This window comes from Ciconia boyciana, chromosome 1 (genome assembly GCF_034638445.1).
Source record: "Ciconia boyciana chromosome 1, ASM3463844v1, whole genome shotgun sequence".
NCBI classification, from domain to species: domain Eukaryota; kingdom Metazoa; phylum Chordata; class Aves; order Ciconiiformes; family Ciconiidae; genus Ciconia; species Ciconia boyciana.
The window spans coordinates 102795006-102939184 of record NC_132934.1 but is presented as its reverse complement, the minus strand read 5'-3'; the positions used below and the strand labels follow the sequence as shown (position 1 = coordinate 102939184).

The 144179-nt window shown below is 47.6% G+C and overlaps 2 protein-coding genes across 2 annotated transcripts; both read right to left on the bottom strand.

Moving 5' to 3' along the window:
• Positions 1–30444: 30444 nt before the first annotated feature.
• On the bottom strand, positions 30445–48761 carry CD101 (CD101 molecule). The gene is made up of 9 exons (XM_072851611.1): positions 48683–48761; positions 47064–47441; positions 45715–46131; positions 42139–42522; positions 40968–41351; positions 39614–40018; positions 34327–34734; positions 33248–33643; positions 30445–30681 (listed from the first exon to the last, which is right to left on the bottom strand). The coding sequence occupies exons 1-9, from the start codon at positions 48732–48734 to the stop codon at positions 30485–30487; spliced, it is 3021 nt and encodes a 1006-aa protein (XP_072707712.1). The 5' UTR covers positions 48735–48761; the 3' UTR covers positions 30445–30484.
• A 12103-nt stretch (positions 48762–60864) lies between these two features.
• PTGFRN (prostaglandin F2 receptor inhibitor) lies at positions 60865–131977 on the bottom strand. The gene is made up of 9 exons (XM_072885665.1): positions 131592–131977; positions 101118–101483; positions 99864–100283; positions 96069–96452; positions 91290–91715; positions 83752–84171; positions 72942–73049; positions 65762–66067; positions 60865–64500 (listed from the first exon to the last, which is right to left on the bottom strand). Exons 1-9 carry the CDS (start codon positions 131644–131646, stop codon positions 64334–64336), a joined length of 2652 nt encoding a protein of 883 aa, XP_072741766.1. The 5' UTR covers positions 131647–131977; the 3' UTR covers positions 60865–64333.
• Between the last annotated feature and the right edge of the window lie 12202 nt (positions 131978–144179).

Here is a 144179-nt window from a genome sequence, read left to right as displayed (position 1 = left end):
ATTTGCATTTGAGAGCAAAAAAACTGCTTCTAGTCCCATGCTTTGGGCTCTTTGGGTGAACGTGAGATGGGCAGGTCTCCATGGATCTGTAGAAGGGAAGCCTGTCAGGCAGCTGTGGCACAGCGACACGCTGACTAGAGCATGGCGAAGGGGAGGATTTGTGAGGCATTGAAAACATGTGTTGAAACCTGGCCAATCTGTGGCCGGTTGGATCAGCTTGTCACACGCTGCTATCATCCTCTGGCCGCTGCAAGCAAAAGCGGGAGGGAGGTGCCAAGCCCTGGAGCCCTGGCAGCCCCCCTGTGCCGTGATGCTGAGGCGACGCAAGCCAGCTGATGGGCAGAGCCATTAGTTAAGTTTCCTACTGGCATCCCGCGCAGCAGCGGTGGGTCCGGCCGAGACCCCCGCCGTGCACCACCCATGGCTCGCAGATGCAGCCAGGTCTCTCTTGGCTTGCAGGAGCCCTTTCTCCCAGGAGAGGGGTGCGGGCATGCTTCACCGGGCCAGCGGAGAGGAGCACGGCCCCTGGCAGTGCTGTACGTGCAGGGAACGAGCTTTGCTCTCCTTCCGTCCCTGCAGATACCGCAGTTGCTAAACTTACGGACAGAATAGGACAAAACCTGCCTAAAATGCCCCCAAACCACACAGACATTCTCTCCTGTCTCTTGGGTTTAACTGTAGCAGCCACGGCTCCAGCTTTCCTTACATGGCTCTAGCCAAAGCCAGACCTCTTACACGGCCTCCAGACTTTTCCCTTGCAGGGCACCAAGCAGAGGAACTTATCACAAATGCTTCAGGAGCCTTTAGTTCCTGTTGTGGTTTAGCTTCAGTCGGCAACTAAGCACCACAGAGCCACTCGCTCACCCTCCCCCCGGTGGGATGGAGGAGAGAATCGGAAGAGCAAAAGTAAGAAAACGCATGGGCTGAGATAAGAACAGTTTAATAATTGCAATAACATATAATAATAGTAATAAATTGTAATGAAAAGGAAAACAACAAGGGGTGGGGGGGAACAAAACCCCAGGAAAAATAAAAAAAACAAGTGATGCAATTGCTCACCACCCACCGACCGACACCCAACCCATCCCCGAGCAGCAATCGCTGCCCCCCGGCCAACTCCCCCCCAGTTTCTATGCTGAGCATGACCCCATATGGTATGGAATAGCCCTTTGGCCAGTTGGGGTCAGCTGTCCCAGCTGTGCCCCCTCCCAGCTCTTGTGCACCTGGCAGGGCATGGGAAGCTGAAGAGTCCTTGACCAGTGTAAACATTACTGAGCAACAGCTAAAACATCAGCATGTTATCAACATTATTCTCATCCTAAATCCAAAACACAGCACTATACCAGCTACTAGGAAGAAAACTAACTCTATCCCAGCCAAAACCAGGACAGTTCCCCCACCATTGACTCTGGCATGTCGGGGACCCCTTTACCACCGAGGTTTGAGTGACCTCCCAGCAGTTTGCTTTCCCACGCCAGGCAGAGCCAGAGCACGGCAGCAGGGACCTGCCTCTCCCGGGTGCCCCAGAAGTTCTGGGTCCCACCTGCCCCTGGCTGCCAGGGGCTCTCCACTGTCTGCAGGAGACCTCCTGTCCATCTGGAAGAGGCAGAGCACCAGGTCCTCTGCGCCATCAGGGCAGGCACGCTGCACACACTGCGTGCACGTGTCCTTAAGCAGAAAGGTCGTGGCTCCCGGCTTGGCATCAGTCCAGCGGCCTCTCTGATTTTGGTGGCATTCGGGAGACTGTCCTGTTGGATGTATCAGTGCTAGGGAAGGTGGTGCCTTTCTTTCACTGCCAAATGGACGACCCCTTTCTGAGGCTGCCACCAGAGAGGCTGGTGCTGGGAAAAACCTCCTTCAGCCAAATAATCCCACTCATCTGTCTGTCAGGAGGGGAGGGAAAGCAGCAAAACACTTTGGGATGTCAGCCAGGCGCTGTCGTACAGCAAACAGCTGGCTGGCTCTTCCCCAGTGACAAAAATGCAGCAGCCTCGGCACGGGGAGCAGGAGGACGCGGCATAAACTGAGCGCCGAGTGTTGCTTGGGCCTTGGTTTTTTGTGGGAGGGGGACCGTGCTCTTCCAGCTGCTGCTGCACCCCAGAGCGGGAGGCGGATCGGGGCCGTGTCCAGCTGTATCCCTGAGAGCGGAGTCACATCAGCAGCAAGGCACCTCCATCCCCCCGCCCCGTCCCCTGCCATGGCACTGACAAGCCTTGCAGAGAAGCAGGCAGCCCTTGTGAGAATAGCCAGGAGAGACACGGGCAGTGCTCCTGGGGGCCATTTAATGAGAAAGTGAGCCACTGAATCGAGCCTGGGCATTAGCTCCTGTAGAGAAGAGCAGTGGAAATAGCAGTGCAGTGCCGGTGCTTCCTGCACCAATGCATTCTGCAAGGCTGTGGGCCTCCAGTTGCCTCTGCATGAGATGCTAAGAAACAAGGAGGCAAGGGGCAAGCATCCATGGGGCAAGCAAGCCCTAGCAACTCACAGGATCATGCCCTCTAGGACATCCCTGCATAGGGATCCCTGCATAGGGAATGGGGTGGAGGAAAGGTAGCCAGCCAAACCAGCTGCCATCCTTTTGTCTTCCTTCAGGAGCGATCTAGCCAGCTGGTTGCCTCCTCGCCCTGGGGAAGAGGCAGGAGCAGACAAGAGCTCTTCACGTGACTCCAAAGTAAGTGCTTTAGTATAACCCAGAAATCAAAGAATCGCTATTTCGGGAGGCAAGACAATAGCAAGGCACTCATTTTTCATCAGCCTCTGATCTCCCATAGCTCTAATTGACCTCAGCAGAAAACACAGATGTGCTGCACTTCTAGGAAAAAGAAAAAATCATGCCTCAGTGTTATCTCAGATATTCCCGGGAGAGGTAATAGCCAGAGAAATTTGGTTGTTCACATCTATCCACAGGAGGTTTGTATCTGCAAAGACATTTCTATTGGATTTCTGGCTGATACCAAATGCATCCTCTTTGATGTGCATTTTTGGGTCAATACACACCAATGTCCTCCAGGTCCCCTTTTATCCTGCACGAGCTGGAGAACCATTTCTGATGGGAGAACTCATTTAAAAATTACTCCAGAAAGCTGATCTCTGTACACTGTACCCCCCAGGGAACCAGGCCCCAGCAGACATCCCAGAAGGTTTGCTGCTGCCCGGTGAGCCCAGCGCTGCGGAGGGACAGGAGTGGTGCTGGCGAGCGCTCGGTGCCTCTTGCACGTTGGAGCTGTGCTGGGTCTTCACAGGCTCCCGCCTGCACGGACACTATAGCAGTACCTCCTGGCTCTTAGTCCTCGCTCCGTGTTTCTTCTCATTGCCTAAGACTTGCCTTCCCCATTACAGAGGAGGTCTGCAAGCCTTTCAGCTTTGAGCAGTGCCAGCTGAATATTGAGGCTGATCTTCTTTACATGGATGCTGTTTTTCTCTCTCTATTAGTGGTCTCTGGAAGCTCCCAGGCTGATTGTTTGAGAGCATATTTTATAGCTGCATGTAACAGTAAGGAGAGAAAATATGCTAATACACTCCCAACATGGGAGGAGAAACGCCAGGTCAGACTGCAGGAAAGGCAGCAGCTTCCCAGAGGCAGCATCCCTGCAAGGAGAAGCAGCTCTGCACAGGCAAGGAGAGCAGGTCACCAGCCGTGCCGGTGGCACACCGGGCTAGGAAGGGGCCAGGCTTGCTGAGCTTTTCAAGAGAAGCATGGCTTTCCCTCATGCAAAGAGTGGATTTGCCATGGAACGAGGCAGTGGGGAGACACGAGGAGACCACAGACCCTCCTGGTGAGCTTGCTTGGTCTCCATCCCTTGTCTCCCTGGCTGTAGGCACTGGAGTGAGGCACAACTGGCGACAGGACAGTGTGGGGATGGTACCCACAGCTGGGGTACAGCTGGGGATGGTACCGGACATCATTTCAGACTCAAAGGAGAAAAATGCTTATTCCCTGCTCCTCAGAAAGGCAGCACCAGGGTAGAGGTTAGCTGCTGGGGGAGGATGAAATCAGAGGCAACAGGTTTCTGGACAGCTTTGGGGGTCAGGTTACTGTTGGGGAAGGAAGATCATAGGGTGAACTTTCCCCGCTCCTACCGGCTGTACATAACTCAGACAAGCCTGAACCTTTGCGTGCTTCCCAAACAGATATCCATGGGTTACGTGCATGGAGGCACACCAACTTCTCCAGTTTCAAGGAATACAGAAGGCGAAATTGATTCTGCATGTGTTAGAGGGTACCAAGAGGAGGATGTCATATTTTCAATCACTGCTTATGTCTTGTTTACCGTTTCAGCCCTGGGAAGCACACAGCCTCCTCATTGAAAAGCTTTTCTTCCCTCAAATCTTCATTCATTAAGCAAGCTGTTGACAGAAGCCTGTAAGCACAAAGCCCAACCACAGCAGTGGGCTTGGGAGGCTGCTTTATTTTTAGACAGAAAAACCTCAAAACTATCATATTTCTCTGGAGAACTAACTCTAGAACCATTACTAGTAAAAGCTGCCTTGACATAAAACTGTTTTTAACGATGGCGTTTAGTGGCAGCTTCAAGAGCTCACCGCTCTTGCAATTTTATCAGAGGAGGGGAATGCTTTTTGGGGAAGGCACCCAGGGCTGGTGAAGGACTGTGGGGTAGGCAACATAACTGGCCTTAGCTTGCCTGTCACCACTCGGAGCAATCTGTGATGCCTTTGCTGACAGGACCCAGCATTTTCCCTCTAGCTTTGCGTAATGCACCGAGATCTCAGATTCCTAAGTGGTTTGCAGTGCACAGTTCTTTTTTCTCAGTAACTCTCTCATTATAGGCCAATTTCAACTTATAAATTCATTTATAAGCCAGTCCATTTGTGCAGACCATCTTGCTGGAGGCAGACTTCTGCCTTTCTCCATCTCCCTCCCTCCCTCCCTCCCTCCCTCCCTCCTCTGCTGGAGCCCCTAATAAGGACAAGCACATGTGAATCCAGGATGTCTCTTGCCTATTGCTTGCATGAGGCAGGGGCCAGTGCCGGGCACAGCTTCATCCAGGAGCTGTGGGCAAAATCAGAAAGAGGCAGCGTAGCTGCAACAGGGGGCCGCTTCTGCTGCCCAGCTTCCTCAGGGTAAAGGCAATAGAGGTGACGGTGGCTTCTGCCAAACACAGCCATGCCCAGACCCACGCTGCCAGATCGCGCAGGCAGGGACGGGTTCCTCCTGCCTGCAAGTGGCGGGCAGCGGGCTGCTCCCAGGAGCCGCCCGACAAGGGGCCACGAAGCGCACTCGCCTTGATGCTGCTCCTTCCCAGCCCTCTCCAAGGGAGCAAGGCAAGCCCCAGCGCACCCCGGCAGGGGCTCATCTGGAAGAGGAAGCGCTTGCCTTGGTGCACCTCCATCTATCCCAGGACCCTCCTCCCAGTGGCCATGGGATGCTTTCCCATCGCTAGCATAGCCTCGGAGCACAGATCAAGAGCGCTTGGGCTGCAAACCAGGTAGCAGGGACAGGAGCGACCACCACCTTCAGGCAAGGAGGGAAAGGGGAATACGAGGGAAACTCGGTAGCAAGAAAGTTGACCTTGCCAGGCCCGGGAAAAGGCATGCATCTTTCTCCAAAGCAAATGGGCTGCATGTGGCCGGGCCCCAGCCCCTCGGCTAAACCAGGCTAACCAGCGATGGGTCAGAGGGTTGGCCCGAGCTGGAAGCTGGCCCTGGGTCTGTAAAGATGGGCCATCAGTCACTTTTGCCACTATGCTACTGAGGACACATTGACTGCAAAGCAGTGACCAGGAGCAGGAGGAGGAGGAGAGGGTGAAGGCTGGCGTGGAGACGAGTCCCCAGGACCCACCGCTGCCTCGCTGTCCCCAGCCCTCAGCCTGCTGTCCTGGGGCACAGCCGCCTCCCCAAAACCCGCTTTATTTCCCAGGAAACCCCAGCAGATGGTGCCAGACTGTCAGAAACCCTCCGGGAGCCCAGCCCCGGCTCAAGCACCGCTGGGGACCCCGGGAGCTGCTGCCTGCCTCCCCCCCGGCTGGCAGCGGGGGCAAGTAGGGGTGCGCGATTTGGGGAGGCCCCGTGTTAACCACTAGAAAAACCCCAGAGGCTCTGAGAAGGTCAGCATCCTCCCCTTTTAATTCAGCCAACGCTCCTTGGCCGGCATCGCGGTGTTTCCAACATTATACTTTCCAGTGCGATGTTCGGTCCTCTGAGTGACCAGAGCAATGGAGTTTCCTCCCTCCCTTCTCTCGGCTGACTGCTCTGGGCAATTCGTCTCGATCCTCAGTGTAAAATTTTCCTTTGCACCATTTCATCCTATTATTCCAGAATAAATCAGGATCATTTCCATGTCGAATGCCAGCAGAGGAGCACCAGAGCAGGGCGGGGAGTTTCAGTGCTGACGGCAGTTCAGCCAGCTGGGAGACTTTCCCCTGCGCTCAGCCACGGGGACAACGGGCCCTTCCTGCTGACCACAGGCCTCCCCGGGCTCTCCACAGGTGCCTGGGGCCCCCACAGCCAGCGATCCTCTCCAGACCTCTCTCCCAGCAAGACTGTGCCAGAGGCTGGTGAAGATGCAGGTGGCTGTGTCATCTCAAGGACCAGCTGCCTGGGAAGCCACACCGAGGTGTGGCGAGGGGGTAACTCAGTAGCCAGCCTGGAAAAGCAGCATCCCAAGGTGCAGAGGTGGGCAGGCAGGCAGCGGAGCAGGCAGCTCAACCATCCTCCTCCTCCTCCTCTTTGCAGGGGTTGCGGGCTGGGGAGGGGCTCAAAGGGCAAAGTGGTGTCCTGGGGGAAAGCAGTGCACCAGGCAAAAGAGAAGAGAGGCTGCTTGACCTGGGTGGGCTTTCTAAGTAAAAATACATCGATGCATGACCCAGGGTGATGTGGAGTCCGTCCTGCGCTGGGGGTGGGTCTGTGCCACACAGCAAGCACTAGGCCAAAGCTTTTCAACCGCTTGTGGAGCCCAGAGTGCCTTCCAGTGGAGGACACGTGCCCTTGTGTCAGGACGCAGCAGACTCGCGTATCTCAGACCCCAAAGAGCAGGACAGGCATCCCCAGGGAGCCACACAGCAAGGACAGAAAACTGCCGACCTAGAAACAGCCACGCAGGCTTTGGTGCTCCCAGCTGGTGGTGATGCAGTCGTCACGGCTGTACAAAAGTCAGCTTTTAAATTACAGAGCAGAGCACCCACCAGTTTCTCATCTACGCCCAACAGCTGAGTTCACCCACATGTTATTTAAAACCATGACACCGCTGTTCCAGGCACACCACCGCAACCTGGAGCCTGGGAGAGCTGAGCAAGCAAAGCCCCCCTGGAAAGCAGGGCTGAGACCAACAGCCCAGCGCCCTGGGAGGGGACTTACTGCTTGTGCCCGAATATGGGAGCTGTCTGGCAGAGAGCTGCCCGCTCAGCTTTGCTTTCCCCCAGCAAGTGCCCTCTCCTTCCCTCCAGTCCAGGTGCTCATACAGAGCACCGCATCACCAAACCCTGCTCTCTAACCCGAGGGCTTTTCCCAAGCCTGTCAGCCGGACCAGGTGGCTTTTCATGCTGGAGACCTTCCCCAGTCTGACCCCCAAGCTGCTGCTGCTGCCTAAATGGCCAGGGAGCACACAGCCCAGCCCTCCCATACACATATGAGCCATGCCCCTCTCTCCTCCCTATACTCGTTGCCCGAGCAGCACCGTCCCAACATCCTCCTCCAGCAGGCAACCCAAGTCTGCGTCCCCAGCTCCCCCAGCCGCGTCCTCAGGATGCGGCCACCTTACCTCTCCCTTGCCCCCGCCTTGCAACCTACAGGCACCAGCATGCATAACTCTTTCCTGCTTAGTTGGAGATTGCAGGTGATTCAGCCTTGCTTTATAAACATCCACGTCTGCCTGCTGAGGCTGGGGCTCTCTGCCCCATGGCAGGGGTTTCTCTTTCCCCTCCAGCACCTCCCGGCTGACACAGCTAACCAAGTGCTCAACAGCTGAAGCAGCCGCTCTGCACCACTCCTTGCAGCCTGCGTGCGTGCTTGCGTGCGTATACATATATATGTGTGTATGTGTGTGTGTGTGTGCGTGTGTGTGAGTGCAATCACTAGCCTGGCTGGCAGGGATTTGGCAGCAGGCAGGCAGTGCTGCCCCAGCAGCGCTGCGAGGTGTTAGCAGCCACCCTGAAGCTGCCAGCCTCAAAAGCACCCACAGATCAAGCCTCACTCCAGCCTAGGCTTATTTCCATCCCAGTTTCAGCAGGAAAGTGGCCTAATAGAGCATTTTGCCCATCTCTGTGGGTGTGTACTCGCTGCCCTCTCTTCAAGATGCAATGAAATTTGATTGAGAGGGTAGCAGTCTTGGCTATATTAAGGTCATCTTGACTTATATCTTATATTTCCACAAATGCAGGTGAGCAGATAGAGCATTGAGACCCCATCAGCAGGCTGGCATTTGCTTGGCTGCTACCAGGCAGTTATGGCTCTCCGGGGCATGGTTAGGTATGTCCTCCCCATGGGGGCATTTTTAATCAGAGGCTTCAGCTTTTTCAGTTCTCGCTGGGTTGCTGCCACCAGTGGGGCCCTTGGTCACAAACCACGACCTCCGTGTTGCAGCGAGAGAAGATGAGACATCACCCAGCATGACACGCTCCAGTCTGAACGTCACCACAGCAGAGAAATCAGGAGCAGGGGGGAAAAAAAATTGAGGACACCACTGTGATTTTGTGTATTTAACCTCCTGATAATTCCCTCTGTCGGTATTACCTCTCAGTTTCCAAATCCTCAGTTTTGCTCAGAAAGAGGGAGATTTCTTGCAAGACTTTAATTCCTGGGATTACACACCAAGGAAACGTCTGTCCGGGACAGACCGATGGGCTGTCTAGCCCAGTCTCCCACCACGGCCACGGGAGAGAGCACACGGGGCTGAGCACTCCCAGGGTCCATGCCCCCCGTCCTCCCACAGCATCTGTCACGACAGAGCCAGGGTGCGAGAGGGCACTTCCCATCACTTCAAGTACCCCACTCCTGAACCTGCTGTCCTCGAATGCCTCCCACCCTGCCCGAGCCTGCCGGTGCTGCCTGCCGCTCGGGGGGCAGCGAGGGCCAGGCATCCAGGACCTGCTGCATGAAGACGTGCTTCCTCTTGTAGCTTTTTTCAAAGAGGTGTAGGAGTTTCAGGGAGTGTCACACGGTGGCTGTGCTGCAGGGTTGGGTGAACAACTCCCTGTTCACTGCCTCTGTGGTTTAGCAAACCTCGTTTGTATTCCCTACCAGCCTCCTCCTCTCCAAAAACTGAAGTCTTTTCACATCCCTCAGACATCAAAGGACACAGCTAGGGCTATGGGAGCGTAACTTGCATCCCTGAAAGAGCCAATATAACCACACCTAATTCCATACCTGCCTTGGTATTCAGCTAATTGCCCCAGGCTGAACCCAAGGACATGTCCAGGGGGACCAGTGAGACATCTGGGGAGCTGTGGGGGGACTCAGCCTGAAGACCAGTGTATAAACTGGTGTAGATCTGGCATGCGCCCATCAGCTTTAACCAGGTGACAGCTATAGGTCCAGCCCATGAGTCTTTGACTGTGGGGACATGGAAGGTTTTCAGAGAAGTGAGAGAAAGCCATTCTGAAAAATGCTGCAGGACTGGAAGTGTCACATGAACAGCCTGTGCTGGTGCAGTGTGGTTTCAGTTGCTCGCAGTTTGTGTAGAGGTTTCATATCACACCACAGGACTCTCATCGTGTGTAGCCTGACATTTCTAGAGCAGGCAAAGGCAGCAATGAACATCAGTGCATACATAACAAGTGCTGGAGATATTATCTGGATCTCCAGACGGGTTGCATGAGGCAGTTATGAGACTCCAAGCTGGCTAGACTTCTACAACAATAACAAGCAAGAAAAAAAAAATAATTCAGTAGCTCATTGGCTTTTCCACATACCTCAGGCCTTTGAAGGGACAGAGATCACTTCATAGTGATCCTTTCCTGGATGCTCTTCAAAAGTTTTTGTTCGTCCTTGATGAGTTCAGCCCTGCTGCAATGATGTCCTTGGTAAGGAGGCCAACTCCATCACCAGCAAACCTCTCTTTCCAGGCTGATATTTAAACAAAGGTGTTTCAAGCATATGCAGGGTGTGGAAGAGAGGGGGAAAGGAGGGGAATTTATGCAGGGCTGATATAAGAGCTTTACCCTGGCAGAGAAAATATGAGAGATTTACCCTAGCGGAAAAGATATGAGAGATTTACCCTGGCAGTGAAATTAAATGTGTGTGACACAGCTGAAAGCGAGCATGTGTGTTAACAGACAAATACCCCCAGGAACACAAAAGGAGACGAAAAGGGAGCTAAGGAAAGCAAACACCAAGGAATTCACACCACCCAAAGACACGGTGTGATCCTATTGCAACCATTCCACCAGCTGCACATCTGTGGCCATGCCGTGTGCTGCTGTGCACGGCCCTTCCCGGGACAGTTTACAGCGGGGGGCAACATGCTGTGGGGTGTGGGTGGGACAAGGGACAGGACATGGGCCAAGCAGTACATCTGTGTTAACTTCTTTCTAGGTAGCTGGGATGAGACACGAACACACAGGATGACGGTATCAGCCTCCCGGCCACATGTGATGAGCCCTCCCACCACCTACCCCCAGCTACCCCGTTTAGCCTCCAAGGCTAAAGCATCATGTGTCCCGGGTAGGTAACCTCAGTGAGAGCTGCTGAGCAGCATGAGACATTGCTCGATAGGCCAGACAGGAGGGAGAGAAACAAAATGTGGTGGCAGCTGCCAACTCCCATCCAAATTATGGATAGGCCAGCAAGCCATCCAGTGGGTTTACTGTGGTGGCCTGCAAAAGAGCCTGTGATAAATCCAAGACTCCTGACTCGAATTTTTGCTGCCTCCCTTGCCCTGCTCCTGACCACCTCTTTCTTCACTCCCCGGCCTGAGACACAGAGAGAAAGCGTCAGTAGGTTGCATATAACACCACTGCATCAGTTTAGGCTCAATGTATGTTTAAGGTATGGGTAGAAATTTTCCCTGTGATGGGAAAGGCAAGCTGCGGGAGCATCAGACTGACAGCACCCTGGAGTATCTATGTGCCTGTGCTGGGCCCACTTGCCTACAGCAGGGAAAGACCACCCAGCATTATCCCTAACATGAGATACCCTTGGAAAAGTCACAAGCTCTAGAGCCGTGCCTCCTGCCCTCGTGCTGCCGTTCCCAGGGGTGGCCTCGCACTTGGCCACTTTGGCACCTTTGTCAGCTGCCCTTGCCACATTCGCCTCTTTCACCTGTAAAAGTAAAAATACCAGATCTGGACACAGGCGCTGCTGAGAACAGAACAACCTCCCCAAGGTGGGGAGCAAGACTGGGAACTGGTTTCCCACTTCCCTGGTCCCTGGCCGCCCTGCCTGGACTCTCACGGCACTGCTACCCCCCAGGGCAGCACACCCCTTCCTCTTCCTCCCCCCATGACATGAAGCAACTCTGGTTACTCCTCTGGGTGGCTCTGCTCCCCGACACACACCAGCGAGCCACCGCAGTCCTTTCCAAAGAACAGGCAGCCCTCGCAGCAGTAAACACCAGGGTAGAAGACAGCAGAAATCTTATTCTTCACCCCAAGAAATGTCCACAAAGTTGCCGTGGTGTCCCTGTCACAGCGGGGAACGCTCTCTGCCCTCCTGCTTCTTGTAGTGCTTTTACTGCATGAACCATGAAGATGCTGCAGTAGCTGGGACTCAGTGCTGGGTCCCAGGAGCTGTGACCAGCAGGACCCCCTACACCTGCTGGCACCAGCCCGACAGCTTCAGCCAGCCTCCCTGGGAACCCGTGAGGGCCTGGACCTCAGGATCTCAGTTGCCCCAACCATGAAAGGCTTTAAAAACACTGCTGGGGTAGCATAAACACTTGCAACCAGAACTGTGGCCGGGATGCTGGACTTGAGAAAGCTTGTGAAAAAAACTGTCCTAGAGTGATGCCAAAACTATATTAAAAAAACCCACACAACTTCCATAATGCATCAATCTCTAAATTAGCCATCTCTTAGGGCTCCCACTCAAGCTTGTGAAGTCCTCTCCCTGTCCTTGGAAGAGGAGCATCCTGGGGAGAAGCTCAATAAATCCTTAGCAGCACTAGGGAAGCCTCAGCGGGCTGCCAGCAGCAGGGACCCGGCTTCAAGGGCATGAAACTGCCTCCTGGGCTAAAAGACCTGGTCTCTCAGCTTGGGGGCAGTGATCTCCTCCGATGCCTAGCCACTGGAGCAGCAGAGGGACACACGTATGTGTACACAAGCTGTTAGCATGCACTGTGCAATGACCAGCTATCAATAACCTGCTTGGGAGGAGCCCAGGCTCCTCTAAGGTTTCGGACAAAGGGCACCACCGAGCTAATGAGCTGCTGAGCACCACAGGACTGTTGGCCTAGCTACCGGCATCTTAAATAGAGAGAGAATTTCAGCATAAATGCACAGCATTCCCAATTCATAACCATAAAGACATGCACCCCTTCCCTTGAAATAGGTTTGAATCCTCAAGCCAAGGACATCTGTAAAGCAAAACAACCCGAGCACTTCTGCCTGCCTCCTCCATGAACCATGCAGCTGATGGCCAGCGGTGTGTCAGACTGGCAGAGGAGGGAAAGGTGTCATTATCTGGTGTTCAAACAGCTCATGATTTAGCCTGCTCCCGCTCGCCAGAACTTAGGCTGCCTCAAACAGTAAGCCCACAACTTAGACAAAACTGAGAAACTTGAAGCAGCTTGAAAAACTCAGGAGCAGCGGAAAACCCGGGGCCAGAGTAGAAACACTAAATACAGTTAACTTTGCCCATGTGCAGAATAAGCTGTAACCCAAGCGTCCCCGCTGAAGCCCAGGGGTCCCAACAAGCAGCTCGAGGGAGAGAGAACCACTCATTCACGTGAAGATGCAATGCCAAGACAGACAGCCACACCACAGAGGAGGTGGTGGGTATCAGGTGGAAAAAACATTTTTCAGGGCCTTGACTGTGACCCAGAGCACTCCCACCACAAGAGGAATTTCTTTAAAAAGCACTCTCCCTGGGGATTTATGGGTGAACATGACTGTATAATTTACAGTACATTCTTATGGCCTCATCGGTCAATAATCTGCATTTAACTCAGTCCCTTCAGAGCGTGATGGGCCATAACGCTTGCAGAGCAGCTGCTACATGCTGAAATAATAATCAAGGAAGCAGAGAGCAGAGCTGATAATTGACTGCTAATGTGCAAGTCAGGACTTTGAGTTATTGATCAGATGTGCTTCGGTGGCTCAGCAAGAGCCCGGTCCTCCATGCCTGGAGGTTATCGACTCGGATGTTACCAAGAAGAGGGTCCTCTCTTCTCCCTACATACTCTCTTTTCGGATCGTCACCTATTCTGGATTTCTTTCAACATTTCCCCTGGGACTGGTCTAACACAGACCCCTGAAATTGCCCAGCAAAGCAGCTTTGTCCCTGCTGGTGTCCTACATACCCAGATCTTCAGTATCAGGGACATAAAGACGCAATGCTGAGGAGACAACGACTTTCACCCCTCAGTACCTCTTCCTGGCACCATTCTTGACAGAGGTACCCCCATTCCCATCAACCCTCCAAGTGACCCCATCGCTTCTCCCTTCAGGTCTTCCACCCAGCTCTCCTCCTCCTTCCTGAATGACCCAAGCTTCACTGCAGCTTTGGAACATTTCTCCCTGTGCCCATAGGTTACCGTGCCATGGCTGGTCGAGGTGCTGCACTGGCACCTCATCACCCACACCACCACTGACCACCCGCTTGCCCACCTCCTGGCTGGTGTTGGAGCCATAGTGATAAGCCATTTCCTGCACTGTTAGCTGGATGTCTGCAGCCACGTCTTGAACGTACCCTTGCAAAAAGCCTGGTGAAAAAGCTAAGTAAATTATGTCAGACAGTTCTTCTTTCTCAGCTAATTCACTGGTTTGTTCAAAGACTTGCAAGAGCTCAGGAAACGTGGTTTCCTTTTGCAGAATCTCTGCAGGTTGCACCTCCGAGCAGCCTTACCCGTGTAAGCTGCACAGCCAATTCTCCTAATTTGCTAGGTATTGCATTCATTTGCATGCATGTCGAACAGGCCTGTAATTCTCCAGATCATCCCAAGAGCCATTAAAAATGTGCGTACAACATTCTCCATCCTTATCAAACACCGCTTTTTCTTCGGAGGTTTTTTGTGGTGTTTTGGTTTTTTTTTTCTTCAAGGAGAGAAGAAATATTTGTTTTTGAGATGCAGCCCTTTCATCCTCGTGTTCCCAAGACCTCTTGGCTGTACGCCATCATGACCCAGAAGCTTACTGATACTTATACAGTCTGGTTGTTCCACCTCCTCCTCTCTCGGTCTCTGATGCTATCTCATGTTTGTCCAGAAAAGAGCAAGGTCTGAGTAAGCACCTCCAGACCCACCTTTGTAGTGGAAACTAATGTGAAAGAATTATTCAGCCCTTCAAGAACATCTTTAGTTTCCTTAATTGCTCTCTTTTAGGTACAGGTGAATCAAACGATCCTCAAATATTTAAGCAGACCTCCTGGTGTGGGTTACTTGGGAAATCGATGCTTTTACACATCTAGGCTTCTGCCCGCTTAAACTCATTTTGATCCTCTAAGACTGGGAAAAATGCTGTCCAGTGAAGGGCGTGAAAGGCTTAGTCTGGGTTATCCAAAACCACTTGTGAGATGTTCTAAGCAAGTACCTTCACAAGAGTCTTTAATAATTCAGTGGAGAAAGGTAAAAGAAGAGTCAGTGGCTGAAATTTAGAGCCAGACAAGTGCTATCAGGAAAAAAAGCCACATGCTCTTAGTTGGGAAGACAATTACGCACTGTAGTTCACTCCAAGCAGAGGGCTGGAGTCTCTCCATCCTAACGCCTTCATCACAGCAACATTATTCAGACCTAACACAAGATACCTGGATGAAAAGCTCTGTCCCGGCCGAGGCCAGCCAAAATGCTCTGGCGGCCTTCCTGAGTCCAAGTCCCGCGCGTCGCCCCGCCGACGCACGTCGCTGCGCTCTGCCCCGCTCCCTCCGCGACACCAGCCAGACCTGCCGCTGGGAGCGGCTATGCAACGTGACTAATGGCCGCACAGCACCTACCCGGGGCCCCTTGCTCTCCCACACCACCCTGAAAGGAGCTGAAGAGGGGCGGGCAAGGCCTCCCCTGCCACCATCCCGGTGCAAGGAGGCCCCAGGGTCCCTCACGGCCAGCTGATGTGCAGGCAGGGCTAACGGGGAACCACAAGCCGCCGGCCCTCTGCAAAAGCTTTTAAGAGGTGACTAAGAGAGGTGTGACGTGTGGCCTGGTGACGGGGTGGGGAAACAACCACAGTGCTGAGCTGTCTGTCAGGCGGCAGCTGCAAGTCACGCCACCAGCAAGACCGAGCCGGCGGTGGCGGCAGCCGGCAGCACCACGTGGAAGTGGTTAGCTGTGCTTCGCCTCCCGGCACGTACGGCTGCCAAGGCTGGTCTGCCATGTGGCGGGGCGGCGAGCCCCCCAGGAGCACCAGCCCCCACGGGGCAGGTGGCCCAAGCAGCGCGGCCGGTGCCCAGACACATCCGTGGGGAAGAGGTCTCAGATGCTAGCCAGGGGAGCACAGGAGCTCCATCTGGCAGTGAAATAACCACGTGTTTTGCGAACCCAGCCACCGTGAGAGCCGGGAGCTGCCCTGCAGGAGAGAGCCTGCATCTCGCAGCGTGCCCATCCTGACTTAGTGTCACCTTCACCAAACTCGAAGCTGAGCAGATGTTCTTCCAGGCCCAGGCAGAGCCCCTCGCAAGGCCAGCAAAATACTTCTCTATCTAGTGCTTGCTTACGAGGCTGGAGATAATACTGATTTTCAGATATGAGCCCCTTCAGCCCACAACGATGTAGCAGGATCCTGCTGGTAATAATGTTGGTTTCGACCACCAAACCAAAAGCCCATGGTTAGTTCTTCCAGATTTGCCACAGTTTGGTGATTCTCAATATTTTGAAGCAACAAAACATGGTTTTAATTTGAGTTTCTTGTTGATTGCCCCGCAAGCCTTCTTGTCCGTCTCTTAACCAGAAACCCCGCAAGGGTCCTTGCTTCCTTGGATTGCTCCTCACTGCGCTGTGGGCCATGGCTCTGCGGCCAGTGCCACAGCTCTGCAAGCCACCCTTCTTCAGTTCCCTCTGAAAAGGATTCAAAACCAGAGACTTGTCCTAACCTGGAGTTGGATTTCAAAGGAAAAGATGGGATTCAACAGCCAATGGAGCTGATAACAGCTAACGGGCTTCAGGTGGATCTGACACTCCTCCCTGCCCACCATCATACCTCTTTGTAGAGAGGATGGGGCAGGTTGAACTCCCCAAAATCTAGCTGAAGAGTCCATAGGTTGCTTCCACCAGATGATAGATGTCCGATGGGCTCTGCTCCCTCTCTGTCTGCAGAAGAGAAGGATAGCTTCCCATCCAACTCCAGCCTGCCGGATGCTGTGGGATGCGCCCATGTTTCCACAGCTCTGTATGTCCCTTCTCATTTTCCAGGCTGTCTTTCCAGCCTGATTTGTCTACTGTCAGATGTTGCTCACCTTGCTGAGTCTGTAGCTCATGCAGCTGCTAGATTTTCACAGGGGTTCAAAGATTTTACCAAAAGTAGCAAAAAGTTGACAAGATGCTTGCAGTTTTGCTGTGGCTGACGGACTGCTGAGTTGCAGCAAGAAAAACAGGAAGGCTCTTGTTCAGCTTGCTCCCACGATGCAGGAAAAGCTAAGAAATAGCCAGGCAGGCAGGGGAGCGGCGGCTCCATATGGAGACTCAGGATTCTGAGGGTCAACTCTGCAACTCAGAGATGTGGAAGATGGGGATTTTGAAAAGAAAAATGGCATTTTACAGAAATAGATGTAAGCAGTTTCCAGATGAGCATCAGGAAAATACTTTCCAAATGCCTGTGCCAGCTGGACAGAGCCTTGCCTGGAAGATGTGTACGCACAGAGCCCACGGTGGTGGGCAGCAGATCTGCAAGGCAGGGGCCACGGCACGGGTGCTGGTGGCCTCCTCCAGCCCCAGGCCTCGGCACTTCCCACGAGAAAGGAGAAGCTGCTGCTCAGCAGGGGGAAGGGGACCACATGTCTCGGCACTTTGGAGTTTCTGTTGCATCAAACACTTCCTGACCAATGTTGCAACTACTTTGTCCACCCATGTTTGCAGCATGCAAACAACCCCTGCCACCCATGCCTGGTGGCTGGCTCCCCTTTCCCTGGGGAAAAGGCAAGGCACTGCAGCGTGGCAGCCAGGCAAGTTGAGTAGTACCCCTCGCAGAAACACAAACCCTGCAGACAAACCATCCACCCCCTAGGGCTCTTCTGACTTCACTTGTATGGAGGGACTCAAGGACCAGGGGGTCCTGGTGGACAGCAAGCTGAACATGAGTCAGCAGTGCGCAGCTGCAGCAACGGAGGCAAATCGGATCCTGGGCTGCGTCCGCAGGGACATTACTAGCAGAGGTAGAGGTGTGATCATCCCACTCTACTCAGTGCTTCTCAGGCCACATCTAGCATACTGTGTCCAGTTCTGGTCTCCACAATTCAAAAGAGACGTGGACAGACTGGAGAGGGTCCAGAGGAGGGCCACGAAGATGATCAAAAGGCTGGAGAACCTGCCCTATGAGGAACAACTGAAGGAGTCAGGTCTCCTCCCTGGAGGATAGAAGGCTCAGAGATGACCTCATCACAGTTTTCCTGTACCTAAGGGTGGCTACAAATTGGACGGAGGCTCTCTCTTCACAAGGAGTCACATGCAGAGGACAAGGGGCAACAGGTACAAGTTGCACCAGGAGAGATTTCATCTTGATAAAAGAAATAAATTTTTCACAGTGAGAACAATCAGTCACTGGCACAACCTCCCCAGGGATGTGGTGGAGTCACTGGAGGTTTTCAAGACGTGACTGGACAGGGTGCCAGATAATCTCATCTAGGCTCCCTTTCCCACAAAAGGTTGGGCCAGATGATCTTTTGAAGTCCCTTCCAACTTGGGCTGTTTTATGAGACTCGTCCCCTCTCCAGACTCCATCCTCCCTCCGGGTCTTTGCACCTCCTGGCCCCCATGCAGCCCTGCTCCCGGGCAGTTCCCCTGCTACCCAGGGACACTGCCTCCAGCAGGGACATCCCTCCCAGGGTCTCCTCCCCTGCCTCTTATGAGGGGGAAACATGGCTGCACCGTCCCAAGACAGCATGTGCCCTTGACAGAAGCGTCGTCTCTACTTGCACACCCTTCATTGTTCCTTTTCTGCTGCAGGAGGATTTGTTCCCTTGCTCGTCCCCCCATCTGCTGAAAAAGCAGAGAATAAAAAGGGAGACAAGTCTGCCACTTTGCTGCTCCTAATCAGAAGTGTGCAGGGAGTGGGAGAGGCTGTATGTAGGAACCTGAAGGATTTTGGATATCCTACCCACATACCCATTCAGATGGTGGATCCAGACTCCTGTGTCATTTATCCTAATCTGTCCCCTTGCGCTGCACAGCAATCACCCTTCACCATGAGATCACACAACTCCTGCGCCCACAAGAGCACACACATCACCAGTCCCAACCCTGTCCCAAATAAATCATGGCTATTCTACCTATTGTAGAGGAACAGGCAACAAATCACCCACTGACCAAACAGAGCCAGGGAAGTGCTTTAGAAAGAGTGCTGCAAAACACGGCCAACATGGAAACATAGACTCCAGCTACAGGGCAGCTCCCAAGGCTGGAGAGACAGTGCTGGTAGTTACCCAAAGGTTTCACTATACTTGTGCGTACACATCTCTATTGCCCACGCTGCCCTGCCTGAATTCGGAAATAGCTCCCCTCCAGCTCAGCAAGGACCGTTTCTGCTCCAGAGCACCTAACCTCTGTCACATCAACAAGGGCCAGATCTGGGGATGCTGTTTTGGATCCTTCATCCCACTCCACAGCATCTGCAAATGAGACAGAGGTAGAAACATCTGATCCAAACCCAAACCAATTGCTTCGAAGGTTCAGGATGAGTTTTTGGTCCTAATCCATTACTAAATGCCGGAAAGTTCAGAGCGCCTTACAAGCCTGCTAATGAAGCAAGTGCAATAGGGAGAGAAAGAAGAATCCCATTTCTGTGCCAAAAGTGAATTCAACTCTGTAGAGAAACTGCATAGTCTATAATACCAGGCGTCCTGTGATCACTCAGTTCCAGTCTGCTCTTTTCCTTCCCTAACAGGATTTTCCCAGCCCTACTTACCTCATCAGCCTTTCATTGCTACTAAGCCAGGATTCCCAGACAATCTGTCCCACTGCCTCAAAACAACTTTCTGTCTATCACTAACGGGTCTGCAGCACCCATATGTCCTGCAGCCTCCGCTGCTAACAACAGTCTTAATCTTCTTCCTTAACACCGGTTATCAAAGTAACACTACGAGGCAAGAATAGATGCTAAATTTCAAATCATTAGCAGAAAACAGAACTGATTATGAAAAAAATAGCCAAGAGTAAGAGATCTCACACTGGATTAAAAATAGATTGTTTTTATTCATTCTCATTATTTCCATTTGGCATGCAAACAGCAGGCTTCACAAGCTCAGAAGGGAAATGTGCCTGGCGAGGAGGCCGGCAGAGATGGCCCGCGTGGGGATGTACCCACCCGGCTCATGCCTGTAGCGTCGAGGAAGGTCTGCGCAGCACCACAGCTTGTTTCGTGGGCCTGGGACGCTTCCCGGGAGGACCCAGGCAACGCCGGCTGCTCAGTGGGCAGGGCTACCTTCTGCACTGGGTGGTGGTCGCTACCAGGGGTGCGGGGTCAGAGGCCCCGCTCGGACCAAAAGGGCCATAAAAGTTGCTCTTCCCATGCAAATCTGTTCAACAGTTCATACACTGACATAGGTCACGGGCCTCCTCAGGGATTTGAAAGCATCCGAGGAGAAAAACTGTCCATCAGGCACCTGCAGCTCCCCTCATTGGTCTTGCTGGAGGGATGTAGTTTCCTTTGACAGCATCCTTTCCCCAGACCCTGAAAAGCTTAGAGCTGAAAACCACCACCAAATGAGAGACACAACTGCTGCCATCGCTAGCATGCGCTTTTGATGGTAACAGCATGGCAGGCACCGACAAAACAAAAAATCTGTCCCAAAGCAGGGGAGGAGGAGGGGAGGATGCCTGCAAAGTCTTCAGGAGATGAAGCGTGTCTTCCATCTCCCTGTCAGAGAAAATTTTGAGAAAGAATAGTTTCCAGCTGTAAGGGAAAACCGAAGCCCAGCAGTGCTAAGGGGCAGTTTCAGCTGCTGCTGCCCTTTGCTAATGACCTGGGCTCCAGCACCAGCCCCACCGTCAGTGACCATCACCACCCCGCTGCATGGAAGAGCCTGGTGCAGCGACAGCGCTGGTGGCCTGATGGGTGACAAGCGGGGGAGATTGTTCATATGGACCCAGCTTCCACGTCAAACATTACATTAAGGTGGATTAAGTGCCTTGAGAGTTTATTTTGGCTGGGACAGGCACAGGAGCTCAGGAGAGGGAAGGAGAAAGCTAGACACAATTTCCATGAGGATTATTTGTTCTTCAGCATCTGAAGAGAGTCCCAAAGCGCTACCATCAGTAGGCTTAAATTCATTATGTGGGGCTCTATAGTGCTGCTGGGGGGGAGGTGGTGTCTACAAATAGACACCTCCCCAAATAGAAAGTTGAAAGCCAGTGTGAAATAAAGAGGGAATAAGAAGATGGAAAGTCTGTGTGAAGAAGAGTAGCTGCAGCTTGGTTACACAAAAGCTTCGTCTATTCCAAGTATAGCAAATGGGAATAAAACTCTGAGTCAGACCTTATTTGTCCTATTAATTTGGCTGAGCATAAAGTCACAACAGAGGGGGAAAAAAAAGATACACAAAACAGCCTTAAATAGCTTAAACTAAAACCAATCATTTACCAGCACACAGTCACAATAAAAGCAATTAGCATGCAAGATAATTAAGAACCTATCCCGTCTTTAAAATGTCTATGGGCCACAAATAGAGGTGCACAAAAGATAGATTAGAACAAATCTCAACCTCTTATGCCATCAATTCTCAAGTTAATTATCTGATAATCACCATGGCGTTCATTTACAGAATAAATATCCCATGTAAATTTAAATCTGCACGTAAACAGAAAAAGAGTTAATTAACGAAGCAATAAAGTACCCAGCAATGCAAACACTCTGCTGACTCCACTCCCCATTAGTGGGAAGAGTCTGCTGGAACTTTGTGCTGGACTCCCAGACTGAAGCATTGGGGTCTATGCACTGGGGTCCGCACTTTTAGCAGCAAAGCAACACGTGCTGTCATAAAAATAAGTTGCAAGTTTGTCAGCGGTGAGGAAGCACAAGAAAGCCTGGATCCCAATTCAATGCGGCTTGTCCTTATTTCTACCTCAATCAAATAAAGCACATAAGCCTCCATGGAAATCACATGCTTGCATCTTGAGCTGAATAGGGATAAGCAAAGAACATGCTTAAATATTTTGCAGAATTAGATCCACAATCTTCATTTCATACTGCAGTAATTCATTTTCAGAAAAATCTGTTTCTATGGAAACTTATTTTGGGTCCAGCAGAGAGATTTTTCCCTTTGATTCTCACTTTTGGCGTCAGTCTTTCCTCTTGTCTCCTTCTCTAGAGATGTTCTAAAAAAGCAGATTTCTGATTTCTTTGCCTGTTTCACAGCAAACTACTGTGTCTAAGTTCCCTCATTTGTTAAGCAGAGAAAATTCTCAGCTATGCTATTGTGAGGGTGTGAAGTCCTTGAATGGGAGATGCTGTAGAAAAAGAAAGGATAAACTAAAAACTTCGTCTTGCCTAGTGGCCTACAGATTAACATGATTTACTCTACTGAAAGAGGATTCTAATGTTTTTGGAAGCATTTTTAGGAAAAAAAAAAAGTCCTGATAGGCAGTATAAAAGGAAGAGAAAATGTGAGAGGGTATGTGCCTTTTTTTGCATCTTATACAGTTATATGTACAGCTACAAAGTAAACATAGAATAAGAACATAAAAAAAGCCTAGATGGTCAGCCTATCTACCTCCTCACCTTGTCCGAGCAATGGCCAAAAGCACAGAAGACAAAAGCAGAGCAGTCATATCTGATACTTCCCCAAATCTCTACCGATCCACAGCTCAGGACTTACCAGGGTGGCTACTTCATGGTTACCAATGCTCAGTAGATTCCCTTCTTGTTTGTTTCCTCCTAGAAAACACAAATCACAGCACAACCTCCCATAACAAGGAGCTTTCCAACTTAACTTCATGTTGTGTGAAAACCCTGCCCCTTTTCATTCCTTTCATTTTGAGGCTGCTGCCGGCTAGCTTCTTCAATGTCCCACTGCTCTCATGCAGGGAGAGGAGGAAAGACCAACTGCTGTCAATCCTTTCCTCGCCGTTTGAGACTTCTCTCACAGCCTGGGGTCACCATCCCCAGACGGACAGGCCTGGGTGGTTCAGCCATTCCCCACTTGGAAGCTGCTCCATGAGTTTCATCAGCCACTGCCAGCCCTCCCTGTGCCCTCGCCAGGTCTGCTGTCCTCCGCGGGGCTGGAGGAACGGCCCTGCGCAGAACGGCCCTGCGCAGAAGCTGTGGGTGCACCGCAGGAGAACGCAGCAGCAAAATGATGCTCTTCATTTTGGTCTGTATTTCCTTCATGACAACTCACAACTTCGTGTTTGCAATCCTGGCAGCTCTGAACATCAGGCAGATGTTATGTATACCTGGCTATTCTCACATCAAGATCTTGCTTCCGAATGATAATGGTCAGCTCAGAGCCCATCATTTTATATGTGAAGCTGAGACTGATTTTTTTGCCACTGTGTCTCACCTTCCAGTCACCTACACAGAACGTCATCTGCTGTTTCGTTGCCCACTCGCTCAGTCTCATAACACCCCCGTGCATTTCGTCAGAGCCAGCCCTTGTTCCTAATGCCTTGACTAACTTATTATCTTTCTTCTCTTAGTAGTCATCCTCTTTTCCAGGCCATTTATGTGTTCATTGGGCAGCACAGGTCTCATCACAGGTGACCTCCCTTTTCTGTCAGAACTATTTTCTTTCTTTTCTGCCTTGTATTTTTAACAAGTAGTTTATCCATGCAAGGACCTGCCAGTCTTATCCCATGGTTACTTAGTTTCTGTAAGATCCTTTGGTGATAGACATTGTGGAGACTCTTTTGGCTGCACACAGACTACATCCATGAGGTTTTTCTCATCCAGATGCTCACTGCCTCCTTCAAAGGACCTAATAGATTTGTGAGCCACACCTGCCTTTTTCAAAAGCCAGATCACCTCTTCCTTGCTTGGTGCAGAGGTCAAGCTTTCCAGCTGCCTTCAGGTCCCCCAACCTTGCCATGTCTGGCTAGTCTAGCATAGCAGCTTGCAGAGCCATCCAAGCCTCTGAGTATCCATGCAAGATATACAATAAACTCTAGCCTGATCCTAGGGCCCAAGTGCCTTTTGTTAGTGAAGAGTGTAATAAATATCCCTTTAGACAGTCATTCTTTAAAACAGGTCAGATCGTTGCATGTAACAGAGACTCAAGAAGATGCAGTTGCCCGGTGTGAGCTACCAGGCTCCCAGATCACTGCTTCTGGCTTGATGACCCCATTGCCAGGAGCCTCTGGGTCTGCTCCAGAATGGCTTCATCAGCCAAGTCACAAGTTCTGTCTTGTCCAATTAAATGTCCAAGTGATAGCACAAAATGAGCTACTTAGCCTCCCATGCCTTTGGCTCACCTGTGGAACGCACCAAATTGATGCTCACACTCTAAGACCAAGAACAGGATGACCTTGAGTTGCCTTTACAGGATGCGTGCCTTAAAACATAGACGCTTAGTAGCAGGACAGTATGCTCATAGCTTTCTCTCTAGGCACAGAAGGGCGAGGAGCTTAGCCACACGCATAGCTTCCCAAGGACAGAAAGCAGGGGACTTTGTGCCACACTGATGGTGGTGAGAGTTACCCCGCGACATCCCCATCCTTCCTCCCCGTCTCTTTAGACCTTTAGTAATTCCTCTCTGAATTGCCTGCCTCTCCTAACATTATCAGGCAGAAGCGTACGTCCCACTTCATTAAGCCTGTAAGCCACTGGCTGGATGATATCTGACTTGCATCCGTTTGCAATTTAAAACGGGCATTTGCTTCAGATCAAAGCAGCAGCGGCAGCAGGAACAGACATTAGCATCTCACGGTCTCTCCCTCTCTGGTTTCACTGCCACAGTGTGTCTCCCTCATTACCAGGGAAATGAAACGTCTTTACAGTTCAGGCTGCCTCTGCCTTTCATCCCGCAGCCACTGCGCGAGGCATTACTGCCACATTTAATGGCGATTGGTCATGGCCCTTCTCTTTCAAATGGGACAGTGGGCCTCTCCTCCCTATTAGCATCCCACGAGGGGGCTGCGAGGAGTCACGGCCCCTCATGGTTTGCCATACTGCTCCCAGCATTCCCCCATTCATTCCCTCGCACTTCAAATAATTATAAAACCAATATTCCCCCCCCCAGTCAATTTTCACACTTGGTCGACAGTCCCAGAAATGAATGCTCCCCCCACCCCTACAAGGAGCGGGTACAGCATGCACAAGTCCAGAGACCAGGTCACCCCCTGCTTCACAGCCACCCCCCACCATGCTTTGCTTTCACCATGGGCCCTCAGGAGGGGTCCAAGGACAGCACCCATGGGGAGGGCAGGCTCCGGGGATGCCGGAGGAGCAGCTCCCTCCCTCTGCCCTCGCTTTGCCCAGCAGCCCGGGCACAGGACCTGCTCCCGGTGCTTGCAGGGGGACTGAGCACAGTGCCAATTAAAAGATAACAAACATAGCCCCTGCTCGGACCATTCTTTTCAAATAAAGCTGCCGATGGAGGCAAGTGGTTTGCCATGGCAGTAGCAGGCTTGCACCCACGAGTCCCTGCAGAGCCCACTGGCACTGGCTGTCGAGGAGGGCTCAGCTCCCTGCCAGCATCCTTTATAAACATGTAACTCTCCTTAGAAACATACAGGGAAAAAATGTAATGAATGAATGAAAGCAAGAAAGCCCAGATAAGCACATGCTCAAATTTGTTGCCTATGGTATTCTGTTTCCTGTCCGGATTGCAGAAGCAAGTAGTGTCTGGGCCTTGCTTTCCTGTTTGCATTTCTAAACAGGAGCTGCTAGAGAAACACACTTATATTTGGTTTAAAGATGTCCACGAAAGGATTTTTTTTTTTTTTTTTTTTTTTGAATGCCCAAGCAGGTAGGGGGCCATTCATCTTGTCAGTCCCACACCACTACAACCAGCACCTTTGCTGGCGAGGGCAGCTGGCTGAAACAACGCCGAGTTGTTCCCTCCTGCTTGCTGCGGTGGCAAAGTGAGTCAGATACCGCATTATCTCTCACACGTCCTTCCCACCTCAAGCCCCACAGTTTATACTGCTTCTGCCTTGGAAAGCATCACTCTAGGGCAAGGGCTGCCTTTTCCTGCCCTGTGCAACAGGACTGTAATCCCATATTATCTGCTGGAAGAAAAAGTCAGAGGAGGCAGAGGATTAGAGGAGAAAGACCAAAAATCCAGCAGTAGGCAGATATGATGCAGCAGTTTCTTAGCTGTTAAGGAAGGTTTAGAGTCCTAGGAGCAGTTCTGCATTGTCTTAGGTGCCAAAGACCAAGACCAAAGGACACGCAAAACAAGCAGGGGCTTGCAGGAACCAGCAGGAATGCAAAATGGCATCAAGTGAGACCAAAGCACATATCAAAACTGCATCTTTTATTTCCAGTTTTTAAATATTTTATCACAGGAAGAAAACTCAATGTCAAATTTCAAAACCAAATTTCAAAACTTGGAGTTAATAGGAAGGAATGATGAGAGGGGACATCCCAGGAGATCTCCAAGTCATTTGTTTGGAAGCGTTTCTTGAAGGTTTGGCAGCCTTCCTCAACAACCCTGCCCTGGCAGTACCGGGCAGCATGCTGCTGCTGTGTCCTCTCCTCCCAGGGATCAGGGCAGGCCAGGAAACCCTGAGCCATCGGCTGCCAGAGCATGCAAAGTATCTCCTTGCTTGCCAGCCGCTTCCCACTGCTCCTGCACAGCAACCCACTCATCACCCACCCTCCCTCCTCACCGGACAGAGGAGCCTGGCAGCAAAAGGTCCTCAGTGCACCCATCTTCAGGTGGGAGAGTCACTGGTGTGATCCTTTGTCCCACTGCGAGTTGGGCAAGCCGCCCCGGCAGTCACAGAGTACCGGCCTTGCTCCTGCCCAAAGGCAGGTGCCATAAAAGCGTTCCAGGAAGGCAACGCAACCCAGGGGTTATATTCCCACCTGTCCCGCCCTCACATCCTCCATCTTCTGCACAGTGAGAGGCTCTGCCAAGCTGCAGGGCTGTGCTCGCTTGCCTGGGAGGCAGTGCTGCTCTCCCCTTGCCTTACAGTTTCCATACCTTCCTACATAAACACAAGAGCACAACACAGCTCTTGTGTTTCTACAGCCCCATGCAACCACTTCCCAGCGGATTAATTCCTTTTGGATGCAGCTCTGCATTGCCCTGTAGCCCCTTCAAGCTGCTTTAAAGCCCATGAAAGGACCCTGGACCTTCCCAGCGCATGCTGCCCTCACACAGGACGTTCCCTGGGCAAGGGCACATCTGGGGTGCAACAGGGGCACTCCGGTGCTGCAGGGTCTGCGCTGTTGCAGTGTTTTCCCCCACGGGGCTATAACAGCTAAATATATATTTTATCAGCTGTTCTAATTTACGTCAGAGGCTGGACTTGGAAAAAAGGTGGCGATGGGGGTGGGTGAAGGTGGCCAAGAGTCCCGGCAGCAAAATCAACACCATCCCCTGACCCACCACGCACACGCATCTCTCTCCCTCTCATACATTTACCTCAGACGAGTGAAATGTTCTCTTCAAAAACAGGACTGTTTTGGAGCTTTTGCTGTGATAAGTTACAGCTCTTTCTAAGTTCACTCATGGAAAAAAATACATCTTAAAAAATATAGCTGAAAGGTTTGGCAGTGATCCAGCAAAGCCAGAAAAAAAAAAAATAAAGAGGAAAACACTCCGCCACTGCAAAAACACACATTCTTCTTGCAGACTCTTTCATCAAGGCCCTAGGCATGCTTTACAAACTTAAATTAAAACCTCTAAACCTGCATGAATAGAAAGCTCCTACTTACATAGGCCTCTGGTTAACAGAGTGAAAACAGAACAGAAGAAGAAAGTGCCCTGTTGATAGAGAAACCTCCCTCTCTCTGCCCACCTTCTTCCCCCAGTCCACCAGACACAAAAATCTCGTGTTGCAGTGGAGTCTGCAGCTTTTTACGTGAAGATCAGATGGCAGCAAAGACGTCTCCACAGACCTGCAACAGAGTGCCAAGGTGGCGAAGCGAGGGACCAGCGTGGGCTCGGGGGACACACCAAACCCAGCCAGGTCACTCCTAGGGCTCGCACGGCTTATGGAGCTTGACCTACACATGCGACCACGGCAGCAGGGTAGGGGCTGTCCCGCACCACCACCCCAGCGCTCTGGTAATGAGCAGCAACCTAAATAAGTTAGACTTTTGAACAGAAGGCTGGTCTTGATGAGGTTTATCCTAAGACACATGAAGAATGGGCTGTCAAGCCGTCTGTTAGTGGTTTGCTGCGGTAACACCTGAGGAGATGTGAGACACCAAGTGACAAGAAAAGGGCAACATTATTTTTAAAAAGAAGGGGAAACTGAACACCCACATCATCTTAACTGCAATCTTCAGGGAGATACAGGGACAAAATACTTACAAGCACCTAGAAGAATGCAAGAAAAAAGAAAACAAAACTTTTTTTGGCTTGTTTTAAAGGAGAACAGAGCATGTCAGACCTATCTAATCTCCCCTGCAAGAAAGCTGCAAGCCTTATGGAATGGGGTAAGCAGTAGGCATCATATATTCTTGACTTTACCAAGGCTTGTGAAGTATGCTCCCAAGGCGCTCTTATGGGCAAGCTAAGGAAACAATCCAAACGAAAACACAGAGGGACAGCACAAAATTGGTAGATCAACTGTGTGCACAGATTAATTGTTAATAGTTTGTGGTCAAAAATGGTTCCTTCTTTCCTTTCCCACGCCTAACACACCTACCTCTCCTTTCTGTATCCCCTAATTACGAGCTGGGTGCCAGGCAGCCAGCGCACGGCTGGCTCAGGGCTGGCTGTCAGGCAACTCACACTGCAGCCTTCCCTTGGTAGGACACTCGCCTGCCTCCTCTCCTTCATCCAGCTACCACTTTTCATGAAGCTTGTAGGAGTTTAATGTCCTGGGAGCATCTGCTTCTCTGTCAAAACAGGCTGAAACTGGTCCAGGAGTTAAAGCATTATCAAGACAGGACTAAGACAAACAGACAGCAGGATCCTTCTCAAACTGGTGCTGAAAGCTGTTCAACAGACCCCTGCAAACGGTGCTTCAATTAGATAGGAAAAGTCAACCGCCTGAACACACAGTGGAGAAACAACTTGCTAGACAGCAAACCTGCAGGAGAGGAGCCTGCTGACTGCGAGCCAAGCGCAAACAGTGTCACGCTGTCACACACACAGAAAATCAAACATCCTACTGGGATGTGTAAACAGGACGTAACCCACAAGGCAGGAGAGAAACCTCTGCAGAGCACCCCTCGTGCAGCTCTGAGCACTCACGCCGTGGGAGAGACAGCTGGGGTCAGGGCAGCAAAGGGAAAAGCTGCACGAGGTCCAGGAAACATAACCCGCAGGGAAAGGCTAAGCAAGCTGGAGCCAACCGGTACAGACAGAGGAGGTGGCCGAGCAGGGAAACGGGAGCAGTAAGTCTTCAAACTTACGCAAAAAGTGCTTTTTCAAGGGGAAAGGGACTGAAGCACCTCCCAGGTCCTTGGGATAAAGGGCAGACAGCTTTTTCTAGTGGTAAGGAAAGCAAAGGACTTGAACAGGCTGTGGTGTCTCCAACCCTCCCTCTGGTCAAAGGAAGCAGGTCCATAAGCTTCTGCCATGATTTCCATACAGCTGCTTTTGTCTGAGGATGGTGCTTTGAGTGTCCCCCTGACACTTGGCCTTACAACTCACTGGGACCATGGCTTACTTTGCACAATTAGGGGTTGAGTGCCTTTCCTCTAATGCATCAGCCAGCCAGCCTTCAGGTAGCACAGCTCTTCAGCCTTGAAAAGGTGGGTCTGAGCTGGATCCCAGGGCATAGAGCAGCTGCCCCACAAGCATACACATGGCTTTGCCAGGAGGAACAGACCCCCTAGACAGTGTCTTACTGGCTTCTCATGCCCAATTTCTAGGGCACAGCCTGTGTATGACTCAGTGGCAGCTAGGAGGACAACTCAGGTGGTTTTGCAGCCAACATAAGGGGCCCATGCTCAGGAAGGCCCCTCTCCAAGAGGGAAGGCACAGGGGTTCATCGTCCATCCAGCACACAGACTAGTAAGACCTCCTCTAAATGCAGGTGAGAGCCCTGGGGATTTACATATTCTCTCCATATTGCCCTAAGGCACAGCTGGGAGTCTGCCAGGATGTCTCTCCAGGCAATGCGGTGCTTGGTGCCAGCTCTGCAGCAGCTCAGCTGAAGAAGTACCCCCAATTTACTACTACATTACACACATAACCCTTTACAGACACAGGCTGCTCCTGTGCTGTAAGCTGCTGGTGGCTGATCCCGCTTGCATCCCAATGTGTTACATGGTACAACCTGGAGGTGGCTAATACCAGGCCCCAGCTGTGCAGCTTCCTGACCCACAGACACCCAGGCACACAGGGCTGGATGCTGTCTTCTCCTACAGCAGTCCCAGCAAAGGAAGGAACTGGAAAGTCTTTGTATAGTCATCTCCAAGATGGCTTAGTGTCCACTTCTTCCATCTGGGATCTAAGACTCCATGTGAGTCTCTTACTGGGTCAACAGGATTCCTTTTTAGTGGATGGCTGTGGTGCTCCTTCTACGGCCTTCCTTCAGCCCCAGCCAGCCTTGCTCAGTCCTCACCTTCCTGTGACAGGTTTTGTGATGAAGACCCATTTCTTTTGGAGATGACCATTTGGAGAAGATGCTCTTTGGGCACAGGCGCTCTCAGAACGAGGGGACAGTGTCTGCGAGCTTCCCCAGCAAGGGATGGGCAAAGGCAAGTGCAATGCCTTAAATGGGACACTGACACTCCATTTCAGGCTCTGCCACCGGTTTTTAGCCTGCACACCACATAGATTTTTGGCAAGTCACCTAAAATAAGTCGCAATTTGATACTTTTGTGTTGCAGTGCAAAGAGAGCGAGCTGTTTTTTCCCTTATACCTGTAGGGGAATAACACCACTTCCATCCACACTGGGAGACACATACTGCAAGGACCTCAAATATACCACAATGAACAGAGTATGAAAGGGGTGGGTACCTAATCTAAGAGACAGGAACACCCATGATGAAACCCCTATTTGCTTAGTAATTCAAAGCCACTTCATTCCATTGAAAGTAAACATATAATTTCAAGGATTCATTGCAAGAGCTATTGCAAAACAATAAATAGCCCCTCTGCAAGTACTCAGTCCTCCTCAGATGTCCAGGTCTGCTCCTTCAAGTTACATCTGCCATTATAGACCAGCTAGGTTTTCTTCACCTCTCCAGCCCCTTGCAGTTCCATCATCTGGTCTCCTTTGACATTGACCTTTTTGCTTTTTCTGACTATGAAGCACCAGCAGAATCCAGCAAGGGCCAGGAGAAGGATCAGAACCACCGGTAAGTATAGGATGAAGTTCAGCAGTGGTGGGGATGAGCAAATCCTGGAAAAAGCAGTTGACTCTGGAGGGAAAAAGAAAGAAAGGAAAAAGTGAGGCCCCAAGCTAGTCTGAGTTTCTCTTTCCCACTGTTTCTATAGGTTATCTTCTTATCACTTTTCCCTCAATCTTCAACACTGACCAATTTTTAAGAATTCATACTGGCTACCTGACGAGAAGGGGGAGAGAAACCAGGTAATTTCTTGTTTTGGGAGGTCAGATAGGGCCCTGACTCATTCAGCTGAAGCATCCCAACATAAACAGCACGGCTCTTCAGCTAACCCATTCCAGGCTGGGCTCAGTAAGGAGATGCCATGTACCCTTCACCCCCTGGGTCTCTGCCCAGCACCAGTGACAGTGGGGGGAGGCAGAGGTCTGCCAGGGGCTGCACCACAGAACAAGGAGGGACAAGAAGAAAGCAAAGGAAACCAGATCAAGGAGGTCCCTGTCTCCCCCAGACACCTGCCCCTCCTTGCTTCTGCTGCTCTGCTATCCTATTTCAGCCACACTGAGCTGCAGGCAGCTGAGCCCCATCCCCAGCAGCTCCTGCAGAACAGCTCCCTGGTTGAGGCGGAGGCTGCCTGTGTTGCTGGCGGACCCTCTGGGTACTGCAAAAGACGGGGTTTGGTCAGCCCCATGCTAACTGAAAAGCTCTCATTTGCAGCCTCTCCATTTTTGTCCCGGCCTCCTTATAGCCACTGACTAATCCTGGCCATCAAAATCCCCTCACTTGGCACACAGCTTCAACACCACAGACTGATCTCGGATGCACCTGGCCTACCATGAAGGGCCATGCCAATTCCTTTGGGTCTGTTTTGTCCATCTCAAAGTGTTGTTCCTCAACTCTCCTCCTCACCCAGGATGCTCTCACGCAGATGCTTTACACTTGCTCTGCAGAACCATACTGAGCATGCGGGTCTGCTGATTTGAAGCTGCCCATGGGGGACCCACACAGCGTGGTGGGCTAGGTGTGACCCTAGGGATGAACCAACCTGGGGGCTACTCCTGGCTGTGAAACTGGCTTTTACCTCTTTACCTCTGAAGCTCTGCACCCCATCCGTATAGATGGAAGCAGCATTTACTCTCCTGTAGGAAAACAGGGCAAAGTCTCCACTACATGAATGACTGTGTAGTACTAGGGAGGTATCCTAAAGGGCAGCATCAGCATCAGGAACTGGAGACGAAGTTACTCCTGGTTACGGGTATACTTGCACATGGCCGTCTCCTTACCCCTCAGAAAACTCTGAAACATTGAAATCTGTGAGCCAGAGGGGCATTTTGAGATACCTGCATCACTGGAGAAACACACACACAGAGAAAGAAAAAACACCCAGATAATCTCCTGGATTTTGTGAAAACCATGAAAACTACTTGGCCAAAACACTTATACAAAAATTGGAGGAGAATTTTCCAGCAGTTACTGAGCAATTTTAGCAATGGGTACTCCACCAGTACTGGGTAACAAGAGACAGAGGGAGCTGATGAAGGAGAAATCTGAGTGCTAGAGGGAGCCGGGATGGACAACAGCAGGGGGATGAAGCACTGTCAGTCCTTCCCTGTGCAGTTAAATCCAGATTAGCTCTGCTGTAGGTGCAGAGTCATGTGAGTAGGCTCCGTGCGTGCCTGTGCCAGTAGCAGGCACAAGGGAGGGCTCTGCAGGGTCCCCCTGAGTTCTTCCATGTCGATCAGCGCTGGTAATTGCTGCAGAAGCTCTAACTACGTGTGGGCACCCAGGCTGGCTTCAGGCACTGCAACTCCAGGGCCGAAGGTACAAGAGCCGCAGGACCCTCTCAGCTGGGTGCAACATGGCCGATTTCACAGTTCGTATTTTTTCCTCCACGTGGGTCATCCGAGCCTCCTATTTCCCCAAAGAGGCAACAAGAGAGTACTTTTTTCCTGCCTGTAAGCTCCCTAAAAACACTGTGTGTGCCTGATTGCAACCTTTGCTTTTATTTATTTGAAATTCTGTATGCAGAATCCAGCTCTATTTTTGCATCTGCCATGCAACTCACCCCAAGAGGAGAGAGGCTGTTTTTAGAGACCTCACTGGAGACGGACTTGCCAGAAAAATCACACCAAGAATTTTCTCCCCCAAACAGTTAGTGTTCTGGCCCAAATGGCATGACTGAGAGCAGGGTTTTGTGCCCACGGTCCCGCAGAGAGCCCACAAGCCAGCAAAGCGCTGCTGACACAAGCACACTCAATGGTACCCTCTGGACCACGTGCTTCACAGTCGGAGCTCTTAGTGTCTCATCTGACCAGCACCTCCAACGTTTAAAATGCCAAGCACCTGGGTTTCAGCCCTGGCAGATCAAGGGGACTGTGAATGGGATCTCATTGCCCCCCCCGCCAGGTTCCTAACACGTGTCCCTCAAAGGGCTCCCTTCCCTCCGCTGGCTCCCAACACAACTCTGGCAATCTCCCCAGCACTGACCCCCCCTCTGCAATCCCTTAGCAAGTCCTCCTGCTCCCACTGCATCCTTGCCATGGCATTGCCAGCAGAGAGCTGCCGTTATTCCCCCCACGCACCCCGGCACGGCCAAGGGGGCACCAGTGTGGGGCGAGCAGCCCCTCGCGTCCAGCAGCATTACCTGGTGGAATGGTGGCGAGCTGAGTGTACCCTGAGCGCGCCGAGGCTTCCAGAGCCCAGTCCTTCCCCTCGCTCTGCTGCTGCCACTCCTCCACCTGGCAGTAATACACCCCAGCATCGCCCTTCTCCACGCCGCGCAGCGTCAGGCTGAAGTTGCCAGCAGTGGGGCAGCAGAGGTGCAGCCTCCCCTCCAGGTTCTCCCAGAGGTACTCGATGGCACCACTGTAGTGGAGGGTGAGCAGGGGCCTGGCGCTGCTGCTCTCCTTGCCCCGAAACCAGGTGGCCGAGAGGCGGGCAGCGGGTGCGGGGGTACCCTGCAGCAGGCAGTGCAGTGTCACCTCCTCGCCCTCCCTCACAGAGATGCTGCGGTTGGTTTTCTCCAGGTGCAGTTCGCGCTCTAGGGCAGGAGGCAAGCAGAAAGAGATGTTGCGGTGTTGCGCCGTCATAGATGTGCTCCTGTTTGCGCCCGCAGGCTGATAGGAATCTTATGGAGCAAACCATGGGGGATTGGGATGGGCTCTTGGAAGAGCCTCTGGCAGGACACCCACGGGCCCCCTTGCTCCTGTGACACATTCTCCCCAGGGTATTTCCCCCCCATCATCTCTGCCCTTTGTTCACGACCTTCTGCTGTAATACTTCCCCCCCGCTCCCCCGCTCCAAATAAGTGATAAGGCATCCTTCGGACCAAAAGCTACTTAGGAAGCTGGAATTGCTTCAGGATGCTCAGGAGTACCAGGAAAGGACTACTTCTCTGTTCACAGCACTGTACAACCAACCAAGTACACCATGTGCTGGAGGAAAAATAAAATGCCACGATTCACTTTGTTATGAATTATTAGACATCATCTGCCAGTGGCAAAGATACCAGCTTGGTTGGTTTGGGAGGATGTGGTAAATCCTCCTAATTCCCTATTTCACTTTGAGAGGTACTGACACCTCCCACATCCCTAAGTCAGATCCAACGTCGGAGCCGCTGGTTCTCCTAAGCCCTGCCAGCTTAGGAGAAGCCTGGCAGGTGCCCCATCGTAAATAGGTCCAACCTCCTCCAGCAGCACCATGCGAGAGAGAACCATCGCTCACCTGGGAGCTTGAACTCCAGCGTGGTCCTTCCCGATGCTCCCTCTCCAAGTTTGTACCAGCTGTCTGCCAGCCAGACCCATTCCTCTACCACACAGTAGTACCTGCCCTGGTCCCTGGGGTTCACAGAGAGTATCCGCAGCCAGAAAACGTTGCTGGACACCCTCTGGCTCAGGAACCGGGACTTTTGTACAGGAGAGCTGAACTCAGTTCCATATTCCAGGATGCTGCTGTAGTCGGCCCTTACGATTGTCAGGGGGGTTGCATCTGCCGGAGAAGGAGGTAGGAGGTACCAGGTAACGGCGAACTGAGAATTATTCCGGGCAAACATGATCCTGCACTCAATGGCTGTGTGAGCACCGCCGCCAATCTCCAGAGCGCTCTCTTTTGTAGATACCTGAAGCTTGCTTTCTAAAATGGAGAAACAAAATAATCACGCCGGCTGCAGCTGCCAATACAGGGATGCTGGCAAGGAGAGGAATAGGGCTGAGGTGAGAGACCCGCCGAAAGAGGAGGGAGGGAGAGGGTGCTCAGAGGACAAAGGCCCCTTAGGGGATGCTGTAGCAGGAGCACTAAGAGGGGTGGGGGAAGGAGGGAAAGAGCAAACCCACACACCCTTATTTGAACTGTGGCGGGGAATCACTGGGTGCTACTGGGCAGGGGAGTAGCAGAGGAGGCACCTGGGGGACCACGGGGCAGGAATGGGGGGATGGAGGCAGCCACCGTGTCGGAGCTCGGAGGCAAAGCCTCTGTCTGAAATAAAAATATCCATCTACCACTGCTCCTATCGGCAGGCTCACACGTAAGTGACAAAACCAGGCCACGGCTTTTGAGACTGTGAATGAGTGTCTTATCTCAGGCAGACTACAGAGCCTGTGTGGGTTTTGCTAACAGTTGCCATCTCAGGTGTTTGCTGTGGTTACTAACTAGAAACCACATAATCACAGTGGATGTTCAGCACTGTGTTGTACCCGGCAATCGTCCAGTGTAGCTCCAAGCAGCTCAGGAGAGCTCTGGTGCTGCCAGCAGCTCTGCCCGTGGCAGGGTACACGGTCGCTCCCGGCCGACACGCCTGTGCTGCTCCTTGCTGCTGCACATCACCTGTTGCTGGCACCTTTCCTCCTCCTCCAGCAGCAGAAAGGCTGCAAACCGGTCTCTTTGAAGGGCCTCCGACTGCCTGCATTTCCCCTCCGCCCTCCCCTCCACACTGAGACACCACCTCTGTCAGATGGGGCCAGCAGTCAGGTGAAGGAGTACGCACAGATATCTGCCCGTGGGTAGACAGAAGTTACTCAGCACAAGACACCATCAGGGTTTTAAGGGACTGTAGGCAGAGTTTCCATTCCCAGGATTTTCCTTGTGTACAAGCTGAGCAGTGGGACACCGTGTGCCACGGAGGCTCGGGGCAACCGAGCTCCCTTAAGCTCAGCCCCGGGTGCTGGTTCGGGATCGGGCTGCAGAGGACACACCGAGATGGCCCTGCGGAGCATCTCAGCCTCGTGTCCCCAGCCACAGGCTCAGCAGGGTGCTGTCCTCCACAGCACCTCCCCAAGGGATGTGATGGCAGTGGGTTAGGGCACCAGGAGGGAGCTGCAGCTTCTCCTGCAAGGGCCGATGGGAAAGAGGGACACCACAGGAGAAAGCCCACACATTTCCCCTTCCTTCAAGCATTTCTTCTCAGAACTCAAGCAATCCACTTCAGAGACCGTCACTGTCTCTCTTGAGGCCAGTCAATGCAAAATATCCCAACTGATGGCCCTTAACATCCCTGCGCATTGCCTCTGCCTCCATCTCAAGTTTGCCAACAAAATCTCCCAGCTCACATCCACTTATGCTGCTTTTTCTCTTTGCATCCTATTGCACTTCGTCCTCTTCTCTCCACACTGCAGACAGACACAATTTCACCAAAAGGTAGACAGTTTCCTCCATACTAGGACTTGCATGTCCTTAAGTCCCAATATCTGCTTACTGCCTCACCTCAGTGGTGAGGATTTCGGCAGCGACAGTCACTGGGAGCTGGCTGCTCCCAAGGGATCAACAAAGTGCCGTCCTGCGTTTCAGAGTGCACACGCCCTGCTCTGATGGAATGGGTAAGGGTAAGATGCAGAAGAGATGGGAAGGCAATCACCCTAATTAGGAAGCTGTGCAAATTCATCAGATCCACACATGCAGAGACCAAGTAAACTTGGGCATACTTAGGAACCAGATGTAAGTTGATGTCTTCTAACTTCAGCCGTTAGCTCTAAGGAAGCACAGATCTTCAGAGAGGGAGAGTCTCCCTCCTTGGAGATAGTCAAAAGCTGGTCCTGGGCAACCTGCTCTAGGTGGCCCTGCTTGAGCAGGGGGTTGGACCAAATGACCTCCAGAGGTCCCTGCCAACCTCAGCCATCCTGTGTTTCTGTGACAGCTGAACTGATCACACTGGAAAAAAATAAGACGCTTGGTTCTTAACTTCAGCTGCACAGCACTGCAGGAATATCACTCAGCCAGCCTGCTGAAGTCCAGGAGGGACCCAGAAGTGAACTCTGCCAAAGGGAAAACTAAAAATACTCCCAGGTATTTTAACTGGAGACTTTGCCCCCACTTCAAATGCCACAGGAGAGGAGCAGGCCGGACCGGGGCAGCTGGTGGACATCAGGGACAGCCTTCCCACGGCAGACACAGGGATGTGCCTTCCCCAGCCCCAGCTGTCAGCGAGAGCGTGCTGGCAGCGCAGCCCTACCGCTCATCGCAAGCAGCTCTGCCACCTCTCCCAGCAAAAAGGAGCTCCAGAAAAGTCAGCTCTGGGACCATGCTGGACCAAAACGTGTGCCTCCCTCCAAGTGAGCTCCTCCCGGCAGCGCTGCTGCGGTCAGGCACAAAAACCCAGGACCTTTCCCCAAAGCCAGAGAGGCTGCCAGCACAGGAGACAGCAAACTGCCTGGGAGGCCCTCTCACTTGAGTATGGCCCGGTCTGACACCCGCTGGGGCACAAAATACTCCGGAGTAGCAAAAGCTACTAGAGCTCAGAGAGGAACCACTGCTGTGAGCACTCAATTTTGATGAGAAAAACTGCTGTTACGCTCTCAGGGAAGATCACCTCGAGAGGAAGCGGAGCACTTGCTGCAAAGCCCCTTTCTTTCAGCTCCAAGCCTCCTCTCGTTCTTCTCGCTCCCACTAAAGATCAATTACCTAAAAGGGCAGAGCAGCTGCCTGCCTTTTCCTTTGGCACAGAAAGACATAGTGCTGCTTTCCCTTTCGATTTCAATGTAATTAACCAAGCTGAGCCTCTTGCTGCCCGTCTCGCTGCGAAGCCTGCTCGCTGACACCACGCTTTCTGCCCGGCCCGGGAGCAGCAGGACACGCAGAAGGGCACGGCTGCTGCAGCGACCCATGCAGGCCAGCCGGCCGGAGGAGCCGGGGAAAGCCACCGTGGGTGGCTGTGCTGAGAAGCTGGCGGGAGCATCCCTGCGAGGGCTGGGCAGCATCTGCCTGCCCAGGGCACTGATTACGGGACCCCACCAAGGGTCGGACGCTGAACTACCTGAGAAGTCGGAGATGGAAAGGAGCTGTCCTCCTTCCCCTCCTGTTATGACCTTTCACGCATGTCCCTCCTGTCTGAAGCTACAGGCCAGATCTACAGTGGCATTTAAACTCCTGAAGTGCTGACTGACGAGTGGTAAATAAAGTGCTGAAGCAAAAGTCAAGAACTGGAGTATCTCTGCAGGCTCCAACTATGAGATTTTATAAGCGAAGAAACAGGCTGGTGATTTTCATAATTTGCAGCTTCACCTTATGCCATTGCTGCTAGAGCCGGCTTCCTTCCCAGACTTACTCTCTACCTTCCCAAATATCCTTCGCTGGCTCGTGCTGCCTTCCTCAGAGACACAGTACTGGAGCGAGCAGCCACCTCCCACTGCACGTTGCCCCGTCCCAGTTCCTACCCCCTTTACAACACCGCAGTATCCAGCAATGGCTGCAATACATTTGGAGCCAAATGTCGTAATATCTTGCTGCTCTGCTGCTACCTTCTCCTCTGTGTAGACGACGTACAATTACACCTGCTCATCTTAATGCCATTTACACTACGACTGCACACTCACAGCTGCTGTCTGCTGTCACCCCTAGCCCCCCGTAGACCCCCTGCCTGGGGCTGGCTGTAGCTCAGGTGTCACACGGAGCGCTCCAGCACCCAGCTCTGCAGGGGCGAGGTAAGAGCAGCAGCAGAGCAGGAGGAAAAGCACCATGGAAACCAGCCCGAACAGGGAGGGGAACGTATCAGCTTACGCTACAGCAAATCCAGCAGTTAAAAAACACAGGAAATGCATAATTTCAGTTCACTGGGTTGTGATCCCAAGAATCCAAGGATAAGAGGAAGGAGCACTTAATGCATGAAAAAAGAGCAAGAACTCTCCTTTGCTGGCAGAACAGACACTAGGAAAAAAAACAAACACATTCTCATGCCTGCCTCCACAGGCTCAGAGGTTTTGGCCAGGACAATCCCTTCAATTCCCCCAGCAGTCCCAGCTGCAAGCAGGGCGAGCCAACACCGTGCTGCTGCGGGGGCTGGCGGGGAGCAGGCACACGGCAGGCCGGCCGGGGGCCGCGGTGCATTTGCAACATCTCTCTTCCATAAGAGGACGAGGGTCCCTGTGCGATGCTGGCAGGCACGGTGGCGGTGCGGACCCCGCCTGCAGAGGTGGCCGTAAAAGGGAACCCTGGGCAGGGCCCCCAGCCCCGCAAGCCCAGCCGTGGCCGGGAGGAGATACCTCTGCCCAGAGCCACCAGCACCTTGCGGCTCAGTGCTGGCTCCCAGCCTGGCAGGGAGCTCTGGGGCTTTCTCAGTGCACCTCGAATGCACCAAGGGAAGCTCAGGGGGACACAGACATCTCCCAGCACCAGCTTTGGGGGCCAGTCTCTCTCCACTGCCCTCCAGCCCCCCAGAATTCCACACCATGGGAGGCACCTCGCACACCCAGCATTCAAATGGGCTCCCTGGGGGAACTACTTCTTCCCAGAAACAAGGCTTAAAATCCTAGTGGCAAGGCTGATCCCTATATGCTTGGCATAGTCTGCAAACAAATAGACATTGCCACTCCTCAACACCAAATTTGCCTCCAAGAGTGTTGTCAGGAGCTGTGGGTATTGAGGAAGAAGCAGGACAGGCAGCACTGTTTCGTACAGCCCCAGGAGGTGATCCGGCTGGGGACACCCCAGCCATCAGTGGTCCTGGTTGCCCCGGCATGTTTGATGGATTTAAAGTTGCAGAAGGAGAGATCCCTGCTGAAGAAGTGCCCATGGCACTGCTTACCTGGCAGCACCACCTTTATCCCCACAGCATTGGACCTGGTGGTGGCCGCCGACTGCCCCAGCGTCAGGGTGTTCCTCCTCCAGACCTCCACCTCACACTGGTACGTCCCCTCGTCAGCAGCCGCGGCATTGGGGACGCGCAGCCTGAAGGAGGTGGCAGCTTTCGTCAGCTGGGCTTTCCTCTGGAAGTGTGGCAGCGCTTCCCCCCAAGCCATGGTGCCACTGGGAAGGACCCGGACCAGCTTGTGGTAGTCGCCTGTGGGTGGGCTGGGCTGGAAGAGCCACCCCACAGACACCGGCACCTCCTCGAGGATGTAGTTGGCGCTCACTTGGCAGACAAGTTCAAAACTCTGCCCGTATCTGACGGTGGCAATTCGGCTTCTCAGCGTGGCGTGCAGACCAGGATCTGCTTGGGAGGAGAGAACCCTTGGTGCCGGGACAGAAGTCCTGCCCCGTGCCACCTCACCGCCACCCTTCCCACGCGGCACCGTCCCCGCTGCCCCAGCCACCGCAGCCCCACGGCAGCCAGCGGTCCTGCTGCTCCTCTGCCGGTGCCGCTCTCCCCCGAGCTTCGCCGTGCTCTTCCGCGCAGTCCCTGGCCTCTCCCACCCCCAGCCCCCCGATCAGCTCTGAATCCTCTCTTCCAGGCTCCCCAGTCCTGCCCTGTGGCAGGGAGCCAGGGATCCTCTGCTGATGCTGCTGCCCTGCTTGCTGCTTCTTTCCACCATCCACAAAAGCCTAACATCTCCTGTGGCCTGACTGGTGCTCTCAGGCACCTGGCCCAGCAATAAGAAAGGAAAAACACCCTAAATCACAGACAAAAGCTGCCTCTCCATAAAGGCAGCCATTCCAGCAATCGAAACAAGAAACGGCATGGGCATTGCACGCCGGGGAGGTTAGCAGCTCTGTGCTCAGACAGGAGGGCAGGAGAAGCGATCAGATGCCAGCACCAGGGGTGTATCTCTGACGAAGGCCACGATACACCTCAGCAAGTGCCTTTCTTGAGCTTAATTACTGTAAGTAATTATGCTGCTAGAACGGATATTTTGTATTTCAAGATAAGGAGACAGAAAGACCTGCTGAGCAAGCCACTGCCTTTCAGGTCTCTGGGTACTTTAGCTGTTGTGTCCCCCTCGTCTCTCCTAAAACACCTCATGGAGGACTCAATCACCCTGCTAGAAATGGGGAAACTGAGGAACTCCAGGGCCAAGTGATCAGCCCCAGGTCACCCTGCAGCAGCAGCGGAGCTCAGGGCACAGCAGACCTCTGTCCTACACACGTGTCTACCCGTTTCCCCAGCCTTGCCTCCAGCATGTCCAGCTTGAAAGCCCAGAAGTAGGGGTGGCCCAACTCACCCATGGAGCTGACTGTCACTGCTGTCTCCCCCTCCTCTGTCCAGCTCTGGCCTCGGGACCACTCCGTCGCTTTGCATCCGTACCGCCCGCCATCGCCCTCATCCAACGTGTTGGGGATCACCAGGGTGAAAGCACCGGAGCTCGCTTTTTCCAGCCGGAGGCTCCCCCGAGTCCCGCTGTCCTGGTAGGCACTGCCCAGGCTCAGGGTGCCGTCCCGCTCCATGGTGGCCACTGGCACCCGGGGACCCAGGTGCTGCGGTGGCAGGTGCCACCACTGCACAGACACGGGGCTGGTCGCTCCTTGGACCTCACAAAGGAGGATCAAGGCATCTCCCGCCATGACCTGCGGTGTGCTGGTGGACACGAACAGGCGCATGCGGCTCTCTGCAAACAAGAGTTACTGCGTGTGAAGGGACGTTGTTGTGCTCCTCAGAGAAAGCCAGAGATACTGTGGCATTAAATGGAGACACTAGATAAATCTTGATATTAGAAAAGGAAAGGAATTTTCTGAAATTTTCAACCAGCCTTTTCTTATAACTTTGGAGAGGGCTTTGTGTTTGGGTTTTTTTGTTTGTTTGTTTTTTTCTTCTTTAATGTCTTTCCTGGGACATGGATACATAAAGAAATACTTAAGAAATAGAGTCCCAACAGGCAGCTCCTGCTACATCAGAATAGCCATCGTCTAGCTATGACAAGGAAACCAGGGGTCTCCTACGCATCTTTCTTAGAGTGGTTTCTCACAAGTCATCCCTCCAAAACAGAGAGAGCACTCTGACGGAAATGGCAATGATCCCCCCTGTCCAGAAGTACCTGTTCTGCTGGGTCGCCCTGTGATCCTCAGGAGTAGCAACAGGCATTGCCCACAGTTTTCTGTACCAAAGACACAGGAGGACCCAACCTCCCCAGAACTCTACCTATTTGCCCCAAAACTTATTCCAAAGAGACTGAGCTAAAGGTTTACACTTTGTTGATAGCTGCTGCATCTGTCATGCTAATGTTTGCCAGAGCACGTGCATTTCCCATTATTATCTACCAAAATCTATGGCACATTTGCGCTCTTACTGCAAATAGCAGGTGTGTTGCCCCTGCCAAGATGAGGCCAGACTTGCATACCCCAGTCAGGGATCACTGCAGGTTTTACCCAGAAGAGCAGCCATTAGGATTTACTAACCTACTGGCTTCACGTCAATTTGGATGCCCGATGACAGATTGGTTTGGATGCTGTGAAAGTCTCCAGGAGTCTTCACCTCCGAAACAGAGCAGTGGTAGGTACCGTTATCCTTCAGCCCCACCTCGTAGATGGTGAGGACATAAACCACGTTGCTTTGCTTGAATGCTCGGAGCTGCCCCAGCTTGGCTCTCTCCTCATATTCTTCCTTCCAAATCAATACTCCATGGGGGTCAACCCTGGCCACTTCCACACCATTGAGGAGCCAAAGCACTTGGAAGTGCCTGCTGCTGCTCTTCTGGGCTCCCACCATGCAATTTAGCTGCAAGGTATCACCTTCAGAAAGGGAGGTTTCAGCAGCAGCAATGTCCACGGAGAGGTCTCTGCCTGTGGGCAATCAAAAGCAAAGAGGGTGCTGGGTGGCCCTGCCCGCGCTTCCCTCCCACCTGGCAGCACCAACAGCCACGCAGAGGGAAACGGGAGGGAATTATCTATTGAAACATTTTCTTTCATCAGAAAAGTGATCAGAATGGAGAATTTTGCCCATGGGGAGACAGTTGCCAGCTCCAGGCACTAACCAGCAGTTGCAGACAGAGAAAGCACCAGAACCTTGAGGAGCTGAGCTCCCCACTTTGGGGCAGCTAACCTGCCCCAGAGCAGAGCATCCATTGGGACGACCTCAGGCCACAGCCACCCCCCCACTCAGCTCAGGCATCTGAACCAAGGGCTGCCCTAACCCAGAGGCATCGGTTTGGGGGGGGGGGGGGGAGGCGGGGGGCTGCTCCATCTCAATCCCTGGAGCTGTTCTGCTTCATGTAACAAATATCTCTGAAACCAGAGGGGCACAAAGGGGCTTTATCACTCAGTGGTGTTTTTAACTTTGCTGGCTGTGGTGGGAGAAGGTGCATGGAGGTCTGGCATTCAAGTTGCTTGTCTGAATATGATGCTGGTCCGACATGCTGCAGCCCTCACTGGCTGCTGCAGGATGTGGGCAAGAGACACCCTCAAAGTTGGAGAGGTTTTGGGTTAGTTCCTACAGAAAGCAGAAATGTCAAGACTTGTCACAGCATGAGGAGGTCAGAGGGAAGCAAGAGGAGGTGGAAGTCATCTCCTAGCCCCTGTCCTGCCCCCCATACTGACCAGCAGCAGGTGCCCAGCAAAGAGAGGGAGCACAGAGTCATCTTCTCCTTGGCAGACCCTCTTGGGCAGTCAGCCGCACCTGAGACAAGGACCCTGTCTCTGGGTCCTGTGATACGATTCACCTTCCTTGCGGGCATTCAAAGCCTCTGCCACTAACATCCCCTGGTTCCCAGCTTCAGCCCAGCTGGAGAGCGGCTGCAGGCAGAGATCCGCAGGGTGCCCTGAAACCCTGCACCGTGACCCTGCACAGTGGTGGCACAACCAAAAAACAGGAGGCAGGGCTGAGCCCTGACTCCCTGGGCAGGCAGCCCAACTCATGCTGCTCCATCTCCTTGGGTCACTGTAGTGCACCCCGTGTCTAACAACAAGGGCAAGGCTACATGCTGTAGTTTGGAGGTAAAACAGAGCAGCTCCCAGACTGCCACTGGAAGGGCTCAAATTATTTATTGAAAGCAGAGTACCCTGTGAATTTAAACAATGGTTCATAAACAGTTTGCAAACAGGAATCCCAGCCACTGCAGATATGTTTGGTATTCCCAAATATTTGCTGGAGAGTTTATAGAAACCGCTGGAGCAGTTGGCCACGGTCAGAGTGGTTGCCAGCTCTCGGTGCGATGGGGTGCTCAGCCCCACAGCCCGAGCTCTCCCATGGGGCACTGGAGGGAGCCTTCAGCCCCGCAGATGTGACGGAGGGCTCATACGCTTGCCACTGTTTCCCTCTGGCAACACCAGCGGCTCTGATACAACCACCATGTTGTCCTCTTACCACTATTGCCTCCCTTCTACCCTTAATGGCTACCGCACTGCAAATATTAAACTCTGACAAGGTTTCTCTCTTTGTAAGCAATCGTGTGGCACCGGTACCTGAAGCCACACACTACCGGTTATGATGAACCCTCTCGAACAAGCGGATGCAGGAAAGCGCACCGACTGCCACTGTTCACCAGGCAGCAGCAGACATAGAAAGCCATTGCTGCAAACAGTGCGTAATAAAGGGAACGAAGCTTTGCCAGTCAGCCAGGTTTCTGGAACCAGGCTCTGACAGTGGGAGACTGCACTTCCCTCCCCTCCCCCAGTACCTTGCTCCCCTGGGCTGCACACAGGGTGCTTGGTCCTTACCCATCTGTTTCTTTGGTTTCCTGCTCTGACTCACCACTCTCTCACGAGACAGTGGTTCCCCTCACCGCCCCGGCTCTCCAGCCTCCTCCCTGCGCCCCGAGGCATGAGGACATGGTACACCACCTCCCCAGGCATCTTTTCTGTGAGAGACTTGCTCCCATTTTATTGCATACTACTGCCTATGTTAAAGGGCATCAGCTAGACACAGCCTTGCCTTGGCTCCTTTGAGGTGAAACTTACTGGTGGGAAAGAGGGATTTTCCCTTCCTCTGGGCACACCTACCCACACACAGCTGGAGGAAGAGCAGGGTGAGGGACCGCAGCCAGCAAAGGGCTTGCGGCAGGAGGGACAGCGAGCAGGTTGGTCAGAGGAGTAGCAGCAAACACACAGCACTGTAATCATCCCAGGGCAGTGGGGAGAGAGGGATTTTCCCACCAGCCCCGGGCAAGGCGATGCAGAGCTTGCAGACATCAGGGGCCATGGGAAGCTGCTGGGCAGAGGGAACAGAAGGTGCCTGGCAGGGACAGAGTGGAGCAGGGGAAGATGGGCAGCACTGGCAAGGGGCTGGTTTTCACAGTTTCCTATTTTAATCCATCTCATATATGGTAGCAGGTCTAAGTCTCCTCTTTCTAAATACCTAATGCTACGTTTTCCTAGAGCATAAGCCAGGAGCTTGGTGCACCCACTTCAAAGCATAGTCTGGCCCACAGTCCCATTACCACCATATATGAACTACGAAGAGGAGACACAGGGATGGTCTAACAAGCAGCAACACCAGTTGCTCTGGGGGCCAGCAGACTTGTGACAGCATGGACATACAAGCCATGTCCAGCAGACACCAGAGCTGTGCAGCACACAGCGCATCCCCATGTCCCTTGGTGCCCCTGGCCGAGGCACCACGATGGGCAGCTGTCTCTTATGTACTTCAGTTTTTGAGGCCGCGAGACCCTCAAGGCAGTCTAACAACGTGGTTTTCCGCACACTAGAGCTTAACACTGCCAAAGAGCCAGGCTGCTGCAGGCACACACTGCTCTCTCTGCTAACACCTTGCATGGACCTGTGAGGTTGCACGATCGCTGCCAGCATCGAAGACTCAGCTGCGTGAGCCTCCAAAGGAAGAAGCACCAACAGCTCCCAGACCAGTGGCTGCCATGGCCCTGAGCCCCGTCTGCCCCCTCGGTGCCCGGCAGAGGCAGCCAGACCCACCGGTGGGTCCCTGGGCTGCAGCAAAGGCAGGCAAAGTCTACTGAAGGCTGCTGTTATAGGGCCTTCAGTGCGCAAAGGAGTTGGAGCCAACGTGTGAGTTTGCAAGGGCCTTACCCTGGCTCATGACTGCCAGCGATGTCCTCCTTGTTTGCTTGCGGGAGATGTCCTTCCACGTCTCATCGGGATCCTCAATCCACTCGGCTGCCTCACAGTACAGCTGCCCCTGGTCAGACGGCTCTGCTCCCCTGATGGAGAGCTTGTACGTGGTGTTCCCAACCTTGTTCAGCTGCACATCCCCTGCCAGAAACCTCTGCGTGTAAGAGGGCCCTGGCCTCAAGACAAAGTCCTTGGAGAGGGTGAGGATCTCCTCGGCGTGGCTCTCTCCTGCTCCCTGAAGACGGTACCAGCCGACAGAGAGATGCGTGTGCTGGGTGGTGGACTTGGACACCTCGCAGGTGAGCTCCACTGCATCCCCTTCAGGGCAGGTGAGGACCTGGGGCGCCATGGAAGCTGAGAGGGTGTCTGCGATCACTGAGCACGGGGGAGAAACACAGAGAGCAGCTGGTCACGGGAAAAATAATCTCCTGGCCTCAATGGGCACCCTGCCGGCCACTACAAAACCACAGCCAGGCCCTAAGGGATCTGACAGAGTAGGAGAAATATCTTTTGTAGCTGATTGACAAGGCTTCCATCAGCCTATGCCAAGGGGTGAAGTGGTTAAAACCTCAGCAGGGAAGAAAGCACAGTGAATCTCTCTGCAGTACCCTCTTCAGTCAAACTACAGGCAGTATTAATTAGGCACCCCCAAGGAGATTAACATCCAGCCCCTCGTGATCCCAAGCGCAGACTGGTACAACACCAGGATAAAGGAGGAAACAGGGGTGAATACCAAGGGGAAGTACCATACCACCATGTAAGACTTGGCGGGCTCACAGTAGGGCCTTCCCTTTGCATCTCCACCCTGTTGCCTTCTCTCTTCTCCCAGTGCTCTGCAGGAGCTGCTACCTCTCTCCATCTGTGGGTATCCAGCTTGGGTCAAGTCCCACACCCTGACCTGAGAGGACACCAACAGCTAATGCACAGAACCTGGAAACTCCTGAACTCCTAAGCGCTTAGCTGTGAAATGCTGTGGCTGCGTCAGGAGCTGAAGTTAAAGTTGGGCCATCAAATGGCAGAGGCTTCCTCTCCTTTCCCTTGCCCTGGCTGGGAGACAATGGCCAGAGCAACCTGCAAGGGGACATCTGGGCATCCCAACCTTGGCCACCCATGGGTAGGATAGCAATCCCACAGCGGGGAGAGAAGGAAAATTTGTGCCCACCAGTCCCCTTAATCGCCCCTTTCCCCAGCTGCCCCTCTATCAGAGACCCAGAGATGAGTACTTCTCCCCAGTGCAAAGGTGGGGACAGTGGAAGCCTGCCTGCACCCCTGCCCATCAAGGAGCAAGGCTCTCTTTCAGGACCCACCTGAGAGGTTCGTCTTGGCGCTGTAACTCCCAAAGTACCTCTCGTCGGTGTTGGGCGTGTGGCACTCGTACTCCCCAGCGTCCCGGTCCTGCAGCTCGGTGATGTGCAGCAGGACGGCGTCCCCCTGCACCCGCTCCACGTAGATCCCCCGGCTGCGCACGCGCTGGGTGTAGACGGCGTAGGGGAAGGAGGGGTCCATGGTGCTGACGATCTGCACCTCCCGCTCAGGGGCCGAGGGCAGGTAGAGGGACCACTGGAAATTCTGCTCTGCCGGGCCCTGGTAGCCACTCACCTTGCACCACAGCGTGACGTGGGACCCCCTCACACGGTAGAGGGGCCCCTTCTGAACAGTCACCACCCGCTGGCCAGCGCTCAAACCTGCCGGCAAACAGTTGGCACGTGTGATGCTTACAGGGGTATGCGCTACCCAAGGGCTGCACACCCAAAACACCAGTGGGTCTGGATGTGCACAGGACCACAATGTAATACTGAAAAGAATTGCTGTGTGGTCTCATTCTTTGAAGCATGAGGTCCAAGGGACTTCACACCCCTTGCAATTATAAGAACAAGTCCTGTAACAACAGACCTCTGAACTTTCTTGTCTCCTAGCACACCGCAGGTCACACAACAGAGACCAAAGCATCATGGCCAGAGGGCTGTCAAGCCTGTTCATGGCTGGAGAGCATCTCAGCCAGCTGTTCAGAGGGAGCAGCAACCAGGCTGAGATCACTGGAAAAAGCTTGCAGTGTATTAAAACTAAGAGGACCAAGCACTCAAGTCCTGCACAAGCTGTGGGGGAAAGGGAGCAGGTGCCAGAACTGACCACTGCCAGAGAAGAAGATGCAACACAGAAGCCAAGGGACATGGGACAGCAGAGGGAACGGGCAGGCTGGGTGATGCAGAGATGCTCCATGGACAGAAACCAGGGAGGGTGTGGCAGAGGGGGCCAGCAAAAGCTCCTCCAAAGGCAGGGGCACCAAGAGGCATCAAGGGCTCCCTCCATTTCTGCCTGCAGAGGGTTTGGGGAAGGTGATGGCCACCCATGCACCCTCCCCTGCTGCAGAGCTCCCAGTGGTGACTCACTCTATTCTGGTGCCTAGCATGCACACCAAGCAACATGCCCACAGGACGCGGCCACTGAGACAAAAACCAACCATGGAGACCAGGCCAGGGAAGAGAGCTGGTGGCAGCACAGCGTAAGAAACCCTCAGAACCTCCCTCCCAAGGGAAGGGGGAGTGAGGTAACCCCCTCCGCACCCCCAGCAGCCACGCAACAGGGGCACGCGTGTCCCCTCACCAAAACCCTGCCAGGGTCTGGGCTATCGCTTTGAAGTGAAACCACAGTGCCAAAAGGAGAACATGCTGCTGCACCCCTTCCCACAGTCACCGAGCCAGAGCAGCGCTGGCCACGGCAGGGCCGTCCTCACCCCACAGCCCCAGCAAGGCGCCTCGCTGAGCCACCCACCCGCAAAGGTCCCGTCCACCCACTTTAGAAAGGCAAAGTGGCCAGGGAGACAGCCCGCACCTCTGACCCATGCGGGTGTTGCTCCCAGCCCCAAGTGCTTTACTTCCCCCTCACCTGCCCCAGAAAAGCCCCCACCACCAGGCAGGACACTCACCCAGGAAGAGGAGGAGGAGGAAGGCAGCTGCCAGGCACCGCACCAGCCCCATGGGAAACGGCTCTGCTTGGGTCCTCTCCCAGAGGGGCAACAGAAGGCTCTCATAGGTGATGGCGACAGCCACTCTGCTATTTTGAAAGCGGCTGGGAGGAAGCTGCCCAGCGGAGGTGGTTTCCTCTGCTTAGAAACAGTGGGGAGAGGTTGGGAAGTGGGGTGCAAAGTAACACGCCTCTGGGAGGTGACAGCTGGCACCCCGGCCCCACACTGCCTGGGCAAGGGTGATGCCCAAGGCCCCTTCTGCCGCTGTGTGCGTGCCAGGTGCCCGGCGCTACCGGCTGTGCCTTTGCTGTCTGACAGCAGCTCACAGGCTAACCCTCTGCCTCACAACTCCCACTCTGCTGCATGGAGTAGCTTGCTCCCTGCTAACAGAGGGGGCAAGGGGCTGGACCCCAGGGAGGGATGGGGGCAGACTTCTAGGGCTGAAGCTCCCCCTAGCTATTAATTTTCCATAGCTGCAGACAGCAGCTTGATGCCTCAGGTACAGGTTGGGTTGGCACAGTGCTCCCTGAGGACGGCTGACCAAGCTCTGCCTCGGGGTGCAGTGGGGCACCCCAAGTGGGGTGTCTCTCCCACAGCATCCTCACCAGCCCACAGCATGCCCACCAGCTACATGGGCAGGAGACCCTCTGTCATAACAGCCAGCCCAGCCCAGCCGGCTTACTGGCTCTCGAAGGATCACCAGGCAGCCAGAAGTCAGCCGGGAACGCTCTCCTGTAAGCACATCCCATGGGCAAGCACCTGGATGTGGAGGGTCCCAGACCAGCACTGCTCACAGGGGCGGTGGGACCACGGGGAGCTGCACTGGGAGGGCTGAGGCCAGGGGGCTGCTGGCCACAGCCCCAGAGGCAAGCGCTGCGGTTGCATGGGCTGCCGCATGGCATCGCACCTCAGCACCACACGGCATGCTGCTGCTCCTGCCGGCAGGTGCCAGGGACGTGGTGGGAGGCTGACAGGGGCACATCCCGGGCAGGGAAAACCCAGCTTCTCAGGCATGCAGCCGAACACTAGCAAGGGGCTCAAACTAGAGACATTCTCTGAAAGGATTTGTTTGGTTTGGCCTTTTTTTTGGGGGGGGTGGGGAGTGTTTTGGGGTTTTTGCAGAATAGATGGCAGCACAAAGCATTTACCCCTGAGCCATGCTGTTTCCACCGTGCTGCCGGGGCATCGACTGAATGACTAAATTAGCTCAGGGATTCACAAGCAAAAACCAACCATAAAACAAGTCCTTTTCCTTGATCCCACGGGACTCCTAGAGAGAACAAGATTCATGTAACAAACAAAAACAAACACAAGGTCCCTCCTCTCCCCGTTTAATAAACTGATTCATATGACAGCCTGCAGGACCAGGAGATGGAGGCAGAGACTCCCTGCTGCAAGGCTCATGCCTCCATTAGCCAGCTCCTCATCAGCCTGCGCACGCAGCTCCCATAGCACCACGCAGCTCTCCAGAAAGCCAAATCCAGGCCGGAAGGACGGGCTGTCGCAGCAGGCAGAGAGGTTCCTGCAGGATCTCACCTGTCCCCTGCCACCCACCCTTGTTGCAATGAAATGAAGCAAAGGAACAGCACCTGTTTTGGGGGAAGAGGGTGAGACCCATGCGCTGGCTCCTCAGGGGAGGTGAGCAGTTACAGCAGAGGCTGGCAAGCGGTGGAGTGCCCCAGCATGCCTGTTGGTGAGGAGGACCCATGTCCCATGGCAGTAGGACACGGCCACGCACATAGCCATAACTATGTGGTAGGCTCCTGTTCCCTGCTGCAGGATGAAACCCTCACACCTCAGAGGCAAAAGATGAAGAGGTTTGCTTTCCAAGAGCAACCCGCTGCCAGCAGTGCCCCAGGGATGATCCTGCTGACAGTAAGCCAACCCGCTTACCGCTTTGGTAGCATCTCTGCTACAGCGACAGAGTAAATAGAAAGGAAACTTGGAGTTCAACCTCAGTGAGCTTCCGACAGTCAGTGTGCAGATAAACGCACACACGGGGACAGTTTAACTCCAAGCTTGCAACTCTAATGATGCATGAGTCGCTGTTTACATTTGCAATAGAGAAACCGGGGAGAATAGGATTGCCTGGCCGAGCCCTATTACTGGCAATGATGCTCCTCTGTGGACAAAACCAACAGCTCCCTCTTCCTTGGACTGCACGGTCTAAAACTTACTCTCTTCCTCCCTGGGAAATCAGTGCAACCAGACATACAGCAGAGCTATTAACCACACAAGGCAGGGTAAGGGAAGAGGATCAGAGAATCGTTTACAAAGACAGCATTGCCATTAGAAACCACATCAGTGAAGCCAGATCCACAAGAAGAAGATAGCCCCTTGCCCTGTATTCCTGGGGAAGAGACAGGACGAGAAGCAAGGGGGAAATACACCTCTTGGATAGCACAGAGGGTCCCTGCCCATACCCACAGTGAGCAGAGGACTCGCCTCCTCCAAACTAGGCAGTGCGTGTGCCTGTGCACCTCGCCTGGTGAGCTGAAGCGCTGCACCAGGGCCATGGGGATTAAGTGCTATTGACCCCCAGGCCTCAGCACAGCCTGCTACCACCAGCACCTGAGAAGCAGGGCAACCTCTCAACATGCCCCAGCAAGGTACCACCATCTCCCACTTCAGAGCACAAGACCAGAGGTCAGGCTGCCCACAGCACTGGCTTTGGCTTTCACGTGGGTGATGACCATCTTTAATTGCATGCCTCTGTACCCATTCTCCCTCCCTCTGCCCCCCTGGGTCCCTTCGCCTTTTTGGATGCTGCTCAGCCACTTTGGGCCAAAGCTTTCCAGAAAGACACCACCAAAAATACAGCATGGAAAGCATTACCAAGCCCAGTGCAGCCGGGGTACAGTCAGACTGTACGTAAAAGAGCATAGCAGCAATCTACAACATCCATGGGGACTTTGAAACCTCACGGACAGACAACTGCTGACCGGATGCTCCCCCTGCGCACTGCAAGGAGCCTGGGGAGGGATGGGGGTAAGGCAGGATCCCCGCACAAGCAAGGTAGAAATGTTATGGAGGAAGCTGTTGAGGATGAAGGAGGAGGCCCCATGGTCAGTGTTGGTTTTCAGAGGGAACAGACTGCCAAAATCCAAAAGCAATTAGGCAAGCATAGGGGAGAGCCTGCAGCCCAGATCCCCTGCCTGGCTATATGGGCCCCACGAGCCACCTCATCCCACTTGGGTGCCTGGAGTTAGGCAGCAAGGCTTCTGAGCAGCAGACGATGCCAGTCTCCTCTGCCCACAGCCGCCACTCTCTCTGCTGGCTTCCACCCATTGGAACCCATTGGAACCCATTCCACACAGCCTAATCTGCCTCCTGAAAAGTAGCAACAAACCTCAACTTCCAAAGAAATCCAGACCTCAAACCATGTCTTGGGCAAATCCAGCTTTGCAGAGGAAGGGTTTTCAGTCAAAGCTGAGGTTGCTTCCTCTAGGGGAGAGGGAAAAAAAAAACAAACCCCACCACAAAAAAAACCAACAGCTCTTAAAAGGGAGGATTCCCCCATGAGCTTTTGGCATCACTATGCAACATCCAAGGTGAAAGCAAGCTGCTCTGGGAAGAGTGTGAGCTTTGGGGCCTCTGCTCAGCCCCACGGCTCTGCCATCTCCTCCCCCCACCCGAGACAGCCCTCAGCAGTGACCTGCCCTCCGCATCTCTGCTCACGCAGACAAGCACCCTGGGGCTTGCCAAGCACGGAGGCACAGGTGGCGAGGGAGCTAGAGACTAATCTAAGGCAGCAAGGTTCCAGCAGAGAGGCCGAAGGGGGCAAAGACAACACAGCCCTCTCCTCCTTGCCTGACCTTCCCTGGAGCAACACGGATTGGAGCCCTGCTCCCCAAAGGCTTTTTGGGGGAAAAAGGCACACGGTGCCTGCTTGGCTATGAAGACCTCAGTGCCTGGCAAAGGGCAGCCGCAAAGAGCTCCCTGCATTTCAGGCTGCTCTTGCGATTAAACAGGGAGGGGGAACACAGCCCAGGGGTGCGGGCTATAAGGCAAGCTCTCCAAAAATGCCTCCTCTGCCTTTGCTTCACAGATCTCAGGAGGCATGTCCTCTGCCCAGAAATGCCATTGCCACATCCTCACAGTGACTGGGGAGGGGCAGGAGGAGAGGGAGGGAGGGATGGATGTTGCAGCATCGAAAACGAGGGGCTGGCACCAGGCAGAGCGGGGGGACGCAGGGAAGAGCACAGCATTAGCCAGGATAATCTGGCAGTCTTGGGGGATGCACCAGAAGCCTACAGATAATCAGGGGAGCTGGCGCAACAGACTTTGAAGTCTGCCGTCAGGTTTCCTCAGCCCAGCTCAGACATCAAAGGAAGCTGGTTACTTCCCCCAATTACGGAGCAGGAGCCGGCCGGCTGCCTGGCTTCCCCAAGGCCAGCCAGCTCAGCCGCGGTCCCCCGGGCACGCTCTCGTGGGCAGAAAACTCCTGATGGAGCACAAATGCCTGAATCCTCCAGCTGCTGCCAGAGCCAGGCTCGCTTTGCTGGGAGCTCGCCTCGCAGCTACGTGGGCTTTCACCTTGGGCTGTTGGAGCCGAGCAAGATCTCAGTGGATAAAGATCTCCCCACTGACATGCTGCTGAAGCAAACCAAACCACCCGCCAGTCCCAGGGAAACCAGACAGCCACGAAAACAGGGGGAAGCCTAGCAAAGGTGAAGAAAATAGCAACCTTTTCTCATGGCGGTGGGAAGGACTGCTTTGGTCACTCAAATCCTGCATGTCCTGGGGCCTTGTGGGACGTGGCTCCAATGCACGGCAAGGACAGGGTCTTCATAAGCAAAACCCACAGCAGCACAGAAAACTTTTGCAATTGTTTTGCACCGAAAAACCCAGTATCATTGGTACAGGAACGGAAACAAATCATTAACAAACCAAAAAAAAAAGGGCAATTGAAATCTAAGAGCAGAACAGGCTAGGAAGCAGAGAAACACCAGTCCTGTGCAACTGCAGCTTTCTAGGACTCTGACCACTCTCAGCAATGAGCAGCCAGGGCTGGCCTAAGAGCAGAATGCCTACAGCTCTTTTTTGGTGAACTGGTGTTTGCTCTCATTCACATCATCATTTCTACTGTAAAAAGTCAAACAAGAAAAAAATTGGCCAGGGCACTACAGAGACACCAAAGTCCTTCAGGAAGTGGAATGGGTTATTCCTGCTTCACTGCCACAGCAGCAGGCAAACACACTTCTTCTGAACCTGCTCTGCCAACGGGACATAAGCGTAGCCTGAACAACATGCCTCATATCTTATTCTAATAAAAAGTGCTCTTTAGACCACCCCCCCTTTTTTTTTTTTTTAAATCTTCTATCCACACAAAAGGGCTGAAAAGCCTCACTCCTCTATAGCCATAGCTCCATCAGCCTTTGTAGTTTGGGCCAACAGTGCATTTCTGACATAAATCTCCTGGACATCTCACCTTCACTGCAGGCAGCAGAAAGCTCAGGGGCACAACGTGCCACTGCGGACCAGGAGGGATGCTGCACCAAGGGAGCTAATTCATCTCCTCCCTGCCAGGTCCTCGCAGCACCCCAGGAATGAGACAGCATGTGTGGCACCTCAGCAAAGAGGCATTGCTCAGCAGCTGCCCTTTCCTGCGCTGCGTCAACTCACGCTCCTCTGGCTGCGGGGCTTGGCTCCAGGGTGGTGCAGCCTGCCCTCCGTAAATCCCATTGATCCCTTGCCCCAGCACACACGGGACCTGATCATGTCATCGTGCAGCCTGCAAGCGCAGCCCCCCTGCCCAGCTCGGCTCCTGCGCAGCACCAGGAGCTGCTACGTGCCACCCCTGGACCTCTCTGCGCTGGCATTCAAAGCAGCAATCAGAATCTTTTAAACAAGCAGCATCACGAAAGACCATTTGAAGCAGAACAGCACAGGGTTGCACCTGGTTGTTTCGGTTCCTGGTGGACACAGCAAGGGCAGAGGCTGGGCAAGAGAGGAGGGAGGTTAAGAGGGGAAAGAGGGAGAGCAATTGCAGGGGGCTGTTGTTCAGTAGGAACTTCTCTGGGGGAATACAGAACAGTATTACATGTTGGGAGAGAAGCTAGGTTTTAATATTAAGCTGCTTATTTAGGTCTCTAAGTTATGGAGATGCTGCACTTCAAAACTAATTAGATTGACAGAGCTTGGATTTGATTACAGGATTTCCAGAAGCAAGAGGGTTTTAAAAAAAAAAATTAAATAGCTGCCCTGGAAATGTTAGCAAGGGAATTGAACAGCCATTGCTGCAGCCAATTGTTAAATACATCCAAGCTGGAAAAAATGACAACTCCAGCTGCCAAAACCCACTGCAGCAGTGGCCACAGTAGGGAGCGGCTCTCCTAAGAGGCCTGAGTGGAAGATGCACAAAATAGGTGTTTCCCAGTCCCAGAGGTAAGCAGAGGGTCTCCAAGGCCCTTCAGGAAGCACGTGCCTCCCTCTGATGGCAGCGTGTGAATCTGAAAGCACATGGATTTTTCCCTGCCCTGAACCAGCTGCAGTGAGCACAGCATCTGGGAGCCATAGGCAGGCAACTGCAGGGCTGGGGCTGAAGAGGGAGAGGCTGTAGGTCCCACAGAGCAGCACAAGGGCTACCCAGGGAAACCCCACCACCTACGTAGACAGAAAGACCCATCCTTACCACCCAGGACACTAAGGCCCTGTCCGCACAGGCAGAGTGTGGCCACCCCAGCACTAAGAAAAACATGAGTGACACACAGATATGCTACTGAAGTGATAAAGCAAGGTAGCAATGGCAGAACTACAGTTACAGCTCACCTAGCATCAAAGCCTTCGCTCATCTACCCGAAACAACTCCCTCTATCCCACTCCTCTGAGATCGTGGGAAAAGCAGCAGTTTCACAAGGTCCAACAGCAGAGCCAGAGTGTCCCTTTTTAAAATCCCAGAACTGCTAACTTCAGTTCCTCTTGAAGCACCTAAAGCATCCTTCATCTGTGAATATGAAGCGTCCTTTCAAGTACACATATGCAGGTGTCCAAAGAAGTTCCGCTTGGGGCCTGAGGGGTTGCCAGAGTGGGACCTTGACTCAAAATGCAGCATTAACAAGCTGTTTAGTGGTCTGGATGTGTTTAGCTACCAGGCAGCTGTACCTGGCCATGCAGTAGATGTTCTGTTCCTATATGCCACCTTTTCACCCTCCTCAGCATCGTTGGATGGGTAGAGCACTCTGGACAACACTATGCAATGTTGCCCCCATTGCCACACAAGCATCCCAAGAGCAGATCAGCAGAACACGGTGTAGGCAATACTGATGCTGTTGCTGCTAGTATTCTCCATTTGCACTAAAGGAGGATGTCTTAGCCTTTCTGTGACTATAGCCAAGTTATATTTACACTAAGTCGAACAAATTTTCTTCAAACAAAAGACAGGAGCTGCAGTGAACTCCCAGGAAAGCCTGCGGGGTGCACAGCTTTGATTAAATGGAGACGTCAGGAAGAGTTGCAAATCTAGTACAAACTAGATTGCACTTCTTTGTGCTCGGATTGTCAGTCTCAGTGTGAAAGCAGCTCTTCCTTCAGTGTTGCCACTGAAGGGCTTGATAAAGGACGCACCTAGTACTGCAACACAGAAGCAGTTACCTTACTTTTGCCTGACACCTTCCACCTAAGAGAGCATGCAGCACCTCCCCTGCTACTCCCTGAGACGTGGGGAACATCTCTCACCACTGAAACGTGGGTCTCAGTCAAGTTGGGAAGAGGTGACACTCAGATGACACACTGCTGCCACCACTGACAGAAGGTAAGGGAGGGTTTAAACACAGCAATGCCATGCCCAAGGGTCCCGAGAGCCATCTTGTTAACATTGTACACAATCAGGTCAAGGAGGGGGAATTTAGTGAATAGTGACTTACAAAAGACCTTTCTGGATGAATCTAGGGGACTGTGGGAGACAGAAAGGATGAGAGAAAGAAAAAGATAATGGCACCAGGGAAGGACAACTCAGCACACACCTGAAAGGCTACAGGAAAAGCCAGCAGCTTCAAAAGGACCTCAGCATCTTATTTCTAAAGAAAATGTATACTTCTGTCAGGCTGGACCCTCAGAGCTCAGCTTCTGAACAGGCTCTCCCTGAACCATCAGACACAGACATTTCTGGGCTAGGGGAAGAGGCTTGTCAGCCCACAGTCATGGGGCGCTGGGGTGAAGAGAGTGGGCAGTGACAGAAGACAGCTGGTAAGGTCTGTCCCTGTGGAAGAAGGCCAAACACCCGATAAAGTAGAAAGACAAATTATCCTTTTCATTGGTGGAAGACTCATTGTACGGCAATGATTTTGCTCTAAATAAATACTTCAAGAAGCCTGGTCACTCACTATTGGCACAGCTACTAGAAGAGACAGCTTCAGAGGGACTGGACACTGTGGATAACACACCAGGGACCTCAACATGAGACTTGATTGACTCCAGTAGTCACAGGGCAGGAAAGGTGCATAGCTGAAGACTAGGAGCCTGCACAAGGATAAAAACCACAATTAGACTGGATTGGATCCATCCTGGTAACTGTAACCCAAGGACTATTCTTATGTAAAGGCAGAGAAGTTATATAAGTAACAACACTGAGATTAAAATCCATCCTGAAACTGTTTTCACAAAAACATAAGTTATGTGAGAATGGTCGTTACAGAGATCTTGAGGACCCACCATCTATCTCTTGGTTGAATAATGACTACAGCTATCTGCTGTGGTTTCCTCCCTGCTTTCCTAGCCCATCACTAGGGGGAGCTGCCATTACCTCATTTCTCTCAGCCCCTACCTGCCTGGCCAATACTTTTATACAATTATCTTGCCTAATTCTCATGTCTTAGGTGCACTGCGCTTTCCTTTACAGCTAATGGTGAGACATGGGTACCTTCAGGTTCTCCTTATTCTAAAATGCATGTCCCAAGTACATCAGATAAATTGCATTCCTTAGGTATCTGTTTCTCAAGTCCAGGGTGGCTAGCCTGGGTGTTAAAGAGGAATCCCATCAGTTACCTTGAGAAATTACTTTGCTTCATACTAGGTACAATGTTCAGCACAGTGGTCGCTTGCCTGGGACTCATAGACACTGAGCAGCATTTGTGTTATGATAGCAAGCAGCCACTCAGGAGAAAGCAGGCCAAACCCATCTTATTTAGAAAGAAAATCTGTCCCTTCTGCTTTGGCAAAGGGAATCTGAATGTCTCTTTGGAGTCATTTCCCCATCAGAGATGCTTAGTTTCCTTGCACATTGTCTGAAGTCCTCACGAGGAAAGAGACTACAAAACATCTGTGTGCATATGTGTGTGATGCCAGCCTTGCAGATGATCTGTAGTGGGCACTGGGCTGGAGTTCCGCAGCTTGAGCTCTCAGCAGATGATTCAAGGATGCACCACAACAACATACCCCTGCTCTTTGAACACAAAAGAGCATAGTCCTTTAGAGAAACAGAGACAAACATTGGTCTAGATGGCAAAGGCAAGAAGAGACTCCTGAAGGAAAGAATGGGAAATGAAAGAGGGGAGGCAGAGGGAACAAAACATGGAGGAAATGAGCAAACAAGGTGGGGGACAGAAAGAAAGACGATGTACCTCAACACCAAAGGGGAAGTTAGTACTACTGTAGTTTCATTCAGAACCTGCATTTGGCTGTAGCCACGTACAGCTTTCATATATCCGGGCAGATGCTAAGCAGCATGGATATTTTCCCTGTTTACCACAGCCCTAACACCCCAGCTGCTGTACACCATGCCTAGGACCTTTGTAGAGCTGAAGTCCGCACAGGGGCAACAAGAGCCACAAAGACAACACCAGTCCTGTCCTCTCAGACATGTCTGTGGGTTCTCAGGTGCCCAATTAACTGGTATGTTCATATTGCTAGCTCTGCTGGAGGAGCTCTGGAAGCATCCTCCCTTCTCTCCAGCCCCACCCTTTAAGGAACTTCTGGGAATTTAGTATCTTTGAGACTCCTTGTCATCTGTTGAATATGCCAAATCATTGGCAGGATCGTACAAACAAGGAACCAGAGGGCATGACCCAGGTTAAGTTGCCAACAAGAAACAGAACTTCATGTCCATCTATCTGAAGCTTCGTTATTCACTTCTAAAGCCAGCAGAGGTGCACTCAGACTAAGTCTGTGGTCTAGTCTAAGGCCCAGTACATGCTGGAGTTTATAAAATCCCACATGAACAAAGTATGATATAACTAACTGACTTTTGCAAAGTCTGCTTTGGAAAGTCCTGGCTTTCTACCCCCTTGGCAGAGGTGGAAGCAGACATGCACTTACACTTCTGGTACTTTGTGGAATGCACCTTGGCTGCCAGGGAGAGGAGAACCAGGAGCCAGGAGCTTGTGTTTGTGGCAGCTCTTCTGATGGACCTGGAAATCCACAGAACCTGGCTTCCTCAATAAACCAGGCATTCCCCCGGAGCTCTCGGCATCAATCATCTGCTGGCTACGGCCTAATGCCGTTTTCCTCAGTAACAGAAGGAGATGCCTGGCAAAGGGCTGTCCGATAGAAGGCTACGTGCTGTATTTAAGGTGTATTTACCTCACACAAGAATGAGCAGTGACTTTTTCTTCAGTTAGCATGTCCCACAGCTTGGATCAGTTGCTAAAGGCTCTTTCTTGAAATACCATCTCTCCTGATACCTGCTGTGCAGACCTCAGCCCCCTGCAATCATAGAAATGTAGAAAGTCCCACAGAAAAGGCAAAACCCATACATTTTCTTGGAAGATTTGCATGACCAGCTTCACCTTCACATGACAACAAGGAGGCAAGTCTTCTCATGCATGCTACGTGACTCCAGTCAGCTTCAGCCCAGTGGAGGTTTTAGGACTGGCCTGGGTTCTACCGTAGAACAAGCCCAGCCAAGCACATTGCCTGAACTCAGTGCTACAGAAGCAACTAAACACCCAGGCTCTGGCGCAAAAGTGCTTTTCAGGCTGCCTCTATGACACTAGGCAGCTAGGTACCTCTACAGGCAGGTAGCTGAGTTGAACCCACGGCAGATACGAGGTGATGCTGGAGACTTGGTAACTCCCATCATTTACTGCAACACTCAGGCAGTTACTTGCAAGTATTGCCCTTCATCTCCAGACTTCAAGTTTTGGCTTTTTCTTTTTTTATGATAAAATCCTAGCATGCTTTCAAGAACTGTATTAAGATCAAGGTCATCCCAGGGGGTGGGGGAGGCAAGAGGATTTCATAAAGCTAATCCAAACTTACCAGTAAGCTGTAACCTGCACAGCTAGAGGCCAACAGCTGCTGTCCCACAATCATGCCCCTCATTACTCATGGGCACATATGTGTTAAACATCTGCAGCTGCCAAAGGCTCTGCTGAGGGATCAGAGACCATTTATGATATTTCTCTATCTCAGCTGATGGTCTCTGTCACCCCTTAAGAACTTACAACTTGGTGCCACCTCCCAGCTTCCTGTAAGCACACTCTGCAGAAGGTATCTTCCCATGCCAGCTACACCACCACCATCTGGAAATAAGCCAAAAGTACACACTTTGCTGTCAACTGGCCTGCACTGCAGCCATCTCAGAGCATGCACCAGTTTGAACACAAACCAACCTTGTCAAAGCCTGTCTTGGCCTCCCAAAACCACTTCTGCCTCAAGCAATTCCTTGTTGGAAAGCAAGTCACTTCCTTACTGTGCCATCATGGTGTCCTTATATGGTTGCTGGGGGAAAAAAAAATCCTAAATTCAGCCATTGGCAAGGTAAGCAGGAAGTTTACATCCAACTCTACTGATTTTCCTCCTGGTACCTTGGAAATAAGAAGCCTCAGGAAGGGTTCAAAAACTCAACATCTAATGCCCAGGTTTTACAGCAGATACTGAACACGCACTCCGAACTGTGACTCCTGGCCCTAGGTAATCAAAAGGAAACTCCCACAACAAAAAGGCTGGCTTACAGTGGGGTAGAAACAGGATAGACTCAGAAAATAATTACATTCCCCAATTCATCACACAAATGTAGGCAAATATTTAAAACTTACTGTAAAATATGGCTCATGCTTACTTCACAGGGTAAGCAGTGCTGGAAACAGGACTCAAGGTTTACATTTGATACCCTTGCCTCAACAATAATGTCTGCATACAGGCAAGGTACAAGGAAAGAACTGCTCATAGCTCAAACATTCAGACCCACAGCACAGACATAATCAAAAAGGCTCGCTCTTTATTTTAAACATAAAAAGAAACATTTTACACAGCATTGTTAGAACTATTTGGTACCTGCATTCCAGAATTGTGCCAAACACTTTATTTTATAACTTTGAAATTAAAACAAAAGAAAGAAAATATCTTGCCCTTCTGCTATTTGATGTTCAAGCTTGTCCTGGATCAAAATTCCAAGTGCCTGGAGGAATTTACCAGCTTAACCAGGAGATGTGGCAATGCGAACAGAGGAAGATCAACGTGAGCCCTTAGGATACTTTGACAATACCACAGGTTGCAGCAGGGAGGACATGGATGCTTGTACTGCATCTCAGGCAGCTTACTCTCCTGATACTCTGCAGGTTTAATACACAACCAGATGCACACACACCTCCACTCACACAAACCCCGGTCGCACGGGAAAAAATAATAATAAAAAACATGAAAAGTGACCTAGATTTTTTTTTTTTTTCATTAGAGATAAGATTCCCACTCTATTTTAAAAAAAGGGGATAATACAAAATTGGCACAAATAGAAGGAAAGCTGGGGGCTAAGTCTAGCCCCTCAACTTCTAGCCTTCCAACTACAGCAAATACAGGGTGGAAGGGGATGCAGCACTGCCTTCCAAGGGGCTGGCAGCAGTACAAGCTAGCAGCGAACTCGCTTCACTTGGAATGACAAAGATGGTTTGTTATGGGCCATGAAGGAAGGTCAACATTAGCTAAGGACATGGGGACCTTTCACTAGAGCGGGGAGCTCTGACCAAAATAACCCTGAGTTTTTTCCAGCAGGGAGTAAGTGTGCTATGTTGTGTGCTTGGGAAGAGCTGGCAGTTTCCTGCTTGTTCATTCCCTAATTATTGCATTACAGTCATGATCCTCTCTCCCTAAAACTTAACCAAGAGCACATAAACAAGGATTCAGTCTGCAAGGACAGAAAGTGACTGATGCTGTGCTTTGAACTTCACCACCACTACCACCCCTCCCAAGATGCCCCAATGCCACAGGCCTTCCGTGAAGAAAGTGGATGTTAATGCAGGAAAGAAGCTGCTAGGTCAGTGTGGGAAGGACAGCCAGCATCCCAAACATCAGAATGGTGTTTCATAACATCCAAGGAAAAAAGTAAGATTTCACTACACAGATAGGAGAGGAAGAAAAATTCTTGCTGTCAAAGTAATATCTGAGTGAAGCCTTTCCTCAACTCCCTTCCTTTGGAAAGCATCGCTACAGATTTCTGGGCTTTCACAGCAGAAGCTAGAGACTGCTTCTGCCCTGTTCCTCAGCGGAGGCAGCTATGTCTGCGTGCAACATAGGCCTTTTCAGAGCTCTTCCAGAAAGGAAAACATCAGGCCAGAAAGAAAAGTTGCTATGAATGTTCAGGCCAAAGTCTTCCAGAGGTTTATAGGTTTTGGGTGTCCCAATTTTGGAACACTACATAAAATGTCTTAGAGAGTCAAATAACAAGTTGCAAGCCCCAAATCTGCAAATCAAATCCATTTTGAAGATGTCTCACATTCAGCTTCCAATAATCATTGGACAACTCTGTGCATACATATGTATACATATGTGACTGCATGCGTGTTCACAGGCAGGAAGCAGAACAGCCTTCTAGAAAAAACCCTCATGTCAGCCTCAGAACAAAGGTCACGATGCAAGACAGGAAAAAAAACCACCCAAACAAAGGAAACTCACCGCAAAAACCCCTGATCTTGGAATAGCAACAGTGTTGAGCGCGAGGTTCCACAAACACTAACGTGAAATGAAGCCTTCATAGCACAGATACTAGACCTGCAGCTCCCCTGGAATGTGCAGTGGGATGAGCTATTAGTGAAGCAGACTGAATACATAACGAATGTCTAGATTGGCAATACCACACCACAGCCACTACCTTCCGTGGATGCTCTCCTTTAGCATCTTTTATCTTAAAAAAAAAAAAATCTGGAAAGAATTGAGCCATCATCTCAACTCTACATTTCTCACCCTTCTTGATGTGAGTCAAACCCTGGCTGTGATGTCAGGCTGCAGTACAGTCCTACTTCCTTGTTTGTTTATACACAGCATCTCTATTCTGACTTTTATTGCTTAAAACACCAGCTGTGCTGGGAAGACAGAACTGCCTGGAAAAGGAGCTGCTCCCACTCAGGAACCAGGTCAGTGTATGTGGAAGACCAAAGCAGGACTTCTATACTATAGCACCTAGGAATAGGTCTCAAACCCATGGGGAAAGCCCTGTTGCAGGCCCATGCACAAGACCAAGATCCGTGGAACCTGCAGGATTCTTGCTGCCCTCTTGGGCTTGCTCCTATTCCTACCCTGAGCTGCACTTCAGCTACTGCAGATCTCAGACTCTGCTCACAGGTTCAAGGGTTACCACTGAGTGACTCGAGGAAGCAGCATTGGAGTCTGGTCTGTGCATTTGGTAATACATAGTTTACAAGTCTTCTCTAAACATGATCAGTTGGCCAATTGCAGACAGAGATCCATCTAATTTTTATTTTTTTTTCATAAGTCACACCATCACCAGTGGGGCAAGGTCTCCCAGCTCTTCGCCGAGGCCAGCAGAAGGCTGGGCCCCATACCTAGACACCACATGCCCCCCTGCCACAAGCAGAACAGGGTCTCAGGCACAACGTGAGCAGCTGTAGTGGGGGGAAAAGAAGGTGGAAGGGTGAGGGAGAAGGTGGCCATAAACAGACATCCAACAAATACTTGTCTGAGGATTGACTCTTCAGGGTTGCCAGGTTAGCCCCTATTCACCACAGCTAAGAGCTTTGAGCACTGAAAATAAAATTAAAAAAAAGTTTAAAAAAAGTGTCTCAAAGACCTCCAGGCAAGTTATGTCTTGGGGTTAACTGCAAACCCTTTGAAAGCCAGGGAAGAGAAGGCATGCTGACAATCATAAACCAATTCTTTGCTGGAACAGTCTCATGAGGCACCAGCAGAATAACCTTCTCCAGCCTTCAATCCAACACAGAGAAGTCTGTGAGATGCCAAGGTGGACACAGAAAGGGAACAGGATGGTGTGATGGGGGTAGAGGGAAAAAGTAGATTGGTTAATACAATGAAAGTCTAACACTTCTACCAGTCCCTTTCCCACCCATCGTCCTGCCCATCATGCTTTCATACAGGGACATCTTTTCAAAACCAAGGAGGGGGACGGGACACTCTCCAAACAAAAACAAAAAAAACCTTAGTGAATTTTGTCACAGGGCCCTGCTGAAAGAAGGCTCAACAGTTTGCACACTAGAAGGACATGATCCCTATGCAGAAAGTGCTGCTGGAAAAGGAGAACTCCAAGTTGCTAAATATGGCCTGAATGCTCTCAGGGCATGACGTGTAACAAGGAGAAGCTTGAGGTCCAGGCTGAAATCAGAGAGGAAATGCACTGTCTTGTCTGGGCCTGTGAGCGAGTGTCTCAGCACAGTCCAAGAGCCCTGTGAGTCTCTCCCAAAATGCAAGCATGTCTGGCTCCCACGCTCAGTCCATCTCCATCGACATTAGCCGGCGACGCTCTCGTCTTGTTTCTTGCACTTCCTTCTTGCAGCACCAACGGGAGCTGCAGTAGCCAATGAGGCAGGATAAGAGTCCAATGACAGTGGCCAGGCCAATGCCAATCAACAGGGGATACTTGAAAGCATTCAGAACTGAAAGAGGAAGGCAAAGTCATTAGATATCATGAGAAATTCAGAGATCCCCTTTATTTGTTCTTGTCTAAAAAAGGAGAAAATCCCACATTATTCAGTCATGGGCAGATTAATTATTTCAGAAGGAAATTACACTAATTTTCCTTCTTGATTTCTGTCTTTTGAGGTTTGGAAAATTAGTCTTTTACTGGACTCCCTTACCTCCTCACCCTAATTCTTCCTCCACCATTTCAAAGCCTCAAGGAGGCTAGAAGCACCAGAGGAACCTTGAAGTGAGACAGCAAAGTACAGCTAGTTCCAAGAGGTAGTCCGTTACCTGTTCCTCCAAGCAAAAGCCTTGCAAAGTTTCCCCAGAGGCAGACTGTAGCTGCACTCTTTGTAATATGTTTTCAAAAGGCAAGGAGTGGACTCCTTTACAATATGCTTGATTAGATCTACTTGTACAGTATATTCACTGCCACTTGGCAACCCTGTCTAATCAACCTCCAAAGTTGGTACCTAAACAAGAAATTTGATGTGCAGGCACCTACCGCTCAGTTAAAAGGCAGCATCAAGAACTGTAAGGAGTTCGGAAAGTACAGTTGTAATACTTATCTGCACAGTAGGGAGAACAAAAACTTCTGATTGCTTTCAAGTTCATGGAACTTGCCAATATGACCTTTCCGGGAAATACTAAGAAGAAAGCAACTAGTTCAAAACCTCTCCTGCATTAATTTTCCTCCTTAGCTACATGCTGAATGCAGGATCTAGCGTGCAACTTGCTTCTCATGAAGTCTAGCAACACTTGCAACTCAGGTTGGAAAGCAGACAAGGCATTAAGTGCAGGGAGCAGCATATCTTGTGGTTAGGAGAGGGAAGGAAGGAGTCAGAGCTCTGACTCTCTGTTCTCAGCTTTGATATTAACCACAACGCAACTCTACTTCAGCACGCCCCAACTGCAAACCAAGGCTTCCTCCTGCAGGCAGCAGAAGGGTTAACACTTGGAGAGAATACTATGCCTTGATTGATAGATGCTCCAGCTATGCAAAACATCACTAAGAGATCAGGAAACAGAACTCTCCAGTCTTATGAGAATGATCTGTTCAGGCCTACCTAGTCTACAGAATCTGGAATCAGAAGTTGCAAACGACAGAAAAGGATGACAAAATCTAATGAGATTATCACAGGCACCTTTAAAAAGAGCCATGGGGAATATTTGTCACAGAAAGACATGACAAGGTGTTAAAAAAAATATTGCATAACACATGTTGCAATCTCTTACCATCCATTTTCACAGATAGAAAGATGGGTTTGGCTTTGATGTCAGGTTCCCGCTGCCATACACCAGTGGCAGATTGCACCCAGGGGGTCACTACGCAGTAGTGGTTCCCAAAGTCGTGGTCCTCACAGCCATGCACGCGGAGCCGGAATTCCAGCGGGCTGATTCTCTCCAGGCTGAGATCACTGCTCCCGTTTCTCCTGCTCTGCGTGACAATCCCTCTCCGGTCCAGTGAGGCCAGCAAGATGGGCTCTCTGTCCAACGCAAAGGAGCGCACAGCAAACCAGGAGACATCAAAGGACATATCATCTGCATTTGTGGACAAAGAAGAATTTGGACATGTTGGTGAGCTCCAAGGAGTATTCATAGTGCCACTTCTCAGCAGAAAGGTTAATCTGCAAGAAGCATAGCCAACACTGGTATGACAGTGGAAGAAAAAAAGAAAAAAAGAAAAAAGGAAAAAAGAGTACCCTGAACATGTCCTTTCTAGGAGGATTCAAGCAGTGAACTGCAATGAAATGCACTGGCATGAAGAATGTAGCTGCACAGAAAGGGTGACTTACTACAGGGACGACAAAGAGGAGATTTCTTGCTTTCCTGCCTGCCACTAAAATTTATATTTCATCTCTGATCTAAGTTTTCAGCAAGCAGGCCTAGTGTCATAAGTTCTACAACTATGCTGAACCTACATTGAAAAGGGATTGAAAGTGCTAGGTATTTGCTAGCAGACAGTGATTTGCAATCGCTATCTTCATGTAGGGCCTACACAACCACAAAGTCAGAAGGCTCTTTCCTGAAGACTCCTTCCTTAGATTTTGTCTGCCTAAATGCATACAGAGATTCTACACAGAGCATTCAGGAGCAAAAATACAAAGCATTCAGGAGCAAAGCCTGACCACGATGCTTTTATACATTTTTTCCAGAGTTGTGGGTTACTGTCAGGCGTCATCAGGCATCATGCCTTGTACAAGTTTTACCACCCAAGGAGATAGACTATAAAACGCATTTACAACACTTTTAACATTTAACACAGCTGACAGGTAGTCAGAGTTCATCAACACATCTAGCTCTTTCTACGCTCATGCAAGATCCTATTGATCCCATTAGCAGATCTCAGTCTTAACCCTATTAGGCTGATGTAGCTGAGTATCTACTTTAAAAATCACTGCTATTCTTTGCCAACGCGAGCCCAGCAACATCTGTCAGAGTCTGAAACCTGGCATGACCTAGAGCATAGACAGGAAAGCCTGCTCACTTGTTTCATCAAGAGGTCTTTCTTCCTGGCACATGCACAAACTGATGGGCCCAAACTGGACGCAGAGGTTACTATTTCTGTCCCAAGTTTTGGGCAGGTAGAACGTGTGCATAGGGCTTAACCTTTTCACACTTAAGACAGTCCCAGTGATTTTGGCAATATATCAAACCTTCATTTGCTAGTATTGAGAGCTCTGAAAAATACACTATTAGCAACCTGAAATTTAAAACTCATCCTTCATCTAATTGAGTTTGCTCTTCTCTAAGCTTCCACATTTGATTTCCAGGCTAATGGAAAAATTAAAGCCCTAAACCTGCTGCTGTACTCAAATTCTTTACAGATATAAGTGAAGACAATTTTTAAGCCTCTACCAGGCAAGCTAACACTTCAGGAAGGAAGGGAACCTCAAAATAATATTTTAAAGTAAAGTGACATAAAGGGACATCCTCAGCTCTGCTACTTCGAAGTACAGCAATAGCTGGCCAGGTAGAACATTCCCCCTTACTACAGCCAAAACCCACCCACTGTTTGGGGTATAATTAACTCCCCCGTAAGGTGCACTGGTTTTACACACATCTTCAAAAACAAAATAAAAGGATGAGAAAGCAGATGCCGGCTGATCAAACTGTTTTGAGACACCAGCCAGTTTCCTACCCTGCCTGCCATGGCCAGCTGCTCTGGGTGACGGCACAGAACCTCAAGAGAGCACCTTGCCTGTTTTGCAGCCCTGCAGCAGGAATAGGTTTCCCAGTTCTACATGGGGGTCATCATAGGTCATATGGACCAGCAGCCCTCACAACAATCAGTCTTGCCTATCATACTACAAATACTACTATTAGTTACTTGGCATAGCACTTGGACCGCTTCCCTTGAAAACAAAGTTAATAAAAATTACCATAAATGCATGTTCAGTTAAGGGGACCAAATTTTGACCTCTGCTTTGTGTACTCCTCCAACTGTCTGCGGGAAACCGGGCCTCTACTGGAGAGAGCTCTGTTTCTATAAACTACTCTTTGTCTCTGCTGCCTGTTTATGCCAAATACAGTAATAGCACTGGTCCACAGGCAGTCACATTCGGAATGACCAATTCCTTCCAAAGATTGAGACTGCCATTAGCTCTTGTGTTTCCAGGTACCACAGGAGCATATGGACACCTTCCAGGCTAAGTCCAACTACGCTGAACACACCATTGAGCTGCCACAAAAGGTTTAAACAATAACTTTATATATATAAAAAATAATCTAGCCTTCAGATTCCCAGGCAACTTGCTACCTTTGAAGAATTCCTTCTTTTCAGTCTCAGTTAATTTGAGGTTCCCTTCCCTCCACATACAAAGATGAGTGCAGGCACTTGCTGTCATTTTGAAATAGCTGAATCTATCTTCTGTAATTACAACATGGGACAACAGTATTATGCCAACATATTTTATTAGTCAGTATACACAGTGTGCAATTAGTGACTCACTACAGACAGTCAGAGGGAGGATTTGGCTCTGAGTGCTCTTTGTCACTATCCTCCTTGAAATAGCTTAATACAGCAAAGTCATCTGATTCATTTCTATGTAACTGTGGCTTTCATGCAATAAAAACACAGGAAAATTTAGCAAAACCAGGACATAAATCAGGTGCTCTCTAAAGATCAGTGACGAACATGCCTAGCAGCTTGCAAGTGGTAATAAATACGTAGTTTTATTGACATAAAACAGGTCACACACTAGGCTTCCCAAAAGCATCTGTACCATTCCACACACACCTTGCATCAATGTTGACAAGTCACTCACAACTTTTGTCCCCAATCTACAAAAACCAAACCCAACCACAAGAACCACACTCACACTTAACACTACAAAGGTTTCTTCCACCAGTTCCTTCCATGCTCCACAATGTTGTAAGTAGCGTGGGACACCTGGACAAGGTGCCCCACATCAGAGGAAAGCATAACATCCCAGTGCCAAGCTCAGAAGGCCATCAAGGACCTCAGTGCACCCAGGTCATGCAACTCAGCTGCCTTCATAAAGGAACACAAAGCACTGGGAGCTGGACGCTTCAGAGCTCTGTGAGCAGAGTAATAGTGGTGCTATGCTTCCTCTCCTCCTCAGTTAGTGAGGATCATCAACATGTAAAGCACATCTTTATGCACATTTCAATTTGACACACAGGACTAAGCTGTCTGGGTCTTAGCTGCTTCCCTGGCCAATCACTCCTCAAAACAGGGAATCCTATTTCTAGACCAGCTCTTAGGAACCATACACTTCCACTGCTTAGAATGGAGCTCTCTCAGCATCTTGTTTCAGTGCTGAATCACAATTTTGAGACCCTTTTTGTTTACTACATTTAAATGAGGTTGAATAGGGCTTCCTAGAGAGCTGAGCAAACCACTTCAAGCCATACAAGAAGTAAACAAGCTGGTTTTGTTAAATTCTCCAGAGTGCCCACTGGGTCTGTCTGGAGCAGATTAAAAAAAACATCTCCTTTCAGGCACAGTAATACTTTTAAATCCCTAAGCACATAGCCCAAGAAGGGGTGATCTGGGAAGTCTAGAGAGATCGTTTGTGAAAATGTGTATTCAACAGAAATATCAGAAGCAGCTTTCATATCTTCAGGGCACAGAAGAACTACTATTCCCCCCTGACACACACATACTCCCCTCATATCAATTCAAAACACCAACCACAGCTGCCAAGCCAAAGGAGCACTTCTTTAGATGGAGCAGTTGCTGCCATGTACTGAGCTTAGTAATACACACTCCACTTCAGCAGGGTCTCAAAGAAGCAGAGGAAATTAAAGCATGCAGCAGTCACGCCAAAACATTTTCCACCCTTTTGAAAATTTCCCACAGGGTGGGTACACACAAACACACACACAGAGTATTGTGAATTGCCTCTACCAGACAAGGGTCCAACCCGTAAGTAACACTTCTAGAAACAAATGGATTGATCTAACTGTAACAAAGGGCACTGACAAAGATCATTGGTCATTTAACTTTTCCTCAGCTCCTTGGAAGTACTTTATTTTTCTTATTGTGCATACAAAGAAGAAGAAGAGGTGGCACCTGACACCTCAATTTGTTACAGGAAGCATACATACTAATCCACATGCATACGTGCAAAGTTGGGTGCCTATGTGTACAAGAGCAGAGCTGGCTGGCATACCAAGTGCGTTCGAAGTGTTTTGGATGCACATTTAACAAGACATCCTATGAAATTCCCTGATCCTTCTTTGCTCATAAGAGAGCCCAAAACACAGCCCTGCAGCAGGTCTGACACCAGAAGAGTAGATGGCCTTTGAAAGCCATCATGCCCCTCAGAAGACAGTCAAATGCAATTGCTCCGCTCTCCTTTCTCATCACATTCCCCAACGGAAAGACCATGCCTGTACTGCTGTCATCTGTTTTCTTCTAGGACATGCTGGCAACTCTTGCTTTGTTTATCTGCTTACCTGGTGTAGGCTTTCCCTAACAACATACCCCATTTCCCCACTGGGATGAGACAGCCCTGTTATTTTCAATCTGTCTAATGTTTGGCACTTATTTAAAAAGCAAGTTCTCCATTCCAGTTGTGAATTAAGTTGCGATACTGACTCAGCATAGAGACAGATTAGAGATGGGATACAGGGGAATAAAGTTACTACTGAGGAACTCCATCTGTTTGTTATCACATGAGCCCTTAAGGCCCTTCTTCACCTAACCTGCTCCGTTATCCCCCTGCTCTAGTCCCCTCCATCTCTCAAGGCCAAGAAGGCAGACTAACAAGGGAAGTCTGCACACCCTACAGGGCTTGCATAGATTCCAGCTGTTCTCTGCAGCTCTTCTGCTGGTCTCATCCAGAGGGCAAGCAAGGACTGGAGAGAGGCCAGCTTCTCAGGCCCATATGAAAGGCCCAGATGGGCTTTCTCCACACAGCATGGCTGGTTAGGCCCCAAATCCTGCTCATTCCGCAACTGGAGGCTCAGAGCATGGAAGGTTCCCTCAAAGCCTGCCACAATGCCACACTTTACTCCGTTCTAGGCGTATCTGTTGCCTGTGCCTCATCTGCCCCATTACAGCCTCAAAAAAAAAACCCAAACCCCCAAAAAAATAAAACACCCCCCCACCCCACCCCAATCCAAAACAAATTAAAAAATCCCCACAGAGGCAGAGATCTGCCATGTTCAAGATGACATTACCCAGCTATGGAACAGATTACAGCACTGACATTTAAAACTCTGCACTGGCTGCTGCTGACCACTGGAAACAGCATCATTTCCAACTCCGGGCATCATCTATCAATTCAACAGACATCCATGAACCCTTATGAAGTTGCCCAGTTAAAACTTAATTGTGCTGATGAGCAGCTCCTCGAAGAGGACACCTTTTTACTTCGATACCTTTGATTATCCTTATCTTGTCAGTGCTCCTCCCAGTCTCAAGCTACCAAAGACACAAAAAACCATCACGAACCCAACTGCAGCAGAGCACTGACAGGAGAGCCCCGCTGTTACTAAGGGGCCTCTTTTCAAGTTTTAAGTGAGTCAGGGATGCTGAGACCGCTTTCACAAAGCAACCCCAAGCTTATTTTAGCTGTCGAACACCAGCAGAAGCAGCAGCTGCTCCCTGCCAGCAATTATGGCTTTGCAAAGGAAGCCAGCTGCTTTGGGTACTGCCTCACAACAATACCTGTAAGAGCTTGGGCACACCTCAACTTAGAAGAGGCTTCCTGCTGAGCAGAAACCGCAGGACAGACTGAGGTATACGTACAGGCATACGTCGCTGCTTACTGTGTCCAATATCCCAGGCTATGAATCTTTTGACAGCAATAAAGTTTACTCAGCTTTTCCTCCCTACCAAGCATTTCAATAATACAATCTACAGACTTCTATCATTTTTTCACAGGCAGCGCACAACTGTAATCTAGCAAATTGCTTCCCTGCTACACTCAGATTTAATGTAGAACAGACATCTTGGAATTTCAAAGTGATGGGCCTCTACTAAGCTTGGTACTTCATCTCATCAGCTACTACATTATAAGTAATATTTTCTGCACAGCACCTCTTTTGTAGTGGCTTACGCATAGATTTCTAAGTTTCGCATGAATCACGACACCTTTATATTTAGGTATATATATTTATATTTACATACATACTTATAGATTTATTTTAAATACATTTTTATATTCATATATATAGAGAATGACTTTTAAAAAACTAAACTCACTCCAAACCCAAATTTTGGGTATAACCAGAGTTATTCTCACAGCATTTTGATAAAAAGCAGCTCAGGCAATGCTTGGCAAGCAGCTGGGTTTTGAGCAATTCTCGGAACTTTTCAGCTCTTCATAAAAATTTGTCTTTAAAGTGTTCACTATCCTTTTCACAGCCATTAGGTACTATGTTTCTTTCTTCTTCCACACAAAAAAAGGAGGCTCACCCTCTGAAGGCATCAGCAATAAACATTCATTTTTGGCATTTAGGCTGCAGTAGTCAATTATTGTGATTTTTAGATTTACATTAAGCCTTAAATTCATTCCAAAGTGTGAAGCTGACTGGCCAGGTGACTAAGATTTGTTTACAAATGACCATTTTCTCTTAACAGGTTTTGTCAATGGACCTCTTTTCCAATTAAAGGAAACAGGAATAGTTTTCATGGCCCATCTAGCAGTTGTAGGCTGAGATTGCCAGCAGCAGGGTCAGTTGGTACAGACAGTACAGGGGGGTTTAGCAGTAAGACCACCTTTTTTCCCCTTCCCCTCAGAATGTGAAACAAAAAACCTTTGTTTCAAATTGGGCTGTGTAAAGCGAACATGCTCTCCTGTATTTATCTACTTCTATAGGATTTTCAATGCTGGTTCTCAATTCTCCAGCCTCACTCAAAGGACAAAGGGTTGTAACTGCTGGTATTATTTTGCCTGGTGAAGGCAAATGAGTTACAAGTAAAATAATTTTGTCAAAATACCTGGCTCAAGTGCCATTCCTTCCATTGTGATGATACACAGCAAATCTGCCAGTTCACCCTGGTAAATCGTCAGGTTGTCAGAATGCACCGAGACATTAAACACAGGACCTAGAAAAGAGTAACAACAATTATTCATGACAGGCTTTTCTTCAGTGTCCAAAACCCTTCTTGCACGTTTTTGAAGTATTCTCTGCTAGTTTGTGGAGACAGAGGTCTGAAGTAGGGATAAGCAATCACGTAAGTTTTCGCAAAATAGTTATCCATTTTTAGCCATTAATTCCTGCACTAAGACAAAGTACCCAAACTGCCAGACCTGTCACCCAACACAGAGGCTGCTGCCCAAGTCTGCCTTCTACTGTCCTGCACAAAAGGAGCCAGTCTTCCACTGGTAACTCCTCTAAAAGAATGAGGGTTCAGGTCTTCAGGCTAATCCAGCATGGATCTTTTTGGCTGAGGCTGTCAATAGGAATTCAAGTTAGAGCAAACCAGTATTTTAACAGTACAGATGGTTCTGCTACGGAACTGAAACGCAGACAATACAGAAGTGCATCTGATAACACTTTTCTGTGGGTTTTCCTTCAGGCTCTGCCACAGATAGCTTCTTCTCTAGAAGATGTCTCAAAGCCCAAGGTAACTCCTTCAGTTGCAAAGTGGTGATGATATTGATGAAAACCATTACACTGTTATGAAATGCTCAGACACCATGACATGTGGTGTTTGACTTCTGAGGTACATAAGTTAAAAAACAAAACTTCCCCAAATTTTGACAACTACATCTCTGGTGCAAAATTAACAAAACCACAACTCCTCAGATATGCCGATATTGCTAGTACTCTATTTCACAGGTCAGAAACTGAAGAATATGTCAAAATACCCTTAGCGATTTCTCTACTAAACAAGGTGAAGGAGATGAGTAGGAGGAAAGCTGATGATAATAATGGTAGCCTCCAGGATGACTCTGGGGGAAACGGCCAGGGAACCCAAGAAGGAACTTGGGACTCAGATTAAGAAGTAACCCTTTTTACCCTCCCTGGACTCCATTAGCTGCTATTATTACCTGGCTTAGCTACCTTTGGGACAGCAGCAGCAGCAAGCATAGAAAGGTGGTTTGGGAGGAAAGAAAAGCTGTTGGAAGACTTGCCCTCCTCCACTCTTATATGCTACTGTTTTAGTACAGGAACTGTAAATTTCAAATCCACTGAAGGTCAGTGGCAAACAATGCTTTTGATGGAGAACATTTAAGGAAATCATCCAAGACAACCCACTTGTCCCTTGCCCTCCCAACAGGTTTCTGTGGAAAGCTATGCTGATAACTTACCACACTGCACACACTTATCACATCACTTCCAAACTGAGGTTCTAGAAATAAGCTTGGATGTGCCATGAAGCTAGAGCTGTCATTTTTGGTGAAACTATTCTAAACTACAAGGGCCTGGCTTGTTTTGGTCAGCAGAGATTACACAGCACACTAAGAAATGAATTCCAATTACAATGCAATAATTACTTCTGTGGCTTCCAAAATTCCCCCCACAATTTCCACTGGGCACAATGTGCTGCTCTTTGTTATACCATAAATTTCTTATAGCCCTCTTCTCTGCCCCATAAGCAGTTGTACTTTGTACACAAGGACAGTATGTAGACATATAATCCCAGAGGTTTGTACCCATTTTGACACTAGAATTCCTCTCTATTAAAAATTAAGATTGCAAGTTACCCCACCAAGCACGGATAAAAAGGTGGTAGAGATGCAATACAGGTTACATGTGGTCTACCAGCCAAGACTCCTACATGCTTATGCTAGAACATATTTAAGGAAATAAGAGACCCAGAATGCTTTGAAGTTCAGCTGTTCAGGTAGTGACTTCACAAGCTGGCTGCAGCCCTAACTTAAGCTCAGCATGATGGGATCCTTTTCTGGGGAAATGGAGAGAGATTAATCTCATTGCTTCCTCAGCCTCTACCCAAACTCCTTCTATGTGAATTCAGTTTGTTTCCTGACATTCACACACACACCCCCCAGCCATATTCCCCTTGCAGCCTATTTGATTATTCATCTTCAGACAAAACAAGGCATTTTCCATCATTTTCTTTGGAGTTCAAGGTCCTAGGGGACTAAAGGCAGCACGGACCAGGGCACTCCAGCCAACTGTAACCAGAAAAGTCTCAAGCTGTGTGTGAACTGTCACAGCAACAGAAACAAAGAGACGATCAAAATCTGCCAGGAACATCCCTGCATTCCCAGCACATACCCTCTGCTGCACTGATCAAAGACAACACAGCACCATAATAATCCTGGTACTGTCTATAGCTCGGGGTCTATCCTAAGTCCCAGAAGTGAGTGAGGTGACATCATGTTAGGAATATGGGACATGCTCTACTCCAGCAAAGAGGCTCTGTCCTGGCTAGATGCTGGCAGGGATTGAGCAAGGGAGATGAACTGCATGATCACAACTTTGTCAGGCTAAGGATGGGCTGCCTTACCCCTGCCCTAGCAGGGTAAACAAGGAAAGACAGAGGGTACATATAGACAGAACTTTTCAGGCCTTATTTCTAGGTTGCAAGTCCAGACATATACTGCATTCAACAGACACCGGCTTCAAACCCTGGCATGCCAACAAACCACTAATGCAGAGTGGAGTCTGACCACTCCTGGCCATTGAATGTCACAAGGGTAAAAGCTAAGCTTGTTTGGTCACTCAGGCAGGAAAGGCCATGTATCACGGTAATGCAGCACACTACATACTCTTCAGTTCTGGGTCACCAAGCACACCTCCACCCTGCCTCCCACATGAAGAGTCAAAGCTTCATGGGCAGTAAGAAGGCTGCTAGGCAGCAGCTGCTCTGTCATTTCATGATCGTACTTCCCCTTGGTAAGCCACAAACAGTTACTTCCCTACTAGGGTACATCTGCAAATTACCATCTGTAACTCCAGGGAGAAATCACTGTCCTGTGTTAGAACTGGATTTCAACAGAGTTGAGAGATGTGTCAGGGATTGTGCTCTTCCCTCTCCCAGCTGAAGAGGGAAAAAAACTTTTTTATTTTTTTTAAACCTAAGCAAGCTTCATTACAGTGAAAGCTTCTTAGTTCGCTCCTGAAAACTGTGTGGTTGCAACTTCTTAGGAGGAACATCTTTCTTCTTTGGAAGTATCTTAGGCCTTCTGCCCACATGCCCCATGCCCCAGGCTGCCCTCAGGCATGAAAGGACAGAATAAAGCATCTTCATAGATTTCCACCCCTACGCCCACCCACTACAAAACCTGAAAAGGCAGGAGGCTGTTTTCACAGAGACCCATTAGCCCTGAGCTGGACCACAAAGACCTTTTAATCCCCCTACCCTCTGTCATAAGGTACACTTGAGTCAGAGTTGTAGTCACTACACAGCCTGGGAAAGATTAACAGAAGCTGATGATATGGCTCTAATCCCCCATTAAAAGTCATCTGCATGCCACCCTTCTCTATAGGAGGGTTCTAGTCTTGGTTTGGTTTTACTCTAAAAAACCCAACTGACCAGTGCTTTTAACCTGATTATAACTTGCCTGATTTATGTCCCCAGCTTAAACAACTTACTTTGGCTTCAGCTGAACCTGTCTGGCAACAGGATGAGAGAAGCACGAATAAGCTGCATGCCGATCTCTAACAAAAGCAGCAGCAAACCAGGGTTTGTTAGTGGGTTACAAGCAAAACCATCACCTTATCTCAATGGACATCTGCTTTACTGCACGCTCAAGAAAAGCACCTGGGCAAAAAACAGCACCAGAGGAAAAACAGGATGCTTCCAGATACATTTTCAAGGCTCCTGAGGACCTCCCAAGAGATCACAAATGTGCCACAAAAACCTTCTGCAAGGTGTGGATCCTGTTCCCCACCCCCGTCCCCATTACCATCACACCACAGTATTCAAGATGCCCTGGATCTAGACTCCACCAAGCAGGGCTTTGGACACAAAACCCAAGTGCTTTTCTTTAGTTTTTACCCTCCAAGAAAAAAACCCAAACCCTCAACCCCAAGCTTACAGATGCAGACATGCGGTAACATGCAACTCCCAGTAGACACTGATGACACCGACTATCAGGGTCTCAGCATCACCACGCTCAAGCACTTGCAGTGTCACAGGAAGGGTTGGGGAGGTGACAAACTCTCCTTCGATGAGATCTAAGTTCACGCTATGTTAACACTGAGAAAAACAGAACTCTACAGATAACAGATGATGTGGCTTTGCTCACCTTGCCACCTGTATTTAACCATTTGAATTACCTTTATTGGCACCTACTGGTCACTTGGGGGAATAAACAAACCAGAATTTAGTTTCAATTGCAGGGTTGACAGATCAAGCATGACCTGTAACGCTCATCAAGAACAAAGCAAAGTTAAGTGTAGGAAAGCTGCTCAGGAGTTTGAAAGCTGAGAAATAATTGGATTTTAATAACTTCAGGTTTGAAGATAAATGTAATGCCCTCAGCTAATTTGGCAACTAAAGAGCACAGATTTACAAAACAAACCAGCATTCCCAATTCTAAGAGCTAAGCATCAACCTTCCCCTAAATTGCCATCTTCTGCTGAGATCTTTGATTTAAACTAAGCCAAAATCTCTGTTCCTCACCATTGTAAGGCCATATGTAAGCTTAGATACAACACCTAAAAGAAGTTTTCTTCTTTATTAAAGTAATAACAATTTTATATTAAAAAGCATCTGCAGTAAAGATAGGAATAAAAAGAGTTTTCAGAGCATTTCTTGACTTCTGAATGCTTGAAAAACACTATGTAATTTTAAACAGAAAGTGAAGAAACTGAGTTTAGAAGTTTACTAGTACAAATCTAGAAGTGCTTAAAGAGCAATCAGGTTCCAGGATCAGGACCTGTTTGGTGTAATTTTTTCTGAATGTCCCCTTTTACGACAGATCCCATTGATTTTATGCAACCCAGGAAGGAAACTCCAGGATCCAAATCCAATAGTGATATAGTTTTCAGCTAAAAAGTGTATTGCAAATTCTTCCACATATGTAAATGAAAGGAAAAAGTGTTTATAAGCTGCACCAAATTTGGTTTATTACTTTGTGCTCAATCAGATTCACACTGAACAGGCTGCAGGGTGGAAAGGAGGAGTTCAAGTTTATTGAGTTAATCTACTCAGCTTAAGGATTTACATATTGGAGAAAAATAAAAAATCCTGAGCCCTATTTACCTGATGTCACCCCATTCTCCCTGCTTTCCTTCCCTGCTCAGTAATCCAAACACCTTAAATCTGCAAGAAAAAAGAAAGGGAAAAGGAGGGAGGATCACCAAAAGCCAGTTAACATCTAGATTTACAACAGAAGAGATCCTAATTACCTAGGTCCTAGGTGACATTTTGGCCTTTTCTATATCATTTTAGCCAGTACCTCTCTGCAAAAATAATGTATAGTCTCCCCATAGACATGAGTTACCTTTATTTTCCAGACAAGTAGGGTAGAGTAGAGAAAGGTCAAGTAACCTTACTGACAACAGAGATCCAGGGCAGGCTGTTCCACCCAAGAAGCCTGCGCCCAGTCCATTACCCAGCAGGGAGGCCACAATTACTGCGTGCAGCTTCCCTGCTTGCAATCAGCCAGCACCACGGACCACAATGGGGAAAAAAACTGATGCAACCCACAAGTTCTCTGTCTTCCAAAATATTACTCATATCTGCCCTGGCACCAAATCATTCACTCTTGAACTCAGAATCCCATGACCTGCCTTTCTCCAGATAATGAGTTCCTTCACCCACACTACTCCAGCCCCCTGCCCTCTCCCTGCTTCTTCATGGAGCTGTTCCCTAACAAGTTTTACCTCAAGCCTCATAATAGCTGTTACTGGAAGGAGCCCCCAAGTAGTTTAGTCTGTGGTTTCTACTTCCAGCTACAAATTAACGCACACAGGCACACAATGACAAAGCATGTTCCTGCCCATTAACAGTGGCTGGAAAATACCAGCCTTTCTTGCCAAAGAGTTTCTGCTGCATTGGTCTTCATTCATTTCCATGATTAAGGTTTCTTTCCTTTAAGAATCTTTCTATTCTCCTTTCTTGAAACTGAGCATCTCTCAGGGTCATTGCAGGGCATCATTTCATTTTAACTGCAAGTTCAGCATCGATACTCAGTTCATATTTCAGCAGCTCTCAGTTTATCTCAGCTTCTTCCAAAGTGAATGATAATACATTGCTGTGCAATGAGCTCACATGCAGATGTAATTCAGAGCTTAAGATTTCATCAAGACGCTTCCCTTAAAGTTCTCTTTTATTTTTGCCTCTCCAGAGTTTTCTGCCCTCTGCTGAATGGCACAGGGGGAAGCCAGCTCAGAGCACAGCCAAGCTCCAGATGGTTCTCTCTCATAACATACTTCTCAATATGAGATCAAAAGCTTCCTTCTCCCTGCTTCCCTCAAGGGAAAGGAAAATAAGTCACTTCTGTGGAAATCCCTGTGAGTGTATAGTGGGCAAAGATACTCTAAACACTAACCTGGGTTGCTGGGTTCAGGGTAAAAGGGATAGAAAATTAAAGGACGAATGCCAAAGAAGAATTTATGACACCAAGATAAACCAGGTGGATTTCACAGAGATCAGGTGCCTTGGCATTAAAAAAAAACAGCTGCAGGCCAGCTGAAGCCATTTGAACCAGATCTGCATCAGATAAGCACTCTGATCTCAAGGAAGTTCCCAGCTATTTGACTCCCACCTCTGCTGGCCAGGTCAGCTAAGGCTGCAGGCAAGGGGAGCATGAAAAAAAGACAGCTTCTTTCATCCACTGCTCAGCCCTTGCAGTGCAAAGGCACTGCCACTGGAGCAACACCTCCAGGTTACCAGAATACAAGTGAGAGACTTCAGGTTGGGTGGGTAGGAGAGTCTTACGAGAAGCTGTCTTGATACACTGGCTTCAGAAGAACAGCAAGGAACAGAAGACAGGTGTCTTCCAGGCTGAAAGAAAGGCTATGTACCCATACATCATCCAATAGCTCAAGAGCAGAGAGGATGCATTTGAGTTTCATCAGAAATGATGCAACTAAATTAAGGGAAAATTTTAAGACAAGCACTGGCAGCTGCTCTTGTCCCTCGCATCACTGGGCAACCTTTGAAAAAGAGATGGCAGAACTTCTGTTCTAGACAAAAAGAAGCACTGAAGAATATTAAAGTCTTCATATGGGACAGCTTCCCCCTGCCCCCCAAATGAGCTTACTTTGCTTACAGCTTCTGGACATAGAGCAGGCATTCATTTTATGAAATTAGTTTAGTGATCCATGTTATTCATAAGGCCAGACCAGAGGATCCACAAGATCCTCTCTGGTCTTAAAATATATTCAGCAGAGAACAATCTGCCATTGATTGAATATTTGAAAACTAATGACCTACTAGGCTCCTCCTCACCACCCCCACCCCCTGACTTCCAGTTTATATAATTCAGTGGACGAAAATCCACATTTCATTTTTTAGTTCAGGAAGTTTCAAACAAATGCCTTTACATTAACATTTCAGAACGCTAACCAAATGGAATAAATACGTCCCTCTGCAACAGCAAGCAGAGAAAGAAGAGAGATCTCTGCTTGCAGCCAGCGAGTTCTGCCTTGAATGGAAAGAATCCGAGCAAGACATTTTCCACAGATGTTCATGGAAAAACATTTCAGACCACTGCCACATTTCAAGCCTATTGTGGCAGGAAACACTGAAGTTTCATGTGCACAGTCCCCAGCTCATATATAAAAAGCTTACGGGCCTCCTGCAGTTCAGATAGATCACATTGCACGATGCGTATGCACACTAAAAACCCCTCCTTGAAACATCACTCAACTCAGAGATCTGGGAGGGAGTCAAACTACAAGACAGGATTTCCAATCCTAGCAAGCCTCCCCACCCCCTATCAAAAAGGAATCAATAAAAACAACTGAGAAAGAAATTCCTCCTGTGACTAAAACCTTCACGTAAAACCCTTTAAGGGCTTCCTTCTGCTGAAAATGCTGCTTCTGCATTTCTGTATGATCACCTCCCCACTTCATCCCTCATGGTACAAGCTGAAAAATGCTGTCAAAGTCCAAGCCTTCAAAGTAGGGAGGAGACTGGAATACCTTCTATTTTTCGAAGTTGTACTGCCTTATTATATCCCCCCCCCAACAGTCACAGTTAAAATGCCTTTCTGTTACACTTTGAGAACCCCAAAAGTCAGGAAAACTGTTAATGAGTCAATTGCATTATTAGGGACAAACACACTCATAAGCTACTCATCACCCATGTAACTCAGGATTTAGCAGCGCGGTGCTCCCCAGCTTTTACAGTTACCTGGAGAGCTGCATGCCCCTCTGCTTTTTCTGACCCTTTCCTGTTAGTATCTTCCCTCCAATTTTGGGGAGCCTCTCAACCTCCCTAGAAACCACTAGCTACCTCAGCAGTTCTGCCTTTCACCACTCCCATTAGGGAAAATCTGGCACCAGCTTCTTTTTCTGAAGACAAGTTTGACAGCTGCCTGTACCACAGGATGCAAGACAAAGGCATGATATCTGAGCCGTGCTTTTATAGCTGCTCCGCAGCTTTGCCATTTACCTCCGGCTCCCTGACTCAGTCACAGTTTGCAAAGACAGCACACCTCAGCAAACAAAACCAAAGTAACACACCCACAAAACATCTTCTGTCTTGTATACCCGATTCCAAATAATTTTCCAAATAATAATTGCACAATTAGTCCATTCTAACTGTGTTCATCACGTCCTCATCATGCCCAGAGATGAATGTCCAGCAAGGATATCCGAGTAACAACTAAAGGACACAAAGTTCATCCACCAGTTGAAGAAAGGAAGGTATTTCAAGCCAGATTTTGCTACATGCCAAGATTATTTTGGGAAATAGCTCTCCAGTAAATTGTGCCTGAGATCTCATTTCTCTCTTCATTCTTTTGTAAAGGATGAAAGACTAACAGGGCTTCAGGACTATACCTCCCTCTATGAGCCAGAAATCCTACCTGGGTGAAGAGGCTAGGAGTAGAGAGTGACAGCAAAAAGAAGTCAAGACTGCAAGATGCACACTTTCCTCCCTTGCATAGCTCACAGGTTTCCCTCTGAACCATGGACAATAATAGCATGCCGCCAAACTTTTTGGATGGGAGTTCAAAGTGACATAACGCAAGCAATGCTGGGAGAGTCACCAACCACCACTCTTGTGCAGGAAAGCCTCCACGTAAGAGCTTACTGTTAAGGGGAGGGGAGGGGTTTGGGACAGATTTCATTCTTGTTGGTTTCTTGCATCACCCCTTTGCAAATGCTGCTATCCCACTGTGTCTGACCCAGGTATCAAGAGTAATAAGGCCAAAACTATAGCCCATTAAACCATCTTGAGAAGACAACAAATCTACAGAAATATTCAGATGTGACAGTGCCGCTCTAAGAGGCATTTGAAACATAGGCAACTAACAGATTATTTTCAGAACAGTAACTTACCATAAAACTAATCAAAAAACCAACAAGAAATTACCTAGAACTGAGAAGCATTGAGCTGAGTCAATATCCTCTCTCTGGCCAGCTTAGGTCAGACTGCATCTTCATTAGGGTTTGTATCAGGATGCTACATTTCAAAGCTTCTTACATTGCAAGGCTGTCCCCCTACGCTCAGCCCTTGTCCTTTTCCCAGTGTGCCTAGTATAAGGAAGTTCAGTTTTCAGAAATTGCCTCGTAGATAATGATTACCTTAGTTATGGATGCAACCAGAAGTCAGGCTGCTCTTGCCTAGTCACAGCCATCTTCTAAAAACCCTACAGCCCCACTATTGTAAGCAGAATAACTCACAGAAAGAACAAGGGATGTGAGGATAGACCTTCTCCCAAGCTGTGCTTGCGAAGAGGAATGAACGAGTGCAGAAGGTTTGAGATAAAGCAGCTAAGTAGAGAGCTCCAACATAGGATGCACCTTTGGGCTACACCAAGAGCTCTTCAAAACTGCTCAACAAGTCACCAGCTTGGTTTATCAAGCCATCAGATGAGCCCCTCACTCATAAGTGCACCACCATTATAAAAACAACTCTGCAGTACTTCCCACCCACACAGCATGATAGCAAGTCAGTGTTAACATGCATCTCTGATGATCCAAACCAACCCTGTCCCCCTCTCCCTCCCCCTCCCCCCAACAATATACCAGGACAGGCACGCTTCTCTAGAAAAATCTCAACATGCAGGCTATGTTACAGCTGAAGGTGAAGGGTTTCAGCAAAGATGTGAGGAACAGGATGCACTTCTGATACTGAATTTGTCATCCCAATTTGTGAAGCTTTGTAGTCCAGCCACAAGGGGCCTCTAAGGTCTTCCAGTGGCAGGATATGCTTGCTGAGATGGCTGAAATGCTACCATTGCCTTGACCTCACCATTTTCTGCAATTACATCAACAGGAAGGTGTGCTCAGGCAATTTAATGCTATGCTAATCGAGTCTGTTTTGGAACAGAAATCTAGTTTATATTAACATTCTTCCAGAGCAGCCACTACCTAACAGCAATCTAGTCAAAGCTGGCAAATGTGGCAGCAATTATTCCATACTGAAAGCCAGCCCCGAGCCTGCAGGACCATAAATGCTGCATTAGTAAAGAAAAACCCAGGAGTTATGATTACAGCCAATTCATTAAACATCCTTCTGTAAACAATCAATAGCACAAAGGACACATGTACCACCAAAGGAGACAAGCAAAGCTCTCAGCCGTCATACCATTTGGAGACCCCTTCCATGTTCCAAAGAGCAGGTATTTCCCAGAGACAGGGAAACCACTGGGAGAGCAAAGGACTCTGTCCCTTTCTGGCTTAGACACACAGCTGCCAGATTCTATACCAACCTGATGTCTGGAAGTCTATCTGGATAGGGTTGGATAAGCCATTCACTGCTTCACGCCACATGCCACCACCACCTGGAGACCAGGCAGTCACCACACAGCGATACAGCCCAGCATCAGAAATCTGGGTCTGATACATCCTGTAGCGGAACTCATTCTCCTGGACCTTCTCCAGAACCACACCATCCACACGAGTCTGGTCCGTCCAGTCTTCCAGCCGCACTACTGAATCCTGGTTCAAGGAGATTATGCGAGTGGTTCCATTGGGACTCGACTGATCCGTTAGCGGCTTCTCTGCTGTAATGAGGACAGAATAGCGCGGTGTCTTGATGTTTTTTGAAGACACTTTGCATGTCATCTCAAAGGTGTGGCCTGCTACAAAGAATGGCTTCAATTTCACCGCCTCCACTGTAAGCGTGTAATCTGAAGAGGGAAGGAAATAGGCAGCAAGAGAGGGGTTAATAAATAGGTGCAGATATTTCTGCAGCACCTGTCAATCTAGAAGATTACAAATAAGCAAAGTACTTCTTTTGGAGAGACAAATCCCAGCACATTTATCTAAACACATATGGACATCCCAGAATGCTACTCAACAGCGCACACACACCAGTACACAACAGTTTGGGTCAAAATGCAAGGATTCATACAAACACCAAATATTGAACAGCTAATGCAATACAGAGGTCATAGCGTGACAGGACCTCCAGGATTTTTTTATTCAGGAGTAAAGATATTAGTCAGAAAAGACTCAAGAGTCTCAGTTTTACACTGGATCTGGAAGAACACCCTCAGCAACAGGGTACAAGGACACTGCTAAAGTACTCATGACTAGTGACAAAAGCTGCTACTAACTGAATCTGCAGCACTTAGCGTAGCTTCTTTTATTTCCCTTGAAAATCCATCCTAACAGCAATCCAGACACATTCAGCTGAACTCCCAAGATCAGTTGAAATTGCATGACAAAAAAGTTGGTGGTAACACTTTTTTTGGAGATGTCTCCATCCCCAGCACCCCCATACACACACCTTTGTGTTGGAAGAGTTCAGTATACCTCTGCCTCCACGTGTGTCCTCCTCCCTTGCTTCTCATGTGTTCACCTGAGTACAAGCCTACCAGAAGCCTTGACGTTTCCCAACAGCCCATTCGGCATCAACAATGCCAGCAACACTTACTGCTCAGTTTCCTTCCCTTTCTTCCGCATTCTCCAAGTCTGCTGGCTCCTCAATCCCAAGAATCCCTTAATTACAGGGTTTGGGAGAATTATACATCCAGGAGCACAGCCCCAAGACACAAAAAATACAAGCTCACAATAAGAAACAGAGAAAGTGAGTGACTGAAATCACAATCAGATAAAAGGAAAGGGAGTTGCTAGTTTCCTGGCACTGTGATGAAGAGACATCCCCCACATTCAGGTTCTTCCTAAGGAAAGGGTGCTGGGGCAGAACACACAGCTTACAGCTACTTCCCAAAGTAGCAAGAATTCAGCCAGTCTGGCTTTCTGGACTTACTTTGCTGCAGCATATTCCCCCCTCCCCCGTATAAAAAACAGGTGTAGACACATTAAAAGAACCAAACTACACAGATCACCTTTATGCAAGGTGAAACTTCTCAGGAAAAGGAAAATAAGCAATGAGATTTGAGAGATTGTTACATTGGGTGAGATTGTTACACATTCCCCAAAACTGAACTAAATACAGTAATATTTATGCCCTCCCCACAAGAGCAACAAGATACTTGTCAGGATTACATTTTGCAGTGTTTTGCCTTCAAGCAGCAGTTTTCACATTGAGTAAACATAGCCCACAAGATGAGAAACCCAGTATGACAACTTTATATCAGTACTCTATAAAGCAGATCACAGTACAAAGCTATATAAAGAAACAGCAGGAGCGGGGAAGGCTGAGCTGCTTCTAGTGGTCTAGCTGAGCACAGAATTACTTGATGCTCCACACTAACAGCCCCACACACACACTTCCACCCGCTAAGCAAGTGGGAATACAAGAGTTGCACATTTAGGCACTCAGGGTACAATCACAACTGAAGTTGCACACAGAGTCATTCTCTGCTCCCTTGCATGAGAACTCATCATGCATCTGATTCTAGACTTTATATCCATTTTTTCCTCATTCTGCGTCCATGAGATTCTGATTATCACCCTTCTTCATAAGGTTGCAGCATTTAGGAGCCCAGGACAGACCAGCTTGCCATATATTTTAGGAATCTAGTAGACAGTTATATTTTTGCCCCAAAAGCAGAAGCACAAACAGCTAGCCGTACTTCTCTGCCACATTTTACTGCTTTCTAGGCCTTGTGAGGAGGCTCTGGGCAAATATCCCTCCTGATGCAAGTGTTCTTTGTGCTGCTGATCTTCATGTCAGAGCGCTGGGTCCTAGACACTGAAAAAGAAATCCTGCATTTGGTCTCTCATACATGCACTTAAGAAAAATACCTTCACATGATCAGAGCAGTACAGATGTAGCTGAAAAGAGACAACTCTCCCTACTATCTGGGCTCCAAATGCCTTATTTCAACTATTCCCTGAGCCACAGATCAGGCAGCAGTACACAGGTGAGTGTCTTGTCCCCAGTAAGGACAGAGCAAACTTTGTTCCTAGACATCCTTTCTTGACTTTCCATTTGAGGGCAACAGAAAATGCTGCTTTTACCAATTATTTTTGCTAAAGAAAAGGAGAAAGGAGTGGTGGTAGCATGGTACAGCAGCAGAAATGCCATCTGTAGAGTTTGTGGAAGACAACATCTGAGGCCCAGAGATGCAGCCAGAGAACAGCGGCAGAATTCAAAAGGGTTAGAAATTAGGATGCTGAACAGAGAACAGGAAGATATATTCTTGTGAAAGTCCTTTCAAAGGATTTCTATACCTTTTAAAAACCCAAAATTCCTTAGGTTGGATGAATACAGAAGGCAGAAGCACCTCCTTTTATGTGAGACCATAAGAAATGCAAACCAGAATAGAGAAGGGGACACAAAAACCAGCACATACAGGTGCTGAATGTTTCTTGTTGCAAGAAAGTCAAAAAAGGTCAAAAGAACATTTCTGAATCTGCAATAATATTGGAGACCTGCATATGTAATAAAGTAAAACAAACAGCCCCATATCCTATCAACTAGAAAAGCCTGGATCGCCATTCTTAGCAGTACAGTTCTGTGCCAAAATTGTTCTCCTTCAGTAGCAGCAGGGGAAATGTAATTAGCACTCCATCACCCCCACCTAGAAAAGCATGTAGTTGACTCTGCGTGTAACAGTGCACATTATGGGAAAGAGGAGAAACCAAAGATTTGGCACTTAGGTTAGAAATAACAGTAATCTGCAAGAAAAGTTAAGTGGGAAAGGAAAGTTTCTTCATGTTTCCTATGTTAACAGAAACTACTCATCAGATCTTATAGCATAAGATGAGCCAGAGAGATCAAAGAACATTTTCTTCCAAGAACTGCATGCTGAGAGCTCATTTCTTATCTTCCAAGAATTGCCAAGGAGGCAATGTCTGTGTCTTGACCACTATCCTTCATGCTTGCCCCTCCACACATGCACCTGCAATCCCATGCAGAGTCTCACCTCCTTCTTGTAAAGCTCCATGAATGAAAAGCACGAGAAAACACACCCTGGTCAGTCATATACAGGAGGCTGCAATCGGCAGTTTATGTTGGAAAGCAGTAGGGGACGAGATCCTAAGTAAACCATACCCAAAACTTATAACCAGTTTGGGCGCTAGTCCAAGACAGAGGGCTAGCAGCAGAAGAAATCCTAGCCAAATGATTCAGATAAAATTTGAGTAATAAACTGTACTTTGGAGCCTGGCAGTGCATGCCTCTGCTTTCCATCACTGGCCACTCCAAGCGGTTAAGACACACTATAATTCTCTTGCTCTCTACCACAAAGTGTGTGCTCAGATTCAAGAGTACTTCCTGGGTAGTGACCAGAAAGAGCTTTCACCTAATCTAAGCCAGTCAAATTGCTAGAGAAGCCTAACAGCTACAAGGAGAAGGAGACTTTAGGAAACAGCAAACACCTTCCCTGCACCCCACTGACTCCACTCCACTGTTGAGTAGTGTGACTGAGAGACCTGGCTTGTGGCTAACTTAATGCTAGTGGTGTTGATTAGCAGCACAGGGGGGAAAAGCAGCACAGTGGCCACTGGTAACAGTAACCTCAGAGCCTAATGTCTGGTTAGCAGCCTCAAGTAACATGATCTCAATATTCATAAAGGCTTCTTCATCCCCCAGTGCACTAGCTAGATTGCAAGTACAGGGAATGCAACAGACATTAAGGTAATGACAGCTTTGCCTTCATAGGAGGAGGAGACTATACAACACCCTGAGGTACAATTGTAGCCCCAGCAGCTCTGATACCAAGAGCTCTGAAAATACAGCAGGCACACTAAGGCCCGCACCACAGCCTGATACATGTATATACAACGCAACAGCTCTCCCCACTGCTGCACACACACAACTAGACCACCCTCACTGGCCTGCTCCCCCGCCAAGCAACGAGCATAAACCATGGGCACCTAACACAGCCATGGGCACCCCTGACTGGGGCTTGTACATCTAACTTAATGCACTTTCTTGTTCCTACACCCAAACTGGCACGTACACCTGGCAGCTTGGTGCCGTGGGTATGGGAATTTCTTTGCTCAAGAGGAACTGCATGTCTGTACTATGCAGTGTCTATTATACACCAGCAATGGTAAAGACAAGTGGGTGGCAGAAACATCACCTGTTCTCTATTCGCAAGACTTTCTGAAAGGTTAAGATGCCCTTGCTCCCAATTAAATGTGATGGGAGGGTCTGGGCAAGCATTTAGGACAAATAACATTATGTTAAACACAATTATTTTGTAAATTAAAGACAGAAGTATTAACAAAATGCCAAATAATAGTACCTTTAGGATTTGGAATTTCAATGAAAAGATAATGTTCTCTTTTACAAAGAATTCCATGCAGATCCAAAGTTGACAACACTGGTTTAGGAAACAAACACAAATTCTGCATTCCGCTGCAAACAGCGACTGTGTTTTAAATATAGGCAGTACTCACACTCAAATTAATAAATAAAATTATCTTTTTAACTATTGAACTTTTTTCTAGTTGAAAGTCATCTACAGAGCCAGTCAAAAAAGGTTTCCTCCCTTCCTTTACCCCTCTTTTTACTGTATTTGTACTGTACTGGAATTTGTACTTTAAATAAGCAAAAAATAACAATAAAATTCATGCTTTTCACTTTTGAGGTGAGATAAAGATGCTCTCTTTGTCACCTTGGTGGGGGAAAGGGTAGAAGAAAGAGGGGAAGAAATAAATCAGGCAGACTATGTCAAAAAACAATGGTGATCTATGATAGCAATCATAGATCACATTCAAAGCTGCATTTGCAAAGCTGAGTAAGCAGAAAGACGTGAAGGTCCCAACATAACAAAATAGAAAAAGAAGATTAAAAACCTCAAGTTAAAATGGGCAAACATACAACTTATTGTACAACACACACAAAAAGGACTTTGACATCTTCACACGATGTTTACATTTCAAGCAAAGGCTTCCTTATCCTGAACACCTCTCTGTGCTGACTGACCCACAGACACAACATAAAACCATTTCTCCTTTCTCAAAAACTCAGAACAACCTTTTCCAAAGTGGGATTTCTCCAAAGTCCTCCCCCCCGAGCACCACTCTAAAGTTAACACAGACGATGCAAGTAATGAAATAGTTGGAAGAAAAGCCTCTATGTAGGCACAAGGAAGAGGCAAATTTCTGTTTTCTCCTTAGGCAAACACGTGGGAGCCTGGCTGCTCGCTTTTATAAGCACTGGGAGCAGTTAGGGACTCAAATCACCAGAGATACTTGTCAAAACAACAGTCAGAGAGCAGAGGCAGCAGCAGATTAACTCCTTCATAGTTGCTGGCTACAGCACTGGGCTCACAGCCGAGTCTGGAGCTCACACGAGTAGGATGTGGCAGGGCACAGGGCACTCAGAGAAAGGCATCTGGGGCTAGACTGCTGAAAAGGGGGGGGGGGAGCGGGAGGGGTGGAAGGGAAGAAGGGGAAATCAAACCTATATATTGCCCACACACACACACATACATAACATGCTTTTTCAGGAGGAGGAGGTGTTTGTAGGAGAGCTCACTTTCACATCATAAATCCCCCAATTCCAAGTTTTGCCAACAAAATGTACTTTTCAGCATGGGGACTATAAGATTTACATTTGTGTTGCAAAATTAGCAGAGTTTTTGGAATAAAACCAGAAACAAGGGAATGTTCACACCTGTCACGGTTTGTTTTCCCTCAGAAATGTCAACACAGGCTGAGACTTTTCAACTCCAGCTGGTCTCTCTAGCTGCTCCGAAGGCAATGATCCATTACGCATGCATGCACATACACACACACTCCATGTTGTGGCATAAGAACTGAACTAATTGTGACCAGCATTCAGCATTAATGAGAGATCTCATTCCTGCTGGAGAAGCCAGCTTCAGCGAAAAAAATGACTTTTTCGTGGACCAGTTTGGTTTGGGGATGAAGGGAGTACTGAGCAAGCAGCCCACCATTTCTCTCTCCACTGAAGCAGAATCACAGCAGAAGCTCTCCAACTCGCTGTTTAGGGATTATCCCTAAACAACTGTAAACTGATTTCAGACTACTCTGAAATACAGTTCGCTGCCTGAGCTAGACTGTTAAACAAATCTATCAGGATAAATGTAGCTTAGCTAAGCACAGTTTTTTGCCAAAAGACGTTATATCCTAGGTTATCCTATTCCTTCTGCCCCTATCCAACAGACCCTCTTGCATGACCTCACACCTAAGCCAAAACAGTATCACTCTACAGGACATACAGGATACATACATCCATTTTAAACCAGCATTAAGCAATTCAGGTAATTCTATTTAGCTTCTAAGAAATGCTCCCAGAGTAAGTTTAAATACTGACCAGAGCTAGTTCACATCTGCCTAAAAAAGGCCCACATCCAAGCAAATCACTGAATGACTTTGCTCTGCCACCGACTTATTTTTTGATACTCTGGTACTACTATGCCCATGAATTTCCTCAGAAGTGCCTTCTAAACATGGGCTTGTAGGAGAGAAAAAAACCAAACCTCTGAAACTGGCACACAGAGAAGATTAAAGTGAGTGACATTCCTCTTTTCACCTTAAGACAACCCTGTCACTAGCAGCAAGATGCATCCTAGAGAGACCAAAATACTCCAAGTCATGAAAGGGGGCAATGACCCCAGCATCACTGCTGGATGCCACCCCTGCCACAATGACAGCCCAGCTCCTGGAAGTCTCAGCACAGTTTGATTGATAGATCTGTTTTGCACTTCCACTCCAAACTGTTGCATAAAACTGGTGAGTGCTGCTGAGTAGTTACTTCCCTCCACAAATAAGAGGCCCTTAACACAAGGCCTTCCTCTTCATACCACAGAACCCCATTTCCAAAGCCCATTAGCAGGCCTTCTGGCTGATAGGCCTACTCAAGTGAAAACTACCTCAGCTATCCAGGTCTTTAAGTGAATAGGTGCAAGGTTCCTACCTTGTGTAGCCCAGAAAATGCTGACAGATGCAGAAGTCACCTCTTTGCTCTTTACCCAGCTGTTGTTGCGGTGCCTAGTCCATGCAGAGATGACACAGAAATAATCCCCTCTGTCACTTTCTGAAGTCCACTGGATTCGTAAACTGAAGGTGTCAACAGCCTTTTTAGAGAAGATTATTTCCCCGTTCTGAGTCCGCTCTCTGCTCCTGTCCCCAAGCAGCAGAGTCCAGTCTGCATCCATCATGGCCAGGAGTTCCTCTGTCACCACATCGTCACTACGCAGGCGCTGCCTGTAGTACCAGGAAACTGTGAAGCGGATGTTTGCTTCAGTGTCCTGTGCATTTATGATCCTGCAATTGAGCTCTGTAGGGTCATCTGAAAACTTGGGTGTTTTAGAGGCATTCAGAAACACCTCATAGTCTGGTTCTGCAGGAGAGGAAACCCAGAAGAAAGAGGTTAGAAGCTACAAGCAGAAGGGACAAAGTGCCAGAGCTTATTAAGAGATACTGCTAACTTCTAACATCCAGGCTGTGAAAGCACCTGAGCTAGAAGCCAAGTGCCAGAATACGCATTTTTCTTACAAGACCTGGGGACTAGGAACTTGGACTCCAGCTCTCAGACTTGCACCAGTCTGACACAAGTACCCCTAAGCCTGCATTTCCAAACAAGCCCTTTTGTTTCATATGTCTAGTCAGACCATTTCAGAAAAAAACAGGACTAAGAGATCTTGTCAAGCAAATTCATTCCCTTCTTTAGGCCTGGCCCCAAAAACCCACCACATGGTTTCAGTGTCAGCCCAGCCAGTCACCTTTTGCACCTGTTCAAATGCCTGGGGCAGCCTTCAGCAACAGGAGACTGGTTATGCTCTATCTTTGGACTGACCAGAGACATCCCATTTCCCCAGTTTCTCTCCAGGATAAGAGGCCATTTCCCATCCTGAAATGCCTTCTTTTCCACACTTAGCCATCCCACCATGTCTCTACAATATGGTTTAAGAATGTTAAAAAACAACCCAAAACCAAACACCTCACCCAGACACCAAAACCAGGGGCATGGGTACCACCATTGGCACTGGCCATAGGCAGCACCAACAGCGGTGCACAGTAAGTTTCATCAGACAGCTGAAATGAATACCAAGTAGCTTAAGAGTTGAAGATGCGTAGATCAGAAGAGCTTCACAGTCTGAATAGAGAAATACATGCTGTACAGCTGTGAGGCTGGAATACCTCAAGCTTGAAAAGGAGTGCCTGAAATTCATGGGTTAAGAATGGGGCCGTTGTATTTAAATCTGAAATAGCTGGCTGTCAAAAGCCTAAAAGTGATAAGGCAGCCGCATGACTATTTTCTCTCAGACTACAGAGATAGTAAAGGGAAAAGATTACAGCAAGAACTTCACAACACAAAGGAAATACATATTTATTTACTAGTGTTAGAGTATTTTTCTGTCTTGCTGTCTACTATAATTCAGAAAAAAGACTAGCTTTCCAACTGTTCAGCCAATACTCATCACATGGCTTTTACATTGTAAGTGTATTCAGTACTCTATATTTGTTTCTTGCTTTATGTTTTATTTGGCATTTTGCCCTCCTAGAAACAATTAACCAAAGCTATAATTGGGACAGAGAAGGCAATCCAAGGCTAAACTTAGGCTTAGCTCACCAATGAGCCAAGATAATAAAGCATCTTAATAGAACTGCTGCACAAACTGTGTGTGTACGTGCACTTTTGGACTTCAGATGCAAAGGATAAAAACAATTGTATCAAGCAAGCTGGCTGCTGTGTCAGCTTGCAGAGAAGATATCTCACCATTAAGACTTATGCATGCAGTGTCCTTGCATCTAGCAAAAACAAGGGCATTAATACACACCAGACACTAGAGTACCTAGTGATAGTGATGGTGAGTTTCTGCAGTGTTAGGCAACACACGAGCATAAAAGTACCGTTTACATAAGCCTTTGGTACCTACTACCAGTGAACATAAGTGCAGATTTCTGCGCATTTTCAGTGTAAGGCAAAATAAAATGAAAATGTAGAGAATTCCTCTGCTGCAACCAAGGTATAGATTACTAATGGTAGCCAAAACCCACTTGCTGTGTAAGTCCCCATAGATCCTACAGCTATGCTACTCTTCCTGTCTCATTCACAAAAGACTAGTCTTCTCCAAAGCCTCATGATATATTGCTCACGCTCTGCAATTTTCTTATCATTCCCCCTCGCCTCCCCTTCCCGCCCAAAAAAGAAGGCATTCAAGACCAATTAATATTTTCACAGCAACAAAGACTATGAAAGCAGAAACTCTTCTCTAGACAGGAACACACGAAGGAAAAAGCTGCAAGAAACTAGAGTTCTTAGAAAATCACTTCAGGTTTGTTTTATTTGCAGGCAGGGGAAGGACCGCTAAGAAGAGAGTTTTGGCTTTGACAGCACCACTCCAGATAGGCGCTTCACCCTGACAGACACTCAAACAGAGGATTTAGAAAGAATAAAAGGCTGGCTGGATAAACCTCATTCCTCCACTCTGTCAGCTGTCAAGAACAGCCTCACTGACAGTTCAATGACTTAATACTCCAGCAGCTCTTAACTTCCATTAAGGAGGAGTTGCTGAATTCTGGATGCAGTTGAAAACCTCAAATGCTGCAAATTTATTCTACTTTCCCTTGCCCATGCATCTGCTGAAGAGCAGATTTTATTCTCTCCTGTTCGCAAATAATGCCAAAGTGGAATGGAAAGAGTAAGGAATAGTCCTACAGGTACGGGCACTACGAGAGAGCATATGAGCACACACACAAGTGGGGGGAAGGAGGGAACGCTCACAAGTTGAATGTGCAATTTGAATGGCTGAACAAGGACAGGAAATTAAGACATTAATCCCTTGCGCACTTCTAGCACACATTACAAGTATACTTGCAAACAGCCACAGCTCAACTGCTCTGTACAATGCTAAAATGCAAAATTTAAAGTCATTGTTGCTGGGATTTAACCTTGCAACACAGCTATTTGTTTCTGAAAACCAGGCTTCAGACTGGGCTCTCTATATTCTGGCCTCAATTCAGTACTTTTATGTTGGAGGAGCTCTGCCTTTGTAACTGGACAGTACCACCAGTTTCTGATGACAAGAGGCTCTGAACAGGTACACTGAGAGGGTTTAGGCCTGGATACTTGCATCCAAACACCAAGTACTACAGCTCTGCCAGTTCTCCCCCAGCTCACATTTAGGTTCATTCATGCTTCCAACACAACCAATACTTTGTGAATTTTAGCAGGTGCAGATACCTTACCTACAGCATCCTGCAACACCATCCTGAGTTTCATTGCTTCTAAATTGAAGCTATTCTCTCACGAAGATTAATCTAGGAGACAGGATGGGTAGGCTGACATATCTAGACCTATCCCTAAACCAGGCTTTTTAGAAGTTTTGCTGGAGTTTCATTTTTAGTATTTCTCCCAAGTAACTTTACTTCTAAGGATATTTGCATAAAGACAGATCTCCAAAGCTTAAGAGTACAGCTGGGATAATGCAAAGCAAAAGCTTTACAATCTGCAGCATGCATATGAGACAGTGGATCTCCAAAACAGATTTGTCTTGGGAAAGGGGTATAGGGAAAGATACTGTCAGCCTGCTCCTGTGGGCCAGGTAGGTCAGATAAGCCTGTTGAATCTCTTACCTACAGCTTCTGTTCCTCATTCAGTCAAATACTCTTAAATGAACAACTGTTAAACACAGCTACTTCTAACCAGCCCCTTGCAAAAAAATTTGGACACTGACAGTATTAGAGCTGTAAGAAGGGAAAACGACCAAGAACAACTGGGGGATGAAGGAAGGAGAGAATAAAGAGATCATTAAGTTTCTCTTTAAGTAGATTCCCCCCCCCCCCCCCCCCCCACTGGTGAATTAAAAGAACTTGCTGGATAAATGCTGAAGTAACATATGGAAGCCGTAACTTCAAGTGCACAAATAATCCTTTGCTTGTCCAAAAGGCTAAAAATCTACTCATCTCTAGGACTGAGTGATGAAAAATGCACCACACTGGGTGCATTTAACATGACTGGAATGTTAAATACTGCAGGAAAATCTGTTTTAGTGGCCACTATGCTAATCAACACCACTAGCATTAAGTTAGCCACAAGCCAGGTCTCTCAGTCACACTACTCAACAGCTATGTGACATGGTCTCATAAAATGGACTTGTGTGCTGAGGGAGAATAAAGCAGTATAAAGTCTGTTCCGTTCTAAATCTATCAGTAGGATGTGGTATGTCTCTAGTGATTAAAACAACAAAACAAAATCCCAACAACTCTGAAAGCTATGAGAGTTCATTATAAATAATTTTTATGGTATATGACTCAAAAATCAGGGGAAGCATCTGATATCACTGTGTTCAGAGCTCAGACAGAATGCCTGTTGCTGGATCAGAGCCCTGCTAATGGTACAAGGGAGGTGAAAGGGGACAACATGACAACAGAGGCAGCTTCAACCCCTGGAAAACAAGGCAGGCTTTTAAGGTTTATTTCCCAATTGGAGACTGTTCAATGACACCAGAAGGCAGAGTGCATGGGTGGAACATGTGGTAAAAGATCCTAAAACCCTATAATGTACAAACCCCAAACTCCATAGGATAGATCAGTACTTTTATATGCAAGAGATACCGTACCCAAATGATAGATGCAAAAAAGAGAGAAACTTGCACAGAAGATATTCTGCAAGGTCCTCTCTCTTTTCTGATCGGATCAAGGAACGAGTGGTACATTACCCACGAAGTCCAAAAGCATAATCACTCACCTAATGCTGTCACCACCACACTGACTGGTGCAGATGTCCTCTCCACCACCTTATGCCAGCTCCCATTGTGCAGTGGTACCCAGATAGCTGCTTGGCAGAAGTAGTAGCCAGAGTCTTCCACATCCACATCACGCACCAACAGGCGATAGGAGTTCCTATCTGCATGGCTCAGGCTGATGAGAGTTGAATCACTGACAACAGAATCACGGTCCATACTCAGCAAAACCTGAGCATCTGACAAGGTATCATCAGGTGATGCAGAAAAATACCACATCACCTCTGCTTGGAAAATACCACTCCTGTCTGTTGTGATGTTGCATGTAAGATCCAGGGAGTCTCTTTCGGTCACAGACACATTGCTTGTTGAGATTACCACATCTAGAGCTTAGAAATGGAGAGACAAAAATTCAAACAAAAATTTTTTTTTTTCTTAAAAAGAGTCTACTGTAAGTTATCCAGGACTTCACATTCTATTACAGAAGCTTCTGAAGTGGCAGCTCAGTAGCCCTACCTTCAAATGCCTGTTGGATATTGAGCTGCATGATCTATTACAAGGGAAGTACACATTATCAGTCAAGCAAGGGACACGTGATGAGGGCAGGGGGAGGAAGGGAGGGAGAACAGGGTTTTTGTAACTCAACAGCAACTAGTCCATGAAGGCTTTGTCCCAGTCACAGATCGCACGTCACCTTTGCACAGCAGGAAAAGGTGTACAGGATTTTCCATTCTCACAGGAGGGTCAAGGTGTTTTGGGACTATCTCTCAGAAGAGAAAGTGTCCACTGAAATCACTAGGAACTACATTAGAACTCAACTTGTTTTCTGCTGAAATGGTTTTGGGCTTCTCTAGCAGAACATATTTGGATGAGAAGCAGCCACGGCCACATGTTGAAGTCCTCAGGTGTGTTGCAGGAAAATGAAATGGAAGCAAACAGAAGGCAGCAATAAGTCATACTGCTGACTCCTCCACTTCCTGCTCTGACCAACACACAGTGGGGACTTTAAAGCAATGCCAATAGCCACTTAAAAGACATTTAAACTCCTCTGCTGGCCAGTGAATATTTTTAATATACATAGCACATACGGTCATAGCCAGCATTCAAACAGGACCTTCTGCATTCTGTAGGTTACCAGGCTAGCCACAGCTTTGTTAGAAGAAAGCCATGGGATGGAAGCGTCAAGACCAGAAGTAGAAAAGCTGGCCTTAGTTACTGGTGAGAGGTGAAGCAGGGGTGCTGTGCATGTTGTTTGTAAACCTCAGTGAAAATCATTCACCAAGTTACCTGGCCACCACATGTCTTCACTTGCTCATTCCCTCATTCTATATTGCCTAAAGATTAGATTTGGATCTCAGCACAGCACCGTTCCCACAGTGTGTAATGCAGCTGCTCTTAAAGTCTCAACTGAGGCCAGTAGACAGGGCTGCTACAGCAGTAGCTCTTCTCAGCAGATCTACGACCAAGACCACGAGCAAGAATACAGATTCCTGCCTTCAACAGGCAGCTATGTTCTCTGGTGCAGATTAGCGACTTCTGTGTAAAATCATGTTCTACTACATAATAGGTATCCATCTCTAAAAGCTTTCTAGGATTATCATCAGGAATGAGACACAACATATAAAGGCCAGAGCTAAACTGAGCAGCCACAACTATTGCCAATAAAACTAAGCAATACTCATCTCACTGCTCACCACCTGATAGCACAGAGCAGTCAAACTGAACACAGGGTAGCAAGCCCCACCCAAGTGGTAAAGCCCACTGTCTGATGAGTATCTCATTGGGACTTCCTTCACTGTCTTATCATGGGATTGCAATCTGTAGGAAAGCCTAATTAATTTAACAGAGTAATATCAGAATACAAGATAAGACTCATCTGCAAGGTTAAGAGCAGCATTTCTCCAAGGAACACTTCTGTCTTCACGAAATAGTGACAGGCATTTAGAATCTGGCAGTATATGCATACAGAGGGACTCTAAGAGAGTTTACCCATATGTATATCCTCAGTGCTGCTTTTTTGGTTACAGACATGTCTGAAGGCCTCACTTAGGGTTATATACCTGTTGTGCAAGGCACTATTAAAAGACGACATATGAGAACAAAGTCAGGCCCAAAGGTGTCATGATTTTAGGAGATGAAAGTGATGGGCAAGTAGATAGAAGAGCAACAACAGAAAAAAACCCCACACAGTTACACAACTAACCTGTGTGTGACTCTTTTCATTAGATGTGGTAATTTTTTTTCTTTTTAATTTTGTTTCTACAAATTCAACCCCACAGTTTACAGCAGGTGAGAATGAGGGAAGTGCAGCAACCAGGCATACCATTTACAACTCAAGTTCATTTTAGCATGCAAGTGCAGAGTTTTCAGCTGTCAGCACAAGATGCTCTTCAAGTCCTACTACAGGATGTGTGGGTAAAAATTTCCACAACATTTTGCTGGAAAATAACCTATCCCATTTAGCATAACTTTAAAAAAAGCCTTCATGCCCCTGACAAAGTGCCAGTGCTGCCAATGACTGAGCTAAAAATGAAAACAAAAAAAACCCTAAACAAAAAAAACAAAAACACCCCCACAAACAAAACCGCACACCCAAACCACATTAAAAAACTGCACTACTACTGGTCCTGGCCATCCTCACCCTGTTTTCAGCTACTTAAACCAAACTCTCTAAAAGTGTGACAAAATAGAGAATTACAGCTCTTAATTAAGCAAGCCCTGCCTCAGCAGAGAGCACCTGCAAGCTTTACTGTGTAACAGATACCCTGAAAAAGCAGGGGCTGGTTGATCCTGTCAAATTTCACAGGCTATGTACCACCAGGATACTAAAACCACATCCAAATGAGCTAGCCAAAAAAACCCAGCAGTTCTGGGTTCTCCCTATAGTGATTAAAGGATTACAAAAATTAAAAGATACCCTTACTGTCTGAACACTTCTAAAATATCATCATAACCTCACTTTCTGAGGGACCATCATTGCCTGTTTTTCCACCTATTGAGTGACAAGCTGCATCACCCTCCGCTTTCCCTCCTCCAAGTAGCGGTGGTAATGCTAATGCAATTAAGTGCTTAGTGCATCTACTCCTGAAATCTATATGGGCAGGGATATCTGGATATCCTCAGCACAGCACTATATGTATTTTTGTCTCCTTAGTCAAGCATGCAATGATGTGTTTAACAGAATCATTACTGTCCTAGACCCATGCCAACATGGTGGAGCAATCAGACTAGTGATCCAGTTTCAGTGATAAAAATCCCTAGATAATTTGTCCTGTTAAATTATCACTGCCTTCCTCCTTTCTCTTGATCTTTCTAAGCTATTTCAATAAACACCAAACAGAAAAGCTTCACTTCTATCATTGAATCACAAGCCACTTCTACAGGGGAGGTGCAGCTGTTTAGTGCTATGGGACAACCCTATGTTAATGAGAGCAGAGGGAAGGTTTGCGGTGCTCAGGGGTTAAATACAATGTTTATTTAAGAAATAGAGAAACCAGAAGCAATCTGAAGTGAACTAAGGATGAGACAGAAATCTAGGTCTAGGCATCTAAGAGGTTCCAGTCAATCCTTCCATGCCATCATCCCCCTTCTCCCCAAAATAAAAACTAGAAAAATTATGTCAAGCATTTTCTATCAACTTAGATGTAAACAGACCAGCTATCCAAACAGCACTCTACGTTCTCTTGGAATGTATCCTCATTTAGTTCAGCTTACCCAATTTCTGCTCTCAAAGTATCACAGTCTGGACACAGCACTGCTGGAGCTATGAGCTTTGACCCCAGCCCATCAGTAACACTCACCAGTCTGTTGGATTGCCACACTTGCTATCTCCACACTCTTCTCCTGAATCTTCTGCCATGAGCTATCTGCCCCTCTCACCCACTCGCTCACAAGACACCTGTAGGCACCCCCATCCACCGACGAGGCCTGGGATACAGATAACCGATACATGTCGTTCGCTCCTGTGTCCAAGCGGATATCTCCATTATGATAGCGCTCTTCATAGCCAGGACCCGGCTGGAATTTGCCCTCATGAGTCAAAGATAGGATGTCCCGCCAAGTCGATCCACTTTTGATCTGCCAAGTCACATGCAGGTGAGTGTGCTCCGGTGAGGTGGTAATTGCTGAGCAGCGCAACTTGAAGGAGTCGCCCTCAGACAGCCTGAGAGATGTTGAGGAACGTGCTTTTGAACCACTCACTGATAAGCCATCGGAAATTACTATTTGAAAAAAAAAAAAAAAAAAGACCAAAAGACACAAGCATCATAAAACAGAAGCAAGAAGAGAACACCCACACTGACCTGTTCAGATATAAGGCAGTAAAACTACCACAGAGCAACACCTGGCCAATCATTCCTTCTTCTGCACATAAATATATTCCAGGAACAAGGAAATTCAGCTGAAAATCCATTAAAGGAGAGCATTCAAATTCATTTATCCTTCCCCTTGCTTTAGTTTCTCATCCAAACATCATCATTCTGACTATTCCAATCCAGAACCATCTTTATTTTCACAGGAGTAAAAGATAAGACACTTGAAAAAAAATAGTCTCCCAAGTTATTACTGAAGAACCCTAGATGAGAGAGCAAAGCTAAGGCATGACTGCAGTATCAACATGCTAAAGGGGAAAAGGAAGACTACCTCCCTCACATAGAAAGATCCCTAAATGACATTATAAATAAGAGAGAAGAGAGGCTGTGTTTTTCACCTGAAGTTAGCCTCTCTACCCAGAGGCTTAGGGACATTAAATATTCGCAGACATCTTCAGAAAACCCACTGCTTAGTTTTCCCAATTTTATTTACATATTTACTAGACACAAAAAAGGAAAGTGGTGTTAATAGTAAACAGCCTCTCTTCACTTCTTCACCGCACTTGCCTTTGCTATCATACTTCCCAATTTTTGATTTTGGCTTTAGGCGGATTAAACAGGAACAGGAAGAAGAAAAAAAAAAATCACAATGCTCATAAGCAACAGAAATTCAACATTCTTAAGGGTACATCTATAATCAATATCAAAAACAAATTTAGAGCACACCTCACTCTTCAGAAATACCTTTCACTTGGACCTCTGCATCATAATTTCCCTGAACGGTGGCATCAGTGCTGGGCGTAGAGCATTTGTATGTCCCTTGGTCAGTTGGCTGGACGTTTCTAATCACAAGTTCCACAGCATCGTTGCTGCTCCGTCTCAGTTTGATATCCCCGTGGCCCACGCGTTTTTGGTACTCCTCAGAGGTGAATGTAGAATCCCAGGTACTCACTATCCGCACAAAGTCAGTCTCCCGGGAGAACTCCCAGTCAAAATTCTGTTCACTGGGTCCATCGTAGTCGCTAACGCTGCAAGGGATCACCACCTCCGTGCCCACGACTCGAATAAGAGGACCTTTGGGCACCCTCACAACACGTCCTCTGCAGAAAGCTAGGCAGGAGAATAAAGAGAGAAAGAACACACAGTTAACAAAGGAATTCCCAGGATAGACTTTGACAAAAAAAAAAAAGAAAAAAGAAATAGAATAAGGTTGGACACCCCACTCTGCAGAAAGCTAGAACTAGTAAGAGCAATATTTCCCATTAACATTTATTCCCACTGGAGCAGGAGCCCCTAAACACACCATTTTTAGTGTGGGGAATCTTTGTTTCATTGCTTATGTAGTAACACATTAGGCAACGAAATACCAAGGAGAGAAAATTGTAAGGGGGGGGGGGGGGGGGAAGGGAGAGAACTAGCCATAGAGCCAATGGGTAGCAGTTTCTCTACTACAAGCCAAGTGCTATGTAAGACACTTAAACAACATTAGTAAGTGGTTTTTGTTACTACAATGAGAGCATAACCTAATCAGGCATTTTTAAAAGCCTTCTGCTGACATCAGTAGAGGGTTCAAAGTAGGAAACTAACTCTCCCCTAGCTTGAGGGCCATAAGAATGGTAAGTTGACTTTCTCCAAAAATGAACACAGTCACTTCTGCCCTGAAGGGTCATGGCTTCTCTAACACAGGTGAGCTTCCTTGCCTTCCTAATTGATTTAAGAGAAGAACTGATTTCAACACACACAGTTCGCTTGAACAGATTTCTGCGACCACACCTGTTTCTAGCACACATTTCCTCTTTGGTGGAAGTCCCAGAACATGGGAGCATGAGCAGGGCAGGCTCCCTGCAGAGCAGAGGAACACACAGTGTTCAGACACTGTTTTCTGGGATTGCCTCACTAGGATAGAACAGCAGCAGCAGTTCTCTGCAGAAGGCTGGCAAAGCAGTATGTTGTGCTGCAGGCAAAAGTGTCAACCACTTAAACTAGCCAGAGGACCTGGCAAAGATGCAGCAGGAGACTTTCCTGGTTGATTTGGCTCTGTAGCCCAAAGAATAACCCCAGCAGCTGCACATGGATTTTGGCAGGTTCTTACTTCCCAAAAGAGCAAACTGCTTTGATTCATAGTTCCAACCAGAGAAATCTTTTCTGAAAGAGAGGGGTACTACCTAAACTCAAGTCTCCAAACATGAACAGCCTACTGCATCCCACCAGCTCCATATCCATAGCAAAATATTTTAGCAGTGGTAGAACAGGAGAAACCAGAGCACTGAAGGACAGATCTTGCTAAAACCAAGTAGATGGCCATAACATCAAAAGCAGTTGGACCAAAAGGTTGATCTGAGATACCACAGAGGCAAAGCCAAATTTAAACAAGCAACCCCCCAACAAACAAAGTCCAGCAACCCACAACTGCTCTAATTCACCAGCTACATTGGAAAAGCCACCAGCTAGTGACATGAAGACCAATATACTTGCTAAGCCTTCCCCTCCTATCACTCTGTATGTCTTCTTGCTGTAGATTAAGACCCCACTCACTGGCTCAGAACCACCATGCCAATAGGTATCCAGGTGTGGGCAAAGAACTTAGTCTCGTGGAGAGAAACCACCCACTGGGGAACCTGTTATGAAAGTGCAGCTTGTCCCCTCCAGAGCAGCATGGAGAAGGATATGTTAAAGAATCAAGATTTCTGTGGGCATTTAAAAACTGCACAAGCAGCTGCACACGCTGAGCATAGCTACAAGAGAGAAAGCATATTTTTATCCCCAGTTACAGTTCAGCAAACAGTTGAACCAAGAACTGACACTGTCTGTAGCTCCCCAGTTCATAACTCCCAGCATGCTCTTTGCTTTGCAGGCTGTTCACGTGTACAGGCTCAGTCATAATAGTCCAATTTCCTCATTGCCATGACCTTCTGTATTCAACATTAGTACTTCATTAAACTTATTGGTAATGCAGACTGGGGTTAATCTCTTACCCCTTATATCCCTCCCAGAAGACAGTTATTATGTACCTGATCAAGTGATTGACTAGTCCTAATAAGGAAGCTGGACTTCTCTGCACCATTCACATGTGAATCGGAGAGAAAAACCTCCACTGCTAATGTATTGTTCCACAACCAGATGTCTTTAAGGACACCTCTCTAAACACAAGCACCATACAGTAAAATCATTGATACAGAAAAATAACCGATAAAAATAAAGCAAGCTGCAGGGCTCCAATATATTTCCTCACTAGGTCTTAAGTTGCAGCCCCATTCAATCCTTCAACTTATCCTCTTACAGAAAGCAGTAACAGCAGCAGGTAAGCTTTAAAGCACTGCCTGACAGCCAAACCAGCTTCCAGCAGACCACTACGAGAAGTCAGCTCAGGATCCTGACTGAGGGCACTCCTCAAACGCTGACGTCTCTCTACAAAATACTCTCCTGTGACACTAAAACAAGCAGACAACGCTGCTCTGCATGTGTCTTCAGCTGTAGACCCACATACCGTGCACTGCACTAATCCAATCTAGAGGTGACAAAGGCATGACTAATGTGGCAAGGGCTGCACGTTTGTGTTTGAGATTAGCACGGACAGCTCAGTTTCTCGTCTTCCCAGGTCACTAAAGGCCCTGTGACACTAAATGAAGGTAGGGGGTCATTAGCACCTTCATAAGAGAAGGCAGGCCAAAGGGAAAGATGGGGCACAGGGACTCCTCAGCGGATCTGTTCGGAGTCCGTACCCTATTGCTGTAAAGCAATGACTATCCCTCTCCTCACACCACAATCCCACAAGCAATTCCAGTTTAACACAAAGTTGGAAGGAGGGCAGTGGAACAGGCTGCAGGAGAGAAAAGGGACAGCCTGTAAGAGTTATAATTTTATACTTTACAAACAGTAACATTTGTTACTGCTAAGATAAATTAGGATTCTCATAAGGCAGGAGCACACAGAGACAGCATCACAAGCTAAGAGAATGAGAACTTACTGCAGAGCATCCGCTGTGCCCTGCCCACAGGTAAGGAGCGTGCACAGGGCAGAGACCCCAAGGGTGAGCTGCATTTCTAGGTGACCCAGGAGGCTCAGTACCTAGCAAGCTGTGAATTCAGGGTTCTGCCTTCTGTCCTGCAGCAGTCAACAGCGAGAGTATCCCTAGCTACTAAACAAGGTGTTATGTTCTTTCCTGTGCATTAGGGATTAACATTTCGCATAGCTGTAACAGAAGGCACAGAGCTACAGACACTGATCTTGGCGAGAGGTGAGCTCCATTTTACTCTGGCAGATAAATGAGGAGCTTTTACAAATATTTTATTCTTGCAGTGCCCTGTGTTACTCACATACACACCCTCCATCCTCCCAGAGCAACTGAAGTTCAGCTTTCATGATATGAGAGCTTCAGACTCTGTAAATTTGTTGGAAACATTTATTTTCCATGACACCTAATATATTTCACTGTTATTATAAGGTGACATGTTCTTAATGAATTCACTTGAATCCCATTTAACTGTAGAAACAGATGGAGCAGGACAGAACAGTGTATACACTAGTGACAGAAAACAATAGAACTTTGGCAATTCAGCATTTTTCAGTATCACTGAGACCACCAAAGATCTGTATTTAGTAGGAATTCAATAACTGGCTCCATATCATAAACTGCAATGCTGGACATCAAACCTGCCTGAGCACAAGATTAATTGCCTAAATACAAAACTTTATTTTTACAGAGTTACCAGACGAAATTGCAAGGAACTATTTTCCAAAACAAAAGGTAATGGATCCCCTGTAAGGAGGCCAGCACACAAACACAAGGGACAGGACTTGTTCCTTGGGCTCATTAGACAGGTGACAGGACTACCAGGCAACACTGGTGTTTTTGCAGGGCTGGGCCAGAAACACCCAGAAAGTAGGGCAATGACAGAGCCTTCATGGCTGTTTGTCAAGCACTTCATTAGAGGATTCTCCCAAGGGAACACATGAAATACCCCACCAGGAACATGGGCAAAGTGTGGCTCAAGGTAGAATAATAAACTGGGGCCTGCCATATTAATAATACAGAGGCAAGATAGCCCAGACATAGCCTAGGCAGTTTTGAGCTTGTGTTTGTTCCCTAGCAATGGTCCATGAAGTACTTAAATTAATTTGTCCCATCACCTAGATGCACCATGTCATTGCTGTCATTAAATGAAATCCTTTCAAGGAGGAGAACAAGGAAAGCAGATGAATGAATAGATAGGTTGTGAAGTCAATCCGAGTACATTAAATAGCAACCTGTCATTTTTAGGATAACCAAGAAAACAAGGCAGCAAAATTGTGCAGGATCTACAGAACAGGTGGTCTGTTTAAACTCTCAACAAGCTACACAACTCCTCAAGGAAAGGGCTGGTGAGGATTTCCTCTTGCATTAGGGACATTGCTATAGATAGAGAAAGTGTTCTAGGAGCTTCATCTTCACACAGGTTTTGCATCTACATTTATGCATATCATTTATGAAAGAACAAGATGAGAAGTAATCTGTGGAGTTGCCCACAAGGCCGAGAAAGTATTATCATTGCAAAGGACACACTTCTGCTTCAGCACTCTTACACAAGGTGCTTCCTCCAGCCTGCACTAGACAGCTCTATCTAATAAGAAAACATGTTCTCTTAGCAGCCCAGAGAAGGAGGTCGACTCTACGTCCGCCAGCCAAAGGAAAATACAATGTGACATACAGTAGGAAGCCAATTAAAGCCAAAAAAGTAAGAGCTGAAGAATGAGTAAATTGGCTCAGACTAAGCACTCAAGCCTCTGCATCAGAAAGACTTAGAACACACAGTCCAGCTCCTCAACCAAGGCAGTCACGGGAGACACAGCGACAACTTTGCTGATGCCTTTCATCTCAAAAGAGCTTTCGGAACAAAAGGTTGTTTCATTTGCCAGCTAAACATTACCACGTCTGGGAAGGAAATACAGCAGCCCTTTCAAATTCACAACAGTTTATGACAGAAAAAAAAATACTGCAGCCAACTTTGCAAATGATGGTAATGATTTTCCCTCCCTGAACTCCTCCATTTATTTTCAATCTAGGCACCACTATGCTGCAGCACTGTGTAAATGAGGGGGTTGAGCAGGGACACCCCTTCTTGTGCCACACTGGAGAATAAGCAATGGATTCCCCACCATTAAAGCTGTGCACTCTGCCTCCTACTTCTAGCAAAATCCCAAATCTCCCACTTCTGCACTGCACTGCTTAACTACAGTGTTTGTGATGCATGAAGCCATTTTACAAAATGGAGGGAAAAAAAAAAAGATTTGATTTTTTGCATTTTTTTTGTCCCAAAGAGACACGTCCACACCAATCTCTTCCCTCCGTTTTGAAAAATGGATCAGGCTCCCGCTGGGAGGCATTCAGCAACCTTCCCTAGCGAGCAGGCAGGTGAAGGGACAGACAGCATGCCACACATTCACAGGCTCTTCTCCGGGGAAGGAGAACCAAAGCATATCAGCATAGGAGATTATAATCCTTGTCTCCGATCTTCCCGTTTTCCCCTTGCCTCTCCTCCCAGCTCCAATTATCATCAGGCAGCTACACATCAAGAATGTGATCTGCGACTATCTGGGAGAGAAAGAACAAGTTATAACAAACATGCCTATGATGTTTGAAAACTTTTCAATACTGTTAAGGCAATTTTTTTTTTTAATATATAACATGCTTTTCCTACAAGTGGCACATTTACACAAACAGCATGTTGCTTTGGGATTTCCCCCCCTTTTTAAATGCAATCAATTAAATTTTCTATCCTACACTGCATATGCATGAGAGGAAAAGTCAGAGAGATTAAGCAGAATAACAGGAATTTCTTTAAGTACCAGAAATGCAGTTAACTATTGAAATTTCTTTACTGGTCTCAAAAAGAAAAGGAAAAAAAAATTAAATAAGTGAGATCTCTTACTATTCCTGCTTAACACATGACAACATCATACTCTTCTTTCCAGTGCAAACACACAGTAGGGGTTGGGATCTATGCTAAATAAAGTGGTAGGCTCTTGCTACTCTTTCCAAATTACAACATTTAGATGGCCCTAATCAGAGAAGCAACCCACACCTTACAACCAGACAGCCTGCACACGGGGGAAACAAGGGGCTCCTTTAAAAGAGACCAAATTTGATTCCTTATGTCAAAGCTGTAATCACCATAGTAGCCCAGAAGCATCTGAAGCACGCAGGGCTCCCTCCATACCTTGCAAGCCAACAGTCCTGTTACACCTCCCTGACTGCAGTACTCCCTACCTAAAAAAAAGACTGATACATTTTTATGGCTTGAAAGATATGCAGCATATCATCTGAAGATATCAGAGAAGAGCGAATGAAAGAGTCCATGAGAGAGACATTTACATTGTTCTTTCCCAGGCGGATAGGATTCTTTTTTTAGATAATGTAGAGCTCTTATCAAAAGGAATTAGCCTGGGTGTAATTGCTTAAAACCCATTATCTCTATCAGGATGAAGAAACGCATACTGCATCTTAAGTGAAGTCTCAGAAATGCTATCAAACTGCAAGGCTGCTGGATTGCTCTAACCTCCGTGCCATCTGAGATCTCAGAAAAGCCACATCTCCAGCACTGGGTGAAAAAGCAAGTACCTTCCCAGTTGGACTCCATCTATACCATGTGGATTAAGATTCACGTGAAAGGATTAAACCAACATATTTTGCAGCACAGTAATGACCTGCTGTCTTCCCCATTCACCCCCCCTCACCCACCACCCCCAAACAAAGGGATTTCAAATGCACAGAAGCAAACCACAAGGCTTTCACTAGGACACAGTTCTTAGTTATCATAAAACCACAGAATGGTTTGGGTTGGAAGGGACCTTTAAAGATCATCTAGTTCCAACCCCCTGCCATGGACAGGGATATCTTCCACTAGATCAGGTTGCTCAAAGCCCCAGCCAACCTGACCTTGAACACTTCCAATGATGGGACATCCATGACTCCTCAAGGCAACCTGTTCCAGTGTCTCATCACCCTCATCATAAAGAGTTTCTTCCTCATGTCCAACCTAAACCTACCCTCTTTCAGTTTAAAACCGCTGCCCCTTGTCCTGTCACTACAGGCCTTGGTAAAAAGTCTCTCCCCATCTTTCTTATAAGCCCCCCTTTAAGTACTGAAAGGCCACAATATGGTCTCCCTGGAGCCTTCTCTTCTCCAGGCTGAACAACCCCAACTGTCTCAGCCTTTCTTCATAGGAGAGGTGCTCCAGCCCTCCTCTGGACCCGCTCTAATAGGCCCACGTCTTTCCTGTGCTGGGGGCTCCAGAGCTGAATGCAGTACTCCAGGTGGGGTCTCACCAGAGCAGAGTAGAGGGGCAGAATCACCTCCCTCGACCTGCTGGCCACACTGCTTTTGATGCAGCCCAGGATATGGTTGGCTTTCTGGGCTGCGAGCGCACGCTGCCAGCTCATGTCCAATTTTTCATCCACCAGTATCCCCAGTCCTTCTCCACAGGGCTGCTCTCAATCCAGTCATCCCCCAGCCTGTACTGATATTGGGGATTGCCCAAACCCAGGTGTAGGACCCTGCACATGGCCTTGTTGAACCTCATGAGGTTCACATGGGCACACTCCTCAAGCCTGTCAGGGTCCCTCTGGCAAATCAACTGCACCACTCAGCTTGGTGTCTCAAACTTGCAAACTCACCCGTAAACTTGCTGAGGGTGCACTCAGTCCCACTGTCTATGTCATTAATGAAGATATTGAACAGTACCAGTCTTAATACAGACCCCAAGGGACATCACTTTTACTCATCTCGATTTGGACACTGAGCTGTTGACTGCAACACTTTAGATGCAGCCATCCAACCAATTCCTTATCCACGGAATAGTCCATCCATCAAACTCGTATCTCTCCAAATTAGCAACAAGGATGTTGTGTGGGACTGTGTCAAAGGCCTTACAGAAGTCAAGGTAGACTACATCAGTTGCTCTTTCCTTATCCGCCAATGCAGTCACTCCATCATAGAGGGCCACCAGATTAGTCAAGCAGTTAAGTTATGCTATGGTACATCTTTCCATTTCCAGGAGTCCTTCTGCATAACTGTTAGATATTTGCTGCCTTATATGGCTAGTTACCTAAGCTCTATCTGTCATCAGTGGAGAGAAGCCCTCTGAAAAACAACTTCTCTCCCACTACTGTTTATAGTTAGAGCCTAGGGAGACAACCACCTGAGCTCCACAGAAAAACTAAATAGATTTTTCCATGCTTCTCCCCCACTCTTTTTAAAAAAAAACCAAAACAAAAAAAACCCACACAAAACACAAAAAAAACCACACAAAACACAAAAAAACCCACACAAAACACAAAACAAAAAAAAAACCCACCAAAACAAAACACCCAACAAAACACAGCAGCACAATGGGCCAGATGAAAATCCAGTGAGTCAGACCTAATCTGTTCTGCCCAACACAACTGTCTGGATGATGTTACTTTGGATAAATACATAGTAATTGGCAAGTTCAGATCTGGAAACAGCAGTCAGAAGGCCTTGTTATCTAAAAAAGACAGGGACAATAAGAACAATACTTCACCATATAAAATACACTATTATCACTGCAGATAGTCAGCTGATTGTCTGATCACTGCCCAAAGAGATCTGTTTTGGAAAAACTTCACTGAACCATCTCACAAGAAGGAAAGCCTCCTTCCCCTGCCATGTCTCTCTGCTAAGACAACTGCAACAGGCAGAATTGCCTCTCTTGCTATCTCTTGGGCTATCAGGAATAAAGCACTGTTCACCTGTTGAGCTCCACCCTCTTGAAGACCTCTGGCACCGCTTTCACCCAAGCACACAACCCATTTCAATTCTCTGCCAAAATGAGCCACAAGAATTTGCCACAAGTGCTTCTGTGGATTATTCCTGCTACAACACAAGGAGAAGAGACCAGTAAACTACAGGGGAAGCTTGCAAGGCAGAAACCAGGCTGCATATGCAGTACTAGTTAGAGTTTAAAACACTATCACCAGCTGCTGACAGCAAGATCCCAGTGTGCACCACTGCTTCCCAGTCATGGGGAGAGGTACACTACTGGAAGGCAGAGCAAGGCATACAGCAGATAGAGGGGAAAGAAGAAGCCATATAAACCTTTCCCAGCTGTGCAAAGCAGAAGGCTAGTTTGTCAAAGAGAGCAGCCCTTGGCAGGCAGAGAACTGTGGCACCACTGGTCCAAACGGAACAAACATCTAACAGGCAGAGATAATTCTAAAGATCATGGTTTAGATTCCTCTGGATGTCAAACAACTCCATCACGTATGATCTCCATTTCCTTTCCCTACCACTGACTGACCATTGAAGATAAAAGGCTGTATCTAAAGAACTACTTTTGATAAGTCTCCAAAATGCAGCTGGGAGCACAAGGGGAAGGAGAGAAAAAAAACCAATGAAATGCAAGAGTCAGTATGCTGCTTCTTCCTGCATCTCACCTGAAATACCTGTCCCTGCTAATGACCTTCATTTACTTTCCTCCAAATAGTCTCTCAGAACTCCATTTTTACCCTACTCTCCCAGAGCAGCCCGTTTAGGTTACCTGGTGACATCTGACCCAAAAAGTCCAGGGACTCTGGAAGTGGTATTTAGACTGCCACGCAAGACAGGTGATTTTCTGTTCTGCCTCAGAAGCAATTTGTGTTGCCAGAGGAGAGGTTCAATATGATACATTCTAAGGGAAACAGTTGAGAAAGCAGTAAAGCCCACTACTCAAAGCTGAAGAGCTAGCACAGTTGGAAGCAGGGCTGCAAATATTTGCAGAAATGCCGTATCTAAAGTATCTTCACATTTTCTTTAGAGGGGAGGAAGGACACAGGTTAAAAAACATAAGACTAAGTCCAACTCAAGAGGAGTGCATACATTTACCAATATTTTAAAAAAGTCCTCAAACTGGAATATACAGAATTAAAATCAGTGCTGTTCTGCAACATCATTAGCTTGCACTTATCTGTTATCTTAAATCTTTCTCAAAGCAGTTGGAACTGAGCAGAGCGGTCCAAATCCATTTGCTCTATACTGCAATTTCCTCTATACTGCAATTTCCTCTGGGCAGAGACCAACCATTTTCTTTGCGCTATGAGGAATGCAGCACACCACTAGGATTAAACTGAACTTTCTTTGGATTTAACTGGAGAAAACAATCAGACTAGAATAGATCATTTCTAAATCTGCATCTACATTAACTAAAATGATATAGTGAGTGTGAAACTCTGAGACAAAACCAAAAATCCAAATCTCAGACAAGATCATGTTAAACTCTAAAAGCTAATACATTTTTCAACCAGCATGATTTTAAACAGGACATAGCACCTAGCAGAGGTGAGAAAGCTGGAAAGGTAGGAAAAAGTATTTTTGTCAAAAGACTTTATGAAAGGTGCACATATATCAATATCCATGTGTTTCACAAATCTATAATTTCGCAAATTATACATTTAAAAAAGGAAATCCTGGAACGCTCCCTCCTCCCCTCTCCCCAAAATAACTTCCATAATTATCATCCCCTTTTCCTCACAGAGCAGAAGGTATTGACTTTTATTGGTGTGAAGTAATCATTTGTTTTCCAAGTTATCTTTAATGTTAGGTAATATCCAAAAAACACTCAAAATGCTTTCAAATATAAGAAGTGCTGAATCCAATATAAAGTCTTTTACTTTTCATTGGCAATTATACTAAAACCAAAAACCAAAACAAAAAACCCACCACCAACAGCTGTTTGGGGGTCTTCTGTGTGGTGTTGGTTTTTTGGGTGGTTGTTTTGCTTTGTTTTTTGGTGGTTTTTTTGGTTGGGGTTTTTTGTGTGTGTGTGTTTGGGTTTGCAGGGGGGTGGTGGTGTGGGTTTTGTTGTTGTTGTTGTTTTGGGGAAGTTTTTTACCTCCTTAAATTTGGTGGCACTCATCCACTGCAATTTAACCCAACACCCCATCCATACTAGACAAAGTCCTGTCTAAAGCCAAGTTAAGTCTAAAGGGGATCAGAAGATGAGGTTAAAAAAAGCCACACACTTTCATAATCCAGATATTATTAATCTTAACCTCCACTTCCCCAAAAATTGTTTTGGGGGATCATTTCAAATCTCAGTACACAAAGACTAGTTTCCCAGCAAGCATTCCACTGGATGAGCAAGAGCATCACATAGGCTTCAGCAAAAACAGAAACAGAGCAAAGCCTGATTACAGAAGTCAGCAGCCACAGCGCCAAACAACGCAACACGCACGTTAGGCTCTCAGACGCTCTGGTTGGGATGCTGAAGGACAGCTTCACTCTGTTTGCATCTGCTGTTGTAGGAGATTATGGAAGGAGCCGGCTGGGCAGCAAGGCTGCTGGAACTGCTGAACAAGGCAGCATATGGCACTGGCCCACCTTGGCTCCATGCTTGACAATTGATTTGGAGCCATAGGAGCCAGTGGAGAGATGGATCTCAGTGTTTATAGAGTAATCCTTTTCATCTGTAATTTAATTATCTAATGGTTCCATCTTCACCATAAATAATCTCCAAGCAAGTGGCCACACTAAAAATGCCAACAACAGATGCACACAGAATGGGCGTTACGGCACGGGAATGAGTGCCTGTGCCTCGTCGGCACACGCAGGTAAGTGCAGTAGCACAGCTATTGCCAGCTCTTTTGCTGCAGAAGATGTACTTGGACAGATTAACCAACTAGACCAAACTCATGCAGTAGAACAGGAGCAGTTAGGAATAGATCACAGGCATTCCTGGTTTTAGGCCTGGTGGTCATTTCACTGTATCACGCTGTTTCTTTACTTAAAGATGAAAACAGAAAGATAACGTACAGCTAAGTAAAGAAGACATAAGCAAATGCAAATCAGACAGTTAGCTTGTGCTCTATCAACTGGTGCCCCCACAGCCCAGAAGACACACACGCCACACACACACACACCCCCACCCCCCAAGGACTTCATTTGGGCAGCTACACCACCAGCATATCCATACTGCTGTCTGCAACCTGGAAAAGAGAACAATGTTTTCCAACCCCTTCTCTCAAAGCCCATAGATCCAATTAGCACTCAAAAGCCAATTTCAGGTCATGCCAAGCAATACTTGTTTAGTATGCTAATCTCTATGGAGCCTTGCATGTTAGGAGCACAGATATTTTTCTCCTAGACAAGAAGGAATTGTACGCATGCGTGCACACACAGAGGATGATTTAAGAGACATCAGGGCTCTTCCTCCTTTAATACAAGATTTACATAACTAATTCTGTAATTGAGAACAGGACTGCAAGGTATTTACAATACTTGTTAGTGCTGAGCTTTTATTATTTGCTATGGCACTGACGATAAGAAACTCTTGCCCCAGAAAAGGCAGCTAGTCTGGTCTCTGGCATAAAAAAAGTGGACACATGAAATTACCCATTTCAGGAAGAGACATTTTTCATTACAGTATTGTTTCCCTCTTACAAAGGAGAGGATCAACCGTTTGGAGGGGACAAGAGGAGGAAAGAGGTCCAGATAAGAAAAAGATGAGAGGTCAGGGACATAAAACAACATCTAGAAGGCACACAGGGATTCCAGTCAAGGTCTTTAAAGAGGGTCTGTGCAACCCCCACACAGACCATTAAATAAAATTACCCCCAGATGGGTCTGCAAAACAGCTGGCTTTAAAATCAGACATGTCACAGCACTCTTCATTATTTGAAAGAGACAAATACCAACACGGACAGTTCTGGACACACAGGAAAAAGCTTCACAAACAACATTCAAATCAATCTGGTTGGTTGCATTAAGACTCCAGAAAATTGAGAATAAGATATTAGATCACTAGATAGAACTCAAGATGGCCTGTTTACTTCACTAATATTTAAAAAGCTTATCCCACATCACATAGAAATTTAAGACTAGCACAACTGTCTACTTTAGCACCTGGCAGAGTGCAAAAGGAGAAAAGGCTGTAGAGGGCAGCTGGTGTTGAGGCCCCAAGAATCACACTAGGCATGTCTGGGGGTTTGCATTGGACCAGGTTTGGTGCCATAGGCCAAAGACCCAAGGGCACCTGAAGCACAGCAGACAGACTCCTAGAGTGACACTTCTGGTTCAGTTACATCCAAAGGAATCCTAATTGCACACGCAGATTGCTTCCCAGTAAAAAGCAACATGCAGAAAGTGGGACAGTGAGGAGATTCATCTCAGAAATTCAATCCTTGCCCCAACTAAAATGGTAATGAAGATGCAGCCTGCGTGCTCCTAAAGGATACTTAACAGGCTGTTCACATTTAACTTGAACTTCAGTGTGGAAATGGGAACTCTTCCCTAAATCATAAATGTGAGCTAAGCCATGAACAAATGTATGGCTAGGATATGAAATCCACCCACACTTCGCAGTGTTGCTTATCCCTGCTCAACAAATTTAACAGCCAAAATTTTTAAAAAAGCATGCAAGAGTCAAAAATTTGCTGGCATTCACTGCCTCTGAGGGCTCGAAGGCAAATTAGCTGTGTAATTAGCTATCCATGCCCCTGAATTCTACCTCTAGAAAGCTGTTCTTACATGTGAAAGGAAATGGTATTGTATGCAGCTGCTGTTTCATTTACTAGAAGATTAATTTTACTGGACAAAGAGGGGCAGCTTTCTGGAACGGGTGGGCAGGTATCTGCATGTGGGCAACACGCAAGAGATTCAGAAACCAGCAGAGAGCTGAACTACCTCATGCAAGACACACACCTGGTACAGCTCCACTCCCAATTACCCCAGTCCTGGAGAGAAACAAACTCCTTTGTACTTGTGCCTTCTAGAGCAAGCAGAAAAAAGAAACACTCCACTTTCTTGTGACCAAAGTTAGCTAGTCCAAGAAATAAAGAGGTTCAGTTTTTAAAAAACCCTGAGCATTAACCTTCTGGGGAAGCAAGTCTCTTTGTAAAGTTTCAGGCTCACAGCCTCAAGCCTTCCATCACCTCTGAAAACCCTGCCCTGTATTCAATGCAGGTATTTTGTTATCTCCAGTAGTGGAATAGCAAGGTTCATCAATTTGGTACCCGGCTGAAGAAGCCCAGCAGTCTTCTCATGTTCCCCATCACAAATTGAAAGTCTTTTCTCCCTTTAGAGTATATGCCAGCAAGTTTTCACTGTTACCTGTTTTCATTAACTCGCAGCATTTGCAGTAGTATCTACTCTGACCTGTACAACCAATGCTGAATAGCCTCCCTGGTATACAGAGTAACACATAGCACTACAGAAAGTCATACACATTTAAGCTTTTGGGGAGAATTTTATGCCATTAGACATTTGAGAAAACCCATGTGTAGCCATGTAATAAGACTTCATCACAACATATTACTTCTTGGAGTCTTAGTAAAGTTTGGCATTCAGCCGTTAGCTACTAATTTTCAGATAAGCATGCCTAAATACACATCTTAAAGTGTTTCCTGTTACTCCTGCTGTTAAGAAATATATCTCAGAAGTATTTACTTTGCTGCTGTCATTGGCATGCTGTGTATAGGAAGGTCAACACCACAGGTGATAAAAGAGAAAGGGAAAGTTAACACACAGTCAGAGATCGGCTAATATGCACCATCACCCAGAACATTTCAGAAAATGAAACTTCAGAGGTAGCCAAATGCAACACCCATGAGCCAACAAACTCTTGGAGGAAATATCCATGGTTAAACATGAGGATACCACCTCTGACTTTGGAAGTCTCCAAGCTGCAGGTGATCGTGAGACAATACACTAGGATAGTAACTGGGTGTGCTTACTCTTCCCTAGGCATCCGCTCTTGGCCACTGTCAGAGGCAAGACATGAGGCTGAATGGATCTTTGGTGTCAGCCTTCCCTCTCTTTCTACAGCTCTAGGACATAGGAGCTTGGAGGAAGTACCTTTTACTACTGCTGCTTCTCAGTGACACCCAGGCTGGTGACTAGGCTGTGCTCAGCAGTGAGAAGAGACACAAAAAAAGGAATGAAAGAACACAGAATTTTCAAGTAACTCTTAAAAACCAGAAGAGAGGGAATCCTTTTGAGCATGAAACAAGAGAGAAAGGCAGGTAGAGAACCAACATGACATTAAAATAGCAGAAGGAGGAGAGTACAGTTTTTGAAAGACACCCAGAAGGAAAATGCTTAATTGTTTCTTTTCTGCTCCAGTCTCCTTGCAGAGCTGTTCTAGGTTACACTATTTAATGAGAAAACCTATGTACAAAATAAGTAGCTGTTAATATTTGGGTGAGACTTTGATATCCTGAAATTATTCAGTAACTTAACACTTATAATCAGCTCACATTGAAACAGACAGCAGATTGCATTCACCCTAGGCATCCTCACATTTGCTATGTTGGGAAGAACAGTTATGTCCCATAGTACATTGTTCAACAGAACAAAAAGACTCTACAGCCAAACTTCATCCCAACAGAGAGCATGCCAGCCATCTTCTGGATCCTGAACTGGTACACCTATGTACCATAAGAACTAAAGACAACATTGCAAGTTCCAAATACCCATTGCAAAGCAATAGTGCACCGCATACTAAGTCTCAGAAGTCTCTACCAGCCACTGTATTAATGCAAAGAAACAATTTTAACATCAACTGAAAAGAAATGATGTCTGGAGCAAACGCAGCAGCTAACAGCATACAATATAGAGCAGCGTAAGAACAGAAGTGGAAAGTACACCGCCAATTCAGAAAGTCAAGGGTGTTAAAATTCACCTAGATGGACTTGGCCACAGACACTAGAATTAGCAGTCCACACTTTTAAACTGTGAGAGAAGATTCTCAGTAGTACCTTTTAAGTACCTTTGAGATTTCTAGCTAACAGGTGTCTCCCTGAACTGCCCCCTTCACTCGAGGGCAAACGCCCCTCAGGTAACAAAGGAGATGTACTCAATGCACAGGGAGAGCTAATACTCCCCAGAGGTATCTCTGATCAGGCCCAGAAAGCCAGAGCATGAAACATTGCTGTCCAATGTGCAGAGCAAGCCCTGATCCCTTTATCAGAATATATCCTGGAAGCCATGTCAAGTCAAGGACACCTGTTCACCCAGCCTTAGCACCAGAGATGATATGAACTGACATATCCTTCAGAATGCAAACACAAAACATGGACCCATATGTAAGAAAACAGGAAGAAAACAGAAACATGAAATACATTTGTACCACACCAACCTATACCCAAGAGATGTTCATTTGGCACTTAGGCCTTGAACTCAGGCTGCAAAAAACTGAACTGAAAGCCTGATCTCACAAACATTAACAACAACAAAAAAAGGATAAGCAAGAAAGGCACTGAATGCTGTGCAATATCAGGAATTCCCCTTGCTCTCCTGCTTCATTATAACATCTGAAAAGATAGCATTGCTTGAAAAAGTCAGTGTTATATCTAAGCCCCAGTGGGCAAAAGAAAAGGAGTTATGCCTTCATTAACACTCAGAAAGAGACGCAGTATACATGTAGTCAGACTTCTCAATGGATGGTTCAAAAATAAAGGATCCTCCTCCCAGCTCTGCATCTAGCCATGTCCAATGTCAGCAATACACAACAATTTAAGAACCATAACAAAAAGACTGACAAGCCCTTCATACATAAATACAACAAAACTGTTTATTTCTCTTTTAATTTCTTCATTGTTTGTAAATTCATACTTTAAAGCTTCAAAGTACTATTTATACTCCCTACTCACTTTTTATTTTACTACATCACAAAATCAGCTGGGTTTAGCTCTCTTGTTGGTATAGCAGTCATAAATCATGTTCACAGCACTATCCTATAACAAAGTTTGTTTACTATTAGAGAGCAATCAGTATTATTACTGTTATAAGAAAGTAACAAAGTACCTAGAAGGCACTCCTGCTGCTAGTGAAGACCTAAATAAAAGGTACATACAGCATTTACAGAGCTATAGTTAAGTATACAACTTTCCTCTTACCTCACCCCCTGCCTCCCCACTTAATTTTTCAGAAATAAGAACAGGTTTTTAGAGATTAATGATCTGAAGAGCATTTCCCAGGAGCTTAAACCAGTTAAAATCCGCAACATTAAATTAAGACATTTCAAAGAATTCAAGCAGAAGAGCACCCGCCGTAATGCAATGCAAGAGCAGCCTACAAATGCCTCCGCTCTTTGTAGTTTTATAGCCTAAGCCTACCAAGAGTCAAAATGCAAGGTCCAAAGCACACAACTAGATCAGGTTTTGCTTTTCCCCAGACAAAACACAGATTATTTCAAGATCTTTGTCCCTTTCACAGGGCATAAATAAGCCTTGGACAAGGGATTGCTAGGAAGTCTTAAAGTACAGAAGTCCAGTCTGTCCCTAGATTGAAAAGAGGCACTCTTTGCCTTTATTGTAAAAGGAGATCCTCTTTGCCAAAGTGAACTGGTGTTTTTTAAAAAAAATAAATCACTTTAACACTGGAGTAATTATCTTCCCTGGGCAGTTTTGTTTAAGTTATTTGTATTTTTGCCTGCCCCGTTCACACTACTGTACTTTCATCTGTTAGCAGCTCAATGCAAGAAATTCACTACCTGTCCATCACCTACAGTTGTTCAGTACAATCAGTGAGATCTCCCACAATTCTCCGAGATCCTACTGAAAAAAAATTTCTCTACTGATGAAAAGAACCATCTTCATTAATTCACCTGGCAGATGTATTCTTCCCTTCTAATCATGATGGGAGTTTACAATTCTAATAAAGCTGTACTCACATCACGTTATTCAGATTACAAAATCTCTGGAAAAAGAAAGCTCTCAGGCACGGTGCTGTAAATCATCAAAAACACTTCTTATTCCTAGCTGATAACTGCTTTAAGAAAGGGTATGTACATAGCTGACTGCTAAGGAAGAGTCACAGGCATGGTCAGTCAACTGGTTATCCCTGAAACAATCATCTGTTAAGCAGCAGAACTCAACTGAGATTATAATCAGAACCCTATTTTCTACAGGAAGGATACATATTTATACACTGTTTAGCCCAAACTTTGAGTGAAACCCACCCAAAGAGATGTATTGTAAGCCAAGGCTGTCAGTTATCTGCAGAGAGCCTGAAACAACAGCAGAGGTAAAAGCTGTGTCCTTGGATGTCAACACTGGAAGCTAATAACAAATTTAGCATCGCTATTGTGGACTGTTTCAGCATTTATATATTTTTGTGGAAACGTGCAACAGTTGAATATTGAATTGCAGATATCAAAGGCAGACTAAGACCATGAGACACTACTGGAGTTACAAGAAGCATCCTGCAGGAAAAGTTTAAAATGAGGTTCTTTAACTTCTGTCTGTAAAAGGGAAGAAAAAGGGACAGACTTCCTCATCCTAACTTCACAAGCTCCTGCTAAGCCTGGATGTCACTTAGTTAAATGTTTGTCCCTATTTCCTCCTTAAATGCCAGAAATGTCAAAGGACAGGGAAAGAAAACACTAACTCATTCCAATTAGTTTCTATCTATCTCAACATAAAAAAACCCTTGTACAACAATCTTGAGAGTTAAATGATGCGGGGGGAATACAGAAATGGACAGTGGAATTTCTGTATGACTATCACCATAAATTCAAAGAATGTTCTGCCACCTATTTCATTTTTAGAGCTCACTTTGGTTTAAACTCTAGTTTTGTTATTACTTGGGACTTGTGACAGGAACTTCCATGCAATGCATAATTCAGCATGCATGTGGCAGAAATCACCATCAGGATTATAACTTCAAGTCACAGAATAACTGTATAATCTAGTAGCGGTATTTATATAACCACAGTGGTCTAAGGCAATATTCTTCAGAGATCTTTCATTAGACCAGCTGATACAGTCAGAAGAGATGGCATACAGGTCCTTCTTCTGAGACAGATGCAGCGAGGAACCTCTGTAAAGTTTCATGTACACCATTATACCTTTGCCATCATCCTGCATCAATGAGCTCAAACTTAGCTCAAGTCCCACGACCTCTCATGGTTCTGCCCTATCAGAAGATAACACTCCAGTGCTTCTACCCATAGTGACTTTCCTGCAGAACAAAACATCCAAGATGACCTGACAAAATCCTTGCTGGCATTCATACTTCTGATGCTGCAGAGAAGGCTGTTTAGGTAGAAGTGGATTCAAATGGAGGAAAAAAGGGAGGCAAAAGATGACTTCATGCACAGCAACAGATGTTCTGAAAGAAGGAGAGAGATTCCTCTCTCCTAAAAATGCCAACAATATATACCACCAGATAAGCAGAATTCTGTCTAAATGAGTGCTATTCAAGTTTCCCAGCAGGTATTCACTTCCCTTTATCTATTTCAATACAAAACATGCATGCCATCTTTTTCAAGAAAAAGAAACCACCACCTCAGCACAGGCAGGCTAGCTAGGAGACAGTCTCAGGTTCCTGCAGCAGAGGCTGCTGAAGCAGAGGCAGAGATCCCCGCAAGCTCCCACCAACCGTCCAAGCTACACTCGGTGTATGAACCTGCCGTCTCCAAAGAATGCCACAGCAGAACAAGAACACAGACAGCCATACTTGCTCCATTTTGCACATCTTTAGACAGTAAGCGTCCAAATCCAGCACGATTTACCCATACGCACTACTGCCTTTGAGGAAGTACTAGAGATCTGTTTTAAACAGGGTAAATGTAACACTCAGGAGCAAATTTTATATCAACTTACAAGAGAGTGGGTATATGCAATTGCCTGTGAGGAATTCAGGGCTAAACAGACAGGAACAATCATCAGGATATTTCCTGTCATAATCTGGTGGGATACATCCAGGACTACACAGAAGTCTTAAAGGTAGGGCATTAATTACCACAAGTTAAAAATCTCCTTGGCTGTATATATTGAAAGCAATTGTCAATTCATGAACCTTTCAAATTTATAATGCATGTAAAAACAACAATTGATGGGGAGGTACAGAGGGAAGTGGTGATGTTAAATAGTACTGAGAAGCCCCCAAAAAACTTTGAAGGCCAAAGTTCTTTGCTCACGCACGCAAACAAAACAGTCAAGAACAGGGCAAACAGGGCTGTCCCCTCGACAGCCTCCAAGTGCATGGGTCAACCACAGCCGACACACATGTGGCTGTTTTGTATCAGAAACTGGGTACCAAGCTCACTCAGCCTTGTTCAGGGAGTGACCTTGTTGACTAGAATGCCACCCAGTACCTGCTGCTATTTTGCTCAGGCCAGCAGACACATGTTCACTCAACTGAAGCAAAACCAGTAATTCATTTTACACAGGCCCAGCAAAAGGTAGACAAGAAGGCTGGATTCATACGAGCACACTCAGAAGTGGAAATCTCTAGCTTCACGTTACCAAACTCCCTGAGACTAGCTGTCCTCCACCACCAGTTCACAACATGGGCCCTTATATCTGGTATCTTTGTCCTCTGACAATCAGTGCAAGGCTTCAAGCCCAAAGCTATCCATAACATTAACCCCATCAACATGAGCATTTGACACCTAAGCAAGGAGGTAGGGGGGAAAGGATACCTAACCTACAGTCTTCTCTACAGGCTTTCAATACGTTTAATGCACACAGGTCCTTAGGAAAGGGTCCTAAGGAGGTCCAGCATGTGTCATTGCTAGATCTTCTACGAGCCCATGGCCCCCTTTCCTCACATCCAGGTACCCCAGGCACCATTTTTTGTTTTTACCCCCACTCCTGTGCACCCAAGGTCAAAAAGAGACCTTACGCCACCAGGCCAAGATTAAAAAAAAAAAACATCAGCATGAAGTAAGTGCTCTTCATCACTATGCCATTCACAGAATCTGTAGCTTGGGCCTTTGCCTCCTCCCTGCTAAAGCCTCCAAACATCTTCCCACCCCCATGCACAGCCTGCTCTTCTTCAAGGCTCACCCTGTAGCTCTGTGACTGATCATCTCCCCAGCAAACAGCTTCTCTGAACACATTGTTTCAGCCCAAGTGGCAGTCACAGGATGTCTCATGTTAGCAGCCTCCTCTGAGGTGGAAACCTCAGCTGCAGGGCTTTAATTCCAAGAAACATCTGTGTACTTATGACAGCCACTTGACCTAAGTCCCACTTTGCACTGCAAGCAAGATCCTACAGCAACAGGGCAGCCCTGACACTGGAGGATTGTGTATAAGAGGTAAGTGTGTTTCTACAGCTTCAGACAGGGAGAAAAATCTCTCTGTATACATACAAACCAAAAGCTGACTGCTCACACCAAGAGGAGGGTCAGTGAGAAATACTTTAAATCACCTTTAACAGATCCTTTCTAAGTAGCTTTGGCCTATCTCCGTTGATCCTTGTAGGTTTATGAGGCAAAGCGTGGCACAGGCACACTCCCTGTGCCCTCTGGTCATGAGCAGGAACAAGGGTACCATCTGAAGTCTCATTTGTGCTTCGGCTATTTTGGAAGGACATCCCCACCCAGTAACTCTATTCACAGTACTGCAGCCTCCCCCTCACCCCTCCCTTTCAGACTCAAAAGGCAGACACCAGCATCAATTCAGATGCCACAGCATACCCTGCAGCCACATGCATCACACTTCAGTCCTTGTTTTAAACTCTGCAGGAGTCCAATTAGATATTCCATTTACCTGCCAGTGGTGAGCAGAAAACTTTGCTTAGAAAACTAGGGTACTTCAAGATTTGCTTGCAGAGCTTTGAGAAACTTGTGTTTTTCACCAAGGCTGTTTTTTGGCAATAACTGCCCCAATGTCACCATCTCATGCAGACACACCTTTAACTCACCCTTCCATTTTAAACAAGCTATTCCCCCCTTCCCTTTCTGCGAAGTGTGTCCTGCTCCAGTACTCTCTCTCTCTTCACCTTCCTTCCCCCACCTCAAATTTCTAGCAACAGCCACACTTCTGTGTCCATTGACTCCTGGCTATATGTGCTATTTTCTCAACCTTTTTTTAAAAAAAACAAACAAACAAACCCACAAACCTAGGGATGTCAGCAGCTTTGCAACTATTGACAGGTGCCTATCAATACTGTTGCCAACAACCAGGGCTTAGTCAATAGCTTTAGTGTCCATTCAACCCTGCTTTGTGATAGACATGAAAGACCCAGGCTTACCTTGCTACCTCCCACCTCCAGACAATCACAGAGTGATTTTGTCTCCCATAAGCTGTCATGCTCTTTCTTTTCTCACTGACAAAGCCTGCTCCAAGCACTTAAGCTCTCTAAGCCAAGAGGTACAGCATGCCTTGTCTAGAACCAAACCCTGAGATCAAAGGGAAACAAGGTTGATGCAATAGACTTATTACTCTGCATTAATTTAAATCTTCATATGAACTGAATATGAACAAGCACACTCCACATACAACATAAAGGCTCTTTACATAGACATAAATTCCATCCACTGACACCACCTCCCAATACATAGTATGTCACTGGGCTTCTAAAGAACATAATGCTTCTTTTGGGAGATGTTGGAGGTTTTAACATCTGGGTAAATATTACAGGTGGTGCTCTGAAAGCACAAAATAGTTTGTGGCAACGGCAAAAGGCAAAGGAAGATGCGTCACCTCTCCCACCCACCCTCTAGCACTCAGAAGAGGATTAGAGCACAGACGGAAAGACTAACTCCTCTCTGCTTATTCTAACGGTTTCCATTAACAAATAATTGCCTATCTTCACCTCAGTATTACTTGCTGTATTCAAGCACAAATTAATACATGTACTGATTAGACATACATTTCTGGAAAACAGGGTATTGAAACTCAAATGATTATTCACAAATTACGTGAATTCTGATTTTTTCTCAAAATTATTATGTTTGGTACCCTGAAAATTTAGGAAGCATCCTCTATTAGTTCAGCATCTGTTTCGTATTTAGAAGCTATTCTTTGCAAACGCAGGGGTCACGCTGCTTTTAAAGCGGCTCCTGCCAATTCTCTTTTGCAGAGCAGATTTAATAGCAAATTCCACTGCCACAGGATTCACTGTGTAATAATGAAGGGTAGTGTGTCAATAGATGAAACCGAACACATCAATAAGAAGCTGGCAGAGGTCCCCGTGGATGCCTCTCTTGCAACAATCATTTTAATGCGTGTAGGAGAACAATGCTGTTACAGCCTGCTCAAAGATTCCCCACAGCCACACTGCATCAAAGACCGACTGAAACACGATGCTAAATCTCTGCAGTTGGCACTAACAGTGGAACATGCACGGAAACAAAGTCCTTTACGTTGGCAATTATTCTTTTTAAGACTGGCAAAGCTAAGCAGAGCTAGCTTTTGTCAGAACTGGACTTTTGCTAACCAACATGACCCCCAGTAATGGTTCCACCAAACTCTTTTTAATGGCTACTGATATGTCAAGAAAAGAGTGACTCAAAAAGCATGAAAGCATGCAAATAGCAGTCATGAAGCAAGCACTAAGCAGCATAGCTAAACCACATCTTTAAGAAAGTCGGCAGAAAGGCAAGTCCAGGCTAATCAAGCCTGTTAAACAGAAAGAGTGGCATAAGTTCTTTACTTTTTTTTTTTGAGAGCAACTATAGCAGCAGGAGTTGTTTTACAGCCAGCATGAAGTAAAGGACAATGAGGGACACCTGGGAAAAAGCCTGAGAGAAGAATTGAAGCCAGAGAACAAAAGTTAAAAACCACACGAAGTTTGCATTGATATTTTTTTAAAAGCCACATATAAGAAAGATGATACGTATACTTTGTGTGCTACAAGCAGCAGACTCTCACAGCAGATATGATCAGTGATCCACACAGACCAGCACGTTGCTCCAGCATTGTCCAATCTGTCAGAAGGAGGAGAGAGAAAAAAGAAAGGGAAGAAAAAAAAAAAGACTTCACAACACATTTACGGAAGTCTGAAACTGGAATAAAAAGGAGGCTTCCACTTCTCCGCCCCCAATTCCAGCTGTAATCCTTTGACACCTTAAAAGCAATGACAGAGTGCTTTCTCTAGGGACCTGAGTAATTCTCTACCGAGCATTTACAAACTGATGCTTTTCCAAGTCTTATAATGTGGCCAAATTTGGACATTTTTCATAAGAACTGCATCAAGAATGTGGCTTTTGCTAAGTTGACTCTCCAGCCAAATTTCCAGCTCTTGCTCTAAAGCATGGAGGTGCTAGAACTTCTCAGCTTAGCAGCTGAGATTATTATTTGTTCAAGAGTGAGGAGGGAGAATTGGCCAGAACATGTGAGAATTAAAAAGAAGAAAAGCTGCTTCTCCCTGCTCCCTCCTCAAGTGTAACAGTTGGAAATACCGGAGCTTTTTGGGGGGAATGTCGGGGGTGTATTTCCTAGAAAAAAAAGTCAACCTGTGGTAGACACCCAGCCCAGAAAATTTCAGCATGAATGCCTGAAGTCTTGCAGAATAATAAACAATTTAAGAGATGGCCCTCAGAACAAAAAGTATCAAGCAGATATACTACAGGCATTGCTGGCAGCCCTGCCTATCAGAAGCTGCGACAGCTTGCCTGGGAGCTCCAGTCTTTAATTAGTTCTCATTCCTGAAGTTCACAAGTCAATTAATTCCAAAAACAACCCTCAGATCCTTTTTTAAAGGAAATCCTGTCCAGGACTCAGTGTCTGTCTTACCTATTCTTCCCATAGCTCAGCTACCAGTTCAGATCCTTTAGAGCATCCATGCAAATTCCATCTGGCCATAGAGATTATCACAAGTCAAATACTTCAGCTTGCTTCAGCAATTCTTCATATTTCTGCAGCAGGATTTTGCCATTGCTGCATACAAAATATATTGTTCTCCAGGCTGCTTCTTCAGACCCTGTCACATAAGACTTTCCCTGCAACTTATCTCATCTAGTGTAAAGAAAAGGAGCACCAACTGCAACACTACCACAAGTTTCAAGCAGTCCCCATGGCAATTACATCGACTCAAATCTAGCAGCATTACCATACTGCTTTATAACTTTACAAGACTCAACAAAAGCATTTAGCATCACTGGTTCTACCTTCTATCTAGCTCACTTTAAACTTAGTCAGAATGCCATAGCTAAAGTTGATAATGGTTTCCACTGGAAACCCAGCTTTGAAACATCTTCCAAATCCAGAAAAAAAAAAATACCATCCTTTTTTCTGTCTCAGACTTCAGTTAGAACAAATCAGTTATGCTTTACAATTATGAAAGCTTACATGTAAATAAGCAAGCCAGTTTCTGATATGAAACTAAAAAAACTAAGAAACTTTAAGTTACATAACTTCTGTGCTGCTTCTTATCTTATTTCAGATATGCTGGTGATCTGGAAGGACATTGTTCAAGGCTTCTGGCATCTGAGCAGCTATTTTTCAGATCATCCTACCCCAAAAGCAGTTTGGTCTGAAATTGATTTTATATCTTTGCCCCTTGCAAAACCAAATGCATAAGGTATATTAAAAGTTTATCTCATTTTTAAAGCCCTTCTCAGCAGGTATTCAAGCCTTGGAAGAAACCTACTATTTGAGGTTTTCTAAAGAATCAACTGACAAAAAAATGGGCAATTGGAGAACTTAGTATCTCATTGATACAAGCTCATTCCTTCTCTAGGGAAGGAGATACTAACCACTCAGACAAAAACTGCTTATGTTAGTCTCTCCCCGTCTTGTTCGATCCTATTTTGGGGTACCTTGTTCAGGTTCGGAACTAGGATCATGCAGGAAACTGCTTATTATTCTTGGACAGAAATTGAAACATCAGTATCCCTAGACATTTCGCCTTACAAGTCTCTAGAAAACAGACTTTATCACTTGCTACTGCAGATCTTCTAAGAAAGCAGGACGTCTAGCAGGGGCCTGGGAAGTAACTGCAACATCTCCAATAAAAGTCAAAAGCAAAGTATTAAAAAGATATTTTTCTTTGCATTATGATACAGATTCTTACTTTATACTTCACCTAATATCTTTCTTTCAAAACTGCTAGAGACCTTGATAGACATTGACATAACCCCTAGTTTGACCCAGCTCATGTTCGTAATGTTTTCCTCAAGTTCTTTCCAACTTAACTTTCAAGTGATTGATTTCTATACATAATCAGAAAAAAATCACATTTTCAGATAATTTCATTTCCCTTCCTTCTAAAACACAGAACTCCACACACACACACAAAAAAAAAAAACAATGAAAGGCATCTAAAAACAGACAATCAAAATGTTCACTTCCTAAAAGTATCTTATGTAACTATGTAGAGATATGTAACCATTTCCTTACTAAAAAAAAAATATACAGGTCTGTTTTGCAGGTAAGTTTGACAAGGATTATGGAGACTGGAAAAAAATCCCAACAAAAAACAACCACACAAAAACAAATCAACCCATAAATTTATTAGATGTGAAAACTGAAATCTCAAATGTCCCTGAACATTTGTTTATATAGCTAGACGGATGGATATATATTATTTCTTAAGTACATTTCCCTCTAATCAAGCATGTGGCTGCATTTTTAAATGACCCCTACTGCTTACTTCAAATCTTGTTCAGGCAGGTTTATACCTCAGTTCAGGGATTAGAGCCAAATACAACAGAGGCTACCTAAAGAGAGCAAGCTGTTGCTATGTTGAAATGGAGCAATCGAGAAACATGGAGAACAAGGTCGAAGAATTTCAGAAAAAGCTCCCGGACTCCCTAAAAAGGAGCCCTGGACAGGAACCTACAAAGATGCAAGAGAGCCAGAAAAGGTGACTAAGCTATCATTTACCAACCCAAAAGAACACAGGATATAAAGGAAAACACACTGGCTACACTGCTCACCCTTTGATTCCCACATCTTCCCACAGCCCACATGCCAAGAAAATCCACACGGAAAGCACTTCTTCCTCAGCAACCTGCCCTTCAGTGCCTCACCAACCCAGTTCCAGCGCTCACTACGTGCTTCTACTGCCTTAGCAGGACAGACTTGTCAGTATTTCCCCTTTGGAAGCCTTTTTAACCACCTCTAAAGCTACAACAGAGATAGGCAGGCCTAGCTGTAGGCTCCTTCTCCAAGTACCAGTGAGGATCTGAGCCTGCCTTCTTCCAACAGCAGGCAGGCAAAGGCCACCAGCACCAGCCCTGAGCTCACCGGCAGGTGAGCAGGCACCAGCAAGGGAACAGGAAGCAGATTCCACTCTAACATACCTTGAACGCTCTGTAGGAAATCATTCTTACATCGTCTCCCTGCCCTAAACCTTGAGGCTCTCCCATGTTCTAATGCTTTCACTTTAGCTGCAAATGCGGGGAAAGATTAAAGCACACTTTTCCTTGAAGCTCATGATCACAATAACTTCTACTAATTACAAAAAGCTTTCTATTGCAGAGCTTGAATTAAACCTTGATTCAAATGACTAATTGTTGTAGCTTCTGAGGAAAAGACAAAAAAAATTCAGATACAAGTTGTAGAAAACAACTCTATTCATGTATACACAAGGCTCCTGGGGATCTGGCATGCTGGAACTGACTTTCAGCAAGTGTCACACAGGTCTAAATGGTAGTAAGAAAAAGGCCATCTCTGGGAAACTCATCATCAATGGTTTTCCCCCAGGATCTATGGAGTGCTTGCTCTCCTCAAGCCCTGTAGCACTTAAACAAAAACCAGCTTTTTTTAGATACACTGAAATTCTTACCTTGAATCTCAAACAAGAAGCAGGGGGGGCGGGGGGGGAAATCCAGGAGCTGCAAGGCTTACTGTTTACAGTCTGAGCCCTAGTAACCACCAGATACCTGTTTTGTTTTTTGAATGTCTTGTCCTAAGAGGGATGTTTTGGTTTCCAGAGCATTTCACAGGCTGACTAGGCAGACTGACTGCAGAATGAAATCACACATAAAACAGGCAATGGCAGTACAAAATGCCCTCATGCTACTCTCTCTTCTCAGGATCTAACCACACTAGAGGAAGGAAGAAAAGAGAGAAACTAGACCAAGCCTTAATCTCAGGATCCACAATCTCCTTACCAAACAGATTTATAACTGTACTGGATCCAGGAGAAAGGATGAGAAAACATTCTTATTTGTCACAGCCAAATACTTCAGCCATTTGCATCCTTTTGCTGGGTTATTTTGTAAAGATCTGAACAAAACAATGAAGTCTAAGTACATGCAAGGGATGAACTCTTCTATGCTTCAACTCCTTTCCTCCACCTCCCTTATACAAGAATTCCTTAACACTTGCAGCACATTAGTTAAAAAGCCCCAACCTGTCTCTCTATCAAAGAGCTACTAGAAAACACATGTTCACAGAAGCATACTTTTCCCATCAAGAGGGAGAGGAACACCACCTTCCCAACCTCTTAACATTTGGAATATCTCATAGAAGCTGGCAAGTAATGGTATCAGAAGATAGCCACACCACAACACACACCACGAGTAAAACTGAAAAGTTATGGGTTTTTTTTTTCCTGCACACAAAAGCACTTTCAATTTTAACAGCACCATTCCAATTAAAAAAAAACAAAAAACCCCTGCAAAAGTCAACTCAGAACATCCCGACAAACCATATCATGAACAGCAGCCAGATATCTGTGCGTGCACATTTTAAGTTTTTCTAATTATTTCATCTGGAATTAAGAAGGAAACAACTTTCCTGTAGCACATCATCCTTAACAGTTTTTACTTTTTGCTGCATGACCTTGAGTATCTGAGAGTCCTGATTTTCTGCTTGTCCTACTAAACCATTCTCTTGAAAAAATTTTATTCCCTTTCTGTTTCTAAACAAAAACACTAAAGGTGTTCTCTCCAGTTCTTCACTGTTTCCCCAGCTGGCAGAATGCCTATATTGTAAAGATAAACGAGATGACTAACCTCAGCTGCAAGTAAGAGAAAGCACAGTGGACACCTTTGTCTGGCAGGATCTTGACTACTGCTCTGCCCCGATTGCCTCACTGCCTGCAAGCAGCCTCAGGAAAGAGACTGGGACGAGCCCAGGTTTAGGAAGCTGACTTTTCAACTGTAACTATCTGCTCTGCAGACCTGGCTATGAAAGATTCAACAGCCAAACCACGAGGAAAGTGCTCTGGCAGACTTCAAAAAAGAATTAGTCATAGCAATGTCAAAAGTACAAGCACAAACTAAGGCAGCAGATAGAGTTTTGTTTAAAGAAGAGCGTTGCAGCGTGGTGCTGGGGCACTGCTTAGTTACTCACTCCTTCCACCCCAAATCTGGAAAAGGCTCCCACTTACTACCTGCAATTAGTCAAGTGTTCTGAATCAAGAACTGCATGTAGTAATTTGTGGGGTATGCTTGCTCACTAGCACCTAAAGTACTTCTGACTGCACAGAGCTGACAGAACCGCTTAAATACTACGTATGACTATCTTACCTAAACAATCTTCTTGTTCTCTAGCTAAACTCCCTGCTACTTCAGTAACACTGTTAGCAACAATGCTACAAGTCCAATGCTGAAGAAAAAAAAAAAAAAAAAAGGCAAAAACCCAAAAACGCACCACCCACCCTTTTGTGCAGTTCTTGCTAGTCTTTATTTCTGCACACTGCCTGCCTGGCATTGACACCGGCAATGAACAATGCCACATGTTAAGCTAACGACAGCTACACAATGATGTGAACATGGCATAAAACATCACCTACACAATTACTCGTTATCTCTTAGGAGGAGAACTTCACGGCAGAGGCAGCAAACCCCGAGAGCCAGGAGGGGAGGGCGCAGGAGAAAGTATCGCTTCCCCCACACCACCTGTGTGCCCGGAGAACCCGGGTTTCTGCTGCCGGGTGTGGGGGCCCCTCCTGCAGTCTCCCTCGTGGAACAGGCAGGAGAAGGATCACCTCCTCGGCCCTGGAACGAGTCGCTTCATGCTCTGCGAGGTGAAATTTCACTGCCCTTACCTTACAGCGGCCACAGCCCACGCACCAGGTCGTGCAAGAGCAACTACGGCTACACCGTCTTGCTATCCCGGCCGGCGCGCCGCGGGACCCCAGCCGCCTGTGGAAACCCCTCTCACCGGGGAACCACGCCAAGCAGCACCCCCCACGCCTCATCTCGACTCCGAGGAGGCCCCTTAAAGTTTCGGGGAGATACCCAGCAGCGATCCGCGCCCTGGCCCTTGGATGGAACAGCAGGGGCCGGGAGGGCTGCGGAGCCGTTAGGGCTGCGCCGGCCGTTAACGCCCGCGGGCGGGCCGGGAGGGCGAAGGCGGCGACGGCCCGGCCAGCCCGGGGACGGCACAGCCCGGCGGGCAGGCGGCGCTGCCCAGCCCCCGCCGCCCCTCGGAGGGCAGCGCCCCGGCTGGGCTCCGCCGCGCCTAAGGCGGGCACGGCACGGCGGGCGGTTCCTCTCCGCCGAGGGGCCCGCGCCCACGGGCCCGGCCCTCCCTCGCTACCTGCGGGCGAGGTGGCCGAGCTCGGCCCAGCCCGGCCCCCCTCCCCGCTGCCCCCGGTCGCGCACCCCCCGGGCTCACCGAGCAGTAGGAGGAGGAGAGGCAGGCAGGACGCCCTCTCCCCGCGGTGCCCCATGCTGGCAGGGCTGCGCGGGTGCCTCTCCCTACGCGAGGGGGATCGCCGGCGCACACGCTCGCCTCGCCCGGGCACCGGCGGCAGCGCGCTCCTCGGCCGGCCGCTCGCCTCCCGCTGCCCTGCGAGCACACGGAGCCGCCCGCCCGCCCCGACCGGCCGCGCCGCGCGGCGCAGCCAACCACAGAGACAAACTTTCCCCAGCGCCCGCCCCCGCGCGCCCCCGCCCGCAGGTAGCGGGGGCGGCGCGGGGGTCCGGCCCAGCCCGGCCCCCACCCCTTAAAGGGGAGGAGAGCGGGCCCCGCCGGCCCGGCAGCCGCGGGGCGGGGAGACCCTCACCGAGCGGGGCCGCGCGAAGGGCGGTGCTGCCCCCGGCCTCCCGGGGCCGCCCCGCACACGTGGCCCGAGAAAGCCCCGGTGCCCGGGCGGGGGGAGGGCTCGCCGGGAGGGGGGGTGGGGGGGTGTCCCCGGCGCGGGGCGCCCCGCGGCCGGTAGCGGCCGGCCCCCGGGGAACGGCCTTTGGGCCCTGCGGGAGCGCGGGGCCGCCATGGCGCCGTCCTCCCCCCGCTGCTGGGTCCCCCCGGCCCCGCCACTGTGGGGGCATTACCGCTACCGTTACACGCGGGTACCCCCAGCGTGGGGGACGGCTGATGCCCCCTTTCCTCACAGACACCCCACCCGCCCCCAGCGCAGGGTCCCCGCACATAGAACCACCACACGGGCGTGGGAGGGGTCACTCGCACCCCTGTCCCCACACACAAACCCCAGTCGGGGACTGCCTGCTGGTCCACGCACACCCCCTGAGCACGGAGGCTCCCTCACACCTGGTCACACGGCCCTACCTGCAGGGTCCGCTCATGTCCCAATCCACGCACACGTAGTCTCAAAAACCCCTGCCGGGTGGGCCCACTCGTGTCCCCTGCGCTTCCACGGGCACGCGTGGCAGCAGTGGGCCTGCCTGTGCTCCCGCCCGCTCCCCGGCACAGCCCCGCTGGCCTCGCAACCTGGGTGAGGAGGGGGAGAGCAGGGGCCGGGCCCGGCCCGGGCTGCACGGACACCCGCTGCCCCAGGTGCCGGGACAGGGCCGCTCCTCCCGGCCCCACGCCGGGCAGCCGCCCCGCAAGCAGCGCTGCTCTGTTTTGGGACTGGGTTTCTTTTCCCCTGCCCGCGTTCCCGCGTAATTCAATAAGGGGCTGCTGCCGCACGGCATTCGTGCCACCGCTCGCCACCTTTCCTCCCCGCCTGCTCAGAGATTTTTGTTTGCTCGGGGATTTAATTTCCTGTTTGTTTGTAAAAACAAAGAACTGAGGTGCTGGCCTGCTCTCCAGTAACTTGGACAGTTATCTGCTGTTTTAATCCCCTTGCCACATTAACCGTAAAATTGGTGCTCTCCTTGTGTGCATTTTGCCGTTTGCTGCCCAGGCTCCCTTCAGGCTACCTGCTTTTCTGCTGTTTGGTGGAGCCAGACCCGTGTTACTCATTTCTCTGTGTGGGGAATCTCCGGAGCCTATGCACGGTTTGGGGCTGCTGCTCCCGCATAAAATGGCTGGTTTAGGCTTTATTCTACATCTCCAGCGCACCTTGATCTTGAGCATGCCTTGGCTTGGGCGAGGTTGGTTGCTCCCACTAGCAGGAAGTGTTCGTAACCGAGCACGGTTATCAGGCTGGGTTTTAGATTGGGCTTTGTTATTCATTCTGTAATGCTTTACAGGAGAGAGGGTGTTGCCTGATAGGAATGAAACAAGAGCCTCCTAAGACTGATGAGGAGAACTTTCACCCTCCAACCACAATTGCTTGAGCTCCTGCGCACAGTAGATCTCTTTGCAGAGCTGCAGCCGCGAGGCACCTGGGGGACGCTTAGTCCCGTCCACACTGAAGTTCTCTGAGCTCCCAAACTGCAAATGAGGCTGAATCCACAAGTGTGACTGAGAAAGGGCTGCCCAAACAAAAGAGGACTGTCTTCATCTATGTTTACAATACCCTCATATGCCTGTTTGTTCTTGCTGCCTGTTTCCGATCATTCTGCTCTACCTCCTCCTTTGGCCAGCATTCAAACACATTTTTTCTTCACTGGAAAACATCACTTCTGTAAACCAAGACATGTCCCTTACGTCAAATTCAGAAAACTGGTTAGAAGATCTCTTGCCCTTACTGGTCAGCTTCCGTCATGCTGGTTAAACTGCTGATCCTTCATCAAACTCTAGTCCTGAAAATATATCCCCTTGTGCCTCTTAAGCCTTGCAGCAGTGATCCTGATACATACACATGGATGTAGTCATGGATGCAAAGTTCACTGTATGCACAAGGCCACGGATTTTGCAGGAGCCCCAGTCCCCGTTTGCTCTGTGCTTCCTCTTTCCTGTGCTCTGTTGCTAACTGAGGATCACCACTCCGGCACCTGAATTACAGTGCTGAAAAGTTACAGCAGTGACTTGATGATTTTCATTATGTCCTTGGGAAGATTTTCCTTATGACTGTCCAGTTTGGAACTCCCTATTGCCCTTAACGTAACTGCCAGATACCAGCATCTACTTCACCAGTGCTACGCACTGTTAGTTACACTGGTGAAAAGAATAGGTAAACCCCTGCTACCCTGAGCTGTGGTTTGTGGAACTCTCAGTAAGTGTCATCTCACTCTTTTACTTCGTACTTAGTGAGAACCACTTTCCCTCCCATATAGTCAGACTTCCAGACAGAAGGGGCCACTGTAACCCATTTATCTGACCCAGGTACAAGCCATAGATTTTTTTCCCAGCAGCTGGATCCAAGTGAGTTGGAAAGACAACACATCTTGTCTTAAAGACTCCAAGTAATGGCAAGTGCCTTACTCCACCTACTAATTTATTCCAATGTTTAATTATCCTTGCTGCTAGGAAATTGCTTCTTTCAAGGTTGAATTTGTCTAATTTCAACTTTGAGACATCAGAACTTGTTATGCCTTTGTCTACAAAACTGCACACCCACCCCTTTTTCATGGATAAGTAACTATACGTGGTGCTCCTATCACCTCTCCTTGCTGAACTGAATAGATTGTTTTCTTTGAAGCCTCACATTGTAAGATTCGGTTTCAGCCACAGTTTCAGCATTTTTCGGACTCTCCAATGTTTCTAAGTGCTTTTTGACTCGCAGGCACCCGCCCTGGATACAATGTCATTGTGGTCTATACACACACGCTGTGCACAGAGTAAAAATAATTTCTCAGTCGTTGTTTGGTTTTCCCCTTCTCACATATCTAAAAATGGAATTAGACCATTAACTGCCTAACACTGCACAAAAAGCTTGTGGAGCCCATTACCCATGTTGAATCCCCAAGTCTCTTTCTGCATCTGTATTTTCCAAGAGAGCATCTTTATCCTGCCATTCATCACTGATGTTCTTCCTTCCTCACTACATGGCCTTCCAGCAGGGTGTGTTAAAATATGTTTCGTAATGTTACGGTAATTTAAGCAGGTGTTTGAGATCCCTCATTCAATTTGAGAACCGTTTCTCTGAGGCTAATAAATCGCCAGCATAGATGACAGAAAGAGCAGGCCTGAAGCTGACCGCTGTGTTAGTCTACCTTCTCCTTCAAAGCCTGTTTTCTTCTCTTTTTTGTGTGTCCTACTTTCAATGGATTGTTACATGTATGTGATTATGTCATTTTTCCCCCTTGCCAATTCCATTTTGTATAGTTCAGCTATGAGCGCCAGACTGAGTCAAAAGCTTTCTCCGAGTATAAAGTCAAGACAAACATCTTCCTCTGTTTTTGTGCTTTCTCCATGTTTATTTATGAGACGCAGAATAAATATGTGGTCAGTTGTTTGTTTCTCAGGAAGGCATCCCATTTGACTTGCAGTGTTTAGCATGTTGTCGTTGTTGGGTAGATACCACGTATAATTCATTTATTGATGATGCTGCAGAAATGTTTGCCTACGTTTCTTCATACCTAGATTTCTACATAATGCATAGGCTGAAGGCATCTCTCATTTTGGGGTAACTAGATTAGCCAACAGAATCTCAGGGAAGGATTGAGATTGAAGGGTTATATTAAATAATATGCATGCACATACATGCATGAACATGAACACACGCTGATCCTAAAGAAACCCACATGCAACCACTCCCTACTTGTGCCACTCCTCCAACATACACTTGCTAGCTTTTGCAAAGTTTCTCTCATGACAAACATGGATAAACAACTCCTGTTCTCCCCACCTTGTTGCCTGAGCAGCAGAGGACAAAGGTGAGTCAATGGCGTAGCGGGCCCACGTACAGCGTGGAGTGCAAGGGTAAACAGCATTCAGAAGCCCCATACATCTCCGACGAACAGCAGAAGGACCCACCCTGACAAGGACCCAGCACCCTGTTTAGTGGCAGGGGCTGCAAAAGTGCTGCTCACACGCAGTGCAGATTGCTGGCTGCAAACCTTAAGCAGGGGAGAAATCTTTTGGTCCCATTGCCTTAGCTGCGTGAGGCCCCTCGCTGCTGGTGTGTGGCAGCCATAAGCTCTCCACAACAAAAGAGAGGGATAGGCAGACAGGCAGATAAGGCCATGCTCAACTGCTCCATCAGCAATACGACAGCCACTAAGGGCAGGAAGGGGACTGTCAGCGGCTTCCAAACTACTTGCATGAGAAAGGGAACCACAGCGTGAACATTGTCCTGGAGACATCTACATGGGGATGTGCTGGTCTGGTGTCTTGGCTGCTCATTAAAGACCCTTTTCTCGACAGTTAGGGATGTTATCCCCAGCGTGCTGGCCAAGTTCCGCATTGCTTGATTTCATTATGCCTCCAGGTTCCCCTTGTGTTTCGGAGCAGGCACAATACTCGTCTTCATTTCCTCTCCTCAACTCTTGTTAAATTTCGCCTTGCTTTATTAGACAGCTTGCATGTTCCAGCAAAGGGGCTGCCCCATCATGGTTGTGGCTGACGTGAGCCCTACGCCCTTGAAGGTGTAGGGTCAGTTTTGTGAAATGCTTCCAAGCGTACCTGGATGGAAAATATATGCCCCCCTGTCATTCTTCTCTCAGTAGTTGAACAGAAATATGGGCAATAGCAGAGAGCTCACAAAGAACTGTGAAAAACTCAGCTTACCCATTATGTATTATGCATTAAAACCTGTCTCTATTGGGCTGTCCAAGATAAAGTCCTGCTGGCATTTGATCAAAAGAGTAGGAAATTACCTTGATTTGTCCTGGCTAGAGCTGGCTGCCTCATGTAAAAAGTATTTGTGAATAAATTATTTGCAGATTGATGGGGAAAAAGTGAGTCATTTATTTGATGAATATTGTTCAGCTGGCTATTGAGCTAACCAAATCATGAGGAAAAAATATTGGTGAATGATTTATTTGAAAATCTAGTTGAAATTTGACAGGAGAGAATGGTCAAACAAACTATTTGCCACTAGTATTCAAATTCCAGTAGACCTGGATAGTGTTCATGCACTAGTAAAGTGGTGCTTGAAGCACCTCAATGCTTCAAGCCGTGGCCCTAAGAAAGGTATTGAAATATGCATTCAAATCTTCACATCTACACTCACGTTCTCCTTAAAAGAGATTCTCCTCAACCACAGCCCAAAAGATACCTATTAATGAGCACAGAACAGATTCTACATTTGCAGTTACTTATTTATTATGAAGACACTCTGGAAACTATCTTGCCTGATATAATAGCAATGAAAATTGAGTACCTTTTACTCCTCTACTGCCTCCCTTCAGTGGATCTCTAAGCACTTTACAAATTTCAATGGGTTTAATGTTACAGCTGTTCTGTGAGGCAGGAAGGCATAATGAAATCCAGGAAAAGTAGGAAGCACACACCACACGCTACAGGTTTCTTTACATCATAAACTCTCAGACTTCATGAGCGTTTTTAGACTAGACTCCTTTCAATAGAGCACATCATTTAAAGACTGACTAATCAAATTGAAATTCAAATCTGGCTGCCTGAAGTTTGGTTCCTAACTACTTAAGCACTCATAAACAGCTGCTTTATATTACATGCTGTGCTTTGGTTGAATTTGATGGAATTTTTGAGCACTAAACACATGAGGAGAAAACCCCATGTATCGTGATATTTCCGTGCATACATATAGACTTAGCAGCATATCTCTAGATGCTTGCCTGCACGATGGTCTACAGGTTAGAGCCACAATAACTGGGAAACAGGCAGGTTGCAGAGACCTGTCCGTGGCTGTGGGTTGCACATCCATGTCATGCTCATGTGATGCCACATGAGCAAACCACAGGCAAAAAAGTTATCCAACCTGTTATGCAATAAATGAGACATCCTCCTTCTTCATGCCTCTCTTTTGCACTTCCAGCAGCAGGGCTGCAGTCCCTCCCTTGCTTTTTGGTTGAAATTGTGAATGCTTACTATCCAATATGAGGGGCTGCACTTCAGAGCACTAGATAGGTATGAAAGGTTTGGCGTTAGATGTTATGGCAGCTCCCACTATGGCATGAACAGTAAGGACAAAATCAACACCCTATTCAAACTATTGGACATTTTCTTGTCAACTTCAATGCTAACAGGATTTGATCTCTAGTACCAAATTGAGTGTCAGCAAACAAAGAATTAGTGAACAGAAAGTACATGCTAAGGCAGCATATGACAAAATTATCCCCCAACAATTTGCTGTCTGAACTCCTACAGAAGTGAATAATTAAAGAACCGATCTGAAAGGTACATGTTTTTATGTAAGGAAGACTGAATATCAAATTAAAGATCTGCTGTCAGCTCAAACACAAATAAACTATAAAACCGGAAATAAATATTTGTATGATTGCTGTTGATCATTAGAGGCAGTTTAAAATCCAGATTTACTCATCATGATTTTTGTTCTCTTTCCCATTGGCATGTCTCCTCTCCTGAACTAGGAAAAATCAAAAGGAGTCAATTTTGCTTTCAGGTTTTCTCTCTTTCTGCGTGGTGACTGCAAAAATCATAGGGGAGGATATTGCTCTTTTTTAAAGGAACAGTTTTCATTAGAAACAGAGAAGGAAAACAATAGAAACATTTCTGTTGGCATTTGTTTGTTTTTCTATGGATTCTCCTAGGCAAAATTGAAGTCACGAGGGAGGGGAGAGTCTGTGCTTATAACATGAGCAGGTACAATTCTCACCCTGCTCCAAATTCACTCTCTTGATGCAGTCCAGTTACACTCCATTTTGGGAGCCTGCTTTTTTTCACTAAGGTCAATCTGAGCTTAGCTCTTCTTTGTGTTTTTTACCCGTGGGACTGCTGTCTTCCCACTTCAGAAACGGGCTCAAATCCTTTTCTGACTTTGATTGCAATGAGTAGGACATCCATGTGATGAGGATAAATCAGATTAAAGCAGAAGCAGTAACAGTGCGTTTCTCTGGCAGGTCCCAGAACCTCACATGTTGTTACCTTCTACTACACAAGGTGCATAACCCAACCTTGACTTTAGGTTATTCTGAGACACGGAAATTACAGGAACAAGAAGCCAGGAGGTCTATACCTATGCAAGACTGAAATGCCACACATAACATACACTGAGCTGTCACCTATTATCCTGAGTTGATTTAAAATAATCTATAATCCAGGGATAAGAATTGAGCACCATAGGATGTGGCAAATCCTTCTCATACAGCAAGACAGTGTTGTCACTATACCGAACCATGAAAGAAGAAACATGCTGTCTCTTCAAGAGAGGACTTCTAATTTTTTGAACGCTGCAGCTAAAAGCATCTTTTTGAGTGCATCTACATTAACAGGAGTTAATTAAGAGATTAGGCTGGGGCTGGTGATCATGACTCTGTCTGGCAATCTGGGCACACTCTTTATTAACGAGAGCCTAGAAACAAGAAAGAGGCATGATACAAGCCAGTCACTGCATCCCAAGGAGCAGAGATCTCAGTCCAAAGGACGATGCAGGAGTCAGCTTTCTGGGGGTTTTCCCTCCCCCTGATGGGACTGGAGGAGATGATATGAAGAGAGCTTTGTGTTCTCAGACAAAAATCAGGGAAAGTCAGTGAAGTCTCAATGTGTGTTTTTCAGGTTCATTTCTAACTTGCAGTGCCAAGCAAAGAGATTAGAGATGCAAAATACATGCAAAATAAAACCAACATAAAAGTTCAATGACAACTGGCAAACTGAAACCTCTGCTTTCAACAGAGTTCCAGAAACAAACTCTGAAAGCTTGCTGCACAAATAATAAAAGAGAGCAAAGCAACCTGTGTACTTATTTTATTTCCAGTCCTTTTGGCATCCTAATAGTCCAGCATCTCCTGCCTATTGCAAGTTGCTGTCTTCTCTCTGTTTTGTTTTCACATCGGATGACCAGCTAACTAGCTATTGAGCCAGCAGAGAAAAAAAAAAACAGGTCAAAAACTGCAGATGTCTCAGTGTTTGTGCCCGGGGGACATCAGATAACAAGCTGTTACGGCCTGCCTGCAAATCCAGTGGTTGGCTTGTTATTCTTGACTGTCTGCATAAGGCCTCATTGATTCTGGTTTGGCACTTTGCTCTTGACCCTGCAGCATTTTGGGGTATCTGCAGTACAAAAGGCTCATCAGCTCATCCAGCACTTCTCTGAGTCTTGGATAACGGTCAGGGAAGCAACTCAGATGCTAACTTCTCAGAGAAGCTGTCTCTCACCCCAGACCTTCAGATGAACCAGCAGCTGGGGGCTCCTGCAGTCTGCTACGACACTGCTCCATACATCTGTGCCTTTGCAAATCTTGCATCCTTGAGGATGTTCACTTTTAGAAGGTGCTCCTATACTGGCAACACAAGGAATGTGTCTGCTGATCATGTGGTTCGCCAGGACAGCCGAAAAAAAACCCATCACAATGTAAACTGCAGGACAGTCTCCTTGCCTACTCTGTGACTGCAGGGACTGCAAGCAAGGAAACATATTCAGATTCAAATCATGATATATAAAAGTCTCACTAGTTTAGACCCAAGAGACTTCAGAAGAGGGCAGATTTTGGCTGTCTGTGAGAAAGCAGTGTCTGCATATAAAGTCACTGGAAAATGTCCAATAAGGCTACATATACTGTGTCCCTCAAAATAAACTTCTGTGACTGGGGAGTAGTTGCTATTATTCATTGATTGCATGTCTTATAGCAGAATAAGAAGGTTTGTTAAAAACAGCATGAATAACTACTATTAGCATTGTTTTAAAGAGACCTCTGATCCAGCCTTTGCACAGTTGAGTGAGCAAAACCGGGCAGGTCTGCACGGGGGCTCTGGCTATTTTCTTGTATCCCCGAGGAAATCAGCATTCCTCCATTGGTGGAAGGGATGAGAGCCTGTGCATTCCGTGCCACTCAGGCTTCCCATGGGCTTTCAGACCAGCTCTTCACCCACCGCCATGGCAGCAATGCTGTGGAGCGGTCTCCTGCAAGCAAGACGACCCAAGAGCGAGGGGGCTTGAAGAGCGAGGAAGGACTAGTGTGAAAGGACGTATCATGGCATTTCCAGAGCTTGTCACGGAGGATCAGGGCAGCTGGGTAGCCTTGGAGACAGAAATTGAAGGTGTGTTATGGGGATTTACATGCTGGTTTTGGAAGCCCTGTTTCAATTTAAGATGAATAGCAATATCTGCCAAAGCCCTCAGGAAACTGACTCCTTTGCGTTTTTATAAAGGCATCAGACAAGGCAGAGCCCTTTTCTTTTAGCAGGAATTCCCTAGCCAGTGGCTGGAGAAATGTGTTGCTTTTCTCCTTGCTGAGACTAGGCAGCTGCTGTGCTCGCTAGATTATAACCCAGGCTGCATGGGAAGATTTGATTTAAGGCAAGCCTGGCTGATGACTCTCTGCATGTAAAACTTCCAAACAAGGAGGAGGGAGCAGCTGCAATTACAGTTTTCAATTGGGAAGTGAGAAAATAGAGATAATTTCCATTTCTACAGCAATGTGAGTAATTATCAAAAAGAAAATGGTTGACTGGCAGCTAGAAGCCTTGCTCCTACTACCAAGAGCACTGGGCCAGTAACAGCAGCACAGATGAAACGCCTGGATGGAGGGGTCCACTTCTAAATGTTAAATCTCCTCTCCCCATTCTCATGTTTGTTTGTTTTTCATTCTCACTTACTTGGAATTTACATTTTTTCCCCCAGAAAACACGGTGTTTTACAAGGTTTGCATGTGGATATCTCTTCTGTGATTCTGTGTTGCCTCTGCTTACGTCTCAACAGCCGATCGAACAAGACTGCCAGCCATTCAGGCACTAAGCCTCTATAAAACCCTGCCTCCGTTTCTAGATTAAAAGCAATAATGTTTATTCTCAAGAACATTTGAAAACCAGCCATATTTAGCAGGTGATGGGCACTCCCCATGACGTTGCTTTCATACAGAGCTAGTTTCCTGGTGCTGTCTCAGACAGGGACTCCTAGCAAATTTCATATATCTGGAGACAAACAAATCCATGGCAATAGACTTCTGATGTGTTAATAAAATGCCAAGGCAATTCTGGAATCATCTCCTCGCATACGAATCTGGACTTATTTATCTGAATGTTGCCAACGCTTCTGCTGCCACCTAAAATAAGGTGGTACCCCATGTGACGAACACCAGCTCAGCTGAGATACCTGAACGCTGCAGAACTAGAAGTCCAGTGGTGCTCAGCTGGTCCAACTGAAAATCCGCTGAAATCCACTTAGCTTCCAACACTGAAAATCCACAGGATCTGAATTAGAATGATCAAGCAGTCAACTTAAAAAGATCAGTACACTCTGCTACTGACCCCACAGACTCTCAGAAATAATGAGCGTTAAAGAAAAAACCACCCTTCAGAAAGCAAGGTCTCACTGACATCTTACATAGCAGGTAATGCCTTTTGCATTTCTTGTTGAGCATCTGTAGCCGGTCTTCTCCGACTGCTCCCATCAGCACATGTTGGAGCACATCTCATGCCTATTCAAACAAACAAAAGAGGATATCTCATCTTTCACTTTCTCCTTCCTCCATACTGCAGGGAATTACTGCTTTTCTCTTCTCCATTCTGCTTCTCATGTGGAGAGAGTAATTTTTAATTTTTTATGGCAGTAAAAATAATACAAAGCTTCATGAATGAAGCTGGCAAAATACAGAATAGGGCTTTACTCTTCATGCACAAAGATAAAATGGTAACATAATATTTAATCAGGGAGTGAAAGAAAGAGAAGTGAGTTCATTAACTTTTCCCTTGAGTGAAAACTCCTGTTTTCATTCTTCTTTTATTTTTATTCAAATAATTTGCAAGAGAACACCATCCGTATGCAAATGCGTATGTGTTCTCAGAATACAGCTTTCTTTTATATAGATTATCATGAACTCACTCCAAAAAAGGGAAAGAGTCAGGATTTTTCCATAGAAATAATTGGCCAGGCAGGCAGCAGTAAAAGCTCTATTAACCTCCAATTATCTCCTCCACATTCCTGAGAGCTTGTATACTTCAGTGGACAGCATTTTACAGCACTGGACATCACAGATCCCAATTGCTTTTACCCAGGTTTAATTTTTTTTTCCCCTACCCACTAGTGACAGCAGAAGAGGAAGAAGCAGCTTTTGCATTTTATTCTCCGTGCAGCGAGATGCATGGTCCTGAGAGCTTTGGAGGCTCCATATCGGCTCTGTGAAGACCCATGTCTTCACTTCTGGATGCCAACAGGAGCTTTGGGTTTTGCCTGGAGTGCACCCAGAGGCAGGGCTGCCCATGACACAGAAGGACAAGGGAAGGGCAAACAGGCTTTGATTCTGAATGATGGGCAAACATCATTCAAAAGATGACATTTGAATTGCGCCCTCATGCACCAGAGACCTGGAAACGGGAAAGTGATTCGTTTCACAGCCAGGGGCCAACGGCAGGGGAAAGGCTCAGGGTGACAGCTCCCAGCCACGGTCTGGGGGAAGCCTTGGGGAGCCTTGACACACTTGCTCACCTCTACCCCCCGGACCTGTTTAACAACCACCCTGACTCGGATCAGGCGTCAGCTCTGACTCTCGTTAGGCATCCTCGTTATGGGCAGAAATGCTCTTGTCGAGCAGGCATGCCAGTTAAAAGAAGGCACTCAAGAAAGAACAGCAAAACTTAGCAATACGAGTGCCTGTTCAGAAGCGCTGATCTGGTCTGTCCCACTGAGCTCCACCCCGACAGCTTCCCCGGCCAGACACTGATGGCAGCACGCTCCAGCCCTAAAGCACAGAGCACCGTGACAGCACTGAAATAACTCCAGAGTTAATATGTCCTGAAGGTATGCTACTTGTAGAGGAGCCTGTCTTGCGTCTCTTCCAAATGATCCCTCTTATGGGTGTTGCCTCCAGATACACCCACTTGGAAAGCAGTTTGGTTGAGCAAAAGTTTTTAAAGGGATGCACAACCGATCATTAAAATAACCTAAGCAATTCCCACACCCCCTCTGTGACATAAAAACATACTTGTCTCCCATCACCTGGACCTGTTATTTCTGGATTCTTCCTGCTGTTGTTTCATTTTAGATAACCACGTTATCAGAAGCCACTAATTTATGAGGAGCAGATGAAAAACAGGAGAGCCAGTCTCTTCCTTGAAGACATTACTTCTGTCAGATTAGTATGTGAAAAACAA

What these genes read in the sequence shown, in the direction of transcription:
- CD101 (XM_072851611.1), bottom strand. Translation starts at nt 48,734, where the DNA reads ATGGGGCTGGTGCGGTGCCTGGCAGCTGCCTTCCTCCTCCTCCTCTTC. An exon ending in CCTCCTCCTCCTCTTCCTGG is followed by an intron (nt 47,442 to 48,682) that starts GTGAGTGTCCTG and finishes GTTTGCCGGCAG; the next exon opens with GTTTGAGCGCTGGCCAGCGG. An exon ending in AATTGACGTGAAGCCAGTAG is followed by an intron (nt 41,352 to 42,138) that starts GTTAGTAAATCC and finishes TCTTGTTTGCAG; the next exon opens with AGAGCCGCATGCGCCTGTTC.
- PTGFRN (XM_072885665.1), bottom strand. Translation starts at nt 131,646, where the DNA reads ATGGGGCACCGCGGGGAGAGGGCGTCCTGCCTGCCTCTCCTCCTCCTA. An exon ending in TCTCCTCCTCCTACTGCTCG is followed by an intron (nt 101,484 to 131,591) that starts GTGAGCCCGGGG and finishes TCTCCTGCCTAG; the next exon opens with CTTTCTGCAGAGGACGTGTT. An exon ending in TGTGGCAATCCAACAGACTG is followed by an intron (nt 96,453 to 99,863) that starts GTGAGTGTTACT and finishes TCCATTTCTAAG; the next exon opens with CTCTAGATGTGGTAATCTCA.